We start from the raw sequence: 136,176 nt of genomic DNA, 5'->3' as shown, positions 1-136,176 counted from the left end.
CTGTGGCCGGAAAAAGATCCTGCAACAATGCGACCAATGACAACTGAAGAGAACAGTCCAATGTGACAGAAGTTCAGTCTTCTGCAAATTGCTGCAGATTTCAATGCTGGGCCCTCAACAAGTATCAGCATGCGAACCATGAAAGGAAACAGTATTGATATGGGCTTTCAGAGCTGAAAGCCCACTCGTGTACCCACGATGACTGCATGACACATACCTTTACACCTCACCTGGGCCTGTCAATACTGACATTGGACTGTTGATGGCTGGAAACACGGTGCCTGGTCAGGCGAGTCTCATTTGAAATTGTATTTAGCGGATGGACGTGTATGGGTATGGAGACAACCTCATAAATCCATGGACCCTCCATGTCAGCAGGGGACTGTTCAAGCAGGTGGAGGCTCTGTAATGGTGTCGGGTATGTGCATTAGGAGTGATATGGGACCCCTGATAAATCTAGATACAACTCTGACGGGTGACATTTACATAAACATCCTGTCTGATCACCTGCACCTATTCATGTCCGTTGTACATTCCGACTGACTTGGACAATTCCAGCAGGACAATGCTACAGAGTGACTCCAGGAACACTCTTCTGACTTTAAACACTTCTGCTGTCCACCAAACTCCCCAGAGACGAACGTTGTTGAGCATTTCTGGGATGCCTTGCAACGTGCTGGTCAGAAGAGATCTCCAGTCCCTCGTACTCTTATGGATTTTATGGACAGCCCTGCATGATTCATGGTGTCAATTCCCTCCAGCACTACTTCAGATATTAGTCGAGTCCATGCCATGTCGTGTTGCGGCACTTCTGTTTGCACGTGGGAGCTGTACATAATAGGCAGGTGTAGCAGTTTGGCTCTTCAGTGTAAGAATTTATAAATATTTTCACATGTATACTGTAAGAGTAATGAAAATTAAAGAGTTCTGTGAATTTATGGAAACAGTTTATGAAAAAGTATTATCCCATAGCAGCATAAGTTTCCTTAGTTTGTTAGCTGCAATAGAAAGAATTCTTTCCATTTTTATGGCCTAAAATCATACTTATCATCTTGCGACAAGTGCCCAAAGTTATTATTCAGTCTTTTTGAAAATCTACAAAGTGAAATGTTTTTCATATTTTTATATGGTACTCTAGATTTATTTAATAATGTAGTTCTGAACTTGGAAGTTAAATCTGTTAAGCAACAGAAGCATTTCAGAGATAACCTGAATTACTTTGTCAACTTCAGAAAAGAAAAAAAAAAAATCACAAATTTGTACCATCTTCTGCCAAAGAATTGCAATGCACTCTAGGAGAAAATGATGAAATTCAAGAACAAAAATGCTTCTCAAACGCAGCCAGTTCATATAATTCTAGTATCCAGTACTAGGAGTTGTGGAAAATGAGTTTTGATAAACTTGGTAAGTTTTAGTGCATAAATTTATGAAGTGAAACTGCCTGGTCTTATTTAGAAAGAAAAGTGCACTGATTATAAATAAAAATATAAAAGATGTCATAACTAATGGTGATTTATTTGATGAACAGCCACTAGTGAACCATATAATTCAATACCAAAGTGAAGGTTGGGCTCCAAGTTATGAAAAAGTACCAGATAGTACTGACAAGAAGTCGAAAGCAATTTTTGAGGGATTCCATGATGTTTCGGAATTGCAGCTGGATGACATCAGCTTCTTGCCATGATATTTCAGGTGACAACCATTCATCCATCTTCAGATGAATGTTTTACATTGGAGATTACTAGTTCATGTCACTAATAACTTTATACCAAAAACTGATGCAGGGACACATGCACAGAGGTAAACACTAAATGAGTACCCTCTGTCAAGTTTAGCACCATCTTTGAATACTGCTCCACCTATGGCATGTAGGCACACATGTAATGGTGATACTATGTACACACTCTTTGTCAGAATGTGAGCTTGCAGAGTTAAAATTTAGATATCACATAAATAAAAAAAAATTGTTGTCACTAGATGTGACATTAGACATAAAAATTTTTCTTTCTGAAGATGTTAAAGAAATCACCCAGTCCCATGCCTTATCCATATGTTTCCTGCTATCAGGATTAAGAAACTCATCAGCCATACATGTTTCCACAGATGCCTTAATAGCTGAATCCCAGAAGGATCTCATTGAGGCCAAGACTTACTGAGGTGCAAAAGGCAAGTGTGGCAATCGTGTTCAATGCACGTTTCATGTACTGTACGTGTAGTCTGACCAACACAATCTTTACCATAATGGCAAGGTATTCTATAGATTCCAGCCTCCCACTATCCCAGATCATCCTTTGACAAATCGAGAAGAGCAAAAGCTTTGTAGGTGGACGAAAGACAACTTTAACATAATGTTTCTTTAGACTTGTATCTGATTTTAACAAAATATTGCTGACATATGGAAGGAATGCCCTGGACTTGAACAGCTCCTTCTCCTCTTGATCCTGTGGGTGCTCATGTTACTTCCACCTTATAACTGTGCTGATCTGACATGAGAAATATTGATCATCTTTGAACAGAGATTGTAGGTGTTCCAGGCCCTTCACAATGCTGACTCTGTCAGACACAACATGTGCCCAGTGCACAAATGTTTGAAGGATGCCTATAGTTTATGAAGGTTGGTGACAGCTAGATTCCTGCAAATACAGCTCAGTATGTATGGGCTTACAGTCAGGTTAAAAAATGAATGAATCATTGGGGCATTCCATTTGCCATAAGTTTTAAATAATTTCAAAAATATGTCCTGGGTTGAATCCAAAAAAATATGCTAAGCATACAGATTTGTGTAATTCCTCACAATTTTTGCCATTAAGTAGAATTGTTGTATCATCAGCAAATGACAGCTTTGACCATCCACATCAAGACAGTATATCTGACAGGAGTAGGAAGAGAAGTAAAAGAATCATACCTTTTCTGAAGTAATCAGAGATAATTTTACAGTGCAGTTTGTAGACTTTTATTGGATGAAAGGCCATTAAATTGATAGGGGTAAGGAATATCACTGTCTACTAGGGTAATGAATCCATGAAAAGTAGTGCAACTGATATTATTTTCTATGCACCCTCCTGGACAGCCTAGCACCTTAAAGAGCCTGCTCCCAGGATGTGGGAAAGAGCACCTGATCCAGATTGAATCTGCCTTGTGGATAAACAAGATGGGCCAGTGTGAAAGCCAGCCTGAATGGAGTTTATAAGTGGTTTTCCACATCCACTGAGGTAAATACCCCGTGGCTCCTAAGTCCTGTCTCAATTACGTGGTTCAAAAACACTGAAACATTGTCACACATGACCACACAAAGTACACTAGATGCAGACAGTTGGGATACACTCTCATGAGGAGAGATTTTGCAGTAGCTTTAAAATGTAAAATGCCTTTTGGAGTGGCAACCCCATGGTAATAATAGCCTATATACAGGTATAGTTGGTTCTCCGCATAACTGGAGAAGTACTATATCAGTCTCAACATGGCATTAGCTGGATAAGGGCACCAGAATGCACGTATAGAATATCTTCTATTAAAATCTGCCAGAATGCAGACATTATGAAGAACATTATCAGTGTGTTATGATCCAGGAAACATGATGAACATGGAATACTCTGTCAATACAAGATGTATAGCTTTCATGCAGTTGATACAAATCATGGAAAACAATAAATTAGCATTTGTGTTTACCCCTTTAGACAGCTAATTCATTTTATGCATTTCACACCACTTAGAATCCAGTATTTAATTTGTTTTTATTTTTTTATTTTTTTAATGACTAATATAAGCAGCAAACCAATAGTGACCATTATATTCACCAACAGTGTTGGTTTTAGTGTACACTAAAGGATTATTAAAAATCTAGCCATTGTGCAGGACACTATGACAATGTACTAATTGCTTGTTCTCACATATTACTAATGACTGGCAATGTGTTGAAAACAGTTCAGTGGGATTGCAGTTGGCTCAATTATTTAAAATTAGGAATTTACTGAATAATGTACCGTAAATGTTACTGATATTTCCCATTCTGTTTGTACAGGGATGGATAAAAACAATGCTCAAACAGTTTCAATGAAACAGCTCTCAGGGACAGATCTGCACAGTTTTGAAGTATCACAATGGGATGTCCTCCTCCATGAACCATGGACCTTGCCGTCGGTGGGGAGGCTTGCATGCCTCAGCGATACAGACAGCCGTACCGTAGGTATCATCTTCAGCTATCAGCTTCTTGCCATGATATTTCAGGTGACAACCATTCATCCATCTTCAGATGAATGTTTTACATTGGAGATTACTAGTTCATGTCACTAATAACTTTATACCAAAAACTGATGCAGGGACACATGCACAGAGGTAAACACTACATGAGTACCCTCTGTCAAGTTTAGCACCATCTTTGAATACTGCTCCACCTATGGCATGTAGGCACACATGTAATGGTGATACTATGTACACACTCTTTGTCAGAATGTGAGCTTGCAGAGTTAAAATTTAGATATCACATAAATAAAAAAAAATTGTTGTCACTAGATGTGACATTAGACATAAAAATTTTTCTCTCTGAAGATGTTAAAGAAATCACCCAGTCCCATGCCTTATCCATATGTTTCCTGCTATCAGGATTAAGAAACTCATCAGCCAAACATGTTTCCACAGATGCCTTAATAGCTGAATCCCAGAAGGATCTCATTGAGGCCAAGACTTACTGAGGTGCAAAAGGCAAGTGTGGCAATCGTGTTCAATGCACGTTTCATGTACTGTACGTGTAGTCTGACCAACACAATCTTTACCATAATGGCAAGGTATTCTATAGATTCCAGCCTCCCACTATCCCAGATCATCCTTTGACAAATCGAGAAGAGCAAAAGCTTTGTAGGTGGACGAAAGATAACTTTAACATAATGTTTCTTTAGACTTGTATCTGATTTTAACAAAATATTGCTGACATATGGAAGGAATGCCCTGGACTTGAACAGCTCCTTCTCCTCTTGATCCTGTGGGTGCTCATGTTACTTCCACCTTATAACTGTGCTGATCTGACATGAGAAATATTGATCATCTTTGAACAGAGATTGTAGGTGTTCCAGGCCCTTCACAATGCTGACTCTGTCAGACACAACATGTGCCCAGTGCACAAATGTTTGAAGGATGCCTATAGTTTATGAAGGTTGGTGACAGCTAGATTCCTGCAAATACAGCTCAGTATGTATGGGCTTACAGTCAGGTTAAAAAATGAATGAATCATTGGGGCATTCCATTTGCCATAAGTTTTAAATAATTTCAAAAATATGTCCTGGGTTGAATCCAAAAAAATATGCTAAGCATACAGATTTGTGTAATTCCTCACAATTTTTGCCATTAAGTAGAATTGTTGTATCATCAGCAAATGACAGCTTTGACCATCCACATCAAGACAGTATATCTGACAGGAGTAGGAAGAGAAGTAAAAGAATCATACCTTTTCTGAAGTAATCAGAGATAATTTTACAGTGCAGTTTGTAGACTTTTATTGGATGAAAGCCCATTAAATTGATAGGGGTAAGGAATATCACTGTCTACTAGGGTAATGAATCCCTGAAAAGTTGTGCAACTGATATTACTTTCTATGCACCCTCCTGGACAGCCTAGCACCTTAAAGAGCCTGCTCCCAGGATGTGGGAAAGAGCACCTGATCCAGATTGAATCTGCCTTGTGGATAAACAAGATGGGCCAGTGTGAAAGCCAGCCTGAATGGAGTTTATAAGTGGTTTTCCACATCCACTGAGGTAAATACCCCGTGGCTCCTAAGTCCTGTCTCAATTACGTGGTTCAAAAACACTGAAACATTGTCACACATGACCACACAAAGTACACTAGATGCAGACAGTTGGGATACACTCTCATGAGGAGAGATTTTGCAGTAGCTTTAAAATGTAAAATGCCTTTTGGAGTGGCAACCCCATGGTAATAATAGCCTATATACAGGTATAGTTGGTTCTCCGCATAACTGGAGAAGTACTATATCAGTCTCAACATGGCATTAGCTGGATAAGGGCACCAGAATGCACGTATAGAATATCTTCTATTAAAATCTGCCAGAATGCAGACATTATGAAGAACATTATCAGTGTGTTATGATCCAGGAAACATGATGAACATGGAATACTCTGTCAATACAAGATGTATAGCTTTCATGCAGTTGATACAAATCATGGAAAACAATAAATTAGCATTTGTGTTTACCCCTTTAGACAGCTAATTCATTTTATGCATTTCACACCACTTAGAATCCAGTATTTAATTTGTTTTTATTTTTTTATTTTTTTAATGACTAATATAAGCAGCAAACCAATAGTGACCATTATATTCACCAACAGTGTTGGTTTCAGTGTACACTAAAGGATTATTAAAAATCTAGCCATTGTGCAGGACACTATGACAATGTACTAATTGCTTGTTCTCACATATTACTAATGACTGGCAATGTGTTGAAAACAGTTCAGTGGGATTGCAGTTGGCTCAATTATTTAAAATTAGGAATTTACTGAATAATGTACCGTAAATGTTACTGATATTTCCCATTCTGTTTGTACAGGGATGGATAAAAACAATTCTCAAACAGTTTCAATGAAACAGCTCTCAGGGACAGATCTGCACAGTTTTGAAGTATCACAATGGGATGTCCTCCTCCATGAACCATGGACCTTGCCGTTGGTGGGGAGGCTTGCATGCCTCAGCGATACAGATAGCCGTACCGTAGGTATCATCTTCAGCTATCAGCTTCTTGCCATGATATTTCAGGTGACAACCATTCATCCATCTTCAGATGAATGTTTTACATTGGAGATTACTAGTTCATGTCACTAATAACTTTATACCAAAAACTGATGCAAGATGTATGAGACAGGCGAAATACCCTCAGACTTCAAGAAGAATATCATAATTCCAATCCCAAAGAAAGCAGGTGTTGACAGATGTGAAAATTACCGAACTATCAGTTTAATAAGTCACAGCTGCAAAATACTAATACGAGTTCTTTACAGACTAATGGAAAAACTAGTAGAAGCCGACCTCGGGGAAGATCAGTTTGGATTCCGTAGAAATGTTGGAACACGTGAGGCAATACTGACCCTACAACTTATCTTAGAAGCTAGTTTAAGGAAGGGCAAACCTACGTTTCTAGCATTTGTAGACTTAGAGAAAGCTTTTGACAATGTTGACTGGAATACTCTCTTTCAAATTCTGAATGTGGCAGGGAGCGAAAGGCTATTTACAATTTGTACAGAAAGCAGATGGCAGTTATAAGAGTCGAGGAACATGAAAGGGAAGCAGTGGTTGGGAAGGGAGTGAGACAGGGCTGTAGTCTATCCCCGATGTTATTCAATCTGTATATTGAGCAAGCAGTAAAGGAAACAAAAGAAAAATTCAGAGTAGGTATTAAAGTCCATGGAGAAGAAATAAAAACTTTGAGGTTCGCCAATGACATCGTAATTCTGTCAGAGACAGCAAAGGACTTGGAAGAGCAGTTGAACGGAATGGATAGTGTCTTGAAAGGAGGATATAAGATGACCATCAACAAAAGCAAAATGAGGATAATGGAATGTAGTTGAATTAATTTGGGTGATGCTGACGGAATTAGATTAGGAAGTGAGACACTTAAAGTAGTAAAGGAGTTTTGCTATTTGGGGAGCAAAATAACTGATGATGGTCGAAGTAGAGAGGATATAAAATGTAGACTGGCAATGGCAAGGAAAGCGTTTCTGAAGAAGAGAAGTTTGTTAACATCGAGTATAGATTTAAGTGTCAGGAAGTCATTTCTGAAAGTATTTGTATGGAGTGTAGCCATGTATGGAAGTGAATCATTGACGATAAGTAGTTTAGACAAGATGAGAATAGAAGCTTTCGAAATGTGGTGCTACAGAAGAATGCTGAAGATTAGATGGGTAGATCACATAACTAATGAGGAAGTATTGAATAGGATTGGGGAGAAGAGAAGTTTGTGGCACAACTTGACCAGAAGAAGGGATCGGTTGGTAGGTCATGTTCTGAGGCATCAAGGGATCACCAATTTAGTATTGGAGGGCAGCATGGAGGGTAAAAATCGTAGAGGGAGACCAAGAGATGACTACACTAAGCAGATTCAGAAGGATGTAAGTTGCAGTAGGTACTGGGAGATGAAGAAGCTTGCACAGAATAGAGTAGCATGGAGAGCTGCATCAAACCAGTCTCAGGACTGAAGACCACAACAACAACAACAATGGGATGCCAATGTTTTTTGACCATCACTATGTCAGATCCAAATAATCCTATTTTTTCTAAGCTGTCTATGCTGCATTGTGCTAAAGTGTAATCATAAAAATGAATGTGAATTTGATATCCATGTTCTGCTTAAATGATTTGCTGTTCACATGCCTTTTTTTGTCAAGTGACTTCCGTTCACAGGCAGTGACTTGCGGCAACATACAACTTCAAGAATCCCCCAAAAAAACCCTAACAAAAAATTAATATGTTGGGAGAGTAGTGACCAACTAAGTTTTAGTAAAGATTATAAAATTAATAACTGTAAGTGCAAATAACAACCAAAAATATTTATTTCATTATGAGCCACCGACACTATGTTTCTGTTGACTACTTCCAAGACCTGCTTAACAGTGATCCATCAAAAGCAATATTACCCTTAAAAAACCCACACCAAATTTAAATTCAGTAATCCTGACAATACACAAAACAGCAAATAACATCAAATTGTTAAAAAACAGCAAAGCCCCTAGTGAACAGTATTACTACCGATATGCGGACATTGTAGTGGGTGGTCCCGGTCGCCTACGGTGGACTGCAGGGGCGAGCGGTGACCTCTCCAGTTGTCAGGATGCTAGGAAATGGCTGTAGATGCGTCAGAAATGCCAAAGAAACATTATTAATTCATAACACCTTTATTCCTGCCGAGTACAATGTGGCTCGGTGATATCAACGACCTTCCCCGAGTCCTCGCTGACTCATAGCTATGGCACCAGATCCGGGCCGCGCAGTCTTGCAAGCGCAGCGCCGCGTGCTTTGACGTAGCGGAGGAATGCCCTTACTTCGGCCGCCCGTGGCTGGTAGCACCCGGCTGGCCGGCCGGCTTGCGGCAGACAGCAGGCTCCTGCGCGAAGGGGCTCCGGGTTGGAGTCCCCGGCACTGTCAGCACCAGAAACCAGAAGCATTCTCGTAGTGTGGAGTGTACTCTATCCCACCCCATCTTCTTCCCTGCTCCTCCTGGTGGCTTGTCCGTGGTGGACGGGTGGGATGGGCTGCAGTCTGCCAGTGTCGTCGGCTCACTCGGTTGTGATGGCGGATGCACAGGGCCTAGAGCCCGCACGTCTCGATGATGGCTCACTGATGTGGTCAGCATTGGCAGTGAGCGAGTCTGCCGCGATGTCTGCTAATCCTGGGTTGATGATTGACAGCGGCAGCAGAATGGACCAGAGCCGGTACTGCTGGATGGGCCACCCTTACTGCAACATCTCCTTAATAAACATTAACATTATATCTAACTGCAAGTACAACTGTGAGTGCGAGTGCCTTGTTGCTATCAAAGCTGGCGTATTTAAAGGAAGCACAAGCAACGTCCTGACGTCATGTTCGTTTGTAATGACTGCATTTGTTCCACTTATACTGCTGATTCATCTGTCTTACTCACTCCTTAGGTGTTCTTGCGACAGAGTTACGTGTTGTGGTGGCAGACTTATGTGACGTTGTGAAATGCAGTACAGCTGACGCTATACCCCTCTCTTGCACTCTACGAAAGTCTCTGTCTAACACAAACCCGTGTGCTAAGCAATTCTCTCTCGCCTGTTGTGCGTAACCAGGTCATTGCCCCTGCGTGACGACACATTCCGATCTATGTGCAATCCTCCTGGCTAACCTACTGCCTCAGGCTGTCGGCATAGGCAACAAAACTTTGACAATACTCCACATTTCCAACTCTTTACTATTGCGTGACACTACAACATGAAGAGAAGGTAAACTCTTAAAGAGAATGCACATGTAGTAAACAGAGGTCTGATGAACTGGAATGAATGTATTCATAAATCCACTGCATAAGTTAGATGATAAAGCAGATCCAGATATTTACAGAGATTATCAGTTTTGTTGATCAGATACAAAATTCTAACTACTCTGTAATACTAAGTGACTATCTCAGAACCCAGTTCCATTTGCAGACTGTCTATGTAACAGCTTCCAGGGGCAAAAAGTAGTTTTAAATATTTCACATAATTACTCACCAAATTTAAAAACCTGCTATAATCTACTCATTAAGAGGTACAATATTATGTTGAAAGTTTAACACAATGAGAAAAGCATTACAGTGAGTTCTGTGTGTTTGCCTTGAGACAGCATAATAGACAGTGTGTAAATACATGGGCTTTATTCCAGTGTTTGAGAATGAGAGCACTTAGCAACTTCCAACAAACTTTGCACATAATTTTAAATCTGAAACTTTTTCTTGTTGACCCCCCCCCCCCCCCCCCCCGCCCACTTATGAAAGGAAAAAAAGTTTATTGCTTCCTACATTTTTGCTCCTCATGCAGCATCAGACATGACATTTTAATTAATTATATTTTTATTACTTACTTTATTCATAACATAGTTTCATGACACCATTAACATTGAGATGCATGAAAAACTTGCTTTTGCTTAAAATGAAGCACAAATTACCCACACTATATTCATCTAGTGGTTCATAATTAGAGCACTTAGTGCCTTCCTACAAACTTCCAGCATAATTTCAAACCTTTTCTAAGCTTTTTCTTGCTTACATGCTTAACATCAAATATTTAACAATTTAACACATTGTAAAGTAATCAGACGTTTTTATCCGTTTTATACATTTGAGTTGATTTCTTTAAGGAATTGGAGTTTACTGGTGCTCTCATAAACTGTTTAGGACAATGGACTGACTGCATAATGTGTGACTGTGAAACAGTATGCAGGAATGGTCAGTCATAGGCAGAACAAATATGGGACCTGAAGACAATATTGAGAGTCTGCCAACATGCCAGTACAGTTGTCACCTTTGCGGGCTTTAAAAACACCTGTGACTCTGTGGAAACAAAGACTTCAAAGTGGGCAGGAAGGCCAAATATCTAATCTGCCAGACTGTTACAAATAAGATATCAAACATGAAATACATAGGTGAAATTCCTGGTGCTTTTAAACAGGTGTAGGTGATTGAAAAGGAAATGGTCTTTCTCCCATGCTATTTAACTTCATTATAGACAAAATTATAAGAGATATATAACCCCCCCACCCCCCTTGCATGTACAATGAACCTTACTGAGGTTGGGTGGCTTGTGTGTTGTTGAAAGCTATGCTGTAGGTGCAACCACAATGGAGAATGGAGAGGTATCTGTGGAGAGGCCAGATCAACATGTGTTTCGTGAAGAGGGATGGCAATCTTTTCAATAGCTGCAAGGCAACAGTCTGGGTGATTAACTGCTTTGGCCTTAAAACACTAATCCAACAAGAATTTATCATGTTGCTGTTGTGAATGACTGAAAGCAAAGGTAAACTACAGCCTTCACTTTTCATAAGGACTTTCAGCTCTACTGTATGCCTTAATGATAACAACATCCTCTTGGGCAATATATTTTGAAGGCAAAATTGTTCCCCATTTGGATGTCCACATGGGGACTATTTAGGAGAATATTATCAGGAAAAAGAAAACTTGCATTCTGTCAGTCGGAGTGTGTAATTGTAAATCCCTTAATCATGTAGGTAGGTAGGTTAGAGAACTTAAAAAAGTAAATAGATACATCAAAGTTAGATATAGTGGGAATTAGCGAAGAGCAGAAGCAGGAAAAACAGGACTTCTGATCAGGTGAGAACAGACTTAATGCTGTATTAGGACTAATAATCAATAATCAAATATGGAATGCAGGTAGGCTACTATGACCAACATGGTGAATGAATTCTCATAGACAAGGTAGACACAAACCCAGCACCCTCCATAATTATTCAAATAGTTACAGACAAAAATTTAATTGTGATGGGAGGCTGGAATTGAATAGTAGGAAAAAGAAGAGAAGAAAAAGTAATCGAACTTGTAGTGGGGGAAAGAAATAAAAGAAGCAGCCACCTACCATAATTTTACACTAAGCATAACTTAATCATTGCAAGATATTGAATCATGACATAAAGTTGATAAGTGGAAAGTTTCAGATAGATTATACAGGGTGAACATTAATAAACCTGAAAAACTGCAGGGATGGATTCCTGACTGGGAAAGAAGAAAAAAAGGTCCAATGAACATGTGTCCAGAAATGCATTGTTGCCACGGTAGATGGCAATGATGAATGAAAGTTCCTCTGACCATGTGTCATGTGTCCATTGTGTGTTCAGCCTGGGTGATTTACACAGCATAAGCAGCAGAATGGTCTAGTATTCATGTTGGGAACAAACTGAGATTGTAGTTTGTGTATGGACATACAAATTGATACGGTTGAGAGGCTGTATGGCTATACCAAAACAAGTATCCTCACAGGCACCAGTCACATCCCACAATATTTCAAGCCCTTTTTGGGTGTTTATGTGATTATGAGTCCTTTCAGATAGATGAAAATGCTGGGAGGTGGCAGACTGTGTGTACACCAGCTTTGGAAGACCAAGTTCTATAGGATATTGAGACAAACCCTAGTGGCAGCTCCAAGCAAGTGTCATTACTATCCGTATCACCTGCAATGAGTGCAAGTATTGTCAGGAGCAGACTTCCCTCTACAGGAAGGAGAGAGAGTATTGAACATTAAATGGGTAAAACAAATAACACATGGAGAGGTACTGAATTGAATTGGGGGAAAAAAGAAATTTATGGCACAATTTGACTAAAAGAATGGATCAGTTGACAATTCACATTCTGAGACATTGAGAGATCATCAGTTTAGCATTGGAGGGAAGTGTGGGGGTTATAAATTGTAGAGGGGAGCCAAGGCTTCAACACAGCAAGCAGATTCAAATGTATGTAGGTTGCAGTAGTTATGCAAAGATGAAGCGAGTTCTACAGAACAGAAAAGAATGAGAGTTGCATCAAACCAATCTCCAGACTGTGAAACACAATGACAGGAGCTTTCAGTAGCAATTTTAAAACTTGTGGTATATTTTAATCAACATAGTCTCTATTGCATTATTTTCATGTCATTTGAGATTCATTTAACAAACTTGCAAACACTTTTTAAGCTTAGTTGCCAGGTTTCTTTTTACAAATTTTAAGCTCACGCTTAGTGATAGAGTTGTTCTTATCAGATCAACAGCAAACCAACACATACAGCGATATACAAGCCAATGTCACAAGCTGAAGATGGAGAGAGTGAGAAAGTATATGAGGATATTGAAAGGGTAATACAGAATGTGAGGAGATGGAAATCTAATAGCTATGAGGGACTGGAATGCGGTTGTAGGGGAAAGAGTAGAAGAAAAGGTTGCAGGAGAATATAGGCTTGGAACAACGAATGAGAGAGAAGAAAGACTAATTGAGTTCTGTAATAAATTTCAGCTAGTGATAGTGAATACTATGTTCAAGAATCACAAGAGGAAGAAGTATACTTGGAAAAGGCCGGGTGATACAGGAAGATTTCAGTTAGATTACATCATGGTCAGACAGGGATTCCAAAATCAGATGCTGGATTGTAAGGTGTACCCAGGAGCAGATACAGATTGAGATCACAACGTACAGTGATGAAGAGTAGGCTGAAGGTTGAGAGATTAGGCAGGAAGAATCAGTATGCAAAGAAGTGCGACACAGAATAACTAAGGAACGACAAGATATGCTTGAAGTACTCTAAGGCTATAGATACAGCAATAAGGAATAACTCAGTAGGCAGTACAATTGAAGAGGAATGGGCATATCTAAAAACGGCAATCGCAGAAGCTGAAAAGAAAACCATAGGTATCTAGAAGGTAACTGCGATGAAACCATGGGTAACGAGAAATACTTCAGTTGATCGATGAAAGGAGGAAGTACAAAAATGTGCAGGGAAATTCAGGAATATGGAAATACAAATTGCTGAGGAATTAAATAGATAAGAAGTGTAGGGAAGCTAAGGCAAAATGGCAGCATCAAAAATGCGAAGAAATTGAAAAAGAAATGATTGTTGGAAGGACTGACTCAACATAAAGGAATGTCAAAATAACATTAGGAGGGAGCAAATACACTCCTGGAAATGGAAAAAAGAACACATTGACACCGGTGTGTCAGACCCACCATACTTGCTCCGGACACTGCGAGAGGGCTGCACAAGCAATGATCACACACACGGCACAGCGGCACACCAGGAACCGCGGTGTAGGCTGTCGAATGGCGCTAGCTGCGCAGCATTTGTACACCGCTGCCGTCAGTGTCAGCCAGTTTGCCGTGGCATACGGACCTCCATCGCAGTCTTTAACACTGGTAGCATGCCACGACAGCGTGGACGTTGACCGTATGTGCAGTTGACGGACTTTGAGCGAGGGCGTATAGTGGGCATGCGGGAGGCTGGGTGGACATACCACCGAATTGCTCAACACGTGGGGCGTGAGGTCTCCACAGTACATCGATGTTGTCGCCAGTGGTCGGCGGAAGGTGCACGTGCCCGTCGACCTGGGACCGGAGCGCAGCGATGCACGGATGCACACCAAGACCGTAGGATCCTACGCAGTGCCGTAGGGGACCGCACCGACACTTCCCAGCAAATTAGGGACACTGTTGCTCCTGGGGTATCGGCGAGAACCATTCGCAACCGTCTCCATGAAGCTCGGCTACGGTCCCGCACACCGTTAGGCCGTCTTCCGCTCACGCCCCAACATCGTGCAGCCCGCCTCCAGTGGTGTTGTGACAGGCGTGAATGGAGGAACGAATGGAGACGTGTCGTCTTCAGTGATGAGAGTCGCTACTGCCTTGGTGCCAATGAGGGTCGTATGCGTGTTTGGCGCCGTGCAGGTGAGCGCCACAATCAGGCATCATGGTGTGGGGAGCGATCTCCTACACTGGCCGTACACCTCTGGTGATCGTCGAGGGGACACTGAATAGTGCACGGTACATCCAAACCATCATCGAACCCATCGTTCTACCATTCCTAGACCGGCAAGGAAACTTGCTGTTCCAACAGGACAATGCACGTTTGCATGTATCCCGTGCCACCCAACATGCTCTAGAAGGTGTAAGTCAACTACCCTGGCCAGCAAGATCTCCGGATCTGTCCCCCATTGAGCATGTTTGGGACTGGATGAAGCGTCGTCTCACGCGGTCTGCACGTCCAGCACGAACGCTGGTCCAACTGAGGTGCCAGGTGGAAATGGAATGGCAAGCCGTTCCACAGGACTACATCCAGCATCTCTACGATCGTCTCCATGGGAGAATAGCAGCCTGCATTGCTGCAAAAGGTGGATATACACTGTACTAGTACCGACATAGTGCATGCTCTGTTGCCTGTGTCAATGTGCCTGTGGTTCTGTCAGTGTGATCATGTGATGTATCTGACCCCAGGAATGTGTCAATAAAGTTTCCCCTTCCTGGGACAATGAATTCACGGTGTTCTTATTTCAATTTCCAGGAGTGTAGGTGGGAAGAGTACATTGAAGGCCTCGATAAGGGTGAAGATTTGTCTGATGGTACAGAATAAGAAACATGCGTCAATTTAGAAGACGGGATCAAGTATTAGAATCAGGATCTAAGAGAGCTTTGGAGGACTTAAGATCAAATAAGTCAGAAGGGATGGATAACATGCCAACACAATTTCTAAAATCATTCGGGGAAGTGGTAACAAAACGACTATTCATGTTGGTGTGTAGAGTGTATGAGGCTGGCAACATAGCACCTGACTTTCAGAAAAATATTATTCGTGCAATTCCGAGGACTGCAAGGGCTGAGAAGTGGGAGAATTATTACACAGTCCACTTAACAGCTCATGCTTCCAAGCTGCTGACAAGAATAATATACAGTAGAATGGAAAAGAGAATGGAAGATGTGTTTTGGCTTTAGAAAAGGTAAAGGCACCAGGGAGACAATTCTGACGTTGTGGTTCATAATGGAACAAGACTGAAAAAAAAAAAAAAGTCAAGGCACATTTATAGGATTTGTTTGACCTGGCCAACAATCTAAAATGGTGCAAGATGTTTGAAACTCTGAGAAAGTTAGAGGTAAGCTATAGGGAGAGATATGTAATACACAATATGTACAAGGGCCAAGAGGTAATAATAAGAGTGGATGACCAAGAACAAAGTGCTCAGATTAAAAATGGTGTAAGACAGGGATCTAGTCCTTCACCCTTATTGTTCAATATGTATGTCAAAGAAGCAATGATGGAAATAAAAGAATGGTTCAGGAGTGGAAAGGATATCAATGATATGATTTGCTGATGACATTGCTACCCTGAGTGGAAGAAAAGAAGAATTGCATAATCTGCTGAATGAAATGAACAGTCTAATGAGTACAAAATATGGATTGAGAGTAAATCAAAGAAAGATGAAAGTAATTCGAAATATCAGAAATGAGAACTGCAAGTAACTTAACATCAGGACTTTTGGTCACGAAGTAGATGAAATTAAGGAATTTTACTACCTAGGCAGCAAAATAACGAATAATGGACAGAACAAGGAGGACATCAAAAGCAGACTAGCACTGACAAAGAGGGCATTCCTGGCCTAGAGAAGTCTACTAGTATCAAACATAGGCTTTAATTTGAAGAACACATTTCTGAGAATGTACGTCTCGAGCATAGCATTGTATGGTAGTGAAACATGAACTACGGGAAATCTGGAACAGAAGAGAATCAAAGCAGTTGAGATGTGGTTCTACAGACGGATGCTGAAAATTAGGTTGACTTATGAGGTAAGAAATGAGCAGGTTGTGCACATAATCGGAGAGGGAAGGAATATATGGAAAACACTGACAAGGAGAAGGGACAGGATGATAGGACATCTGTTAAGACTTGAGGGAATGACTTCTATGGTACTAGAGGGAGCTGTAGAGGGCAAAAACTGTAGAAGAAGACAGAGATTGGAATACATCCAGCAAATAGTTGAGATGAAGGTTGCAAGTGGTGCTCTGAGATGAAGAGGGTGGCACAGAAGAGGAATTCGTGGGCAGCCCACATCAAACCAGTCACAAGACTGATGACACACACACACACACACACACACACACACACACACACACACACACACAAAAAAAAAAAAAAAAAAAACGAATTTGTTATAATTCAATTTATGCTTCATTCTGTTTCAAATTTATTGGTCATGTAGAAATAGTAGTAGATAATAAAACTTGAGAGGCTATTAAGTAAAACATATTTGCTCCAATGACACTGTATAGCTTCATATTAGAGCTGCATCCACGAATGCTGTTGTGAAGTAAATTAACAGTACTTAGCTGGTTATCTGTATTTGTTGTATGAAAAATGTATTGATTCTATGCTTTAAATAAGTACATTTAATACAAACAATTTATTTTTAAATGGTGGGTGATACTGTGATATCAATAATAGCGATGGATCACCTAAATGAGACTTGGAATTGCAGACACCACATTCAGACACCTCCAAGAATAAAATGAAGATAATCATAAATTGTTATTCTATCATTGAAGGAGAATGTTATAACTACTAACAATTTGTCATTACATTATTACAATCATTAAATCTATTGATGTCTACAAAAAATTTAAAAAAGTCATCAATCTATAGGTTTGTCAGATACACTACTTTTTACTAGAAATGGTCCTATTGGAGTGGTGTGACCTAGGCTTCCTCTAGCCCACGAACTGTCTTCCCCAGCCAGTTACAGGGAGTTGTAGAATTCAGTGTGAACTACTTGAACTTTTTGCATGCATACCAAAATACCATCAGAGGTGCAAAATGTGTTAACTGAGAGTTACAGAATAACCTTTGAGTAAAAAGACAATAGAGGCCCACAATTTGGATAGCACTTATGGACATTCCATTCAGAAAAACAATCCTCAGATTAGCAAAAATCCCACTATGCTTTTAAAATTTTGGACTTTTTTGTGAGCACTTCATGAACATGATGGACAAAAACTCATCATGCCCACAAATTTTCTAGTATCTTATAAATTTCAGTGTTGTATTTCTTGTTGTTCATAACAGCTATTTTTCCATGGCTCCTATTTTCGGAGGTACTTTGAAACACTTTCAATATGACTATTCAGACTTTCCCAGCAGATATGTTCAATATAGCTTGGGATCTGCCACCGGATCACAATGTCTGTATCCCACATTTCCTCAAGGCAGCTGCTCAACATTGTCAGGTGGTGGTTGCTTATTACTCATTGCTGCTGGCTAGTAGCATATACAGCAGCCCAACAAGTCAACAGTTGCAAAACATTGTCTTTTGGAAATATGTGACATGGAGTACGAACTCAACAGAGTCCTGGCTCCAATACCACATTATTGGGCCTGTTATCAAGGAATCTATTGAGATATGCACCAGGCACTAATCACTTTGATGCTGGGTACAACCATAGCAATGCTTGGGATTCCATACTTGGTTTCATTAGGAAAAGAATGAGACTTTCACCATGGGGTGTATGAAGCTGCTGGTGCCATCACATCACCACAGGGAGGGGATGGCATAAGAACCGGATGATGGCAACAGAATTGACCACTAAAAGAATGTGCCCTTTTGTCACTGACAGTTAGCAGCACACTTATGGACTGTTTTGTTACAAGACACGACATTTAAACAGTTTCACAGTTTGTTGTGGTTAATATGTATGTTTTGTGAGCATGTGAACCAATGAACTCATGAACAAGCTGCAAAAACTTCAGCATGTTCATTAAAGCATGTTCATTAAACTACAGTATATGTTGTAGATAATACACATGAAGTTATTTCTCTCACCACATCCTGTGAAAACACACAGAAAATGAATTTGGAAATGGTTACTGTGAAAGAAGTTTGAGTGAGAATTCTCTTTTAGGTTGTTCAATATTAACAGATTATAGACACCTCATCAATGCCAATATATTCATTCAGTTCTGAGAAGTTTGTTCATCAGGCAAGTCAAATCTTACAAATATTGCTGGAGACGAATTTCAAAATACAGCCCCTCCTCAAATGCACTGAAATGAAAACAAGGCCTCAAATATTTCACACAAAGATAGAACTCTCACTTGAAAAATTTGATGAGCCTTTTAGTGGAAATATTAAGCCTCTGGAAGTGGGTTATATGGTACCTATAAGAACTACTGCTAAAAGTAATATTCTTCACAGGCCCTTGAAAACAGGATGACGAGGATTTTCAAGTAAGCATTTAGCATGAGGTAAGTGTAGTTCTACACGGCATTCTGAGATTTATTCAATTATAGCAGTTTGAATTTTTCAGTGTACCAGTTCTCAAGGAATATCTCCACATAACAACACTATTTATTGTCAAGTTTGTGTCAATATTCACAGGCAGTTTTCTTATAAAAATAATTAAAGAAGAAATTAAGAACACAAAAATGTCCTAGATAGAGGATGGCTTAATATAAAAACTTGCACACTTGCAAGTGTTAATAATTATTTATCAAGTGTTGTGCCATAAACTGTCTAAAGAAATACAACAGAAAAATCAACAGTGAGTGTTAAAAAAAGAAATAACTATCAAATGAAAAGAATGAATGAAATAGGAACCTGGTCTATATGCCAATAATAAAATTAATAAATAAACATAGTTTTTCAAAAATAATACTCAGATTGGGTTCATATTGAGAAATTGTTATTTGTACGTACAGGTTGATTATAATTAAACTTTCACTACTTGAGATGGCCCCAGTGAAAAATAAGTGATCGTAGGATCACGAAACTTTGGGGAAACATTTGAAAGGACATGCAGAACAGAAATAACAAATAAACCATTGAAAGAAACATTTTAATTTCCACATCAGAGGTTACAAATCTGATGATTTTGTTGGTCATGTAGTTTGGAACAATCGGTCAATGATTTGATTTTCTCACCTGTTACAGCATAACTGTTTGATCTCCCAGACAATGTGATTTGGATCTCCATTGTGCATCACAATTGACGAGTCCAAAGCCCCTCTCCCTTGCAACACATGCTCACTTGTTGGTGAAGCAGATCACAGTAATGTGCGCTGTTCACCCTGCATGTTCTTGGTCCTTGTGGCTCAAGTTACTCAAAGAAAAATGGACCCAATATGAACTGCACCATGAAGCTATACCACACAGTGACACATTCACTATGCAGGTGAACTTCATGCATGTTTGTCAGCGATGACAATCCCAAAATGCAACAGTTGTAAGTGTTTACTGGCTCAGTGAGCAGAAAGTGTGCTTTGTCACTCCACAAAAGGTTTGAAGTGCACACTTCACCAACTTCAATTCTTACAAGAAATGCAAGAGAAAAGTCTGTTAAAATGTCTGCATCATGTGACAAAAGCTGATGATTAATGTGAAGTTTGCACAGATACCATTTCACAATTGTTCACAGCACTTTTTGAATGGTGGCTTGGATATCACACATTCCATCCAGCATTCTCACCCATGGCAACAGTAACTTCTTCAACAACCTGTGGTGCAATTTACCATCAGCCTCCCCTATGAGCAAACCGAATCATTGGCTGATCATTCTAAACTGTACAACCACTGAGATCACCAGATTTGAAGCCTGTCATGTGGAAATAAAAATGGTTTACCCATTATCCTTCTCCCACATGTCCTTACACATGTTTCCACAAAGTTTCATTGTCCTATGACCAATTGTTTTTCATGGGGTCCTATCAAGTAGTGAAAGTTTAATTACAACTATCCATTATTACTAAATTAAAGTCCCCTGTTGAGTTTTTCTCTCTGTGTGGGGAGGCTAATATCACGAATATTGTAGGGATTTTGATACGGTTTCCATTAATAGATACACCAATTGTTGAGGAAAGTTTGTGTATATAATTTATTACTGCCACTTGTGTGAAGCACGGGTTATGTCTCACAAACACACACACACACACACACACACACACACACACACACACACACAAATGAAATGAGAAAGTCATGGTATCACATACACTAGGTAAAAACAGGCAGTGCAGTGGCAGAGCTGTCATTTCCACACAGGTGATTCATGTGAAAGGTTTAAAATGTGGTTATGGTCACAGACTTTGAATGCGGAATGGTAGCTGGAACTAGATGCATTGGACATTCCCCTTTGGAAATCGTCAGGGAATTCAATATTCGAAGATCCACAGTGTCTAGAGTGTGACAAGATTATCACATTTCAGGCGTTACCCCTCATCATAAGTGATGCAGGAGCCAATGACCTTCATGTTAACGATTGAGAGCAGCAGCCTTTTTATAGAGTTGTCAGTGCTAATAGACAAAGAACACAGCGTGAAATAACTACAGAATTCAATGTAGGACGTATGACGAACATATCTGTTAGACAGTCCGGCGAAATTTGCAATTAACGGGCTACAGTAGCAGATGAATGACATAAGTGTTTATGCCAACAGCATAATATTGCCTGCATTGCCTCTCCTCAGTTTGTGACCATATCAGTTTGACCCCAGAAGACTGAAAAACCATGGTCTGGTCAGGTGAGTCAGTTGGTAACAGCTGACGGTAAGGATTGAGTGTGGCGCAGACCCCACGAAGCCATGGATCCAAGTTGCAAACAAGGCATGGTGCAAGCTGGTGGTGGCTCCATAATGGTGAGAGCTGTGTTTATGTGGAATGTACAGGGTTCTCTGGTTCAACTGAATCAATCATTGACTGGAAACAGTTATGTTTGGCTACTTGGAGACTATTTGCAGCCATTCATGGACTTCTTTGTTCCCAGATGACGATGGCATTTTTATGGGCAACAATGCACCATGTCACCAGGCCACAACTGTTCACGACTGGTTTGAAGAATTTTCTGGGCACTTTGTGTTAATGATTTGGACACCCAGATCACCATACGTGAATCCCATCGAACATTTACGGGACGTAATCGAGATTTCAGTTCACGCACAAAATCCTGCACAAGCAACACTTTCGCAATTATGGACGTTTATAAGCAACATGGCTCAGTATTTCTGCAGGGGACTTCCAACAACTTGTTGAGTCCATGCCACATCCAGTTGCTGCACTATGCTGAGCAAAAGGAAGTCCAACACAATATTTGGAGGCACTTCATGACTTCTGTAACTTCAGTGTATATGCAGATCTTTCATAAAAAGAAATAGGTAGATGGAACGTAGGGAGAATGGAAAATGTAGTTTCCACATGATCACACTAATCTATCTCTCTATCTCATTCTCTCTCTGTGCGTGCGTGCATGTGTGTGTGTTTTTTACGAAGTTCATTTTCATGCTATCATGTAAGAAATATTAAAGAACAGTTACTGGTTGCTACTGTTCAGTCCGCAGTCCACAGCAGCGAGCACAAAATGCAAATAGTTATTGAACATAAAACTGTGACTACAGATCTATACAATTAAATCTAGTTCAATAGAAGTTACAATAAATCAAACATGCAACAGTACTGATGCTGCCAAATATTCACCTGAAGGAATTCTAGAGAAACAGCTGTGGTCCTCCAACAGCACCACACACAGTTCTGTATAATAAGGTCCATAACCAATGTACGAGTACATTTTAGGTTACCATTGGAGCATACAGTCAGAAATGCATCGAATGTGATGTAGGTAAATGCTGTGGGTGAAATTAAGTGATTCAGCAGCCTTTATTCTATGACAATACACGTATGATTTTATTCAAGTTTGGGGGTAGTGACAGGCGAGCTGCAGTGGCACCATCAGCAGCAGTTGTTCTGCTTCTACTACCTCCAGTATATCATTAATATCAATAACCTCAGGTATTACAGTCATTGCTCAGTTTCAAGTAAAGAACTTGAGAACAACTGCATGATTTTACACTTAGAATATCTCAGCTTATCTTCCAGAAGAGTTTCATTAATGTTACACACACCTTCACCAAATAAGACTCTTTAATTTCAGTTTTCTGCCTGCATCAATATTTGAGAAATAATGAGATGCAAAGTTTGCATTTTGTGTAAGAGTCAATCCTGGGCCTATACAAACCTGTAAACTGACATGTTAGCCTATATTTGTAGCTTATTATTCTGGAGCAACTCATCCCTTCCGTAAAGTCTGTTTCACACCAATAATGCAATATACCATTTCATCATTATCTTTTAGAAATACTGTAGTCTTTGACCACAACCTTTCAACTGGGAAGCCACAATGATGGGTGGTAACTCCTAGTTGAATTCCAGTGAGACTGTGAATGTAACTAGAATGAATCTTCAATCTGCAGCAGTGTATACTTTTTGAATCTTACTGGCATTTTAAAACTGTACGACAGGCTGGAGCTCACGACTGGGTCAAGTCTGACCCTGGTACAAACTTTTAGTCTGCTAGGAAGTTTTTGTAAACATGACCACTCTCAGACTTCTGAACTATCTGCGAAGGCTGGCAGCATAGTAACTGTGGTTAACTGCACTCTGTTTAAATGAAAAGTTCAGAAATCCAGACTCTTCATTCCATCATCTTTCCATGCCACATTTCATCCATATGCTAGACATATGTGCCTAATGGAAGCACTTTGTGTTCCACTGTTCATCCTAGATGCAGTGGGTCTACAGTGCTCAAACATTGGAAATGCAAATGTGCCATTAGAGGTCGATTTCTGCATAGCCAATAGCATGCAAAAAAGAGAATGTTTAACACTACATTAGCTTAGTGGTAATGCACACCTGATGTGAAGGAAGTGGGGGACAGGTAAAAAATGTGTAATATCCTACTCACTGATAAAGCGAGAGAAATTTCCTCTTATGAAATAAATCTTTCTTCACTACTCAATGACATGAATTAACTTATACATGCCAAAACAACTTCGACAAAGGACAAGTAAAGTTTATCATTCTGTTGGCAACACGGTCATTAGAGTTAGAACAAAAGCTCGGATGGGAAAGGAAATTGGCTGTGCCCTTCTGAAGGAACCATCCAGAATTTGCCTTACACTTATTTCAGAAAATGAAGGAAAATCTAAATTTGGATGGGAACTAACTGCTGTCCCCCTGAATATTAGTCCAGTGTCTCACCCCTTCATGAACTTGCTTGGTAGCAATCTTTGGGTTGATGACTTCACTGCAAGATGTTATATTGATATCAAATTATTGCTGTAATATTGTAATTTTAAAATATATTCTGACTTTTTGCTTGATATTTAACCCCTGTGATAGTGAATCAGTTGTTATTCAATTGTGTAAGGTGGTCAAAAAAAATATTCACACTTCTCTCATAAAAGTATTAGAATTTAGCATATACTTATTAATAATATTGCCCGTTACATTCCTGAGTGGCAGTCGTACTGCAATAAAAGAGGAGTCTTTTTTTAATACACTCATAGCAACTGCAAAGACCTGCACCTTTAGCATAGGAGATATGTGTTATGTAGAATACACCCTAACAAAATGTTACACAGGAAACAGCACATTTCATGTACATTGTAATCAATTACAGTATAACTCCGCTTTTACATTCCCGGAATCAACATTTTCCTGCGTTTACAACATTTTTTGTCAGTCCCGTCAAATTTCCTATGCCCACAATGTTAATTTGCACCTCATTTTGCGTCAACATATTTATAATTTTCCTGTGATTTACGAATTATGAAAAAAATGTTTTGGGGAGAAAATACGATGTTGGCTGTCCACAGGTGTTTACAAATATTACGTGGTTATGTTTCTTGACACCAGTGCGCTCTATTCAGTGGATTTGAACGGGTAAACAAGTAAAAGTTGTAACAATTCGTGCTGTATCTCCTGCTGCTGCCAAGCTTTATTTGGCATGGTGGCTGATGGGAGTAACAAGGTTCGTTCAAATGAAGATATCATGGCCAATCACAACAATTTACAAACTGTCTCTACTACGCAAATGCAGTTTCGTGATTGTTGTTATCATTGTGACACCTTTGTCAAACTATATTTAGCGTATGGCCACGTGGAGCACTAGTTGACACCGTCATTCACTTTGTGTTGCTCAAATGTTTTTAGTGTAAACACAGCATTGGTTACGTATTGTATTCATGCTGAGCAAAAAGCTTTTCGATGTTCTCTTTGTAATGTGCAGTATTTACATATGTATTTTTTGTAATGGTACACAAAACAAACAATGTGAGTGATAGTTTGCGCGCGCGCGTGTGTTCGTTTCTACATAACTGATGAGGCACAGTACTTGATAACCTCAAAAAGATGAGTACAGTGCAAGAGACGCAGAATAACACACATTCAAACACCATACAAAATACTTATTTACATATTTGCACTTGACAACGAGAAAAAATTCTCAAAATGTATCGTGCTGAGCATGAAAAAATATGTAACTGGTGCAGTATTTCATTACTTAAATAATGAATGACAACTGCTCGCTTTCCAAAAACATCGATTATGAAGTTTGAAATTAAAAATTCTCGAAACGCATCATTAAGCATGAAAAAAATACGTAACTAGTGCAGTATTTCATTATACATGTTGATGGCTGCGGTCAGCCGTCTTCAGGCTGCTGCCTCGGAGTGTAGCGCAGTGGGGAGTCAGGTGTGTCACATGGTACACACCGGGTGTTACATGCTTCACCCACTGTCCCTGCTGTCAAGACATCTTCGCCGGTACCAGGTGCGGTTGTGCCACCCTCTCCCCACGGGGAATGGTGGGTTCAGCGGCGTTCAAGGCGCACGAGGCGGAGGGTCAATGTGGAGGCTGGTCGTGTGGCATCGACCGCTCTGCCTGAGTGGACATGTGGCCACTCCTTCAGCAAGGTCCGAGCAGGCACACGAGGGGAGGGGTTTATTAGTGATTGGGAGCTCCAACGTTAGGCAGGTGATGGAGCCCCTTAGGGAAATAGCGGAAAGTTCGGGGAAGAAGGCCAGTGTTCACTCTGTCTGCTTGCCGGGGTGTGGAGGAGGCCCTGCCAGTGGCGATAGAGAGCACTACCCGACTGCAAATTGTTGCTCATGTCGGCACCAATGACTCCTGCCGTCTGGATTCAGAGGTCACCCTCAGTTCATATAGGCGGTTGGCGGAGTTGGTGAAGGCGGAGTTGGTGAAGGCGGAGTTGGTGAAGGCGGAGTTGGTGAAGGCGGAGTTGGTGAAGGCGGAAAGCCTCGCTCGCGGGGTGGAATCTGAGCTAACTATTTGTAGTCCCAGTGGAAGGCTTAAACCAGAGGCTCAGACAATTCTGCGGAGATCTGGGGTGCAAATTCCTCGACCTCCGCTATTGGGTGGAGAAATGTAGGGTCCCCCTGAACAGGTCAGGCGTGCACTACACGCAGGAAGCAGCTACAAGGGTAGTGGAGTACGTGTGCAGTGCACATGTGGGCTTTTTAGGTTAGAGAATTCCCTCCCTAGGCCCGACAAGACGCCTCCTGAGACTTGGCAAGGTAGGAGTAGGCAAAATGCAAGAAGGAATAAAAATATTCATCTGCTAATAGTAAACTGCAAGAGCGTCTATAGAAAGGTCCCAGAACTGCTTTAATTAATAAACGGTCACAATGCCCACATGGTACTAGGGACAGAAAGTTGGCTTAAATCAGATGTAAACAGTAACGAAATTCTAAAACCAGATTGGAATGTATACCACAGAGACAGGCTGGACAGTGAAGGGGGAGGCGTGTTTATAACGATAAGAAGTGCATTAGTACCAAAGGAAATTGACGGAGATCCAAAATGTGAAATAATTTGGGTGAAGGTCTCAATTAAAGCAGTCTCACACATGGTAACTGGATGTCTCTATAGGCCCCCTGGCTCACCAGCTGTTGTGGCTGAGAACCTGAAGGATAATTTGGAAAATATTTTGAGTAGATTTCCCCACCATGTTATAGTTATGGGTGGAGATTTTAATTTGCCGGTTATAGACTGGGAGGCTCAAACGTTCATAACGGGTGGCAGGGACAAAGAATCCAGTGAAATTTTTTTAAGTGCTTTACCGGAAAACTACCTTAAGCAGTTAACAGAGAACCGACTCGTGGCAATAACATTTTAGACCTTCTGGTGACAAACAGACCCGAACTATTTGAAACAGTTAACGCAGAACAGAGAATCAGGGATCATAAAGCGGTTACTGCATCGATGATTCCAGGCGTAAATAGAAATATTAAAAAAGGTAGGAAGATTTTTCTGTTTAGCAAAAGTGACAAAATGCAGATTACCTGACGGCTCAATACAAAAGTTTTGTCTCAAGTACAGATAGTGTTGAGGATCAGTGGACAAAGTTCAAAACCATCGTACAATATGTGTTAGATGAGTATGTGTCAAGTAAGATCATAAGAGATGGAAAATAGCCACCGTGGTACAACAACCGAGTTAGAAAATTGCTGAGGAAGCAATTGCATAAGCATAGCCAAAGCCTTGCAGACAAACAAAAGTTCCGCGAAATGTAGTGTGAGGGGGGGGCTATGTGAGAGGCGTTCAATGAATTCAAAAGTAAAGTTCTATGTACTGACTTGACAGAAAATCCTAAGAAATTTTGAACTTAAGTCAAAGTGGTACGTGGATCAAAACAAAATGTTCAGACACTCTGTGACTAAAATGGTACTGAAACAGAGGATGACAGACTAAAGGCCAAAATACTAAATGTCTTTTTCCAAAGCTGTTTCACAGAGGAAGACCGCACTGTAGTTCCTTCTCTAGATTGTCACACAGATGACAAAATGGCAGATATCGAAATAGATGACAAAATGGCAGATATCGAAATAGATGACAAAATGGCAGATATCGAAATAGATGACAAAATGGTAGATATCGAAATAGATGACAAAATGGTAGATATCGAAATAGATGACAAAATGGTAGATATCGAAATAGATGACAAAATGGTAGATATCGAAATAGATGACAAAATGGTAGATATCGAAATAGATGACAAAATGGTAGATATCGAAATAGATGACAAAATGGTAGATATCGAAATAGACGACAGAGGGATAGAGAAACAATTAAAATTGCTCAAAAGAGGAAAGGCTGCTGGACCTGATGGGATACCAGTTCGATTTTACACGGAGTACGCGAAGGAACTAGCCCCCCCTTCTTGCAGCGGTGTACCGTAGGTCTCTTAGAAAAGTGTAGCGTTCCAAAGGATTGGAAAAGGGCACAGGTCATTCCCGTTTTCTAGAAGGGACGTCAAACAGATGTGCAGAACTATAGACCTATATCTGTAACATCAATCAGTTGTAGAATTTTGGAACATGTATTATGTTTGAGTATAATGACTTTTCTGGAGACTAGAAATCTACTCTGTAGGAAGCAGCATGGGTTTTGAAAAAGACGATTGTGTGAAACCCAGCTCTCGCTATTCGTCCATGAGACTCAGACACGGGTTCACAGGTAGATGCTGTGTTTCTTGACTTCCGCAGGGCGTTCAATATAGTTCCCCACAGTCGTTTAATGAACAAAGGGCGTATGGACTATCAGACCAATTGTGTGATTGGATTGAAGAGTTCCTAGATAACAGAACACAGCATGTCATTCTCAATGCAGAGAAGTCTTACGAAGTAAGAGTGATTTCAGGTGTGCCGCAGGGGAGTGTTGTGGGACTTGCTATTCACAATATACATAACTGGCCTTGTGGATGACATCAGAAGCTCACCAAGGCTTTTTGCGGATCATGCTGTGGTATATCGAGAGGTTGTAACAATGGAAAATTGTACTGAAATGCAGGAGGATCTGCAGCGAATGGCAATTGAATCTCAATGCAGATAAGTGTAATGTGCTGCGAATACATAGAAAGAAAGATCCCTTATCATTTAGCTATAATATAGCATGTCAGCAACTGGAAGCAGTTTTTTTTATTATTATTCTTTTGAGCTTTTCCTCATTACAGAGGCTTATCTCCAACATAATAATTCACTTGGAAATTACAATACAAACAATAAACATTCTTAAACTATATTTTCAAAATATTCCTCCAGGTGTTTCGATCTTGTGTGTCCTCTTCCTCTGCGCCCATTCTCCTCATTGTGTGCTGTACATTTTGGAGCCAGGTGGTCATAGGTCGTCGTCTTCCTATTCTCCCCTCCGGTTACCACTCCAGTATCAATTTCGGTATTCTGGTTTTCTCCATAAATTATCTGGGATTACGCATTAGGAGTGATTTAAAATGGAATGATCATATAAAGTTGATCGTCGGTAAAGCAGATGCCAGACTGAGATTCATTGGAAGAATCCTAAGGAAATGCAATCCGAAAACAAAGGAAGTAGGTTATAGTACGCTTGTTCGCCTACTGCTTGAATACTGCTCAGCAGTGTGGGATCCGTACCAGATAGGGTTGATAGAAGAGAGAGAGAGAAGATCCAACGGAGAGCGGCGCGCTTCGTTACAGGATCATTTAGTAATTGCGAAAGCGTTATGGAGATGATAGATAAACTCCAGTGGAGGACTCTGCAGGAGAGACGCTCAGAAGCTCGGTACGGGCTTTTGTTGAAGTTTCGAGAACATACCTTCACCAAGGAGTCAAGCGGTATATTGCTCCCTCCTACGTATATCTCGCGAAGAGACCATGAGGATAAAATCAGAGAGATTAGAGCCCACACAGAGGCATACCGACAATCCTTTCCACGAGCAGTACAAGACTGGAATAGAAGGGAGAACCGGTAGAGGTACTCAAGGTATCCTCTGCCACACACCGTCAGGTTGCTTGCAAAGTATGGATGTAGATGAAGATGTAGATTTAAATAAAGAATGACAACTGCAGGCTTTCCAAAAACATCAATTATGGCATTTGAAATTAAGTCAAACGTTTCCACTTCCCAGACAGTTATCAATTCCAGTTACATCAGCGGTTTTTATTAGATAATAAATCTTTATTAGGTGATAAAGTCCCTGACAAGTCTTTTGATGCCTCTTATGTACATATATCATACATAAAGTGCCATGGGGGTATCCTATACGTAACTTTTACAGCTTAAAACGTTATTTCCCACATTTTACATTTTCTAGTGTTTTACGTCTTTTTTGTAGGTCCCTTGAAAAGTGTGAAAGGGGGGTTTCACTGTAACAGAGATATGTAATACAAATGTTGGTATTAAAAATTTATACCACAAATAAAAGAGATAAATAGATTATAAGCTTTACTTTCATTCAAAAAATGTAATACTGATAAATTACAAATAAATTAACTTGCATTTTTGTCTTAGGAGACAGAGAGAGACAGAGAGAGAGAGAGAGAGAGAGAGAGAGAGAGAGAGAGAGAGACTAAAATATTAAAATATATACCTTCAGATTCTCTGTAGTTACAAATAGTAAGTGTAAAAATAACAATTATAACACAAAAGATCACATCATATGGATTCAAATACTAGCACAAAAGTAAGTACATATATCACACTTATCTTTCTAAGTATCTGCAACAATCACATGAAATGAACAGGTCACTGTATTAAGTTGTTAATTTATATCTATGTAATAGCCTACACAATCAACTTTTTACAACAATGTATCAACTTCCAATTGTCACAAAATAAAACATACTTTATCTAAGCAAAGACATTTGCTTTTAAACTGCAGTCTTATAGATTAGACAGTAAGTAACACATTTAGTAACTTGGAAGCTGAGCAATACAGATAATTTTATCACTTTCTCTTATCCATTACGGTATTACCACATAATGTGACCCATAAAAAATGATGGGACTTATATCAATTCAGCGAGCTTGCAGCACAGTTGATAATTTTAGCAAATTTACAATGGTAGATTAAATAAATACAATCACATACAAAAAGCACACCAGTGAAATATCACAGAACTTCGAACTCTTCACTTTCAAAATCATCTTCACTGTCATGTACAGAATCTGTGAGTCTAATGCTGTCATCTGGGATGCAAAATTTTGGAGCTGACATGACATCTCTACTTCTTCCACTGCAGAATATAAACATGGGGTATTCAGCCTTTTCATGAGGAGGAATTAAGCACTGTGGAAAAAAAAAAGTAATAGACTTTTGAAGCTGAACGTACATTGAAACATTTTATTTTCAGATATTCATCAGGCTTATATTGAACAACAGAAAAAAAAAGGCCAATCACTAACAGTAAGGTAAAAACAAATTTCAGAAATGAAAATTCCTCAAACATGAGCTAGTAAATGGGTATGACAGCTGAACCCAAAGGGAGATACACAATGGAAACTTTGTTTCACTTTATATTTACATATTTATCCACTCATCTTTCATGTCTGACAATAACTTGAATTTTGATTTCTATAGAAAACTTTTTTCTTTTCCCAACAAAGCAGCTAACTCTTTTCTCTGCAATATTATTTGTTCTGGAATTTAACTATCTATTACAAGACTATCACTGAATTTTCACCTTAGCTGCATTTCTTACAAACCACTTCTCCAACACACACTACATGTTTCTATACACTTGACTTCTATCAGACATGAATGCTGTCAATATTAGATATCAGTCATTGCATAGGGAAAATTGATTCCACATGCATTCACAAGAGTGAGAGATACAAAAACTTGCAGTCAGTTTGAGTATCTCATGTGAGGGGCTATGTCAGTTACCTTGAATATACCTATATAAATTGTTCTTGATTTCATAATGGAGTGGACACAAGGTGGAGTGCCCAAAACTCAAGAGAGCCCAAGCTGACCCACAGTCTGACCTGTATCCATTGTTGAGTGCTCAGTACGTCATCCAGACAAATTGGCAATTTTACACTGCCATGCTCTCAGAAGAATTTCCCACTATATGAGCAGTTATTTCAAGTATTTGGTGCAGGTGGTGTAAATTAAATTTACATAAATATGTAGCTTTAAATTAGCTGCACAATGTATTGATAAAGGTTAGATTCTGTTTCATGTGGTATTTGAAGAGATATTATAAAACTGTGAAACGATGGGCAATGTGTGTGCAGTGATGAATCATAGTTTCTCATGCGGTATTTTAATACAAATACATGAATTTGTAAGTGATCTTGATATCATCTATTGCTCATTTGGTACCTACAATTAAATTTACAAGTTGTAGAGTTAGATTGTGTTCTTGTTGGTTGTGGAGAGGGCTTTAAGGGTTTCTTTTGCCTCTGTAACAGTGCCATAGCAGAGAGTTAAAAGACTACTCACACCAGCGAACCAAGTGGTACACATATCACTATGAAAGATAACTCACTGAGACAGCATGATTAACTAACTAATTTCAGGGTAAACTGTCAATTGCAGAATGAACTGTGCTCGATGCTGATTTAAGCTTAAGAGTATTGAACAACCACCTTAGCACCCGAACAAAAGCCTCACTCATGGCATGTTCCTCACTGATGTTCATTAAAACTCTATCAAATATTACTAAGTGAAACAGTGTAGTGAGGAAGTTGGCTACAGAACCATGATTGTACTCAGGCATGCACCTCTTTGCCCGAAGCAAATTGACAGTCATAAATATTTTCAGGGCACCAAAAATATCGAAATTGCTTGGGAAGATATCAGGATAACATTTTGTCGTGAAAATTCAGGTCTTTGTGTTCAACTTATTCCTTTTCTTGTTAGACCTGCCACATTGTCACGAAGACAGTTACTGCTAATATTCAACTGTGCTGAAATTGAATTTCATCTTTAAATTGTGTAAACTGATAAAAGCAATAAAATAACTAACTAAGCTTTTGTATAATAAAGAACAAAACTGCAACAATTTCTTTGGCTAAAGAAATTATAAAAGATCGAATGAAAATGAGACAGTTGGAAAAAAGTAAGTAAACTGGTTTTTATTTCAAAAGTTATTACCACAACTGTTAATACAATTATCCCACTGAGAGAATCGACAGTACCTTAATGGAATTTTGTTGTTGTTGTGTTTCCTACAAAACCATGATTGTAGCCAAATGTGCACCTCTTTGTCTGAAGCAAATCAAAGGGCAAATGTTGCCAAAGTTGTTTTCATTATTGCTGCAGAAGTTTCATTGAGAAGCCCTTGCACATCTTTCATACAGTTCCGATCTCTTCCAACATGATTTCCATATTTTTGGAGTCCTGAAGTCATTCATGACTGTCAATTTGCTTTGGACAAAGAGGTGCACGCCTGGGTAAAATCATGGTTCCTTAGGTAATTGCAAACATTTTTCCATGAAGGCACTGACTATCTTGTCACACAGTTAAATAAGTGTATCAACAGTTACAGCAATTACTTCTGAAATAATGAAAAGTTTACTAAATTTTTCCATCTGTCTTGTTTCCATTTGACTGCCCATTACGCTACTTAGGAAATAATATGTAAACTATATTGGCCTCACCGTTTGCACATTCTGAACAAACTTTTCAAGGTCATCTTTAGTTTGGCAGTAAAATCCTATGCAACACGATGGATCCATTTTGGAGAGATTCAGTTTCCTTGGTGACCTACAGTGAAAACTGGAGAGAGGAAACTCAGCTTTCCATACATCAACCATTTCTTGACAATAGTGTGGATCTAAATGAATCAATTTGTCATCTAGAAAGATCAAAATAAAACATTACTATTACTGTTGTTATAATAAGAGAAAGTATCTCTAGTTTTAATAAAAGTTGCAGATTATCAAAACTCAGAAAAACTTGACTACTTTTTCCAATTCAGAGAATAACATAATGGAAAGTAAATTGTATAGGGCCAAGGAATATGATAATACAAGTAATTTGAAGAAGACAGTTCTGACTGATAAGGAAACTGCAGGGAGCAGTGTGGACAAGTTTTATCACAGGTATCAGCTTCTAACGAGTCTAATAAAATATGTTAAAAAGAGAGTGAAAACATTTCACACTGCAGCAGCACTAGACACAACAAAAAGGTTAGAGTTTAATGCATCTTCTACAGTTAGGTCACAAAACAGTACATTACGTCAGTTGAGCAGGAGTATCTCTCAATGTTGTTGAAGCAGTAGCATGAAGCAATTTAATGAAACTACAGAATTTGGTTAAGATCAATTAGAAATGAAAGGTATACTGTTAACTATGATCCACAAGTGTATGAAATGTCAGTAATTCATTGCATACATTTAAAAATTATATACAACATGAAACATTCTTAAATCTAGGTTTTCACTCCTACTTATACGGAAGGGAATGGATTTTCTATATAAAATTAGCTGACAGTTTTCCTATCATAGGATTAGTCATTTTTGGGAGAGATGTTACATTGGGAGGAAAGGTAGTAAATTAATTAAAATAATATTGTGTTACAAGAGGGAACAGAAGCAATAGAAATTGAATTTGTCATTTGCAAATCCACACAAATAATTACATATCTTACTTGCATGGAGAATCTTGCTACTTTATATTTGAGAGAAATAGACTGCTTCTGTACTGAGAGACAACTTTAAATACTTTTTTTGGGGCAACATACACTAAATGGAAAAAAAGAAAAGAAAAAACAGGTACTCTTTGGCTTCACAACTCACTGTCAAATCATAATGGGTAACAGCAGTGGAAACTTGAGGTAGTAACAATACTCACTACAATGAAATACGAGGAAAACCAAAAGTGCACACCCCTGAAAGAAGGTAACCGCCTTTGATTTGGAGCCATATGGAGGGTTCTTGCCACAGGCTCCACAGCCCTAGCTGCTGATTTCTGGGCTTGCATTACGGCTGGAGAATTGTAGGGCTCCCTTTCATAGTTCAGGCATGTAATACACAGAGGAAGCAGCTACTCAGGAAGCAGAGTACTTATGGAGTGCACTCAGCTTTTTTAGGATAGGTGATAATAGGTTGAAGTCCTCCAATGAATGCTCATCAGTCGACACACAAGTTACATCAGATCGCATACGACTTCGAATGCCAAGTTTTACTAGAAAACTGTCTAAACATTCGTAATGAAGTCTTCGAATTTACCACCATCCAGGAAAGTAGTTGCACCCAAATTATACTCACATCAGCGAGCTGGATGAAACACGGAGTAGAAAAGCTCTGAAATATTTAATGAGGCATGGCGTGTATATCGGAAAAACAGGTTAGACACTGTATGAGGGAGAGTATTCATATAACTGACAAAACTATTGTGTATCGAGGTTGAAACAACCTGACTGTGAAGTTATCTGCTTACGACTAACCAGCCCAGGAAAACTCAAGTTCATCATCTTGTGTTTATATAGTAACAGTTGCAGAACTATCCACAAAAGTCTGCACTCATTACTGTGTAAATACTTCTTCCATGCAATATTTGTTGCGGATGACTTCAACCATCTATCTTGTATTGACTAGGACATCCACAGATTCAATGAAGGTGGTAAGGAGAGATATTCTTGTGAAGTAGTTCTGAACACATTTTCCAAGAACTGTCTGGAGTAGTTACTTTGAAAACTCACACCGAACAGAAATATTTTACACCTTGCAGCTACAAAAAGGCCTAACCTTACTGACAGTTTCAGTATAGAGACAAGGATTGGTGATCATGCTATAGCAATGAAGGTTACTTAAGTAAATACAGAAATCAGTAAGGATATGGAGTTTTTATGCTGGAAAGAGTAGATAAGCAGTTGCTGGCATCCAACTTAGGTAATGAATGGAGATAATTTACTTTCAACATGATGGACAAAAAAGAACTGGAGACAGAGCTTAAACTAACTGTAAATCATAATTTAGATAAATATATGCTGAGTCTGTGTATTAAGGGTAGTTTAATAACAAAATTCAGAAAATGTTGAGGAAACAGTGAGCTGCACTCTCGGTTCAAAAAATAACACAGAAATGGCAACAGGCAAAAGTTACTAGGAATTCATGTTCCTGCAAAGAGAATGATCCATGAAATATACAACCTATGCCATCATTTGCTAGGAAAGAGCTTGCTGAGAACACAAGAAAATTATATTGCTAGATAAAATCATTATGTGGGTTGAAGGTTTCTGTTCTGTCAAATAGTCTGATGTGACAATAAGTGACAGAAAAAGGAGAGCTAAAGTTCTAAATTTTTAATTTTAAAACTCATTCATGTGGGAGGATAATACAAACATACCATCGATTAACCATTGCAAAGATACTCTTATGGAATTAACCACACACAAGCGTTACAAGATTTGCTTTCCACAGCCACACAAGGGTTACATTTCACTCCCTGGCACTGAGAAGCAACTGGGATAGCTGAATACATAATTCATCAGGTCCCGATGGAATCCCATTTTATTTTACACAGACCAATCTTCAACATTGGCCAAGAACTTAGCTTGCATTTATTGTGTATATTTTGTCCAGCAGGTGACTCCTATATGTAAGAAAGGTAAAAGAACAGACCTGCAAAATTACAGACCAATATCTTTAACATTGGTTTGCTGCAGAATTCTTGAGCACATTCGAAGTTTCAATTTATTAAATTTCCTCAAGACATAAGATGTCCAAAAATCTGCACATCTTTAGAATCCATCATTTATACGAAACTGACCTTGCCTTTTTCTCACACAATATCCTGCAAACCACATTCCTACATTTCCAGAAAGCATCTGACACTGTACACCACTGCAGACTGATAACGAAGGTCTGAATATAAGTAATGAGTACTCAGATATGAGAGTGGCTCGAAGACTTTTTAAAAGAAACCACTGCACTGTCCTTGATGACGGATGTTTATCAAAACAAATAGTTTTCTATTGAGGCCAAACACAGCTGAAGTAATCCATGTTTCTGAAATAAACCACTTTCAGCTGTATATGAACTTTTACAGGAACATGACCGGTTTTGCGATTTCAAATCACATCTTCAGGTGTCTGACCCCAGTAGCTGAATGGTCGGCATGACGGATTGTCAATCCTCTGGGCCCGGGTTTGATTCCCGGCTGGGTTGGGGAAGTTTCTCTACCCAGGGACTGGGTGTTGTGCTGTCATCATCATCATCATCATCCTATCATCCCTCATCGACTGCAGGTTGTCAAAGTGGCATCAAATTGAAAGGCTGGCACATGGTGAACGACCTGCCCGATGGGGGTCCCTAGCCATACGATTGATTTATTTATTTAATCATATCTCCATGTGAAAATACATCAGTAAAACATTGAAGGCCTGATATGGGAAAGAGGGGGACTCAACCTTCTCAAAATAAAACACTGTTACCCGCAACGAGCAGGGCGTCTTAGTTCAAACTGGGCTTAAACGTTATAATGATGTGCGTACATCTGAAGATGTTATTTGAAATCATGAAACTGGTCATGTTCCTATAAAATTTGATATACAGCTGAAAGCAGTTTATTTCAGAAACACGTTTATCAGAAATTGAATCGTCAGGAGTGCCCCAGGAAAGTGTGATAGGAACACTCTAATTCTTTATATACATAAGTGATCTGACGGATAGCAAGGGCAGCAGTCTGCAACTGTTTGCTGATGATGTTCTAGGGTACAGGAAGGCATCATCACTGCGTGACTGTGGAATGATACAGGATGACTTAGAATATCTATTTGGTGTGACGAATGGTAGCTTTCTCTAAACGTAGAAAATGCAGATGAATATGCGAAAAGAAATCTGTGAAGTCTGACAGAGTGTTAGTGGTGTGCTGTTTGACAATCGTGTTGATTAAATATCTAGGCATAATGATGCAAAGTGACAGGAAATGAAATGAGCATATATGATCGTTAGTAGGAAAGGTGAATGGTTGATTCTGGTTTTTTTGAAGTATTACAGGGAAGTGTAAGTTATCTACGAGTGCTGCCTCATTTGACTGGATTAAAGTAAAACATTAAAGACTTTTGAAGGAGTGCTGCTAGATTAGTTACTGATAGGTTTGATCACGATACAAGTATTACAGAAATGTTTTGTGAAATCATCCCTGGAGGGAAGACAATGTTCTTTTCATGAAACACTATTGAGAAAATTTTGAGAACCTGCAGTTGTGGCAACAGCAGAAAAATTCTACTGCTGCAAATGTACATTTCGGATAAGGGCTGCAAGGCGAGATAAGAGAAATTAGGATTAATTTGGAAGCATATAGACAGTCTTTTTCCAGTTGCTTTATTTGGGAGTGGAACATGAAAGTGAATGACTAGCAGTGGCCCAAGCTACCCTCCGCCATGGATTGTGTGGTGGCTTGCGGAGAATGTATATTGACATAAATACAGAACAGCCACCATGAATATGTGGCCAAGAGCAAAGTTGACCACCTGAAGGCATATCACAGAATATTCAATTTCAATGCCAAGTCCCATGCTATCTGGACTCAATTCAAAATGGATTTAATTACAATCAAAAGTATCTTCCTGGAATTCAGCTCAATTAATTTAGAGAAATCTTAATCTTGACCAAGATTTGAACCTCATTCCTCCAGTAATGTCTCCAATAACAAACAGTTAATGGGTGGACCGGTCAGCTCCAATCCCAACCTAAATCCCAGAGATCAGGTTTGGGATACTCTATCTAGATTCATGTCATTGCTAATGTTTCTGCTTAACAGCTCCTTCTGCTCCAGAAATTAATTTCTGAACAGATAGAAATTTTGACTTCTATGACTGGGGAAAACATCTTGCTTACAAATCTGTACAGCAGCTGGTTACTGAACCACTGATCAAAATCCATTTCCCTGCAACACAGAACGTTCCACTGACACACTGCTCACTGAAGCATGCAGAACCCTTATGTTTACAGAGGATTGGTGGCTCTGACTAGTCCCCAGCTTGAGAAACCCTAGTCTGCCAAACCTGTACCCAGTCAACTGCCACTAAACTGTGAACTTGGAACAGCTTTGAAGTCACTGTCTATGACAAAAACAGCTTGCTGCCGAACAACAGCTTCAGATGTGACAGACTCTTTGCTGCCCCTAATGACTCCGTAAGACAAAAGCTGGTTCACAGTAACAGAATATTCAGGTTATGGGGCACACTTACAAACTTTCAAGAGACGATAGAAACCAATGTGCCAAACCTCACAGAGAGGAGTAGAAACCACCTTCTCGGGTAAAACATAAAATCATATCAGCCTCTTTGGTGTTGTCCACTAGCACCAGAGGCAGTGCGTCACCAAGTTTAGGGTTTCACTGAAAGACACCAAATTGAGGCATTGCACAAAGATTATTTTCTTTATGCAGAAGGATGTGGGTCACCATCAGACAGGCACCAAACTGACAGTGGAGTGGATTCTTACTAAGTGTGGGCAATGTGAAGCCAACAAAACAGTAGATTCTCTATGAGAAACACAAAGGGAAGACTGTCACGTGGTCATGGTCCCCTTTATTGCTCACCGTTTGTTCAGAGAAACCAGGGCACACCACACTGTGTTCCAAGCCTTCAACAACTGGTGGTTAAGTGTCGACCAAAGGTCCAATTCTGGTACCCTCATCTAAAGTTGGCATCCCGGTAACCAAACTGTCCAATCAGTCAGCACGTTTGTTCCCTGAGATACCAATGTATGTTGGGGTCCAGACAAAAGTGACTGACTGTCCAGCTTGTTGGAGGTCAGAAAGGAGATACTGAATATTCATGACCAATAGGCACTGGTTGTTAGCCTGAAGACTACTCAAGAACTCACTGCTGATTAATAAATGGCTCACCGGAGCAAGAACAAACATGACAGAGCTCAAGGGATGGTCTCCAATTCTGCACTGAATACACTGCATTCATTTGGCAGGGAGCATAGTTCACTGAATTGTGCATCTATGTAGACAAAACCAGTTCATCCGTCAACAGTAGATCCATTAAGCTTATGCCACTTCTGAACCTGATAATGCCTCAAGGACAGGCAGCAAAAGACCATGAGGTCAACAGTCTTTCAGTGCAAAGGATAGGTTGAGACAGATCTGAGAATTCGGTACATACCATGGGGGTGTACACAATTGCTCCCTGACAAGAGGCAACAGTAGAGGACATTGGAGTTCAGAGCAGAGACGCAGTATGCAAACAGATCGTGACTCCAGTCCTGGGTCTGTTTGTTGGATGTCAATCTACCTACCAGGAAAGAGGAGACGGCAGTTTGGTGCTCAGGGGAGCAATGAATGTTGACCACATAGTTGAGCAGCATGGCCTGCACCTCAATTGTTATATAAAGGGGAGGCTGGTAAAGCTTATAGGTGACAGTGTAGTGGGTGGTGGTGGTGGTCGGATCACTCATGGAATAATTCCTATAGTAGTTGGTGTTAGAGCTACATCTTTTTTTTAGACTGAAGTCAGCTGATAGGTATACCTGCTTAAAGGAAGTCCCTCTAATTAAAGAATCATCTTTAGAGGACATTAGGTTTCCAAGTAGAGAAGGAGAGAAGGAATTAGCATATTTCATCAAAATATAAGAGGTATTAGAGATAAAGTTAGTGAACTGCTTATAGATGTTGACTTTATTGGTATATCGGAGCATCACTTACATAATTTGACAATTCAGAGGCTTTCTTTACCATGATACAGATTAGCTGGCTATTTTTCAAGGAGTTCCTTGCAGAGTGAGGGAGTGGACACATACATAATGCACAGGTATTTGAATATTGTGCAGGGGCAGTTGAATTTAGTGAAACTAAACTTCTAATTGTTGTTGTTTGTAGATCCCCTAACTCTGACCTCAGAGCATTTCTGCTCAAGCTATAGAGTGTTCTTGGTTCACTTTACAGGAAGTACCAAAAATTAGTTCTTTGTGGTGACTCCAACATTAATTTGTACACGAGTGTGCAAGGAAAAGGATCTCCTAAACTCATATGATCTGATGCAGACTGTGTTTTTTCAAGCTAAGATGCAGGGGAACAGTAGCACAGCCATAGAGAATATTTTTATTCATTCTTCATTATTAGATGGGCATGATGTAACTAAATGGGTGAATAGCCTTTCAGACCATGATGCATAAATTTTAACATTAAAAGGCTTTTGTACTCAAACAAATGTCACAAATAATTACAAACTATGTAGGAAAGATAACCAAACAACAACAGAGAGTTTTTTAAACCTTGTTAAGGAACAAGAGTGGCAGGTTGTTTATAGTGCTGATAACATATGATAAATATAATGCTTTCCTTAACACATTTCTCATGCTCTTTGATAGTTGCTTTCCATTAAAATGTTCTAAACGGGGTACTAGCAGTAGTAGGCAGCTTGGATGGCTGACTAGTGGGATAAGGATATCATGTAGAACTAAGTGGGAATTATATCAAAATGTTAGAAGTAGTCACAATCAAGCTACAGTAGCCCATTAAAAACAGTATTGTAAGGTGATTAAAGTGTTATTTGGAAGGCAAAGAATATGTGGTACGTAAAGAAAAAATCTAATTCATAGAATAAAATTAAAACCATGTGGCCAGTTGTGAATGAAGTGTCTGGTCAGCATCACAAGGTCAATGACAAAGTCAGTTTGTAGTAAAAATATTCTGTTACTGGTACGTCATATATATGTACAGTGTTTAACAATCATTTTCCGAGCATTGCTGGTGAATTAAATAAAAAATTAGTTTCTACAGGGATTCATATAACTCTGTTGGCAAATGCCTTTCAGAGATTGATGTCCGACATACTCCTCTGTGATACTGACAAGGGAGAGATTGAGTCAATAATTAAATCACTGAAGACTAAGGACTCTCATGGATATTATGGAGTGCCTAGCAGAATATTAAAGTACTGTGCTGCACATGTTAGCTCTGTACTTACCCAGATTTGTAATTTTTCCTTTAAGACTGGTCAGTTTCCTGAACGATTAAAGTACTCGGCAGTGAAGCTGCTTTATAAAAAGGGAGAAAGGGACATGCCATCAGTGTTTGCTGATGTTATTGAAAAGGCTGTGTATGTAAGGATAACTGATCATTTTATATCACATAATTTGCTGTCAAATGTACAGTTCGGCTTTAGAAGTTGTATAACAACTGAAAATGCTATATTCTCTTTTCTCTGTGAGGTACTGGATGGATTAAACAACAGGTTTCAAATGCTAGGCGTATTTTCTGATCTAACTAAGGTGTTTGGTTGTGTTGATAATGAAATATTGCTCCAGAAGTTGGACCATTATGGAATACGGGCAGTAGCTCACAATTGGTTCACCTCTTACTTTAATTACAGACAGCAAAAGGTCATAATTCACAGTGCTGAGAATGGTTGGGATGTGGGGTCTGAGTGGGGTACAGTCAAATGGGGGGCGCCCCAGGGATTTTATTTATATACATGATATGCCCTCTAGTATTATAGGTAATTCCAAAATATTTCTGTTTCAGATGATACTAGCTTGGTAGTAAAGGATGTTGTATGCAACATTAGCTCAGTTTCTAATAGTGCAGTTCATGACATAAGTCCATGGCTTGTAGAAAATAAACTAACACTAAATCACAGTAAGACTCTCTTTTTACAGTTTCTAACACACAATTCAACAAAAACCGACATTTTAATGTCACAGACTAGGCATATGTGTAGTGAAATGGAACAGTTCAAATTTCTAGGTGTTAGGATAGACAGTAAACTGTTGTGGGAAGCCCACATCCAGGATCTTGTTCAAAGACTTAATGCCGCCATTTTTACTATTAGAATGGTACCTGAAGTAAGTGATCATTTGCTTAGTTTCACTTGCATAAGTCACACGGTATTGTATTTTGGTGCAATTCTTCCCATTCTAAAAGGATATTTTTGTCTCAGGAACAGGCAGTTCGGGCAATAAGTGGTGCAAGTTCGCGAACCGCTTGTCGACATTTGTTCACTAGTCTGGATATTTTGACATTAGATTCTCAATATATATATTCTTTACTGTCATTTCTTGTTAACAATATTAGCTTATTCCCAAGAATCAGCAGCTTTCACTCAGTTAGTACTCAACAGAATTCCAATCTGCATTTGGATCACACTTCCTTAACTCTCATGCAGAAAGGTGTGCAGTATACTGTCGCATCCACTTTCAATAAGCTACCAAGAATTTAAAAATCTTAGCAGTAATACACGTGCTTTCAAATCAAAACTGAAGAGCTTTCTCATGGGTCATTGCTTCTATTCTCTTGAGGAGTTCCTTGAAAAATTAAGCTGATTATTGTTATATATTGTTGATTGCGTTTACTTAAACTTATGGCTCGAACTTTTTTTGGGCTCACAAACATTTCATTTTTGTGTTATTTCTTTTATGTTGTAATTTATAATTGCACGTACCAACATGTTCTATGACCTTGGAGATTTGCTCCTCAATTTGGTCCCACAGAACTAGATGTGTAAATAAATACATAAATAAATATAAAAATTGTTGGCATTTGATCTATAGTGGAGGAACCCCATTCTCCACATACAGGCTGGTCCAAAGGACACCTGTCGCAAGTCTGACCCCACAGTGGTGGATTAGGTCCAGCACCTGCAATGCTGAAGGTGATGCCGAACCATATGCCAGACTTCCGGAATAAAGACAGGGCAAGATCACAGTTTTCAAGATCACAGTTTGGGCCCCAGCTAGTGTTACTACGGGAGCAAAGAGTATAAAGATGTAATAAGCACATTTACTTAAGCTGGGAAAGCCACGTCAACTGGGCATCATAGACCAGTCGCAGAAAGAAATAGACTCCAGCCCAATGGACAATTGGTTCTCAAGGTAGAGTTCCGATTGTGAATGGACAGTACCATGCCGACAGAAGTGGATGACATGCAGCTTGGCAGCTAAAAACAAAGTCATGGGTGAGAGCTTATGACTGTGCCTTTTGTACGGCACCTTGCAGTCACTGTTCAGTGACATCCAAAGAGGAGGAGCAATAGCAAATGCAAAAATCATTGGCATACTGAGAGGGTGACACAGTAGACCCCACAACTGCAGCTTGACCATTGATAGCCACTAGAATAAGAGATATACTCAATACAGAAATCAGCTGGGTCCCATTCTCTTGTATATTGGGTGTATTGCAGAAAGTACCAACTCTGATCCAGAAAGTACAGTGTGACAAGAAGTTCGGACAAAAAATGTGGAGCAGGCCAAGGTCATATAGGGTAATGAGATGCCATGTGGTATCAATGCCTTTTGCAAGTCGAAGATGACAGCCATTAGGTGTTGATGTCAGGCAAAACCTGACTGGGTAGCTGACTCCAGGTACCAACACAGCCATTGACTTACCATATATTCAAGCAACTTGCAGAGAACATTAATGAGACTAACTGGGTGACAGCTGCCCATGTAAAGGGGGTGTTTACCAAATTTCAATGCCAGGAGTGTCACACTTCATTGACATTGAAATGGAACTCATCCTCGCTCCAGATACGGTTGAAAATGGCAAGGATGTGATACTGGCAATTCACTGATAGGTGTTTTAGCAACTGATTGTGGATGTGGCCTGGCCATGGACCTGTGTTTGGGCAAACGGCTAAGTCACTTGGAATCTCCGACTCACTGGATGGAGCATTGTTTGCCTTCAGGTGAAGGGAGGGGTAGGGAGACGGGGGAGGGGGAAAAAAAGAGTGCCCAATATCCTACGAAATCCTAAACCAAGTCGAAGCAAAGCTGGCAACAGAGAGACCATACAGTGGAAAAGCAAAGGAGAAAAAAGAATAGCAGAAAAATGGACTTTGAGTATGGAAAAGGAAGGTGTTCTGCAAGTGTTGAGAGCCCAGTGTTGACGAAACACACAAAAAAGGGATCCGAGTCCACTTGAGGCTAGGGAGGGGAGGGGAGGGGAGGGGAGGGGAGGGGAGGGGAGGGGAGGGGAGGGGAGGGGAGGGGAGGGGAGGGGAGGGGAGGGGAGGGGAGGGGAGGGGAGGGGAGGGGAGGGGAGGGGAGGGGAGGGGAGGGGAGGGGAGGGGAGGGGAGGGGAGGGGAGGGGAGGGGAGGGGAGGGGAGGGGAGGGGAGGGGAGGGGAGGGGAGGGGAGGGGAGGGGAGGGGAGGGGAGGGGAGGGGAGGGGAGGGGAGGGGAGGGGAGGGGAGGGGAGGGGAGGGGAGGGGAGGGGAGGGGAGGGGAGGGGAGGGGAGGGGAGGGGAGGGGAGGGGAGGGGAGGGGAGGGGAGGGGAGGGGAGGGGAGGGGAGGGGAGGGGAGGGGAGGGGAGGGGAGGGGAGGGGAGGGGAGGGGAGGGGAGGGGAGGGGAGGAGTTGTATGTAGCTGTGAGTACATCACTACTGTAAGTTGTTCATTTGCACAGACAGACTACTATCTTCTGTGAGCTCTGCTTTTAGCAGTTTTGTTTTGTTAGAATGCATTTCTCCTCCAGTAAAGATGGTAGTGATTTGGTGACTTGGGACATTTGACTTTCCTGGTCTGTCTCTAGAGAAGAATTTGTGGCATTTTAGGGTTGCATGGTTTATTTTTCTTTTCTTTTATCTTATCTTATTTTGTGGGATTTGTATTGTTTGGTGAAAAGTGATTTCTCATAGCTCAGAAGTATGATGGTCACACTTGCCAGTCAGCTTCCCTTGAAGTCATTCTAGGAGACAAAAGCAGTGCATGGTTGACTTGTGGGATTGAAGGGACCAGACTACTAGGGCCGTTGGTCCCTTTATCCACAAACTTGAAACACCCACAAAGGATAACAACAAGCAATGGAGATGACAAGAGACAACATAGGACAGGAAAGACACAGATAGAGACCAGAAAAAAAGGAATTAAAACCACACCGAGTGTGACAGTGGTTGGCTGACCATAGAAACAAGAAATGAAAAGCCAACCACCAAGAATCGCACTGAAAACCCCACTCTAAAGTCGTAGCCCAAAGGTCAGACTCAACACACACACACAAAAAAAAAAAAAAAGAACAAACACTTAGATCAAGTGATAAAAACCCCCTGCATGAATAGAACTCAAAACTAAATCTGACGCCATCTGATAAAAGTGCAGGAAGCATATCAGGCAGTGCAAACATCTACCTGAGCAGAGTTAAAAGTGGGCACTCCAACAAGATGTGGACCACCGTCAAAGCTGACCCGCAGTGACATAAAGGTGGGTCCTCGCGGCGCAATAAATAGCTGTGTGTTATCCAGGTGTGGCCTATGCGCAGTCAGCGGAGGACAACAGAGTCCTTGCGAGAGACCCGCAAGGAGGAGCGCCACGTACCGGTAGCCCCCTTGATGGAATGAAGTTTGTTGGGTGAAGGAAGGGTGAGCCATTCTTCACCCCAGGTGCGAAGTACCTTCTGCCGAAAAACTGACCCGAGGTCACTCTCCAAAAGATCAATCTCCAAGGCTGGTGCACCAACAGCTCGTTTGGCCAACGTGTCAACAGGTTCATTTCCGGGGATGCCAACATGACCCGGGGTCCACACAAAGACCACAGAGCGGCCGCAACGGGCAAGAGTATGGAGGGACTCCTGGACAGCCATCACCAGACGAGAGTGAGGGAAACACTGGTCGATAGCTCAGGGAGTCACTCCTGAGCAGGAGCTGATATACTCTAGGGCGGGAGAGATGGTGACCAGCTCGGCAGTGAAAACATTGCAACCAGCCGGGAATGAGTGTCGTTCATAATGATCCCCTAGAATAAAAGCAGTGCATCAGAGTATCTTAGAGGTCTAGACTCTTAGGAATAAATTGATGAAGAACTTTGAACTACTGCGATTACATTAAAGTGGCTTCAAATCAACAATGCATGTAATTTTTTTTAAGAAAATGTGATGGGCACTTGGTGTCTTGTGCAGAAGTTTTGTCAGAGTGTATCGGAGCTTATATCAAATTGTTTAATCATGGCATTTCCAATGTGAGAAGACTGAGTTTATTAAATACAGGTACTGAATGAGCAGTATGTGTGAGGCTTTTCAGAAGACAAAGGATAAAAATAAAAAAGTAAATGGAAATACCATTATCCTCATTTTGTCAGCTTCCCATCTCACTGTGCTACAAAACTGGCTCTTTCAATTAAGTACTGTGTGCAAGTTTTCATTAGGGTCTCAGAATTTCCCCTAATCTACAGAATCCCATTGTGGACTCCACACTTAATATTCCTGTCCTGTAATATATATGGTCAAATGCCCTGATCACTTTCAAATTGATACTGGAAAGCACATGAAGCAGTCTAATTTAATTTTGTTATTTGTTAATATAAATACATAAATAAACAAACTCGTGAATTAAGGTAGTTAAATACTTTTTTCCACATCTTCAACATTTCTTTGGGTTGATAAATCTTTTGCACAGATTAATTAATAACTATAAATGTGTAACTCCTGCAAAATCAAATTTTTAATATTTGTCAAATATACAGAATGTTCACATAAGAGTTGTACAATCAATGCAATCTTTAACAGCTACCTATGGCAGAATATTTAGTTATCAAAGACCTTTTAACACCACACATGTATTTATGTATGAAAATAACTTGATCTGTTATAATGATCTCTACAAATTTACCTTGGAATCCAACGAAGTACAGGGAATGTTTTGGTCGGCCTCCAATTATTCCAATACAATTATCCAAAGACAGCATGGCAGTAAGACATGGTGCATATATATAATTCAGTTTTTCTGCACCAAGACGAACTGGTATTAACAAAATTAAAGACTTCCAGGAGCCTTTACCATTTGCTTCACACTGATCTATCACATCTTGAAGATATACTGCAAACAAGCAAAATAGTACTCTGGTTGACTCACCTCCAGAAATAATAAAAAAATAACAAAAATGTGCAACCATCATAATTATAGTATAGTATGCAAAAAGTTAATCTTGTACTCATTGTTAGATGACTTAATAACAATGGAATAATAACAGGAAGATGCTTAGAAAAAGATCAGAAATGGATGTAAGAGAAGAAAGGCACGACTAAAGGTGGCAAAGACAGTTCAACATGATGGATGGTAATGTTCTAGGCAGCGGGCATGTAGTCATAAGCAGAGAGACTGCGACAAAGTAAGATGTATAGCTTAGGAGAAACTAAGTTAATTAGTGTTAGCCAAGAAGTGAGAGGCATATATATGATGTGAAGCTCATTTCCAGCTGCATATTTAAAAAATACAGCTATTCATGAAAGACTTTCAAATAACTCGTTTAGAGAAATGTATGTTCATGCTATCTCTGTATGTTACAATGTAAATTTTGTAACACTGTACCATGTTGGTTGTAGTAACCATTTACCTGGGCCCATCAATTATTGCAGAGTATAATGATGGTTCTGCCAATCCAGAATACTGAACAGGGCCAGCATGTGGGTCGTCACATTATGCGAGTTCACAAATTGCTCTGTTTTATATTAACCTTCCAAACTGTATATACCAAGTAGGTACAATGACCAAAGTTTGTCACAGGGTCTGAAAAGAATGTATACATTAGTTAATTGATGATAGGCCCTATTTGAGTAGCCCAAGGAGGATATTTTGCAGAGCAAATTACTGCACTAGCTGAATAATTCACAACTGGCGTAAGGAGGACAGTGACTAGGTGTCTGTCCTGGTGAGGTTGATCAAACCTGCTGATGGTCGGTAAACGAAACTAGTTTGAGACAGTTGCTTTCAAAGTCGTAGCTTGAAACGCACAAAATAAATGTTCAATCATCATGGTGTTTTGTATATGATGAGCAATTCTTATCACATAAATCACTCAGATGAGTACGTGAAACAATTCTCTGCTAAGTTAGTGATTATCTGAATTTGATTACTTTCAGTGTGACACTTTTTATCTGTATCTCATCCATTTCAATTATTTAAGAAGCTATGTACATTTCTGTTAAATATAATTCTATGACTTTAAAGAAAGGAGGTTCTCATGTGAAGTGATGTTAAAATTGAAGTAATTCTGTTCGTTTCTTGTTAAGACTTTTTTTCCTGCTTCATTTAAATATCCTAGTACAAGGAAAAATTTAATGTCTGGTATGATGGCCAGAACCAGTATGATTTCTATCCAGTTGGAAGAAGTGTTTTCACTGCAATACAAACTACACAAAACACAAGAAACAATATCAAAGAGCATACAGACAGATTGTCAACAGGATTAAGGCTATTGCTGATATTTGTTTTATGGGCAACAAGGCCATGGTCCAAGGCATAGTTCTCTGCCTAATGTTACGTCTTCCAAAGTTGAAAACATCTGCGGCGGCTTTAATAACTTAAAAAGCTGTTACGGTGCCACACAAGCTCAGCAAGCTTAACTGTTTATATGAATCCACACAATGGTCAGTTTGCGACATCATCTAATGAGTGCCTACGATTGCAGCGTTATGTCAACTTCAGTTATGGAGCTTGTAATGGCCAAGGGTTGCCACTGTTTGTTTTATTTATCACTAGGGCCCACATCTTGTCTATTTTCAATACGACTTCTTTTCTGTTAAAGTTGTGTTTGTGCTTTTGAATTTCTATGGTCCCTCTATACATTGCACTGTAGTGATGATTAGATCTTGCTAAAAACACAGTGTCAGAGAAACAAATTTGGTGGTTCCCTGGTTCCAGTGAACAACCTGCTACTGCCCATTTACTCGTCTTGCCCAGGTGACAATTACTCTTGTGTGCCATATAAAAATTTGCAACAACTTACTTTCAAAGGTACAACAAATTTTATGAGCAAACTTATGGTGTGGCAATGGGGAACCAATTCAGTGGAGTTGCACCAAAATTTTTATATGAAAAAATTTGAAGAGACAGCCGTTCAGATGGGGAAGAAGAAACCCTCATGTTGGTTTTGGTATGTGGATGATACTTTAGTTACATAGCCTCATGGGGAAAAAGAATACTTACAAATTCTAAATTTTTTGAATAATATTGATTCTAATATAAAGCTCACTAGGGAAAAAGAGAAAGAAGGTCAAATTTCATTTTTGGATGTACAGGTACTTAGAAAACCTGATGGAACTTTAGGGCATAAAGTCTACAGCCCAGTCACATGGATATATACTTCACAGAAATTCTGATCACCATTTTAAGCAGAAAAGAGGAGTTATTAAAACATTTGTAGACTGGGCTAAAAGAAGCTGTGAGCCACAGCACTTGGAGGCAAGCTTTATCACTTGAGAACTGCCTCCAGAAAAAATGGCTGTTCTTACAACGAGATAAACAGAGCACTACATCCTAAAAGACCTAAAGTTCCTAATGAAAAAGAAGCCTTTGTAAGAACTGTCACAGATTGCATCACAAACTACTCAGAAAACACTGTATGGACACTTTGTTAGGCAAATATCTGGAAAATTGCTGAGGATCTATGCTCGTTGCTTGCTACACCAGGAGAACATAAAATCCATTGCACTTGTGGTAAAGTGTACATAGGAACTACAAAAGGGTGATTAACACTTGCCTTAGGGAAAGAAAGAGCAATTGTTGCCCAGGCAAGATGGATTAATCAGCAAAAGCTGATCATGCACTAGAACCAGGGAACCACCAAATTTGTTTTTCAGACTCTGGTTTTAACAATAAATACTATGCTAAGATGACCTAGGGGCCACAAAAATTCAAAGGCACAAAAACAAATTTAACAGAAAGAAAGCAGGATTGTAAAAAAAAAAAAAAAAAGCCAAGTTGTGGGCTTAATGCTAAATAAAACAAACAATATAAACATTTCCTTTTTGCAAGCTTGATGACTTAAGTAGGCACAACTCTGTGACCTTACACAGCGGTCTTATGACAACACAAACTGAAAGTTGCATGGTTACATATAATCAGCTCACCTTGCTTGAGAGTAACTGCTTTCTGAGTTGTTTAGGTCTCTGATGATGTCCCCAGCACTGGAAGACGAAACATTAGGTATAGTGCCACACTTCTGACCATGACCTTATGCCCATAAACCAATGTCAGTAACAATGCAAATACCATCCGCAGAAGTCAGCATTATAGAATGATTAAGGTTGTCTGAATTTTACTGACATCTAAATAAAACTAAAGAGCTAACAGTAAATGGAACAATCATGGAGGAGCCACAAAAAGGGAAAAGCTACTTAGTCATTGCATTCATGGTGCACAGGGTGCCACAAAAGGAAACAGCAATTGAAGTAAGAAATCTGAGACAGACATTTGCTCTGTTCCAAATGATTTACATCTCAACATCCAGCATCTTACAGCATCAGCATGGTGGACTAGTAACTGATATTTGCTGACTAGTATTACAGACTTTCTGTGAAGAAAACCTTTAAGGTGTGTCCACAGGATGCCTTTTTTCTATTCAACTTTGTGCACGTGCTTACATTTCCAATGTCACAACTACGCACTTGCCTTTATGCATGTGTAATTTCCACTAAATGGAGGCCATATGTAGTTGCACATTGCTTCCTGTGCTTGGTGGGAATTAATGTATGTTGACTCCAAAGAAAACAATCTGATATTTATAGAAGATTAAAGACAAAGAAAAGTTATGTGGAATGCTGCTTGTACAGTTCATTTGAATAGAAGTCCGAGATGAGGTGCCCTGAGCAACAAGTACTAGATAAAAATTCTCCAATCATATTACTGTAAAGACATAGATACTGTAAGTCTCAAAGTAAGAAAACAAAGAAAAACCTGCCCACTATTTTATGAAAAGTGTATATGAAAACTGCAGATGATGATTCTTGATATGGTGACTTAACAGAACAGCTGGGGAGGCTGACATCTGAACAACAGAAATGACAGTGAGTGTAGCTCCTCAAAAAACTAGAAACTCAAATGAGGGACAATGATTTATGCAAGAAATACAAACTTTGAAAACACAACCTCAGTTCTAGTGGATTCTTGTGTCTGGCATTCCTGAATTTGTCTAGTCTGAGATTGTTAATCTAAATATAATCTTTCAAGATTATATTGAACCACCGTCCTTCCGAATGAGAGTCCAGTGTCTAACCACTGCGCCACCTCGCTTGGTCTACAGGTTCGTAATTTTGAATTTAGTTACCATTTCTTTGTCCAAATTTCTGAGCCATAAGCGATACTGCTTATTGTTATAAAATTCTTGTACTAATATGATCCAGTAAAACATGAACTTCCATGTATTAAACAGCTTCAAACATCTGATTACTTTAGAAATGAATTAACATGTTAAATATTTGATGTTAAACATGTAAGTGAGAAAAGTTTAGAAAATATTTGAAACTATACTTAAATTTTGTCAGACACCATTAAATGCTCTCATTATGAAACACTGGCTGAACATATTCTGTGTAATTTGCACTCCATTTTAAGAAAAAGTGAAGTTTTTCACACATCTTAGTGTTTATGATGTCGCATCTCCCGAACTGTCTCATACAATGATATAATTTTGCAGATATATTGAATAGTATATGTGGGTACTGCCTGCAAACTGTATTGTAAATACAGTCTGTGATGAAGTAATAAATTAAAATTTCATGGCTGATGGTGAAGTTTTACTGCATTTGCAATTAAAACGCCATAAGCAATAAACTTTTTTTCCTTTCATCATTTTGTGGAGGGCGTCACCAACATAAAGTTTCATACAGGTTTGAAATTATTTGTAAAGCTTGTCGGAAGAAGTTAACTGCTCTTATTCTCAAATACTAGATGAATAAAGGCCAAGTATGTGTGTGCGTCAGTTATGTTGCCTCAAAATAAACACAGTTTGTAGCTGTAATACTTGTTTTATTGTACCAAACTTTTAATATAAGATTATACCTCTTAATTTCATGATGAAAGCATTTTAAATTTTTAAATCCTGTCATTAATTAGAGGTATTATTAAAAATCAAATTTTTGTTTTCCCTGGAAGCTGTTTGATTGACAGCCTGCCACTGGTAGTGGGTTCCAGGATAGTCTCTTAGCAATACAGACCTTCCCTGTTTATCCCACACAATTCCTTTTAATAAATAGTTCTTGATCTAATTAATTTACCTTGTTTCCTATCATTTGTTATTTCCACTTCTAAGTATTTATTTTTATCAGTAGCTGCAACTGTTCTCATCACTTTTTCGAATACAAAACTGTTATATACTCCACCAGTTACCATGTATTTTGATGAAACTCCATATTTCTTAATTTTTTTCTTTCTTCCAGTGTTGTTGAATTTCTTCTGTGTATATTTTGGGTCATATGGATGAACTGTAATATCCCTGACAACCAGTTTGTAGCTTGAAATCCAGGGATAAATATTTGATGTGGCTAGGATATGCCTGTAAGATGTCCTTACCCTACCACAGGGCAGGACAACCTGTTAAAGGGATCAATGCCAGATACTAACTATGCTTTAATACTGAAAATATGTTTATGTGGGCTGGAGTACCAACCGGCTGTCCATCATAGGTTACTTATAGTTGAACTGGAAGTCTTTCAGGAAGATTGCAGAAGAAAGTTTCAGTGGTGGAAGGAATGATTTGCTCAGTGAGACCTTTGTGGAAATATACTATCAAAAAATGACCACTGTCAAACTGTTGGCAAGGACAAAGTTAACCATCCCATGGCAGGACAAACTGCTGAGCACAACATGTTTAATTTCAATGGTTGGCCCACACCTTTTGCCGTCTAGATTCTACACAGATGAAACTCATTTTTACAAATATCTTTGATCCCACAAGCTTCAAGGTCTCAACCTCTACTAGCCCATGTCCTGTGCCTCCCCCTTCACAGAATTAATCTATAATCACACTATTCTTTCCTTGGTTCCATGTTCCTTTGTTTCACCTTTCTCTCTTCCTTTTCCCAACCCATTTCTCCAGTCGTCATGTGTCATACACATCCATCCTCGTGGGCACGACAGCAGGTTCACCGGTGATACATTCCTATCACTTTCTTTCGCTGCCTTACCCTCTCCGCCATTCCACCACTTACAACCCCTCATCCTTCTGAACTTCAGCCTGTGACACAGTAGCCATGTGTGTGTTTTAATTCTAAAGAAGTATGCTGGATGTAAGCTCGCAAATTTTTAATTTTGTTTCTTGTACAATGAGCTACCTGCCTTTTTTGGATAGTATATTTCCACAAAGGTCTCACTGAGCAAATCATTCCTTCCACCACTGAAACTTTCTTCTGCAATCTTCCTGAAAGACTTCCAGTTCAACTATAAGTAATCTATGAAAATATCCACATTAGTCATAAGATCACTATAAATATTAGGCTTTCATTTTCCATAGGCAAGAATGTGATTCTAGGCGGAAAACTGCTACACATTGCCAAAGGTTAGGAGAGAGACTAAATATGCTCTTGTGAAGAAAATCATTCCGGCATTTGTACTGAATGATTCAGTGGAATCATGGGAAATTTCAACTGAGGTTTTCAAATTGGTTTTGATTGCACACTTCCTGCACAAAAATCCACAGTTTACTAGTGTTTAACACATTTAGCAGAAACCTTTAAGGACTACACTTGTACCCTAAAGACAAAACTCATAACTAATTTACATTCAGTGAAGTCAGAGAAGCAATGTTTCCAAACAGCAGCATTTGCACAAATATAAATAAAATACTACAAACTTGTACAAAATGTATCTCTAATGAAATAATGTTATTTACACTTGATACTATGTGAAGGACTAAAGAAACTATTCAGCATTCAATTAATAAATACTTATGATTTTCTTGCTTTTGCCCAAGGGTAAGATAGTTTTTAGGCCAGTATAAAAAATTATCCACTAAATTTACCTGCACAATCCTGGGCAACATACACCGTCAACTGTTCAAAGTCACTGGTTTCCCTGGTGGCCATATCCACAGCTTTCCTGAAAAAGAAGGAAATAAATTGTAACAAATAATACAATTTAATGCCATGCATTACCTCACATTAACAATTACTAAAACAGAACTTGTGGTCCCTTGCCCATGTATCAACATGCAGCCCACTTAAAAATACACTGATGTGCAAAGACCTGTTTTAACCATTAAATGGACTTAATTCCAACTCTGTCCTTAACAACTGGCCCTCCGCCACACACCGTTGGGTGGCTTGCGGAGTATGAATGTAGATATGAATGTAGAATTATACACTGAGGTGACAAAAGTCACGGGATAGTGATATGTACAGTCTTAGACACAAAAACTGAATGCTGACTGGCTGCCACAGAGACCAAGTCAGTCTGAGTTGTTCACTTAAGGTGGCCAATAAAACTGACAACACTAAGTCTGGCCAACTGCACAATCTGGCAACACTGTAAGATGCGGAAGTGTCAGGAGGAAGTGTTGTCTACATCCAAGATGTGTAGTGCGAGCCTGTGGTCTATCTAAACTAATGGTCGCGTGTTTGTGTCCAACTGTATCTTTTTACCACATTTCGGCCATCGTCTGAAGTTATTAGTCTGATTGAACATTGAAGATAATTCGCTTCACATCGTACACACCAGTAAATAACAAATACTTCCAGAAAAATTCCACAGGACAGCTTATGGCTGTGTCACGATCAGAACAGCTTACGCTTGAGCGTTTCCTCATGCTGCAGTGCCTACCGCACACCAGCCAGAACCACCCACCGCCTGAAATCAGGCGCCATCCAGGTGAAAGTGGCATGATGCTGCCAGAGTATGTATCAACTGTCATTTGCAAATTTGAAGTTCTAGTTATCATCTTGCAGTTAAGTAATGGACTTTGCATACTTGAAACTTATGAACTACAGTTAAGAATTGTAAAATTGGGTTGCAAGTGGAAAGAGGTGTAACATCTGCAACACAGTATTTACTTCTGTTATAATAGAGGGGTGAATGCAGAGAAGGCAGCTCTAAAGATTTGTACTGTGTGTGGAGTGAGTGCTTTTGGGAAACATACACCAAAAAAAGATTCTTGAGTCAACAAAGATTGTTCTGGCACAAATGTCTTTCCACATTAGGGAATCCTGACTACTGATGTATGTGATGGATTACCATTTAACCATCAAGCAACATTTACTTTCAACAGGCAAGGTTCAGGAGTCTGGTTTAGGAATACTGCCTGCTCTAATTCTAAACAACAAGTCGATGGAGTGACTGTTATTGCAGTTTTGCTTGAACGTCATCAGGTCACTCACTGAGCATTCCTATGCAATACTGTTACTGGCGATGAGTAATGATGCTTTTATCGTTAACTTCCTAAAAAGAAATGAAAGGCTGAACTCTACCAAAAGACGTAAACTTAAGCTAAGGGAAGTATGAACATAATATTTTCCATTCCAGAGGTCCAAAAGTGTGGTTTGCACCAAGAATTCTTCCCCAAGTGTGTGTCCACCACAGCTAGAATTTCTTGCCAACAATTGAGACACCTTTCAGTCGTAGTGCAAGAAAACTGACCGACAAAACTACATCACATGTAATACTGCATGATAACGCACTCTGTTGATTTGAGAAACAAAACTATCCAGGAGATTGATAGGGAAGTCATCTCTCAGGCACTTGTTCCTCTGATCGTATACTCTTAAAATTTTATCTTTCCCACTCTTCATCGATCAACCGTCAAGGCAATTCATTTCTACACAAAAATGTTCTTCAAACTACACTGCCTTAATGACATCGTTAAAACCAGTAGGTTCTACAGGCATAGAATTTGCAACCTGCTTTAACATTGTCAGATTGTTTTATATATTGTGAAAGAATACACTGTTGTTGATTAATTTCTCTTTGATGATTACTGCTGTGTTCAGTAAACTAATGGAAAATGCAATTAAAATATTCACTGTACTAACACAAATTACATTCAACTTACTACAGAAACATAACAATGACCGTCTATCTTAATAAAGCATTACGTGTCTGTAAGATGATTGTGGCTATTTTAGCATGAATTAGTAGGATATTACTGACTTTTGACTTGGAAAAGGTCTGTATTTACTTCATATTCTGTATCATACTCAAATATTAAGAAAATGTGGCAGTTTATAGACAAAATTATGTATTCACAATAACTTAACATATGTGGGCAGAAAACAAAAGTGGCATTATGAATTTTGTAGTACCATAAGGTTTCCGCTCTGACTCTAAGGTGTACTGAAAGTAGCAAGATGAATTTTGCTCGAGCATTGTCTTATGACTCCCTCATTGAGTTTCTATCTGCCTGGTTATTGCTCTGCTACAAAAGAATTAAAAATTTGGCTTTCAGGCAAATGAAGGCAGCTTGCACTTGGTAAGCAAGTACATTACTTTGGAGTTAGCAAAGAGGTGTGGGAGCTGTATCTTACTTATTGGTCCAGTAGCTGCTATGACAGACAAATCACAGCATAAGAGATGAGAGTAGCTGTATTTTCTGTGCAGAATGACTTTCATGGACTAAAAAGCATTAACTGACATCCTTATATCACATCTCAAAAGAAAATCACTTATGTTACTCAAATGAAATGACAAAATGATATCAAGCGAATTTAGGAGTATAGTTCTGTGCCACCAAGTAATTCATTGGTCACAGAGTTGCCAAACATATTCTGCATTATTGCCAGATTTCAGTTAGACTACCAGGTACGATACCACATGATGTATTCTTGGAAGTGATTATAGCTTTGTCTCAAAGTTGTGGGTGACAAGGGATGGAATATCCTCATTATATGTCAATGAGTCTTATTCACATTTCTGTAACTAGGTTTAGCGGCTAGAGCATAATTACTTGTAATACATCGATGCACTGACTCCAAACAAAATGTTATAAATTAATAACTGCAACAATTATTTGTGTCTTACTGTCTTAATCAGACCGAAACCTTGAAAGTGTATTGACCAGAGGCAATTCACAATTTTGGAGCTTCTCCACTGGTAGAGTTGGCAACATATCTTTGCTATACAATATTGTTATTGAGATCACCGTCATTGGCACACCGCCAGAACACAGGAATGGCCTGACTACTTCTTGTCAGCATTTCTGAAGGATATTCTGTCATTGCCCGAAATGTGAAGACTTAAGGCAAATTCGAATATCCCATATGGCGAAAATCTGATGTTTCTATTCTTCCAGCTCTAACAGTTACAACAAGCGGCAAAAAAGTGCCTGTGAACCACAGTATCGCAGTATGAACCCAGGGGTTTCGCAGGATTCCCATACTTAATTTCTTTGTGATCGTTTTCAGTGACAGTAGAGGAGGGGCAAAACCACCTGACTTGAAATATACTTTCCCAGGGAGATTTGAATATTTGACTATTGTTGCAGCAGCACATCCAGTGAGGTATCAAGAATGTGAGCATTCACTCATTGCTGTAGTTTAGGCTAGGACAGAAAGAAGCAGGTTTCCCACAAAGTAAACAATGAGACGCTGTAATTAACACATAAAGTAATTATCTCGCAAACATAAATTTTCCAAATTGCTGTCACTTATTAAACATAAATTGTTCAGAAAATTACAACTCTACCTAGTGAAATGAGTAGGTTAATGCAGCTCCAGTCTGTCACTACCACTGAGTTGCCAAACATATACCGAACAGCACTTAAGATAGAAAAATGTGTGTGTGTGTGTGTGTGTGTGTGTGTGTGTGTGTATGTGTGTGTGTGTGTGTGTGTGTGTGTGTGTGACACTACAAAGGGAAACAGTCAATCTTGTTAATCAATTAAATATTGAAGGGCATTAAAATACAGCAACGGTGGCAGATGAAAATTTGTGCCTGACCAGGTTCAAAACTGGATTCATGGTCCGAAAGAACAGACACCACACATATATGCATATACAGGGTGTTTTAGGAGAAACAGTACATAAATTAGCAGGTAGTAGTATAGAAGAATTGCATAAAAAATTCCATATAAATGTGTCCACTTTTTATTGAGATGAGAGATACAGCTGTTAGTACATAACCATAACAAACTCAAAGCAAAGGCAAATGAGGACGTTCAGAGTTTCCTACCAACTTCAATGCACTTTTGACTCCTCTTGGTAACACCACGTGTAGCTCTTCTGAGGTCATCTTTTATGAGGGCTGCACTATTCTTAATCCAAACGATCAAATCGGCTCTTGGGTTTACTTTTTCTTTGTAGACTTTGCCTTTCTATCATCCACACAGGCAAATATCCAAAGGGATAAGGTCTGGGGACTTTGGTGGAGAAGTAAAGTGTCCATATCTACTGATCCATCTTCCGGGAAATGATAAGTTTGGATTGTGTGTCACCTGACAACTAGAATGTGCAGGAGCCCTGTCATGCTGGAGGAACATACACATCCTTGTAGCCAAAGGAACCTCTTCCAGTAATGCTGGAAGCTCATTTTCAATTAAGTGTAGACAATGGGGTCCTGTAAGGATGAACCAATGAAACAAAAATGCAGTGAACCCAGTTGTGTGTACTCAATAAAAAATGGATACATGTTATATGGCATTTTTTTCTGCAATTCATCTAAACTACCATCTCCTGCAATATTTAATATTCCTTCTGAAACATTCTGTATAATTATTCAGGTCTCGACAGACGACAAAGTTTTCAGTGCTGGACGCATGTCATTGTAAGAACCTTTGCAGGAATACAGTGTGGCTGCGAGCGGGTGAAATAATGGACTGTATGTGGTATGTGGCAAAGGTGGGAATTTGCATCTAACGAGGAGCATGTGTAGATAGGTCCTGCAGGCAGGTTGGCCGTTGTGTCCCGACAGTGCAATGGTTAGCGCATCTGCCTCGTAAGCAACAGGTGCTGGTGCGAACCCCGGTGGGGCACAAGTGTTCATCTGCCGCCATTGCTGTATTTCAAAGCCCTGTGACAGTGTGGATATATGTCATTCGATACTTAAGATACAATTGTTTTCTGAGGCAATACAGGTGATATCCGAACATTTGTCTTGTTACCAATGTCACGGGACTTCAATGGCATCCATTCATTAGTCATTGCTTTGTGATGGTGCTAACCAATGCCATATACATGCAAATCAGATTGCAGAGCATATTTAGTCAAATAATGAATGGTCAGTATAGAAGTATTTATGAACACTAGAAGCAGGATTGCAGTGAACTGATCACTTATCCAAGTGCAACATAAAGTACTGTGTAATGAGTTATTTCAGCTGCATAGCTGATGGTAATATTTGTCAAGCAGTTCACTGCAGAATTAAAGTAATGTAATGTAATTAATTAATTAATGCAAACACAATTGTTACCTGCAGTGATTACAAGTTGTTGATGTTTGTCAAGAGTAGCGGAAAGTGCCTCATGAATGTGAAGTTTCATTTGTGCTACACCTAAGACAGCAAGAATCCTAAATAATGGTAAGTGGTTACCCAGTGAAGGGAAGAGTACACGTATTGTCTCGAGTCAATTCAGTTTGATATTAATGTAGTTCCTGATGGTTTCACACTAACACTTTTGGCTATCAGAATACTCATATGGGAATTATCAAAGTGTAACTGCTAGAACACTAAACTACCTTCATAACACCTCATTTTGGATTGAATATGACTCGGAAAGCAACACTAATTTGACATTTCCGTTGGACAAAAGAATGGAGAGCTCCCTCCTTTTTGCGTTTCTGATAGAGCCTATGATAAGAATATGGTGTCATATTATACTTCAGAACCCTCATCTGGCTCTGTAGTGCAGCAGCACAGTAGAGCAATCTGCACTCCAGTTGGTGTTGCTCAGGCAGTGGAGGTCATTGAGGTGCCGCCAGCATTTTCGCTTAAGCTAACGAAGGTGAGGTAGCCAAGCCAATCGGGCGTCTAAAACCAGTCCTAAGAATCGATATGCTTCCACTACCGTTAGTGGATTTTTTTTATTAGGTTAAGTTGTGGTTCTGGATGAACAGTACGATGCCAACAGAAATGCATGACACAAGACTTCACAGTTCAAAACTGGAAGTCGTGGGCTAGAGCACATGACTGCGCCTTGTGAATGGTGCCCTGTACACGCACTCAGCAACGCCAGTACTGAAGGAGCTGGAGGAGCAGTACAAAAAGCAGAAGTCATCAGCATACAGAGAAGGTGAAACCAACGGCCCTACAGGTGCTGCTAGACAGTTAATAGACTCTAAAAATAAGAGGGGAAACTCAATATGGAGCCCTGCGGAATGCCATTCTCCTGAACACAGGGGTTGACTAGGGGAGGCACCAACTTGGACATGAAAAGTACGGAGTGAAAGAAAGTTTTGGATAAAAACGCGGGAGGGGAGGGGAGGGGAGGGGAGAGGGGGGGGGGGGGGCGGCGTCCTGGAGACCCCACTCATACAATGTGGCAAGCACCATGATGTCACCAGGCCGTGTTGTATGCTTTATGCAAGTCAAAAAAGATGGCAACCAAATGTTGGCATCTGGAAAAGGCTGTTTGGATGGCAGACTCAAGGGCACAAGATTATCAGTGGTAAAGCGACCTCGCGGAAGCTGCCCTAACATGGAGCGAGTAAGCCACTTGACTCCAGGACCCAATCCAACACAACCGCTGACACATCATATGTTTTGTGAAAAAGTTCAAAAGTGCTGTGAGTGATAGTGATAATTTCGAACAAAAATTAAAAAAAGACAAACCAACTTTTTTAAGATGAAGGGACACAAAGAAGATTACTGTTTTTCAAGAAGCAGCTAAGTGCGCAAGCTCAAAATAATGCTGACAAAGCTGACTGCTATTTCTCTATGAATGAGCCTGCTCCATCATTTTGCGACTCACATTTTTTGGTGTACAGAGCGTGAGTGCCCATCACACAAGTGCAACAATGAAAAAGTATTCACACAGAAAGGACAAAACATATCACTGACAAGATACATGCCTGGGTTGATATCAAGTATCCTCATGTCATAAGATGCTATTTTGGTATCAAAGTAAATCGATCTGCTGACATAATTACATTACTTCAAAGCGGTTATATCACAGAAGTTTTACACAGATACAGAATGGATGACTGCAAGCCAGTAAGGACTCCATTGGCGACAGAGCAAGTTGGATGCAACAGCTGTGAACATGGAAGATGGCACTTATGGCCCATTCAGGAAGTTGGATGGAGCACTGATGTACTTCACTGTCGGCACTTGACGACAAATGCTGTGCAGTCAATAAGCTAAACCAGTAAAATAACAGCTATAATTTTGTTCACTGGTAAGTGGCTAAGCAAATCCTTAGATTCTACAAATGGACCATAGACAAGAAACTGACCAAAATCATGGATAAGGAAGGTATATTCAGTTTCATACATGCTGATTGGTGAAGTTCTGACACTGATCGGAACTCATTCACAGCATACAACTTCACCTTGTCCAGGTCAGCACTCACACTGTATTCACTGTAGCAGAAAGCCATTGCTCTTTCATCAACTGAAGCTGAGTTACATGTGCCTCACCAAGGCAGCAAAGGAAGCAATCCACTTTTCAATATTCACATGAAGAAAGAGGGTTAGGGAAACTGTCATACATCACCTTGTTCAATGATAGTCAGTCAGGTCGAATGTTTGCACATAACCTAGATTTCACTCACAGCTGAAGCACATTAATATAAAATATTACTTCATACATTAAGCTCTACAAGAGTATCTCCTGAAATTGGAATACCAGCCAACAGAAGGTATGGTGGCAGATGTACCGACTATGGCTCTTCCTGCACTGAAGCATGAGAAATTTGTTTAAGGACTTGGGCTTCAACCCTTGAGCCATAAACTTAGGACTAATTTCTTAATTTATTCCTGTCTCTAAAAACTGAGTGAGGATGTTGAGATGCAAATTTTACCACCATGTAATATCTTTGGTGCCTATAGAAGTTGTTGTGTGTTTGTTTTTAAGTCTGCTGTTCTGTGGCTCTCAAGTCTGTGTTGTTAAATGGACAGTGAGTTACGAATAAAGTTGTTTAGTATTTGTGTGTTGTGCCATAATTTTCAAACCACATCCTGACAAGAACAATGCACCAGCCCACAAAAAATGCTTCGGCAATGGCAAGCAAGACACTGGGAATCCCAAAATTCAAATGAAAATTTAAAACATACCTTATTAGTGACTCCTCCTACAAATGACCTGAATATCTAGATTCAGGAATTTCAAATTTTTGTTAGCTACATGGCAAGTAGCAGTGTTTGTTATAAAGCCGTATGACCAGTAGTAGCGTACTATAGCCAGAACTCAGTATTTATAAACATAAAAATTTTTCCTTGAAAAATATCATTGTAATGAAGCAAATATTAAACTGCTGATTGCAGTTAACAATAGAATACCAACAGATTTTCAATAACATGTACAAAAATATTGAGGGGGGGGGGGGGGGGGGAGTAACCTTGCAACCACAAGAAAATTCTTTAATTATTGCCAAATTTTATTAACAACAACTTTTAAAGCAATACTAAAGTGTAAGTAGAGTGAAGAACCTGAAAATATTGAATGTAGAATTCGTTGTGAGAACTCAGTCTACTAATAAGTGAATGACAGTTTATGAACACCTCAATTAGATTAAAATTTATGGATTAAGTTTAAATCAAAAAATTTAAAACAATTTTAGAATATGATAGGAGAATTCATTAAGAACAATAGATTTTGAAAATTTTAAAATATAAAATATACAACTAGATTACAATATTTATATAATAAAACTGAAGAGGCAGCACCGTTTTTTGAAAGTATCATCATTTTTACTAATTTTCTCAATGATATTTAGAGACATAAGCATGAACAGCATAAAGTAGTTTAGTGACAGTTCATTGTTTATATATCACACAGGTTAAGTTTCTATGATGTCTTTGTCTCAAGTTAATATATACCTTGACTTGTTCCATATCCCTGATGCTTGTCCGCAATGAGATCTGTTGCAACGCAAATAACTCAGACACCGCTGGGTAAAATTATGACACCTTCCTTGGTTGGCACAAGAAAGCAGAGTAACAGGGAAAGTCAGTCGACTGAGCAGAAGTTACACCATGGCTGATCGCTCGTGCAGCAAACATGGCTGCGGAAGCACAGGGTTGGTTACCTCATGTTGTTGCCAAGCAGAGGAGCTAGGAGCATAAATATCATTGATGCAGCACAAAAGCAAAGACATTATGGTCTAGATGGCCACTTACTTCATATCAGAGCCATGGAGTTCTTGTTGCTTTCGTGATCGGAACCTATGCAATAGTAAAACATGTACCCACAGAGCCAGTATAAAGCACCCTCATTTTTAGTCAAAGGGATAACAGTCTAGCAGCCACCATCTACAAGGAAAGGTCCTAACCCAGTCCACTTGGTGATACATTTCTACAGTACCCGCAGGGGTCCTGCTGGCTCTAAGTCCAGTGTTGTGTACTTAGTGCCTTTCAACTGGTTGGCCATCTGTGGGCCTTCTTCCAGTTGCTGTTAAGCCTTCCGCCAGCTGTTTGAGACTAGGATCGTACCACCTGCTACATCACAGCCTTCCCACCTGCTGCCTTCAGCACACGTTCAAGAGGGCACTGCCACAACAAAACGTTGTAATGAGTGCTGTTGTGTGACTGCTAATGATGTTTCTCTGAGCAACCGATGGTCATCATCCATCTCAAACTGTGACAGATTCTCCAGTTTTGAAAGTTGGTATTTTATTACTATGAAGCCAGATTCTATAGTTTTAACAATGTGGTTGCAGACAATGCTTAAGGAAACCTCAGTCTAGTTACATGATCCTCTACATTTGATGTGAGGCTCAAACAGCTACCAGATCTGAATTTTAATACACATAGTGGAAGCCAGTCAAAAAAGAAAAACGGTCCCAGAGAAAATATGATTTGTACACTCAACTTTAAAAAACTACTATGGGAATTGTGAAGCAGAAAGTAAGTGTGACAAGCAGTTATTTTCACATGGCAGGAATATAAAAACAAATGGAGGTATTAGACAGTTATTTTTTGGGTGATGAAGCACTGAGAAATTACCTCCAATACTTGTCTCAACTGGAAATCTTTCATGATCACAAACCATCACACAGGGTGCTCCATGCTTCAAAATGATATCTTCTACAAGGAACCTCACAATTTTCAAGCTTCAGCAGGCACAGCTTTGATGACTGTGTAGCAGGTGAGGGAGCCAGTGTAGACTATTATACAGTGTTTACCAATTTGGTGGAATGGCATTGCTGCTGGTGAAATTAGTACCAGATACCCAAGAGGTAATTGCAGCACATGCTTCTGTTGCTGGCACTCCTCACTGTGACTCATAGTGTCTACAAGATCGGTAGAGACCTTGCCAGTGATACCTGCATATGAGTCTGTCTAGAGTCTTTGCAAATGACAGGTGATAGATGTTTGAGCATCATGGAAAGTTTCAGGTTAGCTGTCTGTAGATGAGCTGGGATGATGAGCAACCATTTCCACCCTGTCAGACCACAGTTCCACTGATACAATGTTCCATCAATTTATTTTAATTTTACTTTGGTTACTCAATAATTCTCCAAGGCTCCACAGCTATCCGCAAAGTTAGACTCCACCTCTGTTCAGCAGCAATGTCATTTAATGGAATAATGGCTGAAATTGTGTCCACTGTGTACTGCTAAGGGATTCCTTGAAAGGCAGGCAGCATCCTTGTGTTTGTGTCCATTTTTGTATACCATTGTGATGTCATACTGCTTAAGTATCAGTGCCCATCTTGCCATTCACTCAATGCCTCCTTCAGGTTAGTCTACGAGCATACGGATTGGTGGTCTGTCACAATGGTGAATGGTTTGCCAAGTAAATACAGCCAGAACTTGTAGATAGCACAAAAGACTAGAAGGTACTCTGCCTTGATTGTAGAATAGTTTTTGTAGGACTCCAATACTCTGGGATATTAATATCTACTCTTGACCTTGAGTTTATGACTATTGTTGCCGGTGTTTATTCAGTGCTCTGCTCACAATGAACTTGGCATTGTTTGTGTTTAGGGCTTACACATTCATATCCGGTGTGGACATTTTAGGAAGGATACGCAACCATGTTCTCAGTACCTTCCTGAATTCATACTAGAACTGCACCTACCTATACCATGTGATCAGAAGTATCTGGACACCTAGCTGAAAATGACTTACAAATTCATGGCACCCTCCATCGGCAATGCTGGAATTCAATAGGGTGTTGGGCCACCCTTGGTCTTGATGGCAGCTTGCACTCTCGCAGGCATACGTTCAGTCAGGTGCTGGAAGGTTTCTTGGGGAATGGCAGCCCATTCTTCACGGAGTGCTGCACCGAAGAGAGGTATCAATGTCAGTCAGTGAGGCCTGGCATGAAGTCTGTGTTCCAAATCATCCCAAAGGTGTTCTATAGGATTCAAGTCAGAACTCTGTGCAGGCCAGTCAATTACAGGGATGTTATTGTCATGTAACCACTCTGCCATAGGCCGTGCATTATGAACAGGTGCTCGAACATGTTGAAAGATGCAATCGCCATCCCCGAATTGCTCTTCAACAGTGGGAAGCAAGACGGTGCTTAAAACATCAATGTAGTCCTGTACTGTGATACTGCTAGGCAAAACAAGGAGTGCAAGATACCTCCATGAAAAACACGACTACACCATAACACCACCACCTCATCGACTGTCAGCTGTCTGTCAGTCAACAGACAAAGTCAGCCTATATGCTTTTGTGCCGTACGTGTCCCTTCACGTTTCCACTTCACTATCACATTGGAAACAGTGGACTTGGGGATATTTAGGAGTGTGGAAATCTTGCATACAGATGTATGACAAGTGACAATCAATCAACTGACCACACTTGAAGTCCGTGAGCTCCATGGAGTGCCCCATTCTGCTCTCTCCCAATGTCTAATGGCTACAGAGGTCACTGATATGGAGTACCTGGCAGTAGGTGGCAGCACAATGCACCAAATATGAGAAACGTATGTTTTTGGGGATGTCCGGATACTTCTCATCACATAGTGTATCACATTTAGTGTCACTGTATAGTTCTGTCTAAGCATTCTTGTCATAGAATGCCAAGATCTGCCAAAGATATTAGAGCCTTATTAAGAGCAGGGAAAAATCTTTTTTTGCACCTTTTTCCACAAAAATTTGCCATCTCCCTGAAGTACTTTTTGCAAGGGACATGTCTTGGTATAGGAGTACTTTTATGAATTCTGGTAGTACTAGCACATTCCAAGAAAACATCCCACATCACGAATGTGCTGAGTAGGAAAATCTACGACTGCTCTCATTTTCTCTGGGTTGGAACTGACTTCATCACCACTCACCACGTGTCCCAAAACTTTTATTTCTTGAGTGGCACCATTCTGTTCAACTGCTCATGGTAGTTCTTTGTTGCCTTGGGAAGAATTATAATGTGATCAGCAAACCTCATAATTTGTATTTTTTCTTCATGAACTTTAATTCAGTTACCACATTGCTCCTTGGATTCCTTGACAGGTTGCTCATTACACACATTCAACAGCTTTATACTGATTCAGTAACATATAGGATAGGCTACAACCCAGTCTAAACCTGTTCTCAATCACTGCCTCCCTTCAACGACCCCCAACTACCATAACGGCAGTTTGAGTTCTGTACAAGTTGTAGATAACTTTTCATTACCTATATTTTTTTGCTGCTACGAGGGCTGCTATATATATTTCTGGCCTAGGCAACACTAAGTGTTGCCAGGTGCAATCTGACACTTCCATTGGAAAGTTTGACATTTTTTAGCATAAATGTACTCAGAACTTTTTGACTTACGACAATTTTTTTTCTTTTACAGGGACTTGAAGAAATCAATTTGGCAAAAAATGGAATTAACTCGTGAACATTTTCGTGCGATCATTTTTCACAACTTTCGACGTGGATTATCACGACAAGAGTGCATCGATGAACTTAAATCTTTGTATGGCGACGAAGCACCATCCTATAGCACTGTGAAAAACTGGTACAACGAATTCAATCATGGCTGACGCTCGCTCAAAGACGAATTCCGTGAAGGTCGTCCAAAAACAGCCGTTGTGCCAGAAAACATCGATGCCGTACGTGAACTGATAATGCAAGACCGTCATGTGACATACCGTGAGATAGAGGCATGCCTAGGCATTTCTCCCACCAGCATACATTCGATATTGCATGAACACCTGGCCGTAAAAAAGGTTTGTTCTCGTTGGATCCCGCACAATTTGACAATCGCTCAAAAGAAAGCTCGTGTGGATTGGTGTAAAGAAATGCTGAAAAAATATGATCGCGGTGCTTCAAAAGACGTTTATAAGATCGTCACAGGTGACGAATCATGGATCTATGCGTACGAGCCCGAAACAAAACAGCAATCGAAGTGTGGGTCTTCCAAGACGAGCCAAATCCAACGAAAGTTGTTCGTGGAAGAAGCACTCCGAAGCAAATGGTCGCCTGTTTCTTCGGCAAAACTGGTCATGTGGTGACTGTTCCGCTTGAGCAACGTAGGACGGTCAATTCTGAGTGGTACACCACCATTTGTTTGCCTGAAGTCTTCGGAGAAATTCGAAAAATGAACAAGAGAAGACGAATCATTGTGCACCATGACAATGCGAGCTGTCACACATCGGCTCAAACCAGCGCCTTTTTGACCGGCCAAAACGTCGAAGTGTTCGGTCATCCGCCGTACAGCCCTGACTTGGCACCCAATGACTTCTTTTTATTCCCACACATCAAGAAAAAAATGCGTGGTCAACGATTTTTGTCGCCAGAAGGTGCTGTTGCAGCATTCAAAAACCATGTTTTGGAGGTGTCTCAATCGGAGTGGAAAAAGTGCTTCGAAAATTGGTTTGAGCGCATGCAAAAGTGTATAAATCTTGATGGAGAATATTTTGAAAAACAATAAACCATTTTTGTTGATAAATATTCGTATTTTCATTATTAGGCCAGAAATATATATAGCAGCCCTCGTACCTTCAGAATTTCAAAGAGTGCATTCCAATCCACATTATGAAAAGCTTTACCTGGCTCTACAAATGCTATAAACATATGAAACTTCCTGGCAGATTACTCGGTCCAGTACACAGTTTTAATCTGCCAGGAAGTTTCATATCAGTGCACTCTCCACTGCAGAGTGAAAATTTCATTCTGGCTATAAACACAAGTTTGTCATTCTTCAGTCAAACTTCTAAAATAAGTAGTATGGAGCAACATTGCTTCTTGAGGTTCCTACAATTCTTCGCAACCCCGAGGCCAGCTTTTACTAGTTTTTCCAGTCTTCTATAATCAATTTGTGTCAGTACTTTGAAATCACAGCTTCCAACACTGGTGGTGGTTTGGTAATAGTCACAAAAGTATACCATTTTTGTGCTGAGTCAGGTACAAGATTTACGTAAAAATTAGCCTATGAATTAAAAAAAAGTGTCAGCTACAGGGAACTTATTCAGTTCCGCTGTATTTCAAATTTAGCCTTGCTGTCAGCCAGTTTATGGTACATGGTCAGAGAATTTGATAGTAGTATTACGTGCCTCTTTCTGAGATGAATCCAATTTTAATTAAAAATAGCCAAGGTATTTTTTCCCTTCATGTACTGTCATTACTGACATCAGTACTCTGAATTACTAACAACAAATTTCTGCCGAACATATGTAGACTCCCTCACAAAGAGCCTAGTCATCCATGGTACATTTATTTGTTCCACCAGTGAATCTATCAACACCTACATCAACACTCTTACCCAGCCCCCTCCCCTGTAAATACTTAACAGATTTTACACACAAATAAATTTCCCTGCCAGTACCCTCCTCTCACTCCAACTAGTGCCGCACCCTCTTCCAAAATCGAAAACTTAGAGAAGTACTCTTCTTCTTTGCAGCACCAGCCAGGTCAACAACATCTCAATACTTTACTCTGTGAAGGCCATGACTTTCTGAAGCTGAGCCCTGATATGAGATCATAGCTCCCAATCCTATCCACACCACCAGCTGTAACCTTCTGTCACCCTCCTAACCTCTGTAATATCCTTTTCAAACCATGTGACAGTCCCAGACCATTATCTCTAACTCCACAATTGTTCCTTCACTACACTGCATTTTATATATGAACGACGATCACCATGCTGTCTTCACTAGACTGCATTTTATACATGAATGACGATCACCATGCTGTCTAAGTGTATAAATGAAACCAGTGTGAGCATGCTCTGCAGTGTGACTTACGTGACCTGAGTGCCTAATACACCACACTAACTATTTGCATCTCTGAACTCCTTATGTGGAAACTTCTTTTCCAACATATCCCTCCATCCAACAACCACCCTTCTGGACTTAATCTCCATTAACATCTCTCTCTCTCTCTCTCTCTCTCTCTCTCTCTCTCTCTCACACTCACACACACACACACACACACACACACACACACACACACACACACAAATTATTTTATGAATTCCTTTTTTACCTAAAAAATATACCCTTCCCCCACCCATTCTTTCTCCGTCTCCATTTTAGCTTTTAATTTCATTATTCATTTGATTTCTCACTTCTCCTCTTATATCATCCTTTTTCTTCTCACTCTGTCCTTACATAACTGAAGATTCCATAATGCTAACCAGTATACTATCTTTGGTCTCCTACTCTCTTTGACACTTCCCCCTTTCACGGTATCTTTGTTTTCCATCATCCTCACAACACAATGGTCCATCTCATCACGGGGCATGAGTGGCCTGTTGCTCCTTTCTAACTTTCCCCCAACCTATCTATCTTTGCATATAGGTGTGTATCAAAAGCACTGTTATTTCACCTCCTGAAGACAATTGTTGGAGACCCATCTCTGTAATTTTAATGTGTAGGAATTACATATACCTGTAACTGTGACAGGAGAGTTCTTGAGTGATCCATGGTTGGGTAGAAGCAGAAGTTTTCCTGATATAGTATGAGATGCTGACATATCAGTAATCAATATTTATGATTCTTTTCAAATATGCTAGGTGATTTCACAATATAACTTACAATCTATCATAAAAAAGTTATTCCATTGTTACTTCCTATTTCTCCTCTATTTGCATGTAATCTCCTTCACTAACATCTTCAAACTTCTCTCCTTCTCTCCTATAAATACGAGGGGCGTTTGAAAAGTCCGAGAGATGGCACCACCGGCGCGTATCGAGGTCATGTTTAGTTAGAAGAATCTTTGGAAAGAATGCACACCAAATTTCAGCCATATTGGTCTATTTCGTGTGTTTGGCATTCGTGTGAATCAAGGAAATTGAGTGATTGTCAAAAAACGGACGAAAAAGAATTTTGTATGGTGACTGAAATGAAATGGATCATATGGCATTGTTGGCCGGGAGGTCCCATTCAGGGCAGTAAACATTACTTTATGAAAGGCAAAACACCTCAGGAAGCTAAAGAGAAGCTTGATAGATATTACAGTGATTCTGCACCTTTGATTAGAACAGTTTATAAGTAGTTTCAAAATTTTCGGAGTGGCCATATCGGCACAAGTCATGCTGAACGTTCTGGACGCCCTGTGGAGGTTACGACTCCAGAAATCATTGATAAAATCCATGATATGGTGATGGATGACAGAAGAGTTAAGGTGCGTGAGATTGCTAGTGCTGCGGGCATCTCGAATGAACAGGTACATAATATTTTGCATAAACATTTGGACATGAGAAAGCTATTCACAAGATGCTCACTCTTGACCAAAAACCGATTCATGTGAAGTGTTGCAAAGATGGTTTGCAGCTATTCAGGAAGAATCTGCAGGACTTGAAGCGTCGTTTCATCACTGTGGATGAAAAATGGATACATTACTATACTCCTGAGGCCAAACAACAATCTAAACAATGGGTTACCAAGGGACAACCTGCACCAAAAAAGGCAAAAATCATTCCATCGATTGGAAAGGTTATGGCGACTGTCTTTTGGGATTCACAAAGGATAATCCTCATTGACTACCTGGAAAAGGGTAAAACTATTACAGGTGAATATTATTCATCGTAATTGGACCGTCTGAAAACCAAGCTGCAAGAAAAATGCCAGTGATTGGACCGCAAGAGAGTCCTTTGCCATCACAGCAATGCACCAGCACATACCTCAGCAGTTGTGGTCACAAAATTAACGGAAACAGGATTCCAACTAGTTTCACAGCCCCCCTTTTTCTCCAGACTTGGCTCCCTCGGACTACTATTTGTTCCCCAATTTCAAAAAAATGGCTGGCGGGACAAAGATTTTATTCAACTGGGGAGGTGATTGCAGCAACTAATAGCTATTTTACAGATTTGGACAATTCCTGTTATTAGGAACAGATCAACAACATAGAGCAGCAATGGAAAAAGTGTGTAAGTCTAAAAGGAGACCATGTCAAAAAATAAAAAAAAGGGTTTACCCCAAACATGTAAGTAGTTTTTCTTTTTGCACAGACTTTTCAAATGCCCCTAGTTATCTACATTGTGACTTTTTCCTTCTATGCCTTGCCTTTTGGTTGTGACAGGCCAGAGCAGGCCAGAACGTACCAAATGTGGCGTTTTCTACCTCTCTTGTTTGCAACCTTATTAGTTTCATAAATTTACCATTTTTTTTAGCAATACAGGGGAACTGTGAAGTTTAGATGGGTATATTAGGTAAATGATGACAAAGTACTGAATCAAGCTGGGGAGAAAAAGAAATATATGCACAACAAAAGGAAGGCATCAGTTGATAGGATGCATCCTGAGGCATCAATGAATCATCAGCTACAACAAGCAAGTTCAAATGGACATAGTTTGCCACAGTTGGCCAGAGATGAAAGTGCGTGCTCAGGAGAGACTAGTGTGGAGAGCTCCATCAAACAAGCGCAAGTGCCCACCTGTGGGGAGCTGGGCATCTGCAGGCTGAGGTGGGCAAAAAGCTCACATCCAGTCACTCAAAGAGATGAATGGTAAATTGGATGATCATATGCCTTAGTCAAGCAGCTGTGGGCAGGAGTAGGTACATGCCTTCTGGCAGGTAACCTACCACCTACATCTTCTCTGTGGGCACCCAGGGCCCCATGGGGAAACATTTGCTAAGCCTGCTTTAGATTTCATACACAATGAAAAGGGGAGATGCTCAACAAATCAAGAAGTTTACAACAACACGTTCCTTCACATTACATCCCATCTGCTTCAACCAAAACTGTTACATATAACGTAAGCCCAACCTACAACAAAATAATCAGGTTTTAGGGTTCTATGCCTCAATTGGTAAAAACAGAAACCTTATAGGATAACTTTTTTGTTGTCTGCCTGCCTGCCTTAACACCAGACTAGTGGTATCAAGTCAAAATTTGTCACATACTAAGGTATACACTCCCTTGGTGGTGTCAAAAATTTTATATTCTAAGTCAGTATAATCAAACGATACATCATGTATGTCACATACTTTGATATTCAGAAAGTCAGTCATCAAAACTGATAGATGAACTATCTAATTTTTCAGTCTTTGTTTTAACCTAGCCTTCACCTGTCTATGACGTGAGGACTCATCTGAAACAACATGTAGTTTGGATTCTGCATTAAACTGTAGGACCCCTTTCCCCGGTTACATAAGTGAGGTAGAATAGGGGTGCACAAGTTGCTGAAGTGGCATCCAATATAAAAACTTGCACCAGACCATTATGCCATACAAAATAATTGTCGTTTTTTCCTTAGAGCACAAGGGCTAATCACACTTGCCCATTTTTAAAAAAATAAATAGTACATCTTAAATTGCCAACAAGCTGCTACATGAACAATATTCTCTATGAGTTTTGATCCTTGAGACTACCATCTCCTCAATGTAATAATACAAATGCTTAAAAAATAAAGTTCCTTGGCACCATATACAAAATAGAAGGTACATTTTCAGTGCATGGAGTATAGTGGATGGACCTGCTAGCATACAGATCTTCAGCAAAGAACAGAAAAAAATTGTTCATATAACAATATAAAGTGAAATGTGTCTAAGTCCTCAAACAGTTCTCAAATTTACAACTGGCATAAAAGTCAAAAGGCTGTGCTATTCACTTGAAATACACATGCACTACACGTGCCAAATTTTCCGTAACATGCAATAATATTAGAAATTTTCATCTGTCTGCTGTATCAATTTACACTCACTTTAGCAAGTGTGCCACTGAACCAGGACCATACCAGTCTCCTGGCTTCTTTCCAGATACTTCCCCCAATGATACCAGTGTATGAATTGATAGAGGACTCATTTGTGATGGGGTATCACCAAACCACTTGATAATCTTTCGATGGTTCACAGCATCCCTGTATTGTTTCTCATTACTAGGTCGCTGGTTTGGATCCCATCGCCAGCCTGAAAAGTATTATTTTGTCTATAATAATGAACATTTGTTAATGCTAAAATGTGGATAAATTTAGAGACCTAGGTTACATGTGTAAAGTTTGAAGAGAAGACTTCTATTATTTCTGAGGCTTAACAATTTTACACTGATATTCACTGCAAAATATTCATGCATTTCTGTTCAATTATTTTCCTGCATGTGGATTTATTTGTAAATCCCAAAGGTCAAGAAAACATCAAAGTTGCATATGTCATCTACTATATCAACTATAAGCTTTAGAAGACAACAAACATACATAGCATACATTTTCTGCTGCCTGAGCATTTACTACATGTAGCAAATTTCTAACTTATCAAGAGTGCCCCTACAAATTCCTGTTTCACAATGGAGGAGTTTAACACATATGTACTCCTGTTCATTTTAGAAGCCATGGGTATTTGTTAACAGTTTATGCTTGCAATAAAAACACACACACTGTTGGTACAACACTGTAAAATCAAGGTCGTTGAAGACAGTGGATGATTATGAGGCTGATTCTGCCATTGTACAGCAGACACAACAAAGAGAACTGTGCCACATGAAATCTTTGGAACAGTAACTCCATCCTTATAAGATGTGTTTAATACAGTATGAATGGTAAAGGCTACTCATCAGACTGCAAATAAAAGTTTTGTGGAAATCTCTCAGCTGTGAACAAAATAAATGTACATTATCAATCCAAAGCAAGATTTAATAATGTAGCAACTGTTTTGTATGCTACGGTGTCATCGTATGATAGGGCACTTATAAAAGACATCAGCACCAGTGTGAAAATATTTTCACCCGCTGCATTTGCAGACCCATTTCCCTGTCTCCCCAAATGCCCTGGAACCAACAGTATGCCACCCTTTTCTTCTGCCTCTGTAACTGGAGGAATGAGTCCCAGATGTTCTAGGCTTTATCTTGTGCAATAATGCAATAGGCAGCTTGAAGAGGGTACTTGGTGAGTGAGGAGCATATGAGGAATTTTGAAGCATAATGTCATCTCATTTAACAATGCTGCTGTTTCTGGCGTATTCTCTCTCTCTCTCTCTCTCTCTCTCTCTCTCTCTCTCTCTCTCTCTCTCTCTCTCTCTGTGTGTGTGTGTGTGTGTGTGTGTGTGTGTGTGTGTGTGTGTGTGTGTGTGTGTTGGGAATAAATGAATAACAAAAGTGTTTTGCATTAAGGTAGACCAACAATCACATATTGTTTTTGTATGCAAACACAGACCAACGGAAGTTTCAAGATAAAATTACTGTCATCTCATTCACTCTAGTGCCACCAACATTGAATTCGATGCAATTTACTTGCAGTGATTTCATTTGGCAAGGGAATATTGAGAATAAGTTCAGAGAATATTACAGAGTATTTGATCAAATCACCCTGTTTAGGTCCAATTAGTGTAAACAAACACTCAAAGTTCGTAAGACATGAACTTAACAATGTGGTCTGGTGCAAGATTCCTTTTGAATCATAACAAATTTAAAATAACATTGTGTCTCCTTTTCAACCACAATGGTGAATGACTCCATCCTCAGTTACGCGCAGCAATACAGTCCACACTTAGTGCCAAAAGGTTCCTGCTTAGAGCAGACCTCAAATAGCCTAGCTGCTCATGCCAATTCATGAATTTTTTTCCCCACTACAGGGTAAGAAATTGCACAGAACACTGCTGTGTGGTGCTGACAGCAGGCTGGATGTATAACACATCATGAAGATCTGCTGCTGGATGGCAAGTGCTACCTAACAAACTACAGCACAGAGATTGTGAACTGGGCTTGTGTTGTATGTGTTTGTCAGGTGGTAGGAGACAGGTGTTGTAAATCACAGTGTGGTTAATTGTCCAAAACCCAATCACATGTATTCCAAGGAGAGTGAAGCAATCTATGACCCCCTGCAACATATATTTCACATACTACCAAGATGATACAATACTCACACAGACACTGAGCAAGTCATTCTTCCCACCCATAATTCATGATCAAGACACAAAAGGGGGGAAGGGGGTGTTATGACAGTGGTACCTTCAGCCAAACACAGTAAAGTTACTTACGTGCGAAGTATGAAAGGCATACAAAACAAACAATGAAAACTATCAGTATGTTGTGCGTGGTCTCCCTTGAAAAATGAGCCATTTCTCATTCTACACAACATACTATGAGTTCTCTGTTGACTTTATATAGCCCTGTAAATGTAGATGTAGCTGGTTCAGTCTTCCAGATCTCTGACGAGAGCTAACCCTGCTCTCACATGGAAAAGAGTCTTCCCTCCATTAATGCCATGTGGCTACAGAAAGATGATTCCCAATTTTCAGTGTGTGAAGTACTCCGCCACACACCGTCAGGTGGCTTGCGGAGTATGGATGTAGATGTAGATTGTCTGGTGACATCTTGTGTTTGGAGTTTTTTGTGCTTCAATACAAAAATTACTGATGTGTGACAAACTTTCAAAAAATCCTTCTCATATTTTTTTTTAATAGTAAAAGGGACAATTTATTGCATGAGAAATCTACTTGTGTTCTATTTTGCTGTTCATTGACCCTCTGTCTTAGTAACCTGAAAATCTAAGGGTTTTTCCAACAAATGGTTGGCATTTAAATTGTCTCAAAATTGTGCACTAATTGTAACTGAAGAGTGGCACTTTTCTTTGTATAACAGAACATTCTGGCTGTGAAATTTGCTGATTATTTTGGGGCAGATAGACAGATGAATGATACAGTGGATCATGTTTACAATATGATCCATCCAGTCCTGAACTATGTCTAGAGGTATAAAAATAGCCATTTTGCTCTGCTGAGCATCCACAGCTGTGGCTTCCTTTCAGGGCCTTAACTACCTGAGAGCTACAGACAGGTGACAAAATGGTCACTGGGGTCCAAGTCATCAACCATTTCCCACTGAGCAGTGTCTGTATGTGCAGACGAGCACAATGTGAAGTTAATATCAGACAGTAAAGCACCTAAATGTACGTTACAAACTGTAACTACAGACATTGCTATTTGTAGTCATATAATACAGTAAATCACGTAGCAGAATAAGAGAAACTTGTCAATCACAAAAAACAAATGAGACAAGTTACCAGTTAACTTAAGAATAGGTAATTATTATAATACAATGACTAACATGAAATGAATCCATTTTTGGTTATCATGGCAGTTTTCATTTAGTTCATTGAGCTTTTGTAACGGATACATTTTGATAAAACAATTACATCATTTGGAGGATAAAGATTTTAAGACACACTTATGTGAGAATTGGCAACAAAATTTATCATAAAATATCAATTTGAAATAATTTTTTGTAGGACACTTCATTAAAGACTGTATTTTAATACCAAAAATTGTTGTTGGTCACAACAGGTTCCGCCACTGCACTCAAGTGTCCCATTGTGCAAATCATTTTAATCATCAGCAGTTCAAGGACTTCTTGGACTAGAACATTTACTTATTACAAATCAAATTACAGCTTCTGTATTTTATTTACATCATCACTATCATCAATGGAATGAGCTTCAGCCCTGTATGCCGCATTCAACAAGACACCTGTAGCTGCACGATATGTCTCACAGTGGTGAGCACTTCCACTCCCAGAGCCCTTGCTTCCTAGAAAAGGAGCAAAATCTTGCTTCCCCATAGTGTGAAATGGTTCTAGTTTGGTCCACAAGACTGTGCATGAAGTGTGATAGGACACCAACAATTTGTTACTAATTGTTTGGCAGTTCAATACTGGATATTATTTGGTGTTGCATCCTGAACAGTCTTCATTACATGGTTGGTTTGTTCTGCCATTGCCTGTAGCTCACTTGGTTAACTTGTAGGCAACATACTGTAACAAGGTACACATAGTGTGTCAGGATATATTTGCAATAATTAAAAAGGAAGAATATGAATTAATGTGTTACCATTACACAAACAAAAGAGCTTAAGAGATTAACCAGAGGGAGAAACTGGGTATGGCAGCTCATACAGAAGACAGCCTGCATCTTTCCTAACCAGGTCAAAGTCCTCCATTCGATCATGTAGGTCAGTCTGGTGTGGCAATAGAAGACAGCAACAGAAACTCTGCAGTTTTGGATTTCACATCTAAGAAATCATTCACACAGTAGGATCACGCAGACATACCACTGTTTGACCACCAACCTCTGTTATGTAGGACATAGAAACAGTCTTCCCTGGCACTGAAAAAAGCTGAAAGAGTTGAAGACAAATAAGTTTCCAGATCGAGATGGAATCACATTCTGATTTTACAGTCGGTACTCTTTGGCGTTGGCGCCAACTCTTCGGCGTTGGCTCCATATTTATATTTCTTTTCTCATGAATATTTTGCCCAGCGTAAAGTCCCAAGTGACTGGAAATATGTAAAAGTGACTCTCATACATAAGCAGGGTACAAGAATGGAAACAGAAAATTATAGATCTAAAACTTTAATGTTTACTCAAAAACCTTTGAGCATATTCTATCTTTGTGTAAAACAAATTTCTAAATTTCTTTGAGACAGAAAAGCATCTATCCACAAATCATCATGGATTTCAAAAGCGACACTCATGTGAAACTAGGACTGGCCTCCTTGCGCATGATATGAACCACAGGTGGAGAGCAACAGGCAGATTCCATATTACTGGACTTCGAGAAAACATTTGACACACTGCTACTCTGCAGGCTGTTAACAAGTCTTTGGGCATATTGAATAGGTTCCCAGATATGTTAGTAGGTCAAAGACTCTAAGTAATAGAACACAACACACTGCACTGGACGGCTAATCTTCGTCAGAGACAAGGCTATTGACAGGGGTGACCCAGGGAACTATGATACGACTGCTCTTGTTCTCTTGACACACATATGATTTGACACACAGGGTGAGCATCAGTCTCTGAATGTTTGCTGCTGATGCTGTAGTGTATGGGAAATTGTTCTCCTTGAGTGACTGTGGGTGGATGGAGGACGAGTTAAGCTGAATTTCTATTTTGTGTAATGAATGACAGCATGCTCTAAGTGTATAAAAATGAAATTTAGTGCATATGTGTAGGTAAAACAACCATGTAATGTTTGAACATAGCATTAGCAATGTACCGCTCAACATAATCACATCAATCAAATATCTAGGTGTAATGTTACATAAAATATCTAGGCATAATGTTGCAAAGCAATGTGAAGTGCAAGGAGCACAAGATATGGCAAGATTAGCAAAGCCCATTCTCACCTGAAGATGGCAGCCAGATGAACTGTGAAAATATTGTGTTCAGGTGATATCATTATTTGGCTGGAGACATGACAAGAATATCAACAGGCAATATGTCAGAAACGTTATGTAGTTACATCAAGTACTTCTATGGGCAAGAGATGCTTGAACTTTTAAGGAAGTTTGATAAACATTGAAAGAATAAGGGGAGCTGCTGACTGCCCTCACTTTTATGATGAGCCGCCGTAATACTGGTATCATACTGTTCCTAGATTTGCAAGATTTGTTCAATGTACTGATATCAAAATTGCCAATAATATTAAAAAGCATGTTAGTAAAGCAGTGCATTCATTTTACTTCCATATACTGGATGTTATATACAAAGATTTTATTTCTGCATTTGGAGGCTTTATCAATGCTGCCAGCTGTGTTTTGGGAATGAGTGGAATGGGCCCACAAGAGTGCCGTCATTAGGCAACCTTCAAAATTTCAATGTCTCTGGTTTCTATCCCATGATATGATTAACCTCACAAGTAAAAAATTGGATGACATCACATTATCAGTTTTGGAGAAAAACTGAAATTTTGCTCCTCCTCTGAGGAATCTGTCCATCATTAAATTTATTTGCTCAGTGAAGCAAGCAGTGTGTAGCTCTCCACAGGTCCGAGCAGAAGAAATCAGGCAAGAGATTTTGAGCACGCAGTCGGACTCTGAGGCCACAGGGCAATATTTCCTCTCTTGAAAACTCAATTAGTGAAAAATTAGACATGGAAATGATGAAGCTTTGTCATCATGTATTGATGTTTATATATTTTTTATTAAATGACAAATATTTTGAACACACTGATGATCTGGCTATTGGGAATCCATTATACTCATATTTGCCAATTTACTTATGGAAGATTTTGAAGACAGGACACTGAGGACAGCGTTTTTGAAATATACCATTTTTAGAGAAATAATGATGATACATACAGCTCTCCTTTTCTTACATGCTCTACAAACTGTGGATGAAGGGCAATAGGCAGATTCCATATTCCTAGATTTCTGACAAGTATTTGGCATGGTGCCATGCAGCAGACTTAATGAAGGTACGAGCATATGGAATAGGTCCCAGGTATGTGAGTGGCTTGTAGACTTCTTACATAATAGAACCCAGGATGTTGTTCTCGAAGGCAAGTGCTCATCAGAGGCAAAGACACAGTCAGGAATACTCCACAGAAGTGTGATAGGACCTCTATTATACCTCTCTATACATAAGGGGCAATCAATCAAAAAGTTTCCATTTGAAGGCTCTTTAGTCCATAATCAGTATGCCAATCAGGCTACATCACCACCAGCATTGAGGATAGCACCCAATGGATACACCAGGTAGAAGACACCTGTTTAGTGAAACATTGTATTGCTCCATGAAGAAGTCTTTAACTGCTTGCTGCACATCCTCATCTCACACAAGTTGTCAACCCTTCAAGACCTTCTTTAAAGGACTGAAGGCATGGTATTTGCATGAGGAGAATCAGGACTATAGGGCTGATGCTCAAGTTTCCTCCATTTGAGTCGGCGTGACTTCTGTGTTAAGACATTTCGATACAAGGATGTCTGTTATCATGAAGTAGCAGCACCCCTTGGTTTTTGACAGACATGCTGCCCCCATACAAATTCTCCATTCTCCAATGGATGTATGCTGATGTTTGTCCTTCAGCAGCCACAAAAAGAATAACAGCATGTTGATCCTGTTCGGACACATTTGGTTTCACCACAGTTCACATTTCTGCATTTACTGTACACACATCATAAACACATGAATGCTTATATACCAACATCAGAGTCTTACTATGTTGCATATACACTGCAGCAACACCGTCAAATGGAAATTCTTTGATCACTCCTTATATTACCTTACTTTCTATATACAAATTTATGTACCACAAAGACTTGAACATATCTTACTTGGATTATAAATAAAACAGAAGAAAAATATTACCTCTTCCAAGAAAATGTGAAACAAGTGCTTGGGCTAAAAGCATCTGGCCACTGCGAAGCATGCAACCCCAACCACAATCTGAGCTAATGTTCGAACCATCAAGACTGGGAAACTCCTTTCTGTATGTTAGCCAAATGCGGCTCATGAAGTCACTCTTAAAGCTCTCAATTCCTTCTTCTTTCTCATCGCTTACCAGTTGTTCATCACATGGGTCAGTCTTACGATGGTAACATCTTCCCAAGAGCCACACTGGAGAATCTCGTGAAAAGTTTGTTTTCATCTTCACATTAAGACCTTCAAAAAGACAAAGAAATGATTATTGAAGGAGGACTCCAGTTTCAGAACTGAACACCGAGCTATAACTATATAATACCCAAGTTTTCTCAATGATGTTCTCTCTCCCTTACTACTCACAACTGTTTTCACTGCAATATAACAATTAATACATCTAAATATAATCTATAATATTAAATATACACATAGCAAGCTTTAAAAACTTTCAAGAACTTGCAGTGACAATATGTGCTGTAAACTACACCTAAAAAATGATAAGGTTGCCTTAGTGTCAATTTACAGACCTACTACTTAAGTATATCCACGATATTCATTTAATCACCAAGTTTCTCTCAATATCAAAGGTAGAATGATCCATTTTGGAATATTCTCCACATTGTTTTCACAAATACTGAACCCTTTTACATTTTGAATTACAAAGTAATGTGCTGATGTTACAGACTAGCATAAAACGTGTTTTGTGTTTGAATGACTGCCTCCTAACAACATTTACTGAGGTGATAAAAGTCATGGGCTACCTCCTTTTGCCCAGAGTAGTGCACCAACTCTATGTGGCATGGATTCAGTCATTGGAAGTCTCCTGAAGAAATACTAAGCCATGATGCATTTATAGCTGTCGATAATTGCGAAACTCTTGCCGATGCAGGATTTTATGCATGAACTGGCCTCTCAATTATCGTCTTATAAATGTTTTATGTGATTCATGTCAGGCAATCTGAGTGGTCAAATCATTCCCCCAAATTGTCCAGAATGTTCTTCAAATCAATCGTGAACTGTGGCCTGGTGACGTGGTGCACTGTCATTCATAAAAATTCCGTTGCTGTTCGGGAACATGGAAGTCCAAGAATGGCTGTGAATGGTCTCCAAGTAGCTGAACACAACCATTTCCAGTCAATGATCAGTTCCCTTGGACCAGAGGACCCAGTCCATCCCATGTAAACACAGCCCACAACATTATGGAGCCGCCGCCACCAGCTGGCACAATGCTTTGTTGCAACTTCGGTCCATGTTTTTGTGGGCTCTGCGCTACACCCAAACCCTACCATCAGCCCTTACCAACTAAAATCAGGACTTATCAGACCAGCCCACAGTTTTCTAGTTGTCTAGGGTCCAACCATGGTCACGAGCCCAGGAGAGGCACTGTTAGTAAAAGCACTCGCATCGGTGGTCTGCTCCCACAGCCTATTAATTCCAAATTTCACCACACTGTCTAATTGATATGTTTGTTGTACATCCCACATTGGTTTCTGTGGTTATTTCACATGGTGTTGCTTGTATGTTACAACTGACAACTCTACGCAAAGGCTGCTGTTCTCAGAAGTTACATGAAGGCTGTCAGCCATTGTGTTACCTGTGGTGAGAGTTAATGCCTGAAATTTGGTATTCTTGGCACCCTCTTGACACTATGGATCTCGGAATATTGGATTCCCTCACAATTTCTAAAATATAATGTCCCATGTGCCAAGCTCCAACTACTATTCCACTGTTTCGCGGGCAAGTGCTCTACTAACTGAGCTACCCAAGCACGATTCACGCCCCGTCCTCACAGCTTTACTTCTGCCAGTACCTTGTCTCCTACTTTCCAAACTTGACAGAAGCTCTCCTGTATACATTGATGGGAGTTATCCTTGCAATACATCCTTCACTCCCATAATCCTCCTCATCTCCACTCTGGTAACCTACTGTCTCCAACCCTCCACCCAACAATTTTCCTTTTCTCTGTTCGGTCGCCCCCTCCTATGTCGTACCTCCACATTGTCACCATCACCATCATCATCATCACCATCACCATCACCATCACCAATCACATCTAATCAGCTCCGATACTCGTGTATGATATGCTTAGCCCATGCACCTGCCACTCCTCCTTCCCACTTTCCTAGCCAGCACACCTGCTGGCTCCCTCCAAGCTACTAGCTACAAACTACTCAGTAGATATCCCTGAGCAACCTCAAAGTTCACCCTGTTTATATATTGGCTGTTCACAAAGCTCTAGGACTAATTTTATTCCCGATATATACATGACATCAGCACAGTATCTATGGTGGCAGCTTGAACTAACAACTGTATACAATACATGTGCTTTCAATCACTTGTGAGCAGGCAGTGCTAAGTAGTGGATGTGTCGCTGTAGTGTCAATGTTATCGTGTCACAAAATGCAAGGGTGCAACAAACCGAATGCCTCTAGGTCAAAAGTTCAAAGAGATTCTCCAGCATCTTTTGAAGAAGAGAGACATCTGTCCAATACACAATGACCCCTGGAAGAAAGAAAGAAAGAAAGAAAGAAAGAAAGAGAGAGAGGGAGAGAGAGAGAGAGAGAGAGAGAGAGAGAGAGAGAGAGAAGTATGTGGATATCTGCCATGACTTGATTGTAATGAGAAACGTGGAAAAAATCTTTCCTGGAAAAAAGATTACCATGGGTGAGAAAAATGGGTGTTACCGATATGAACCTACCATAAAACTACAAAGTGCAGAATGAGTCTCTGGTGGCTCACCAAGAGTGAAGAACGTGCGAATGTTACACAGATTTGACAATCGTCCCAAAGAAAGCCTTTTCTAACAGTTTCACATGGCTGTATAAACAGTCTGTGTGATGTACTCAAGTGGGGGGAGATCAAGAAGAACACCTGCAGCACCATCAGGATAATCATAAATTCAGAACTGAAAGAGGAGTTAAGCAAAGAGGTTCAACATCACTAATGTTATCTTCAGCAGTTCTCGAGGAAGTTTTCTATAATCAAATTGGGAAAACCTAAAAACAAATGTATGTTAATGGAACATATCTGAACCACCTTTATTTTGCAGGTGTTTATGTACTGTTTACTTCTAGTGCTCATAAATTATGACAAATAGAAGAACTTAACAGAGCTAGTTTGAAAATAGAACTGACAATAATGTACATTCTGAATGAAAATTATAATGCCAATGAAAAGAAACTTTACAAATTAACAAACAAGTCATGGAACAAGTTGACGAGTTTTAGTATTTAGACAATTGAACACAACTGGCCAGAAAGTAAAAGAAATACAGAGAAGGTATGGCTTGGAGTGCTTCTGGTAATATAAATACAGTTTTCAAAACTCAATTATAAATGTCTCTGAAGTGAAAAGTTTACAATCATGTGTATTACGAGTTTTGACTTACGATAGTAAGGCATACATTTTCAGGATTGAAGAGACAGGAAAAGAAACTGATGGAGTGGACGATGCAATTACAACAAACAATGAAATGGAGATGGGCCCTAGTTGCCATTCCTGTGTGTAACCTGATGTCTTCTTGCACTTTTTTGAGCTCTCTTCACCTTCATATTTGTGTGCCCTCATGATGTGAACTGCAGATGGCACAGGAAGGAGGGAAGGGGGGGGGGGGGGGGGGGGAATGAGGAATAAGTTGGGGATGACATGCATATATGCTATGAACCTATGTCTGATACATGAACAACAGTCATTAACATCTGTTTTATGTGCTGATCCACAGCTCAGTGCAGCTACATGGTGTACTACTTTGTACCAGTGTCACTTGTTTTCCTATCCTTTCAATTCACAGTAGTTACAAGGAAACAATGACTACCTGTACTAAAGTATCATCTCATCATGATACATATATATTAGGGAAAAAAACAGGATTTTACACTGCATTAGTGCCCTCAGAATGTAGTTTATTATGGTGAAATTCTTGGATAGATGTTTCACTGATTTCTCACCACTTGATGCTAAATGTATATGCCATGTGACTAGGGCCTCCCGTCAGGTAGACCATTCGCCGGGTGCAAGTCTTTTGATTTGACGCCACGTCAATGGGGATGAAATGATGATGATTAGGACAACACAACACACAGTCCCTGACTGGAGAAAATCTCTGGCCCAGCCGGAAATCAAACCCGAGTCCTTAGGACTGACATTCTGTCGTGCTGACCACTCAGCTACGAGAAAGCACTCCAGCCAAAGCTTCTTCCACGCAAAAGTGAGAGTTCTCTTGGTAACCCCTGCCCACACCTTTTCGATCACCTTGACACGGGCGACAATGCTGAAGTGGTATTTCAAAAACTTTCTAGGAGTGAGATTGGTAGCCTGAGTCAACGCAAACCAATGCTCGAAAAGTGCATTAGAGTGGAGTTTCTTAAGGTTAGGAATAATTTGCTGGTCCATAGGCTGGATAATGGAGTGGTGATAGATGACAGAAATTAGAGCCCAATGAATTGAAATTTCTCAAGGTGGTGGTCTTACAGGCCTGGAGAATGGGCAGGAGCATTGTCCACAACAAGCTAGACATGGAGTGGTAGACTCATCTCACGCAAATATTTTTTCACCGATGGACCAAACACTTTAGTGATTCAATCAGAAAAAAGATCACAGTTCACCCAAGTCTTGTTGTTGGACCTCCACATCACATTTAGCCTGCCCTTATGCACTTTACACTGCTTGAAGGCTCATGCAGTTTCTGCATGGTAAACCAACATCACTTTAATTTTCAAATCATCGCTTGCACTGGCACAGAATAGCAGTGCGAGATGGCCTTTCATGGCTTGTGACTGGGCAATGCATTCTCCTCTGCCATTACAAAGGTATGCTTCAGCATCTTTTTCTGGACTAGACCAGTCTTTTCACAATTAAAAACCTGTTGTGGCACATAACCCTCAGAATCTACAAGCATCTGGACGTTGCTGATGAAGTTCTCTGCTGCCTTTGTGTCGCAGCTGGTTGCTTCACTGTGCCTCACAACACTGTGGATTCCAGTTGTTCTCTTAAACTTCTTCAACCACCCACGGCTTCCCTTGAAAACTTCTTTGACCGCTAATGAGGTAGTGAAGCTGCTTTGTCAGTTGCTCCTATAAAAGGTTATGTGCAGAAACATTTTATTTGTTGCCTTGCTTGCACAGGTACTACCCACACATGAGTAACAGGATTTGTACAAACCAACTGTTGAGGGGCAAACCATGTGAACACTGCAGCAAAGCAATAAAAAACTTCCATACCAATGGCATTAGAGAGCTCATTACTATGCAACTGTTAGTAGTCAAGGACATGTCAAATTTCTTGCAAGCTGCTACCACTATAAACAAGATGTATCTACCTACAATCCACTCAGTGGCTCAGGCATTTCCTGGTAAAAATTCACAGGGCTCCACAGTTTTAATTCTTTCTGATCAATCAATCCATTAGTAACTGACCTTAATGATTTTATCATGACAACACTTCAAAAGTATAGGGTATTTACATACACTAATAAACAGTACTTTGAATTAGTTTATGCCGTAATGATATTCTCTCTAACTGACAAAGAGAAGGTCTCCTACAATCAGTCCTGCATCAAAGCAGTGGATAAGTGAAAGAGCCGCAACTGATATAGTATAGCAAAGTAGCTGTATTGAAGATTTCAGAAAATTAAAAATTTGAAGTTACAGCTTTGCAAATACACTGCCCAGTCACATTAATGTGACCACCTATCAACCTATTTACAGCACAGACCACTGCAAGCCATGAAGAGTCAATGAGGTTCTGGAAGGTACTGACTCCAGTACCATGGCTAGCTGCACTAAGTTCCTTGGTTGAGGATCCCTGGTGTGAACAGCCTGATGGATGTGGTCCCACACATTCTCAAATGAGTTTAAATTCAGGTGGCCATGGGTGTATGGTAAACGCATCCTCCTGCTCTTCAAATCACACACATAAAATGTGAGTTGTGGGACATATTGCATTGTCTTGCTGGTAGATGCCATCATGTCGAAGAAAAGGAAACTGCGTGTGGGGAAGGACATAGTCCCCTGGGATAGATGCACACTTGTATACATTTCCTTTCAGGCGTTTCACATTGTACACGCCACCGGCCATCTGTTGATGGAGCATAAAACATGATTTATCCCAAAAGGCACCCTGTCATCTCTCAGTGGACATCCACTTGCAGTACTGATGTGCAAGTCCCAGTATTCGTCGCCAATGAACAGCAGTCAGCATCGGTGCACGAACCACGTGCCTGCTGCGAAGACCCATACACAGCGATGTTTGCTGAACAGTCATTGCTAGTGCCTTGGTCCACCTGGACAGTCAGCTGCTCAACAGTTGCCCATCTATTCACCCATACACATCTCCACACCTGTCACTCACCACTGTCACTGGTGCACCACAATTGCCTTGGTGCTGGATTTGAATAGCGCCATTTTGCCACACATGGTATACCTCGTCCACAACATAACATAAAGTTTACAAACACAGCTGTTTTAGAAATTCTTCCTCTCTTGCCTGAAAGCCCATGATCATGCCTGTTTGGATATCAGATAAATCACTCCGTTTTTTATTACAACAACTGCAATATTTTTCACATCCCCCAACATGCTTTATATACTGTCCACTACTAGTGTTGTCACCTACCGTCTGGGAGTGATTATTGCAAGTTGATGTTTAACATAGGTGATGCTCACTTTAATGTGAGCAGATTGTGTAAGAGGCATCTGAGAAAAGTAATGAGACTGGCAACACTGTGAGCAGTCCGACAATACTGTGTTGTTCTACTTATGTAGACTAATGTGTTCATCCTTTCCAGATGCTCAGTCCAAGTTTAAACTCCATACAGGCATCAATTAATGTCCGAGAGCATCATCACTGAAGTTGTGTGTTATAAAGACAGAACAGTGGAATTTAGAGTGACATCATGTGATATAGTTGTGTGTTAAACTTGGGGACTCTGTGAGCATTATATTTGAAAAGTTGGAACAGGTCAATGGGGAACATTCCTTATCAAGAGCACAAGTTTTCCACTGGCAAAAATCATTTTTGAAAGGCCGAGAACATGTTGAAGGTGAACCTTGCTCAGCAAGACCTTCAATTCCAAAAACCAATTAAAAAGTCAAAGCATGCATGCTCGTGTGAGATCAGACCAACCCTTTACTAATAAGGATGATGGGTGATCTGTTAAACACTTTCTCAATACATCAAATTGTGACTGACGGTTTGCACACGCAAAAGGTTTCTGCCAAACTGGTGACAATGCCCCATGTCACACTGTGATTTTCATCAGGGAATTTTTGACCTAAAAGACATTACTCTTGTTCCACAGCCCATTATTCACCTGATCGGAATCCTTGTGACTTTCTTTTCCTGAAATCGGAAAATGTCTTAAAAGAATGTCATTTTGGGACTCTGGAGAACATTCAACAGAATGTGACCAAGACTAAGGGCCCTACCAGTTAAAGGCTTTAGATGCTGCTACGAAGACTGGGAACAACTACTACACTGGTGTATAGCTGCCAAGGGGGACTACTTTGAAGGAGACAATACTGTTGCCTGGGGGGAGGGGGGAACAACAACAACAACTTTGGTAGATAAAAATCAGTCATTTCTTTTCTCTCACACCTTACACATTCTTTGTGGCACTTACAAGTATTGAAATACCTCATTTATGACATTAAAGTGCCAAAGAAACTGGTATAGGCATGCATATTCAAATAAAGAGATACATAAACAGGAAGAATATTGTGGTGTGGTCGACAATGCCTATAAGGCAAGTGTTTGATGCAGCTGTTGGATCGGTTACTGCTGCTACAATTGCATGTTATCAAGATATAAGGGAGTTTGAACAAACATGGTGTTACAGTCGGCGCATGAACAATGGGACACAGCATCTCCGAGGTAGTGACAAAATAGGGATTTTCCCATACAACAATTTCACAAGTATACCATGAATATCAGGAATCCAATACCGAGGAGGATCTTTAAATGTGACAAAAGTGCAACTCCTCTACAGATTTCAATGATGGGCCATCAACAGGTGTCAGTGTGCAAACCATTCAATGAAACAACATCAACATGTGCTTTCAGAGCTGAAGGCCCACTCGAGTACCCTCGATGACTGCATGACATGAAGTTTTACGTCTTGCCTGGGCCCGTTAACACTGACATTGGACTGTTTTATGACTGGAAACATGCTGCCTGATCGGACAAGTCTCATTTCAAATTGTGTCAATTGGGTGGATGTGTATGGGTATGGAGACAACGAATCCATGGATCCTACATGTCAGCATGGGACTGTTCAAGCAGGTGGAGGCTCTGTAATGGTGTGGGCACTTGGAGTGATCTGGAATCCCTGATATGCCTAGATATGACTCTGACAGGTGACATACACATAAGCATTCTTTCTGATCACCTGCAACCATTTATGTCCATTGTGCATTCCGACAGGCTTGAGCAATTCCCGCAGGACAATGCAACACCCCACACATCCAGAATTGCTACAGAATGGCTTCACGAACACTCTTCTGAGTTGTAACTCTTCTGCTGACCACTTAACTCCCCAGACATGAACATTATTGAGCATATCTGGGATGCCTTGCAATGTGCTGTTCAGAAGGGATCTCCACCACTTCATATTCTTATGGATTTGTGGACAGCCCTGAAGGATTCATTGTCAGTTCCCTCCAGCACTACTTCAGACATTAGTAAAGTCCATGCCACATTGTGTTGCAGGACTTCTGTGTGCTTGCAGGGCCTTACATGATATTCGGCAGGTGTACCAGTTTCTTTTGCTCTTCAGTGTATATGGGAAACTACATAATTGGAAACAACTTGCAAGAAGTGGAAACAAAGTGAATATTTTCTGCAGGTAGCTCCTGTTGCAAGAGTGCCCTCAGGAAACAGAAGATAAGTTGTACCTGAGGACTTACTGATGTTCTACCTGGCATTGTGTAGCAGCTTAATGGGTTCTGGGAGCTCAGACACTGTAACAGATAGCTTGGATAAAACACCACCCACTGGAAGTGAATTTTCTCACCATTCTGAAAAATGCACAGCTGAGGATCGCCAGGGGATAGTCTGTCTTCAAACATTTGCAGAGAAACTTCCTGGCAGATTAAAACTGTGTGCCCGACCGAGACTCGAACTCGGGACCTTTGCCTTTCGCGGGCAAGTGCTCTACCAGCTGAGCTACCCAAGCACGACTCACGCCGTACTCACAGCTTTACTTCTGCCAGTGCCTCATCTCCTACCTTCCAAACTTTACAGAAGCTCTCCTCCTCCTCTGCATTTGCAGAGAAGAACATCTACATAAATTATTTGGGATTGTTATTAATAATTTCAAGGCAGGCTATCAGTTTACTGTAGGGAATGATAATCACATGACTGTGGGGAAAGGGGGGAGGGGGGGAGAGATAAGAGATGAGGAGACAAAGAACACACAGTGGTAGTGATTTCGTGTGTAAATAGGTGCTCAGAAAAAAGCAGACCACACGGACACAGTTGTGAATGAGTGCAGGCATGGGCAGTCAGCAGCTGTCTCAGCTTGAAATGGTAAGACACTGAACTATTTCGTTTAAATTACAAGTGCGATGGACTAGCAAATACTGCAAGACACTATGGTGTCTGAGTAGAGCTAAGAAAAGGCCAACTGGATTGTCCTAGCATGCTACAGAGAAGCAGACTACTGCTTAGACAGGTTTCCATTACTGAGGATTCATTCATAAATGTGAAAAAATATTAATAGTAATTTTCCAACTGGACATGGAATCAATTTAATTCAAACAGAATAAATGTTATTCTGTATTCGCATTTCTATTTTTATTTTTGTGTCCCCTTGATTCTTCAAGTGTTTCTGCATGATTTGTTGCTGCCAATTTTGTCCTATTGATGACCTCACAGTTTCTCACTGATCTGATAAATAAATCACACATCTTCTGGAATAAAATAGTCAGAGTCTATGAACGTCCTGAAAGCTGATAGCTCTTGGCTCAGTGTTTTGAATGTAGTGAGGCTGCTGACTAATGTAGAATCTACAAGTCACAGAGAGCCAACTTGTTTTAATCAACATATATTTTGATTGACCCTCCACCTTTCTGTCACCAGACAACAACAATGGGACAATTGCTTATGTTATGATGATGATACACTTTAAACAGAAGACATGATTCGGAACAGTTATTTATCTTACACACAAACTATCTGACACTATGAATATAAAAGACTGTGTTAACTCAACAATTTACCCAATTTACAGCCTGAGTCTAACATTGTTTCTGTTTGTGGTACCATCAAATGTACTGAAATACAAATTCACATGCATATAACAAATCTAACAACTTTAGCTCCCTTGGGAGGCCAGGCTTTGTCTGTCCCAAGTCTGGATAAAGGGGTAGTGATGGAGTAACACCACGTTAAGAATCTCCTCGTAAAAGTCCTGACCTTGTAAAATTATCTTGATAAAGTAATGTAGATGCAACCGTCTTGGACATTGGGACCAGCTTCTCACAGAGTGGAAGCAGCAGGCACACTTTGTACAAATCGTGGAGATTGACACATCAAGTGTAATGCTACCGGCAGTCGTCAACTAATGGCTGTACTACTGCGATGTGAAGGCTAACGGAAACCACATTATTTTTCTCTAGTACATGCAGTTCTTTGTTAAAATGTTATGACAACTTCCTCTTGGGTACAATAGTTTCCCATTTGGATGTCCAGGTGGGGATTACTCACAAGCAGCTATCAAGTGAAACAGAATTTTTATTATGGGGCTAACACACAATGTTAGAATGTCAATGCAGAGTGGGGAAACTAGAAAATGTAAAGGCAGAAATGCCAAGAATGGAGACACACACAATGAATCAGCGAGACGTAATGGGGTCAAGGGAAATACTTTTGGAGTGGAAATCATGTGATTAGTCACACTGGGACAGATAATGGTACAACAGGAGTAGGAATAATCATTAAGAGCAAAATTAGCAATAGCATAAAGGGTTATCTGTAGCAAACAGAAAGAGAACTGATAGTGAAATTGAATGGATATCCAATAGATATGGCAGTCATATTCATGAACTAAAATATCTCAAAGAAGGTGATAATTTAATCATAATCAAGTGCCAGAATGCATGCATCATTCAAGTCAATGAACATAAAAAGTGAGAAAGTTGGGTCTTGGCAAGCAAACACAGTAGGAAGGTTGAGTAACAGAATTTGGTACTATGCCCAAGTTAGTAGTTGTGAATATACAAGGTGGTTATACTTAAACTGATTGTGTTCTGAGTGCTGCAGTGTATACATTGTAGGATATTGAGATATTGTACACATGTTCATTAAATGGTGCACTCGTTGAGTATGCTGAAGAAAATAATAGTTCCACTTTCTGCCACATAGTGAAAATATGGTGTTCCAAACAGTCAATATGAGAAATGTTTGTTGTTTTGACTTCAGTGAGCTGTTTGTCAATTGGTTGGTGCAAAGTGTTAAGAAGATTGAACTTTTCCATGGCTATTGAGAAATAAGACTGGGCACTGCTGGTAATGTTGTTTTATCAGAATGACAGCAATATCAGTGCTGCATAATGGGAATTTCACCAACAAACAGTTCCATAGAGGCCCCACATCAATAAATAGGCTAAAGAATATAATCAAGAAATTTGAAGAAACAGTTGAATTAGATGGTGCAGCAAGGAGGAGGTGGCCCATTCCCATGGCAGCTGGTCGAGAAGTTGCTGTAGCTATAGTGACCGTTCAGCATAAGCTTCAAATTCTGCAACCAGTGCTTGAGATGTGTCACAGGAATTCTCTCTCCTCTAGTCAACAGTTAAAAGGATTTTGGGCACATTTTACACTGGCATCCATACAAGATTCAAAAGGTGCAACAAAGAAAGCCCCAAGATAGGCTACAAAGTTGTGACTTTGGCCTTGGCCTTAGTTTTTGAGCACACACAGAAATGGATGACATGTGACCAGGAATATTCTTTGGACCAACGAGGCCCATTTTACTCTGCTCGCTGCCGTGAATGCACAGAACTGCCACATATGGGGTTCTACTTTGCCGCATTGTGCCGGAATACCTACTGCACTCAGCTTATGTGACTGTATGGTTAGGTGGTGTGGTTTCACAAGATCCTTAATTCTCGGTCCTTTTTTCTTCACGGATGTCACATGAGCCTGTTAAGTGTACTGTGCCATCTGCAAGTTCAAAGGACCTCCCTGTGCAAAACATGATTCCAGCTTTGCAAGACCACAGCTGTGTCCTCATGACTATTTTCAAGCAAGATGGGGTGACACCACATGTCACTTGCCAAGTGAAAGATTTGCTTCAACAAACCTTTGGTAACAAATTATTTCTAGGCACTTTCAAGATATTTGGTCTTCCTGATGACCCATCCTAAATACACGTGACTTCTGGTTGTGAGGATATCTGAAAGGTTGTGCCTATTACAGATGTTATGGATTCTTCCTGATCTGAAGAATAGCATATGGCAACATCTCACTCCAATTACACTGGATACACTGCAAGCAACTGTCCACCATGCCATTGTTATGGAAGCAGCATGTTGCTGACTCGTGAAACCATACTGAACATGTGTTGTAACTTGTTAATATATTCTAATAAACGTGCCACCACCATCACTGTCATGTGTGATTCTCCCTCCCCTTTTCCTGCACCCACACCATATTCTGATTGCTTGCGGCACATTTCCATGTGGTGACTGAAAGTGGAACAACTGCTTTTCTCAGTAAAATCTGTGAGTGCACCAATTAATGAACATACCTACGATGTTTTGTTGCCTATGATGTATATAGCCTGTACTGCAACATCTGGAACACCACCAGTTTAATTATAACTACCTGGTACTTTACAAGTATCACTTGAGGTGGTGGTACACATAAAAGATATCAGATGATCAGAAAAGGTATCGAGAGTTACTATTTTTTATCTTTTTTCTTTTTTGTGAGAAAACAAATAGTGAAGAATCAAGTTAAAGTCTGCAAGAGTTATCTGGGCGCTGACTTGATAGTGAACATAACTTCATACCAAAGAAATACCACTTGGAAGCAAAGAAGTTAAAAAGGCTTAACGTTTAACATCCTGTCAACACTGGAGTGATTAGAGATGAGGTACAAGCTTGGATCTGGATAGTATCCAAGGAAACCATGCTGCCTGCTTTTCGAAACAACCATCCTGGCATTTGCCTGCAGCAATTTAGGGAACCTAAATCTGGATGGCTGAAAAATGATCTGTGAATTATTGTCCTCCCAAATTAGAGTCCATTGCCTTAACTACATTGTCACCTTGCTCAGTGGAAGAAGTTAAAAACTCAGATGTCCTGGAACGAAATGCAACAAAAGAAATAATGACACTTTGAGGAGTTACACAATGTGGTAAACTAGAGGAATAGTGTTAGATGAAGAATAATAAATGCAGCAAATGGAGTATTAGGGTTGAAAAGGGCAGTAAAACAAAGCCACACATAACAGGCAGAATAAAAACATGGTAATACAGACGCTGCATACCACCCAGAAACAGTCACTTTGTAGAACCCATGGAAAAGGCAAGTGAGTAATGGAAGCAGCAAAGACAGTGAAGAGATGGAAACAATACTTATAAAAACTTAATAGTGATGCAGAACAAATTTGGCTAAGGTGCAAGAAGAGGACATGGAGATTCAGGCTTCTGTCTGAAATTCAAAAACCTTTGCGCAAACTCTACATATTTCCAAAGAAATTGAAAGAGGATGGATGTGAAAATTAACACACAATCAGTTTAGTACCACAGCCACCAAAAATATTTGTAAGTAGATTTTACTGAAGAATGAATGGTAAAATTGAAAGTATGTTAGGAAAGGACCAGCTTGGTTTAAGGACAAGCAGGTGCACCTGGAAAGCTATTTTAGCACTGTGCCTTTACGAAAAGCAGAATACAGCAGTCGGCACAGACAGAACGATAACATTTTTTCAATGCGATAGGGTCCGCAGCTGCAATGAATTTTTTGAATGACTTCTTGAAGCCTTCAGCTGCCATTCTCTTTATTTCCTGTACGATATCATAGGAGCAATGATGTATACGACATAATCTGTTACTAAAAAAATCATCGATAAAATACTTGCAAATGGCGTAAGGCCGAAATTGCACAATCATACAGGAAATAAAGAGAATGTCAGCTGAAAGCTTCAAGAAATCAGTCAAAGAATGATAACCGTTGATGTTTAAGGAAAGTGCAGAAATGAAAGTCTTATTTAAGAAGGGAAAAGTTCTATTTAAATTTCACAGTTTATGACAACTGCAGAAGAGCCACAAGGGAACGCAGGAAAACATTTTCACGAAGGAAAGATAGTGTCATTTCTAGACATTGCATTACTTGAGAGTTACAAAAACTACGATGATATCACCTTCTAAGGATGGGGGGAAGAGGGAGAGGGGCAAAAATCATTGGAAAAAAATAAAATTGGGAATCCTTTTCAGCAATTTTGAATACCAGTATTGTCATCTTCAACTTTTATAGTCCTGTCTTCCTCAGTTGTGTGTAATATTACGGTATATTGATAATTTTTACTTATGGACCGTCTGACAGCAACTGAATAAAACACAATTTTAGTGCCATATGGGTTTCGTCTTTATTTTCTGTACATATTCCAGGCCACTGATGATGCCTTGCAGAAAATAAAGGTGAAACGCGTATGGCACTAAAATTGTGTTTTATTCAGTTGCTGTCAGACGGTCCATAAGTAAAATTATTAATATACCAGTATTGTCATTTGTAAACATTTCGACACAGCATAAAAGTCAATAAAGAAGGGTCAAGTGAACCTGAAAGTTTTGTTTTGAAGTTGTGCTTTGTGGTGAATTTAAAGTACAGCAAAAAACTAATAACAACACAAGATCAAATAGCCGAGTGGAGAAAATACATTATGAGAAATGATCCATTTGCAATTTAGATATTTATGTCTACGCTCTGCAAAATAGTGTAACATGCCTGTAAAATAACATTTTCTGTGTAACATATATTATCTCCACTTTCTCATCCACAGACGTAGCAACATTACAATGACATCTTACACATCTACATGACAGCTGTTATTAGTCAAACATTCCCTTCAGGATCCCCATGTGAGGGGCCGATTCCTTTGAAAACTGCTACCTGAAATTCTCTAAGGAGATTTTTTTTCAAGATTCTCAAACGTTTTTTTCCAACAACACAAGAAGTATATTTTTAAATGTAAATTGCCGTATAAGACAGGAAGTTACTATCAGAATGAAAACAATCTGAAGCATTTGAAGATACTCAGAGGGACATTATAGTATAAATTCAGAAGGCTATGAACTATTGTGCACAACAGCAGTATTCCTTTACACATTCATCCTTTAATGCAACATATTTTTCCAAATTATGGATGACTTCACAGAACTCTTGGTTCTAGAAGTCTGCATTTTGGTTTTTTCAGAAATTTTTTACCTAAAAAGTCACGTCATCATCCTATAAATGGCTGACACATAATGGATTCTTCATATGAGAAACGACAAAACAATCATTGAGTGCTGTGTCAGATTAATAAGAGGATGAGGCACACTATGGAAGAACCGTGGAACACCGTAAGTATGCTTTAGCCCTTTACCGTGTAATTTAGTTTAATGTGAGAGCCAGATTTCAGTCAGCAATATCAGTGTTAAAAATAACATAGTGGACCTCCTTTACATTCAATATGGCATGAACATAGACATCAGGCTATATTAAAGATCAGTGTTTTACCACAATTTTATTTCACATTCATATTTGTTGGCATCACCAATTCACAACCAAATCATCATCTTCCAACATAACATAGACTTGAGCTAAGCTACAGATCAATCTGTTAAGATTTCAAGGATGGGGTGCTTGTCCACTATCACACACTCATGAAGTGGAACTTATCACAGCTCTCCATCAGCAAATGATGCTGATGACATTGGTTCTTTTCTAAAAGTAACTTAACCACTTACCACAGTATTTTCTTGTATCCCTCACGCTGCCACTGCCTTTCTAATCAACAGTCACCAATGTGTAAAAAGGCAGTGGATTTGTGAGGTATCAACAAATGGAGCTACAATTCAACACCATCATCTACAATCATGAGCAGTTCACACTCTTCAGCGATGACACTGTTGCCATAAGAGGTTTATGTTGACTGACACACACATCCTTATTTTCAGTGCTGGAACTGAGAACAGGAATGGGCACTAACTAATCCAAAGCTCTTAAGTAAGTTCCAAATTTCACCATACAATTTAATGAACAGTAAAAAAAGTGCACACAGTATAAACAATGAGGCAAATTAAGAGCCATGAATCTTTATCTCTGATATCTCCTTAGAAGAGAGTAATTAATATTAATTTGAAGTCTCTTATATGTAATACATAATATACAAGTACAATTTATATGAATATCTAAGATCTCATGAGCACCTGTCCGTTAATCATATGGTTAACCTCTGTACAATATGGTGAATCAAATAACATATAGCAGCAGGCTATGTTCTGTTTGTTACAATGCATCATCATGAATGGGAGACGCACACTTTAAATAACACACATTTATGCACCTAATCCTATAATAAATATGTAGCTCCAAGTTCGGAATTGATAGAAGTGAAGTCAGTAATGTTTTGCGTATGGCCACTGTCAACACAGTAATCAAAAAGTACGGTGTGCATCAGTACTAAGGCAGCCAGTGCTGAATCACATTTCATCTTTTGTGTTGGACTCTACCAGTTTGTGTTAGGATTAGTAATTAATCACTCTCTTGTTGATCACAGGCACTATCTATGGCTTCTCAATAGAGGAAACGGGGATTAATTGAACCCTTAGACACTGCTTTGGCAGCTAACAATCAAACTGTCCTGTCGCCTTCCAACCTAATGTTGACTTCAAGCTACAATACCGATTAGTCTCTCACCACAACCTACACCAAAGAATAATACAGACAAAATACCAGTGTTCTGTTCTCTTTCTATTTGTGAACATATGATGCAACATCATCACCACATGGGACACTTCTGACATTAAATATCTATAGGTTCTATGAACCCAAAGAAAGTTCAGTATTCAATCAGTGATCAAATACTATGTACGAACATAAAGCATAAGTACAACAGCCATAGGCCAGTAAGGGAGGTGGGGCCTGATATCTCTACACCCACAAATAAAAGTCTATGCATGCCTTTTTGGAGGTCGCCACAACCACGATGTCAAGGTGGGACATCATCATATTAACCTGGAAACGGTGTCAGACACATTTCTAGGAATATTATTTCACAATTCATAAAAAAGGTAATACTACCTTCTGATATGGTCACATAAACAAGTGATGAGCAGACAAGATAGCTGTACTGCAATCTGGACTATAGTCCTCCCAGTGTGACCATCACTGTGTACCATCACTCAATGAAACAGGAATCTTGAAAGTTCCTTAGATAATTCATAATGACTTAAGCTGCACGAAATTAACCAAGAGTTGCACAATAACGGATTCTAGATTAACATCAATTCAACCCCCCCCCCCCCACTCTCTCTCTCTCTCTCTCTCCAGACAAGGTAAGTGACCTTACAGGCAAATGATCCAGGTAAGATATTATGGTTCAAATGGCTCTAAGCACTATGGGACTTAACATCTGATGTCATTATTCCCCAGTAAGAGATAAAAACTTCCAATTTTCAGAGGTTTATGACAGCTGTGAAGAGAGTTGCAGGTTTGCACATTGTGTGAAATTTAAATGCATCTGTCGCAACATAATTGGCTATAACTCTGGATGTAATCCAGATACAGTAATGATGAGCTAATGAGTAGAGCTATACACTAACTTGCAACATGGTAGGTTTCTATGAATTTTCACATTCAAGGTCATTGGCCTTAATCTTTGACCATGAATATCTCAAAAGATCCCACTTTTAATTTTTATGAAAGAAAAAAAAGTATTGGTCCAATATGCTACTATAAAACAGGAAATATCTAGATGGCTCACCAAATGCATCATGCCCAAAAATTTATTTCATCTCACAGCTTTTCCGGAACAGCAGACAATAGGAGTCACCATTATTCTGAAAATTTCTTATTGTGAACAGTCAATCAGAGAGGCTTTTACTTTAACCAGTCATTATTAGTCTGTTTCATAGGTGTGGCCTGTTTACGCAAACTGCTGTGTACACATGCTGTGAAGCATGTATTTATTAGTGGTTCCTAAAAAAATGGGTTTCATTTCAAATTTATCCCACTGCAATCCATTTAGAGAAGAAGAGCACACAAGAGTACAGAAGATTCTGAGGAACATTCGGCAGTGGATGGTAAATGTATTGCTAAGTGGAAAAATTTGCAGGAAATGTAGAAATCAAGTATCACAAAACCTATCAATCTCTACATGTGCTGCCTCAGCTGTGCTAGGTACTTCCAGATAAGATGTTAAGTGAAGATGAAAGAGCAACACATCTGGATTCTTTAAATATTAACTTCCAGTTTTTAGTTGAATCTCCAGTGAAGAAGAAGAGGTTTCATTGTGAGAAAAAGCGCCCAAAGTAAAAGTTGAAAAAGATTGCCTCAGTGTTGGGGGCATACTTATGTGCTACAATTGTAAAAAATAAGAGTGTAAAAAAATGGATAAAGAGAAATCATAGCCCAACTGAAAGATTAAGTTTCACAATACAGAACGTACATGTAACAACATACAAATTTTGACAGTACTTCCAAAGACCTGGGGTATAAGGAAAACCACAAAAGGATTTTCCACTTTGGATTACATGGTACAAAGAGCAAAACAGTGAGCAGCAGGATGTCATATTCATCTTTAAGATCTGCAGCTCTTGCCTTTCTTTCTGTGTTTGCAGTTAAATTATTGGATACAGGTCTGCCTTTTATGCAAAAACACTTTTCCTTGTTACCCAAACATGTTTTGACATGTCTGTGTCATCCTCGGTGGGTTTTGTTTATCTAAAACGTTATTTTACACTATATGGCTTTGCAGAGCTATCTGTATGGTGTCCTGCACTGATAGCTTGTCATGTTTTGTTGTGAATGATACTCCTTTTGCATTCTGAGGGCACTGCAAACACATACATTAACGTATCTTGTGTGCAGTGCCCTCAGAACGCAAAAGAAGAGGGATCAGTCACAACAAAACATGACAAGCTATCAGTGCAGGACACTATATAGATTGTCCTGCAAAACCACATAATGTAAAACCACGTTTTCAATAAACAAAACCCACTGACGCTGGCACAGGATTACGGAAGTGTCAGACTCCACCCGTCTGCTTTGACCCATGAAGTCATCAATATGGCAGAAACGGGTATTCTGAGCGTCTCCAATATGGCCCCATATGATGTCGGTACATACACACGGCAACAAACCCAAAACTACATATAAGTAAGACAATAACATCTCCCTTCAAAAATACAATCTAACTAACGGAACAGTCACGGGAAATTGGAGGGTTTAGTGAGGGGGCAATGTAAATATAATAGTAAAAAAACACCATGATCCCAAAATACACAAAATGACAAAAAAACAATTAGAAAATCTACAGGAATCTGACACTTCCCTTGACCTATATGGGTCAACCATAACTAATGATACGAAAACTCCAACACCTACAAAAAATAAAAACAAAACCACAACTCCTCAAAAGGTCAAAAGCGAAACATCCCTACATAAATTAAAACATATTCAATACACAAAACATTACAACTCGAGGAGGGGGAAAAAAAAAAGAGAGAAACCAGACACACACAGAGGGCGCCATCAAACACAACAACATCTACAAACACAACCAACTTATAAACTTTGTGCCATGTCTTCACACACCAAAACACCCTTATGTCATGGCGTCAAAGCAGACGGGTGGAATCGGGCGCTTCCTTATCGAAACGTGTTTGAGTAACAAGATGAAACAGTGTTTCAAATAAAAGGCAGACCTATATCCAATACAGGACATATATTTGCAAAGCCAAAGCCAGATAGGGGGGAGTGGAGGGAGGAATCAGGGGGGGTGGAGGGAGGATGCGGGAGGGGGGGGGGGGGAGAAGAGATATATTTCAACATGTACATGATCTTTACTGTGATCACAATATGAGCCAAATGATGCCAAGAAGAAAATACTGGCTTCTCAAAATTTTGTTATTTGCTGCAAGGTACTGTTTCTTGCCTATGCCAACGGGACCCATGCTATTTCTTTGTGTATGTCACACCAAAATTTTCAGTTAATGGATGAAGAGTGTAAATAGCAAGAACTAATGATATGTGAGGAAAACACATTACTATCACAAAAGCACTGTGTAGCATTTAATTACAGGCAATTCTGCACTACCACCATGTTTATTAGGTTCATGTCCCTATTGCCCAAGTTTCTCAAGACTAACCAAATAAGCATTTGAATTGTTTAGTATGAATTGCATTGACAAAAATATGAAGTTGTAGAGACTATAACAAAATCAAAAGATTGTTTTGTTGAAGTATTTGCATTGAATTTACAACAGCTGCTACCACACTCATGTATCACCCAGCAGCAGTCACAGTTCTTTAAAATCACTGAAGAACAACTCAGAGCAAATAAATATCTAGTTGTTTGTGATTTTGCAGAGAATTACTCCATCAATCAGGATGAAGTGCAGGGATTTCTTAGGAATAAGCCACAGGTTACAATTCACCCACTTGTAGCTTACTACAGAGACATAAATAATAATGAAATATACCACATGTCATATGTGGAAATATTTGGTTCCCTTCAGCATAATAAAAAGTGTGTATGTGCTCTTTACACAACAATCTCATCAATTTCTTAAAATGTCATTTTCCAACATGAAAGCACGTTTATTACTTTTTGATGGATGTGCTGCCAATACAGAAACAAAAAATTTCAAGAATCTGTCCCACTATCAGGAACATTTTGATTATTTTTTTTTTTTAATGGTAAAGGACCTTGTGGTGGTGTTGCAGGGGCTGTAAAGATATTAGCCATACGTGTCAGCATCAAGCAACCTCATCAAAACCACATTTTGTCACCATGGTGGTAGTTTCAGAGGTGCAAAGAAAACAAACTTATGAAGAAACAGATGAAGTATGGGCCAGCTTCTTGGATCCACATGGACCACCTCCATGATTTCTGTTTCCTGCCATAACAATCAAAATTATGTTGTCAGATGTGACATTCTCACAATACTTGATCCAGTGACACCAACTGGAAGGGCATTCATTCACTGTTACTCTCCCACACTCTGCAACAGATTTGGTGAACATCACCCACTTATAGATACATGAACGTATGTTCGGTCTTTGCAACTAAATGAAAGGCAGTTTGTTTTTTGCCATTAACCATTTAATTGGAGACTTGTGAAATGAGATGCAACCACTTTTTATCGCCCTTTCATTGACACTACACTATAAACGGTTCATAATGCTACTAGAATTTAAACCATACTTTTGGTAAAATTAATTATGAACTGTATTTTTTAAATTTGTGCTATCATCTGCATTTTGATAGGGCATTGTTACTTAGAAAATAAATTTTTGGGCACGGTGCATTTGGTGTGCCACTTAGATTTTACCACGTTTGTAGTACCATATTTGAGCAACATAATATGCTTAAAAACAAAAAAAAAAAAAAAAAAAAAAAAAAAACGACAGTGGAGTGTTTTGCGACATTCAAGGTCAAACGTAAAGGTCAATGACTTTGAATGTGACAAATTCTTAGAATCCCGCCATGTTGCATATCAATTTAAAGCATTACTCATTAGCTTTTCAATTATACAAGTTCCACTGCTGTATCTCAATTGGAACCAGGGTTCTAGACATTTATGTTGAGGCATACGCATGCAAATTTCACACAAGTTCCAAACTTTGCACACCTGTAACTTTCTTCACAATTGCTATACATCTCAACATACTGATAGTTTTCCATCTCTTATCCTAGATGATTGGACGCACCAAATTTGAAAGAAATCCAAGATTGTTAGGTTGAAAACGTTACTTTTCTGCGTTGGAGTGACACTGTATTACCCATATGCAACCACACGACACATACAAAAAAGAACAGAAAACTGCAAGGCAATCAACACCATACATAATCTTAGCTCCCAAACATCTAATAATGTCTGAAGGCATTAAAATACATATCGAAGAATTAATTATGAGATTAGTACGGACTGGACAAGGCTGGAGGAAGAACTACATTACGCCATTGTTGCAGGAACCGTCCCGGTAATCATATCATCGGAATACACAAATCTAAACCAGTCTAGCCAGACAGAGATGTCGACATCGCTCTTCACGAATACCAGTATCGAGCTTTAACCAGTGGGCACAAGCAAGTCACAGTACGCAATAGCTGTTTTACTTCGTCAGTTCTGTAGTAGAAGCAACTTTACGAAAACATAAGGAAGAATCACCTAACTGTACCAATGTCTGTTAGTCTATCCTCATTCTGCAATTAACGTTTCCTCCTCAGCTTACCGGCATATATCAATGGTTAAAAAGTTAACAATTCGTTTCTACAATACATCTTCTGACAAAAACTCATTTATGGAAGTACAGACGTAAATAAATGTAACTGCATCTTACCATATTTCATGTTGTACCACATAGCAAGCAACTTTGTTTTAACTTTGCCTTCACCTTCTGCCAGCTCATTGTCTTCCTCGGCACCTCTCGCCTGCGGAAACGTAATCCGTCCATCCTCCCTAATACCAGACAACAAACGTTTACTTCTCGTGAAATAATCCGTATTCATAATTACAATAAATTACAACGGCATCAAAAATAGGAACAGCAACTCCATTATGTATCTGAATTGAGAATTTCTCTTTTTTGTGAAATTCAACAGCAGCATATTGACACAATATTGCCCACTGTCTTCAATGACATTTCCAGCCTACCACAACACGCCCTTCCTACATAAACAAAACTAATGAGATTTGCAAAGAACTTAATTTGGCAAAGATGTTGAATTCCAAGAGGCGCCTCTTTTACAAACATAAACGATTTTATTGATTCGAAGGCGCACGCATCTACGACCGACTGTGACGAGTCTCTCGCCTCAGTAAAATAAAAGAATCAGCCAAGGGTACAGTAGTCATAATTCCATCTTTGGGGCTGAATAATAAAATTTTATGAAGTTTGGAGCAAAATGAAATGCAATTCTTGACATATAGTGCAAATAAAAGGTATTTGCATACCAGACATTTTTAATCTCACAGCTTCCTTAAGAAACAAATCATTTGCTAATAAGAAAATACACTGCTAATAACAAATGTAGAAGAATTTATTTACTATGTGAAACAGAGTAATAATCAAAATCAAGCATTCTGTGTCAAATAAAATTTAACTTTAGAGCCTCACTCGTTTTTGTCCTACTAGTATTGTAGTGAGGTGTTGGGTTGGGTTGATTTGGGTCAAGAGACCAAATTGTGAGGTCATCGGATTAGGGAAAGATGGGGAAGGAAATCGGCCATGCCCTTTCAAAGGAACCATCCAGGCATTTGACTGAAGCGATTTAGGGAAATCACGGAAAACCTAAATCCGGATGGCCGGACGCGGAATTGAACCGTCGTCCTAACGAATGCGGGACCAGTGTGCTAACCACTGCGCCACCTCGCTCGATACATTGTGATGAGGAAGGACGGTTGGAGTTTAACGTCCCGTCGACGATAAAGTAATTAGGAATAGAGCAAAAGCTCGTATTGGGGTAGGAAGTGGCCCTTGTCCTGATTAATGGAAGCATCTCGATATTTGCTTTGACCACAGAAAATGTAAATCTGTACGACTGAATGGGAATAAGAAACACTGTCTTTTGAATGTGAGCTCAGTGTCTTAACCACTGCGGTCTCTCACTTGGTAACAAGTATTCGGAAACTGCTACAAGGAAGAAAGAACCATGTGGCATTGTTAGCTGGAGACTGAAAAGGTAGATTCAGCTGCATAAATGGAAAGGATTTCCTGATGCTGTGAATGAGTTGTATACTGAGTGTATCTATTGACTGTAGGTAGCTGTCGTGGATGTGTGTGTACAATCCAGTTTTAGATTTTTGTTGTATGGTGGTATAAGAAGAGTAAGGTAAAAATCAGGTGCTGACACTACATATGGGCTATTCATCTGTTAATCGTAATTATTTTTGGTAATTAGTTAGGGATACACCAATATTTCTTTTACATTAAATAGTTTTTACATAAGTGATTAATCTTACAATTAATTATTTCAGTTTTTGCAGTTCGGAAACTAAACAAGGGAGAAAGAATTACGTAGCATTGTCTCTTTAACACACGTTATTACACAAACAAGTCCTCTTGTCCCTAGTACTCATCGTGTAATGTCAGCATAAGTCAGAACATTTCATATCGACTGTGTTTCTCTTACAGTTGTGGCAAACATCGGTGACCTAACAGCAGGAGCTCCTAAGTAATGTGGCAAAGTCTTGTGCTGTGTGCGTCAGTTCAAAAATGAATAGCGTAACAAGTGTGTATGAATATGAATGTCTCTATGATGTACTTTCACCAAACCTTGTTACTTTTGCCGTAATTTATATCATAGCCTCCGATAAGTAGCAGCTGCATGGACCTACGAGTTGTCAAACTGGAGAGAAATAAGTAATCATTACACCTTTCAAGACCCCTCACCACACTGCGACCATGTCATCTTCCTCTGCTCTCCTCCCCCCATGAGCCAGTCAGACTATCACCTGTAACCAAGCCTTATTGTTGTGTCCACTTTCCAAACAATTGTGTGTAAATACGCGCTAAGTTAAAATCATGCCAACAAAGACATCACGTGAAGTATGGAAATATTTTGAGAAAAGTGACAAAGGTTTGTGTAAATGTAAGCCGTGTTTCTAGACCACAAAAAGTTTGGTAAATACACCAAATCTGATGAATTACTTGAAAATTTGCCATGTGTTAACAAAAACAATCATGTAAGTTCTCCGGTTGTCTATTTCCCAATACATTATAAATGTTAAAGAAACAACAAATAACACAAACAGTCCACTGCGATTTACTGTAACTAAAACTAAAATATTTGTTATAAATTTCAAAATGTACCACGAATAAAAAGTTAATGATTTTCATATTGCTGTACATGTGATAACTGAGTATTACTTTTAATTCAGCACTAACATCCATGATAGCAAAAAACTGCTTTCCTGCTATGATTACCTAATGGTGGTTCATTTGCACACTTGTAAATAAACCTTGTTTGAAAGGGGCGGCACTATAAAAATATGTTGTAATAAATAAGGAATAGTAAATAACATTTATTAGGAGTATGTTACAAAATGGTACTCATATTTGGTACAGTCTGATTCTAAATCTAAATCTAAATCTTGATGCATGGCACTGGCGCATGATGTCCTATACCCAATACGATTATATCTTAATAACTACCGTGTGGGGTAGTGCAGTGGTTAGCACACTGGACTCACATTCAGGAGGATGACAGTTCAAAGACATGTCTGGACATCCTGATCTGGGTTTTCTGTTATTTCCCTAAATCGCTTAAAACAAATATTAATTTATGTGTCTCAATACAGGACGTAATTGCTTGGCATCAATGGGAGCCAGATGGTTTTTAATAGTGTCAATATTTGCAGGAGACAGTTTGCTGTCATGTGCACACATGTCCCTTAAGTATTGCACTTTACATTTAAAGAAGATCCAATTGTCGATATTACATTTCACATTTACTGCTAGTTGATATATTGTGTCATTTCAAGTGCAACTTAGTGGAAATTGTAAATATTTTTTCAATAATGGAAAAACTATGAAAATATAAAGAAATCTCAACAAGAAACAAGATTTTGCCATAAATTTGATTTTAATAACAAATGAGTCAAATTTATGCAAAGGAAACTCAATTATCATATTTTCAAGCACTGCAACCGTTTTTTTTTGTTTTTTACCATTAATTTATAATGTTTTCTAAGTTTTTCCAAAGATTTTTCAAATATGTTCTAAATATTTCAAAGGAAAATAGCAAAACTTCAAGTATAAAATCTAAATACTCTTTTTTCTTGACTATATGGATAAGAAAATGGAAAAACTCAGTAAAATGAGAAACTTTTTTTTCACTTCATTAAAAAATTCATATGAAGAAATAAGGTTAAATTCTTTTCATAATTACTAAAGTAACTAATTTTTTCAGCAAAAATTTTAGTGTTCATCATATGATTCTTTTATTAAATTTAAGTGCATCAATAAATCTTATTTTCAAATTTTCTTTTTTTACCAAACTAACATATCTGTCTTCATTATATAGTATTAAATATATTTGTTTTTTACTATAACCAAATCCTTTAATGAATAAATTAGAATCATACCCTGTTAAATTATATGAACAAATAGGTACAAAATTTGATTGTTTTGGTTATACATTACAGCTATTACATGGTCGATTAAAATATTTTTCAATTAACTATTCATGATGATGAACTGTTTTGTTATTTTGTGAATAATGACATTGACATAATGGCATGATTTGGATTTATTATGTCTTGACTGTATATCATTTATTAGCGGTTCCTTCCGTTTTATGATGCATTTTTCAAATTTCTTCAAGTTCGTTTTTCATACATTGGATAACTTTTAATGTCACTTTCGTTCCCGATATCCAACTGGATTTTTATAACGTCCATTGATATATTTAATTTATTAATAATTACCACATAGATCATGTTTTTGTTATTTCATTATTTTTTTCTGGTCAGGTGAATGGTTATTTAAAAACTCAGCATAAATAACAAATGGAATTGTCATTGTACGTTGAATATTAAAAATATATATATAGGAATTTTTAACTAGCAATTAAACTTACAATGGTTTATTAATTGAACAATTTGGAATGTGAACACCTAATTTTTTTAGTAGTAAAAAGCAGTAAACACATATTACAAATAAATTTCGCATCCTTCCATCAATTTTCGTGTTTAAAACATAATAGGTTGATATTCTAATCTTGTTTCAACTTAGTTATCCTAAATGGGTATACTTGACGTTTATCATCAAATGAATAAGCATTGATTGACAGATTAATTTTAGCTCAGTTTTTGAATATGGTCGATCTCAATTGCAAATTTTCATTTTGTAAGTTTTTGGTCATTTTGGGTCCAACGTTTTTATATTTACTAATTCTTTGTGGATGATCCTTTACAGGATATAATGTAGTTTTTATTGATCACAAATATTTTATCATTATTTTTAACATTAACAAAGTGGTTTTAGGTTTTAAGTGGTTTTTGGTAAATCGATTTATGTTGAACCTCTTAATGCATTATATTTATTAATTGCTACGTGTAATTCAATAACTCGACATAGACTTCAACCAGGTCGTCGAGCTTGAAGGTTAGACACTTGTGATATATTTTTTATTTCGTATATTTGTAACATTGTATTAAATCTCTTTCATTCATGATTGTATAACTGTGTATGAAAATTTTAAATTCCATAGTTTTTTTCAGATTCTGATACTTTCATCTTTTAATCACGAAACACTATGACATATACTGTCAACAGAGTGTGTGATTGTAACATTTTCTATCACTTTTACCACAATTTTAGGTTCCAATGCATTAAGAAAACCGGATCAAGGAGGTCACGATACTTCTCTAAATTTATAGTTTGTAACATATTTTCCAATACTTTATTAACTAGATACTGATTAACTGTTTTCCTGTTTTTTGTTACCAGATACATTGGTTGAGAATGGGATATTACTTTCAATTGTTAAGTTTCATCATTTAAAAAAATTTCATCATTGTTTTTTATTTGAAACTGCGGTATTTTTTCCCAATAATGTTGAGCAACTTTGATGTGTTTCGATTTTATCTCCATACGTATGGAAAAAAATAATTAGGACTAAAAATTAATTTAAATAACAAAAATAAAGCTCAAAAGAATCAAAAATTATTATAAATTAGTTGTATATAATATAAATGTCAATTTAATTTACTTAAAGTTACAGATAAATTTGATGTTAAGATTTTAACTGGATTCAAGATGATTTTTTATTATGTGATTACTTCATTATTTATATGTGAAAAAAATTTTAGTAGAAAAATAAATAATGAGAATTAAGAATGTATTAAGAATTATGATGAAATAATTGAATATGAGATAATAATAATTTTAATTATGTGCCAGATGATTTTTAACATATAATAATTTTTAATTACCACTTGGAATAATACTTATAAATATATTTTCGACATATGCACATATTTTTTATTATTATAATGCTTTTTTGATATTTGTTAAAACATTGTCTCCATATTGTTCTATAGCCATCTTTTGCAAATTTCTGTAAATTAAAATTATCAAGTGATTTGAGGTCATCATAGATTTCATACTTTTTTAGAGTTAATGTAGCCATACCAGTGTTTTTTTACATTTAGGCTTTCTTTGTCAGTTTTACATTTACGTACAAATATTTCAGTAATTAAAACAATTGAGCTACTGATATCGTCATTGGTCTTAATAGCAATACATTCCTGCTGTAATTAAATGCTGCTTCTACTTATTGTACAAGGTTCTCATTTTATCGTTTATAAAACCATTTTATAAATATTTTATTCGATTTCTACATAATTTTTCTATAACTATTAGATGAGTCTTGTACACCACACTGAGGCAAATTCAGTAAATTTAATATGTCTTTACTTTTGTTGCCTCTTATTTCAAAATTAAAAGTCATTCAAAATAGCATTACTACTTCTCTTACTGCATCATCACTTAATTGTGTATTTAAATTATCTGATGTGTCCGTGTAACCGAAATTATTTAAATAATGTATTGCTTTACTCTTGTCATCATCAGCTATCATTCTTACAACAATAATAAACGTATCTTTATTTTTTGTATATTTTAATATAATATGGATTGTGCTGAAAATTTACAAATCTGATTTAGATAAAAATAATTTTAGAAAATTTAAAAGGTATTAAAAGGAATCAAAAAACCATACATCTTTGTTTACGTATCCAGTTATATTCCAGAGGAATCAGGTTACTTTGTTGCAGATTTTAAACAAAATATATAACAAACTGTCGAAAAATCAAGTGTAATGATTTGTTGCTCTTACATTGAGATACAGATTTTTTGATGAATCTAATTTAAATATTTTAATTTTGTGACTATAATGTTTGTAATTAAATTGTTTTCTTAAGGAATGAAGTGTATCCAGTTTACAAATAAATATAAATCAACACCAAAGTTAAATATATTCAACTTTTTCAACCAAAACATTTATCACTTTAATTTAGAGACATGGTTTAAAGATATATGGATTCCACTATTTGAACAAATAAAATGGATTGATTACAAATCATATTTTGTCACATATGTATGATGTTCCAGATAGTAAAAATTTATTACTAGAATTATGTCAATAAATAAAAGAGATTATGTTAACTTTCTTAACCAAAACGATATTCCATTTGCTGAAACAAAGCATGAGGTCCACTTGTTTTTGAATATGAAGTTATTCAAAATGAAATTAACATTTTGAAAGCAAATACTCTTGTTCAAAACAAATGGATTTTATTAACAGTTGATAATTTTAAATAATTGAAAATGATATTTAATACAGAACAATGTAAACAAGTAATGAAATATTATTTTCCTATAGAAAAAATTTTGATAGATTTCATAGAATATATGCAGAATACTAATCCCTACAACTCGTTATTGGAGAAAAAGAATTATAAGAAGTAAAGGATTAATATTATTGCACTAAGTAAGATTAATAGAACTTATCGAAAATTCATCAAAATGATATCATATATGTTGTTAGTACAAAATTACTGCAAGAAGATCATTTTTATGAAGTTAGTGTAACTAATCTACAATAAATCTGAATATCACTACATGAGAAGTAGTGATAATTATCATCTTACTCCAATATTATTTACAACAGCTTTTAAATTGCAATGATGAGAAGAAAGTAAAGAATTATATAACATGAATTTTGAAAATAAAGAATATTATTTAGAAATTGTTTTATTGGTTTAAAAGTGATTCATTGTTAAATGAACTAAAAAAATGATAGCAAAATATTTATATCTCCTCAGAAAACCGAACTATTAAAGTAGCTCAAGAAATTACAGCTACTTGGTAAATTAGTATTTAATAATATCAGGTATTACTAAGTTAAACTCATAATAAAAAATGTTACTCAAAATAAAAGATAAAATACTGGCAAAGATTTTGAACAAGACCTATATGATAATGATTTAAAATAAACAAAAAGAAAGCTGTATTACCAAGTGAGGTGGCGCAGTGGTCAGCACACTGGACTTGCATTCGGGAAGACGATGGTTCAATCCTGTGTTCGGCCATCCTGATTTATGTTTCCCATGTTTTCCCTAAATCGCTTCAGGCAAATGCCAGGTTGGTTCCTCTGAATGAGCACGGCTGAATTCCTTCTCTGTCCTTCCCTGATCCAACAAAACAACCCAATCCAAAGCTGTATTGAAAGTAACAAATTTGACAATAAAATTAAGTATGGATATTTGTCTGTCTATTAAAATAATCAGAAACAAAATATTTCATCACCGTTTAGATCAAATAAATAACTGACGAAATCATCAGTCTATTTGTTTATTAATCTAGATACTTCATCTTCACATCATCAGGATAAAATATGGATAGAAAAAGAAGAGTGCAGATTTTTTCATCTATAAATAGAACTTTACCTGGTCCAACTCAGTGCTACACTCTCTAAATTTCTTCCTAAAAGGTGTGATAGTGCAATTCTTCTTTCGTTCATTGAACAAGAATTTGTCCTGTGGTTTACCATCTCTGATTCAGCTACAACTGGAACCAATGGAATGTTTTCTAGGCCTATGAACTCTCTCAACACTCTTTATGCTACATTTCTCTCCCTTGCAAGAGCATCCATCAAATACAATATCAAATTGGGATTCAGAATGATGCTGCAGGTAAGAAATATGACGTTGGGCTTTTGATTTGAAGGTGATATTTCACTGCAAAGTTACTTTGTGTATGAGATATACTCCATGAACGAAAAAAATTATTCTGTGTGGTTGAGTTCACGTCCTTTACTGGAACAAAGTCTTTCTAGAATGACGATTTTGTTCTGTTCCACATGGTTTTTTCTGAGAACAGAGACATTGGATAAGGAGCGAGTTCATATTTCAGAAAGCCTTTTAATTCTTCTTTACTTTGTTGCATTAAACACATGTTGGTCCAGCAATATATGATCGCTATGCTGCAAAGTGAGATGTTCATTTACAATTTATAACACAATATGTAATATTCTTCTACTGTATAAACAGAAACTGAAATAAAGGTGCTCAAGAACTTGGTATTTTGTCATTTTGTACTAAGTTTGAAACATAGATATTTTTTGACAAACTGTAGCACCTTTGGTATAGGAAGCAGAAAAAAGTTGTAGTCATCAAATGTATAGAGAAGACTGTGATATTTTATGAAGGAAATAGATGTCAAAGTGCCAGGTGCACAAGAAACTAAAATTTAAAAAAAAAGAAATTTTTAAGGTTTTTGGTTACAGAAGATGTAGTCAACATAAATTTTGTTGCAGAAGTTGATTTTCCAATCTTTCCAATTATATGAACGAAATAAAAAATTAAATCTTCTACCCCACCTTGTATACAGTTTTTTTGGAGAATTTGATTGGACTAACGAAGTTGTTCCAGTACTTACCCTACGCAAGCCGGAATGTGTGCCGGTGGCAACTTGAACTGTACTAGTTATTCTTATTGGCCGTCATACTTGTGTTGTTCAAGTCAGGCCAAGTACGCCACCAAGGGTTCCAGGGTTGCTGACAGCTGTTACAATAAGTGTGGGACTGGCTGCAGGACGAATGCCATTTTGACTATGTCTGAAAAATATGCTCAGAACAGCTTAGAAAATTCATAAAAATCTTCCTGGAAAGAAAGCGGATTAATAATACAAGACTAGAAGAATCATAGAATAAATTCACTCAGTGTTTCCATGAAAATTAATGAAAATGAAAGAATAATAAAATTTTTCCTTGTTGGTAATTTTGACCTATTTCTCCAGTAGTATTTCCTGTTATTCATTGTCTAATGTTGACAAAAAGACTATATGTTTGCACTGATTAACAAGTTCCAGTTTTTCGCATCGCCAAGTGTTGAGTATTGGCGAAAAGGCTTGAACAATCGTTTGTTTTTCCACATTGTTAAAATGTTGACGGGCAAAAATTGTTATCAATTCTCAAAGTTTGTTTCTCATGTTTAGAATGTTGTGAATGTAGTAACTGAATGCTACTATTACTTCAGCCCAAACATCCATGGTAGCAGAAAATCGATTTCCAGCTAGTGTTCCTCAATTGTGTCTGATATGCATGTTTGTAAAGCAACCTTGCTTGATAGGACTGTACTATAACAAAGATGTGGCAACAATGTAAGAAATAACAAATATCGTCTATTAAGAATATGTTACAAAATGATACTTGACATTGGTATCATTCTGTGTGTGGCACTTTATGTCCTATACCTAATAGAATGAAATCTGAATAACTTTGCTATCTCTTCACAATATGTGGTTTTGTAAGTATCACTGATAGCAATGTTTGCAGACACTCTGTTACTGGTCATAGTTTTTCATAAATAGTGACTGCTAAGTGGGAGGGTAGTCTTCAGAGCACTGTTGCACCCACTGAAGTGAACTGTCTCACAGCTGGTTCGTGACTGTCTTTTGTTAGTGTCTGTGATATGTCGTGTTTTGGTGCCTGTCAGCGGAAAGATTTCCCTGTCTGCCAGTGCATGGTAGACATGAAGTAGTTCACAGTTGACCACATTCCCTATTGGCTGTCTGCACTATGGGCAATCGTACACGACACATCGAAGGAAGGCAGAAGAGGTTCATGTTTTGTGATTGTCATATGGAAGCTGCTTCACAGAGCTGGGAGAGACTAGGTGAGTAGCTATGCCTGTGTGGCGGCGGCCTGTGTTACGGTACTTCTTGCCAGATACACAACACGCATATATCATAAGCTGCAGGTGCTGAAATTAATTATTTTTCTATTTTTTTTCTAAATATAAGTTGGATACTTTTAAATTTCAAAATATAAGCTGGACCAGTTTGCTTGATGTGGACATTGCAGGCAATCCTTGTTCTGCACCTGGTCCAGCAGTATTGATGGATGCAGCAAGAAATGTAAGTGAAAGCAGCCAACAATTTTTGGAACTTCAAAGAGACAAAAAATTTAAGTAAGTATCTTACTAATCATAAAATCATTAGTTAATTAAATATACAGGGTGGTCTACTGATCATGACTGGGCCAAATGTCTCACGAAATAAGCGTCAAACGAAAAAACTACAAAGAACAAAACTTGTCTCGCTTGAAGGGGGAAACCAGACGGCGCTATGGTTGGGCAGCTAGATGGCGGTGCCATAGGTCAAACGGATGTCAACTGCCTTTTTTAAAATACAAACCCCCAATTTTTATTATATATTCGTGTAGTACGTAAAGAAAAATGTATGTTTTAGTTGGACCACATTTTTCGCTTTGTGATAGATGGCGCTGTAATAGTCACAAACATATGGCTCATTATTTCAGACGAACAGTTGGTAACAGGTAGGTTTTTTAAATTAAAATGTAGGTACGTGTGAACATTTTATTTCGGTTGTTCCAATGTATACATGTACCTTTGTGAACTTACCATTTCTGAGAACGCTTGCTCTTACAGCGTGATTACCTGTAAAGACCACATTAATACAATAAATGCTCAAAATGATGTCCGTAAACTCAATGCATTTGGCAATTCGTGTAACGACATTCCTCTCAACAGCGAGTAGGTCGCCTTCCGTAATGTTCGCACATGCAATGACAATGCGCTGACGCATGTTGTCAGGTGTTGTCAGTGGATCACGATAGCAAATATCCTTCAACTTTTCCCACAGAAAGAAAAAATCCGGGGACGTCAGATCCGGTGAACATGCGGGCCATGGTATGCTGCTTCGACGACCAATCAACCTGTCATGAAATACGCTATTCAATACCACTTCAACCGCACACGAACTATAGGCTGGACACCCATCATGTTCAGGAAGCACATCGCCATTCTGTCATGCAGTGAAACATTTTGTAGTAACATCGATAGAACATTACGTAGGAAATTAGCATTTATTGCACCATTTAGATTGCCACCGATAAAATGGGGGCCAATTATCCTTCCTCCCATAATGCCGCACCATAAATTAACCCTCCAAGGTCGCTGATGTTCCACTTAAAGCACCCATCGTGGATATTCCGTTGCCCAATAGTGCATATTATCCCGGATTAAGTTACCGCTGTTCGTGAATGACGCTTTGTCGCTAAATAGAACGCGTGCCTAAAATCTGTCATCGTCCCGTAATTTCTCTTGTGCCCAGTGGCAGAACTGTACATGACGTTCAAAGTCGTCGCCTTACAGTTCCTTGTGCATAGAAATATGGTACGGGTGCAATCGATGTTGATGTAGCATTCTCAACACTGACGTTTTGGAGATTCCAGATTCTGGCGTAATTTGTCCTGTACTGATGTGCGGATTAGCCGCGACAGCAACTACAACACCTACGTGGGCATCATCATTTGTTGCAGGTCGCGGTTGACCTTTCACATGTGGCTGAACACTTCCTGTTTCCTTAAATAACGTAACTATCCGGCGAACTGTCCGGACACTTGGATGATGTCGTCCAGGATACCGAGCAGCATACATAGCACACGCCGTTGGAAATTTTGATCACAATAGCCATACATCAACACTATATCGACATTTTCCGCAATTGGTAAACGGTCCATTTTAACACTGGTAATGTATCACGAAGCAAATACCGTCCGCACTGCCGGAATGTTATGTGATACCACGTACTTATACGTTTGTGACTATTACAGCGCCATCTATCACAAAGCGAAAAAAGTGGTTCAACTAAAACATACATTTTTCTTTACATACTACACGAATATGTAATAAAAATGGAGGTTCCTATTTTTAAAAAAAACGCAGTTGATATCCGTTTGACCTATGGCACCGCCATCTAGCTGCCCAACCATAGCGCCATCCGGTTTCCCCCTTCAATCTAGACTAGCTTTGTTCTTTGTAGTTTCTTCGTTTGATGCTTATTTCGTGAGATATTTGGCCCAGTCACTATTAATGGACCACCCTGTATAGTTTTTTCTCTCTTTTTTCAGGTGATGTGAGTAAGGAGCGCTCATTTGTTAGTGCAGTTGTATTCATGATCTGTAAAGGCAATTTGCCATTGTACACTGTTGAGAAAGAAGGGTTTAATAAACTTATGAAGGAGACACCGTCTCTACATAAAATAGCGAGTCATAAAACCATTATACCTTTGACTTATAAGAAATATTATGTCCTGCCTTGAGTGGCACATGAAAAATGTAAAGCTATAGACACAAGTACTTTGACTACAAATATATGGGTCCAAACATTTTCCACAACTAGTTCATTGGCCTTACAGTGCTCTACATAGGCGAGTGCACCAAGGTATGGTACTTTATATATCCATATTCAAAGAGGTATATGACAGTATTAGTAATACTGTTATATCTTTAATACATTGTAAATCGTATGCATAGTCAAGATTGAATTTATGGGTGGGAGGCTTCAACAAATGGACATCTACAACAAATGGACCTGTAACAGAAGACAAAGCGGCGCTGAATAAGTTGTGTGTTATCATTGTCATCATTATAGTCAGCCACTTCCATAAATAAATGATGTGGTATCTCAAAGTACTTCCTCCATGAGGAATGGTCTTCTGCGATATTCTGTCAGTTGACTCCAGCAATCTTCTACAGGTCTGTGTCCCATCGGTCTGAAGGTTTTCCTCGTGATCTGTCTGTATCTCTTGGACATTCCAGCACCACCTTCATCCATCATTTATGATTACTTCAGGCAATATGGCCAACCTATTGCCATTTCGTAGTGGTTGTTCTTTCTGGGATCTCCTTGAGCTCAGTAACTGATATTATGTCTTCTGCCCTTCGTTTTGTCTTTCGCTGTAAATCCCAACATAAACGTTTCCATATCTAACTGTATGATTCTACCAAGAGCACCACATGGCAATCGGATTCTTGTAATTTTTTATATTTATGGTACGTGACGTTCAGATCTTAAGTATGCCTCTCTCCAAAAAATTCTCAAGAAAGTCGACTTTGAAGTTTTTGAACAATGTTTAATATGCTGAAATAAGGTACATAGTTTTTGGTGAGCAGTGTGGCTCTCTGGTAGAATGCTTGCTCGCTGTGTGTGTGTGTGTGTGTGTGTGTGTGTGTGTGTGTGTGTGGGAGGGGGGAGGGGGGGAACATGGGATCGATGCCACGTCATATAAAAGTTTTAAAAAGGTCCATGTTCTATGGGCATTTCTGTGAAGTGTAGAATACATAAAGCGCACAAGGCTGGTAATCACTAGACCTAATTCCATTTTTCTCATTATTTTTTCGTTTTTTTCCCATTCAGATCGAATACCTATGCCATTTAATTATAAAACATCTAATTGTCATGAAAAGTGCATGTCATCTTGTTTCTAATTATACCGGGTGCTCAAGCACAATCTGAGAAGTTTGTTAGTGTGTTGCAGGGTAGGTTGCGCTGAGAAATAATTGCTAAGAAAAATATAGATACCTTGCGGCGTTTCAGAGTTAATTAGTATTGAAGTTACCCAATCAGGTAGTTGTGCATGCAACTCAAGTGGCCCACCAGAGACAGTGTCGCCAAATGTGTTAGTCATTTGGTTTCCTAAAACCGAACAAGAGAGCGATACAAGTGCTGGACATGGGATAGTGACAGTGAATGAACCCAAGCAAAAGGCTGAGCAGGCTATGAGAACACCTGGTGAGCCACTTGAATTTGCGAGTGCAACGGCCTCATTGTATAACTTTAATGTTTATTAACTCGGAAATGGCACAACATATCGAATTTTTTTCTTAGCAATTATTTCTCAACGCAGCCTAACCTGCAACACCCTTACAAGCTGTTCACATTGTTTCTGACGACCCTGTACACTGCAAACAAAAATCCAGTATTCATTACAAACAAAAATTCTTGATTACCGATCTTTTATAAAAGATTCCGCCACTATTCAAACACAGGCCCTCTACCTCTGAAGGAAGCACCATGTCACATAGCAACACTGCTTACCATCAGAACAACAGTTTAGTTTAGCATATTAAAAACGGTCTGAAAACTTCAAAGACTATTTTTTGAGTGTTTTTGAGGATGGCATCGAACTGCTTTGGGAAAGGTCTATAAGAGTTCTGAACATCAAGTACCATAAATATACATAATTACAAAAACCCAATAGCCATGTGGTCGTGTCGTGAGTTTCCATGTTGTATATTCATCAAGTGTCCAGGTCTGACAACAGTTAGTCAAAATGGGGAAGATGTACTGATCAAAAACTATTTTTTGCAATTTCGCACCATGTTTGAACCAAAGATAGTTGAATGTCTTCTAAATGATTGCCAACCTTTCTAGATGCATCAAAAGATTTACAATTTTAAGTCTACTGTCATACTTACAAGTTGGCCAAGATAGATGTATTCTCTGAGCGTGACCAGCAGTGTTTTATGAGATGTACATTTTCTGATATGCTCCACTTAGTTCATGTTCAGTCTCACTGCCTGACATTCCAGCATTAGATTTGATACCAACGTCTTTAGTTCTTCAAAACCATTTACCAATTGTACAATATGATCTGCAAATATCAGATTTTTAAGTCTCTCCCGGTTGGTTCGAATTGTTTTTTCTTTACAGTTCAATTCTGACATTCCATTTACAGGACGCCTGAGAAGGGTTTGGCCCTCCCACGAGACACAGCCTTATCGAATGCATCTTCATTTTGGATGGGAGGATTTGCATGCTAAAGCGAATCTGGGAACTATGCCAGGAGGTAGCACAGCTACTGACAGGATCACCTTAGCTGGTTACACTCTCACAGAGGATCCAGATGAATCGTGTCTTACACAGGACAGGGGGCGTGGGCGCTCTATAGGCGTAGGGCAACAAACCCTCCTAGGGTAGTAAACCTGAAGGGAAAATCTTAGTCTTCCTGGTTGGGGTTTGCAGTGGGGCTTAAAACCCCACCTCAGAAAATAGGATTATTGCAGATACTACACATCAGCCTCAGGACCTGGCAAGGAAAAAAGTTAATGATGAATGAATACTATGATAGTCACATGGAATGTGACAACACTTAAGAGATGTGGCAAACTGCAAGAAATTAGAGAAGAAATGGATAAGTTTAGAGGGAAAATAGCGGTACTACATGAAATGCAATGGAAAGAATAATGAATGATTGCATTAAGGAAACATACTGGTGTATAGAAGAGGAGGTACAGGCCATCATGACACTGGCTTCCTTTCATATATATTAATGAAGGTAAATGTAATTATTTTGAAAGCAGTTATTAATAAGTTCTATTCTCTGTAATATAGGTCAACATTGTTTTAATGTTAAGAAGATGTGTGCCTATGCCCTCACCAAAAATGCAGATGAAAATGAAGAGAATGTATTTTATTCAAAATTTGGGGAGAAAATCAGCAAAATTCAAAAGCATGATGTGAAAATTTTTCTTTGGGGGTCTGAATGCAAGAACATGGAAAGAAGAAGTATATAGAAACATGATAGGAAAAGAAAACCTGCATAAAGTCAATAATGATACTGAGCTAAGGCTGACAGACTTTGCCAGTGGGAAGGAGATGATAACAAAAAGCACATGGCATCCGAAAAGAGATATTAAGAAGTGCTCTTGGGCATCGTCAGACATAGTTACAAGAAACAAAATGGAGTATGTAATTATACACTCCTGGAAATGGAAAAAAGAACACATTGACACCGCAGTGTCAGACCCACCATACTTGCTCCGGACACTGCGAGAGGGCTGTACAAGCAATGATCACACGCACGGCACAGCGGACACACCAGGAACCGCGGTGTTGGCCGTCGAATGGCGCTAGCTGCGCAGCATTTGTGCACCGCCGCCGTCAGTGTCAGCCAGTTTGCCGTGGCATACGGAGCTCCATCGCAGTCTTTAACACTGGTAGCATGCCGCGACAGCGTGGACGTGAACCGTATGTGCAGTTGACGGACTTTGAGCGAGGGCGTATAGTGGGCATGCGGGAGGCCGGGTGGACGCACCGCCGAATTGCTCAACACGTGGGGCGTGAGGTCTCCACAGTACTTCGATGTTGTCGCCAGTGGTCGGCGGAAGGTGCACGTGCCCGTCGACCTGGGACCGGAGCACAGCGACGCACGGATGCACGCCAAGACCGTAGGATCCTACGCAGTGCCGTAGGGGACCGCACCGCCACTTCCCAGCAAATTAGGGACACTGTTGCTCCTGGGGTATCGGCGAGGACCATTCGCAACCGTCTCCATGAAGCTGGGCTACGGTCCCGCACACCGTTAGGCCGTCTTCCGCTCACGCCCCAACATCGTGCAGCCCGCCTCCAGTGGTGTCGCGACAGGCGTGAATGGAGGGACGAATGGAGACGTGTCGTCTTCAGCGATGAGAGTCGCTTCTGCCTTGGTGCCAATGATGGTCGTATGCGTGTTTGGCGCCGTGCAGGTGAGCGCCACAATCAGGACTGCATACGACCGAGGCACACAGGGCCAACACCCGGCATCATGGTGTGGGGAGCGATCTCCTACACTAGCCGTACACCTCTGGTGATCGTCGAGGGGACACTGAATAGTGCACGGTACATCCAAACCGTCATCGAACCCATCGTTCTACCATTCCTAGACCGGCAAGGGAACTTGCTGTTCCAACAGGACAATGCACGTCCGCATGTATCCCGTGCCACCCAACGTGCTCTAGAAGGTGTAAGTCAACTACCCTGGCCTGCAAGATCTCCGGATCTGTCCCCCATTGAGCATGTTTGGGACTGGATGAAGCGTCGTCTCACGCGGTCTGCGCGTCCAGCACGAACGCTGGTCCAACTGAGGCGCCAGGTGGAAATGGCATGGCAAGCCGTTCCACAGGACTACATCCAGCATCTCTACGATCGTCTCCATGGGAGAATAGCAGCCTGCATTGCTGCGAAAGGTGGATATACAGTGTACTAGTGCCGACATTGTGCATGCTCTGTTGCCTGTGTCTATGTGCCTGTGGTTCTGTCAGTGTGATCATGTGATGTATCTGACTCCAGGAATGTGTCAATAAAGTTTCCCCTTCCTGGGACAATGAATTCACGGTGTTCTTATTTCAATTTCCAGGAGTGTAGATAAACGGTGCTCACCAGACATTACAGAAGTGGTAGCTGTTGAAAGGAGCACAGAGACAGACAACCACTCATTGTGGATCAGATACAGATAGAAGGCAGATATGGCGAGAAACAAAAAGAACAGAGGAAAAGGGAAACACAATAAAGAAAGTCATGACACTGGCTTCCTTTCATATATATTAATGAAGGTAAATGTAATTATTTTGAAAGCAGTTATTAATAAGTTCTATTCTCTGTAATATAGGTCAACATTGTTTTAATGTTAAGAAGATGTGTGCCTATGCCCTCACCAAAAATGCAGATGAAAATGAAGAGAATGTATTTTATTCAAAATTTGGGGAGAAAATCAGCAAAATTCAAAAGCATGATGTGAAAATTTTTCTTTGGGGGTCTGAATGCAAGAACATGGAAAGAAGAAGTATATAGAAACATGATAGGAAAAGAAAACCTGCATAAAGTCAATAATGATACTGAGCTAAGGCTGACAGACTTTGCCAGTGGGAAGGAGATGATAACAAAAAGCACATGGCATCCGAAAAGAGATATTAAGAAGTGCTCTTGGGCATCGTCAGACATAGTTACAAGAAACAAAATGGAGTATGTAATTATACACTCCTGGAAATGGAAAAAAGAACACATTGACACCGCAGTGTCAGACCCACCATACTTGCTCCGGACACTGCGAGAGGGCTGCACAAGCAATGATCACACGCACGGCACAGCGGACACACCAGGAACCGCGGTGTTGGCCGTCGAATGGCGCTAGCTGCGCAGCATTTGTGCACCGCCGCCGTCAGTGTCAGCCAGTTTGCCGTGGCATACGGAGCTCCATCGCAGTCTTTAACACTGGTAGCATGCCGCGACAGCGTGGACGTGAACCGTATGTGCAGTTGACGGACTTTGAGCGAGGGCGTATAGTGGGCATGCGGGAGGCCGGGTGGACGCACCGCCGAATTGCTCAACACGTGGGGCGTGAGGTCTCCACAGTACTTCGATGTTGTCGCCAGTGGTCGGCGGAAGGTGCACGTGCCCGTCGACCTGGGACCGGAGCGCAGCGACGCACGGATGCACGCCAAGACCGTAGGATCCTACGCAGTGCCGTAGGGGACCGCACCGCCACTTCCCAGCAAATTAGGGACACTGTTGCTCCTGGGGTATCGGCGAGGACCATTCGCAACCGTCTCCATGAAGCTGGGCTACGGTCCCGCACACCGTTAGGCCGTCTTCCGCTCACGCCCCAACATCGTGCAGCCCGCCTCCAGTGGTGTCGCGACAGGCGTGAATGGAGGGACGAATGGAGACGTGTCGTCTTCAGCGATGAGAGTCGCTTCTGCCTTGGTGCCAATGATGGTCGTATGCGTGTTTGGCGCCGTGCAGGTGAGCGCCACAATCAGGACTGCATACGACCGAGGCACACAGGGCCAACACCCGGCATCATGGTGTGGGGAGCGATCTCCTACACTAGCCGTACACCTCTGGTGATCGTCGAGGGGACACTGAATAGTGCACGGTACATCCAAACCGTCATCGAACCCATCGTTCTACCATTCCTAGACCGGCAAGGGAACTTGCTGTTCCAACAGGACAATGCACGTCCGCATGTATCCCGTGCCACCCAACGTGCTCTAGAAGGTGTAAGTCAACTACCCTGGCCTGCAAGATCTCCGGATCTGTCCCCCATTGAGCATGTTTGGGACTGGATGAAGCGTCGTCTCACGCGGTCTGCGCGTCCAGCACGAACGCTGGTCCAACTGAGGCGCCAGGTGGAAATGGCATGGCAAGCCGTTCCACAGGACTACATCCAGCATCTCTACGATCGTCTCCATGGGAGAATAGCAGCCTGCATTGCTGCGAAAGGTGGATATACAGTGTACTAGTGCCGACATTGTGCATGCTCTGTTGCCTGTGTCTATGTGCCTGTGGTTCTGTCAGTGTGATCATGTGATGTATCTGACTCCAGGAATGTGTCAATAAAGTTTCCCCTTCCTGGGACAATGAATTCACGGTGTTCTTATTTCAATTTCCAGGAGTGTAGATAAACGGTGCTCACCAGACATTACAGAAGTGGTAGCTGTTGAAAGGAGCACAGAGACAGACAACCACTCATTGTGGATCAGATACAGATAGAAGGCAGATATGGCGAGAAACAAAAAGAACAGAGGAAAAGGGAAACACAATAAAGAAAGTCTCCAAATTAAAGAAAAGCAGGGAGAACGCAAAAAGAAATTAGAAGAACTTCTTCACACAAGGTTGAACGCAGGAAAGTAAGTGGATGTGGAAACTAAATGGGAGATACTGAAAACAGTCATCATTGTAACTGTGCAGGAAGTACTGGGGAGGGTAGAATACAAAAGAAGAGTGAAGTGGGTTGACAAGAAGCGTTTATTGGTAATCCAGGAGAGAAACGAAGCGAGACAAACAATGTTGCAAAGAATAACAAAACTAGCGACGAATGTCTACACAGAGAAGAGGAAAGGAGCGGATGAACTATGTAGGCCGAAGAAACGACAGTATAAAAGAAGTAATATAGAGCAGTTGAACGAAATGAAGGGACAATAATGAGATACGGAAGTACTGTGAAAGATCTAGAGAACTGAAGAGAGGATTCCAATTAAGAGTAGTCTTCTGTAATGGGAAGGATGTAAATCTAATTGAAATGAAAAGATAATCTTTGAGGTGATAGTGAGAATATTTTATTGAGTTACTCGATGGAAATATGGTAGGTAGCGGAGAAGAAACCTCGAATGAGGAAGAGGAGGAACCAGATTTGGAATTGGAAGTACAAGTGGAGGAGCAGGACGCTTAAACACCAGGCTGCGTATTCTTGCCGGAAAACACACACAGTAATAGTAAGTAGAGACGGATGGACAAAACGTCCAATCACTGCTGCTGCAGGCAGCGCTTCATACTGGACGAGTTACAGACGTTTCCAGAATGAAATTTCCACTCTGTAGCGGAGCGTGTGCTGACATGAAACTTCCTGTCACATTAAACCTGTGTGCTGAACTAATACTTTAACTCAGGACCTTTGTCTTTCACAGGCAAGTGCTCTACCAACTGAGCTACCCAAGCACGACTCACAACCAATCCTCACAGTTTTAGTTTAGCCAGTACATCGTCTCGTACGTTCCAAACTTCACAGAAGTTCTCCACCGAAATTTGCAGGCCTGCCATTACTGGAAGAAAGGATATTGTGGATGCTTCGAGAGCGAAATTTTCACACTGCAGAGGGGTGTGCGCTGATATAAAACTTCTTGGAGGATTAAAACTGTGTGCCAGACCGAGAATCAAACTCGGGATGTTTACATTTCGTAGGCAAGTGCGTTACTAACTGAGCTGGCCAAGCACGACTCACGACCCGTCCTCACAGCTTTACTTCCGTCTGCTTGGGTACTCCCCAGACTACAGCTGGATTGCTGGAGCAGTGGCCTCGTTGAACAGAAGTGCCGCGGTGACGACAAGAGTCAGTAAAATTTCTTCATGGCACTGGCACGACCGATCAGCCGAGGCTAACGAGGAGACACAGAACTAACTATATGAAAGAATAAATAATAACTTATTAATCATGTTTTATTAGCGACAAAAGATGCTCTACGGGTTCTATAATACCATCTTGACAACGCAGAGCTGTCTGTGCTCGTCATCCCTTCAGTTTGGCACCAATAGTTATTCTTTAGCGACATCAATACGGTACTGATTTCCTGGAATGATTGAGGAACCAGGAGAGAACATGGCAGCATCAGTAAGAGCCATTTGACGTCTCAGGCGGCATCCACACATCTCAACTACGACAGCAATAGATGAATCAGAAAAGCATTTCCTATTGGCCTTTCTTTGTTGTTTTGTTATGGCTAGGATTGGAGATAGAGATTGGCATTCGACGTGAAAAGTGACTTTTGTAAAACCTGTATGTCTGACATAATTTAGAGGGACTTGTAAGGAAACGTATTTGGTACCTGTGAGGTGTAAGAGCTGTAATTTAACTGGACAAAGTGTACCATGTAGCAGAATGGTACCTGTGACTACCACGACTTGTAGGTGTTATGGTCACGCAGCACACGATTGTACTGAGTGTCGATGGGCAACGTTCAGACTTAAAGAATAGTTAACATTAGCTCAATAAGTTTTGGGTGCGATTATGCCTGTCGAGTTTTGCTGTTGTCTTAAAAAAAAGGAAGCTTTTCGATCATATTAGTTTTGTAACTGTAAAAGCAGTAATAAAGAGCACAAAAATGCCGGAAACACAGTCCATTAATACGAGTGATGTTGTAGCCACTCTGGTGGAGCAGAAGCAAAGATTCGTTAGTCGACGCGCATTTTCGTAGCAATTTCGATTTCCTGCAAGTGCGTGGCAATCCGATACGCTGCACCTAAATCATTCAGATTTTACATAAGAACTCTACATGAAAATTCCGCAGGGATATCCCGTAGAAAGACTACTAGAGCCCATCTTCCGCTTCTCTAAGTATGACTCGATCCACTTCTGAATTTTCATCTACATCTACACGATTACTCTGCAATTCACATTTAAGTGCTTGGCAGAGGGTTCATCGAACCACAATCATACTATCTCTCTACCATTCCACTCCCGAACAGCGCGCGGGAAAAACGAACTCCTAAACCTTTCTGTTCGCGCTCTAATGTCTCTTATTTTATTTTGATGATCATTCCTACCTATGTAGGTTGGGCTCAACAAAATATTTTCGCATTCGGAAGAGAAAGTTGGTGACTGAAATTTCGTAAATAGATCTCGCCGCGACGAAAAACGTCTTTGCTTTAATGACTTCCATCCCAATTCGCGTATCATATCTGCCACACTCTTTCCCCTATTACGTGATAATACAAAACGAGCTGCCCTTTTTTGCACCCTTTCGATGTCCTCCGTCAATCCCACCTGGTAAGGATCCCACACCGCGCAGCAATATTCTAACAGAGGACGAACGAGTGTAGAGTAAGCTGTCTCTTTAGTGGACTTGTTGCATTTTGCGTCAGCACATATCTCTGTGCATTGACTTTTTGAATTCTATCAGAAAAGGCTGCAATAATCCACTCAACTCCTCTCTAAAAATCGAGCGCATTTATGTTTATGGTATCTTTGCTGTAACTGCTCTACTAAATGTTCGAATGTGTTCGCTTTGCTAAGCGTCTCTTGATACATCACATACGTTTGAACGTTACCTATTAGACGTAGACTGGCCATCTTCAGAGTCGTTTCAGATGATCAATTACTCAGTTCGGCTGTGATTAAAACATCGTTTATGAATACTGTTATGTCCTCTGTTGCATTACCATAGTAGTGTATTATTAGATTAGCTACTGTTGCATTACCATAGTAATGTATTATTAGATTAGCTACTGAAGGATTTATGGAGATGGAGGATACACTCAATACTGCCTTCTCCTCGTCTGAAGCCGACTGTGATAGTTGCACAGCTTGAAAGACTTTATTTGCTTATTTAACTCTTCATTATACACTTTCCGGCGAGTAGTATACTCTAAAATTTTAATACCAGCTCCAACAGAGTGGCTACAGCATCACTCGTATTAACTGACCGTGTTTCCGGTATCTCTGAGTAATTTACTACTGCTTTTACGGTTATAAGACTAATACGAACGAAGGACTTCCTCTTCTTAAAGCAATAGCAAAACTCAACAGACATAATTGCACCAAAAACTTATTGAAATAATGTTAACTAATCTCTAAGTCCGATCATTGGCGAGCGACCAACGGTACAATCGTGAGCTTCATGACCATAATGGCTGCAGGTGATGCTAGTTACTGGTACAGCTTGTTACATGGTACACTTTGTCCAATTACACTGCATCTCTCACACCTCACAGGTACCAAGTAAGTTTCCTCACAATTCCCTCTAAACTATGACAGATCTACACGTTCTTCAGGTTTTACGAAAGTCACTTTCCATGTTGAATACCAGTCTCTACATCCAGTCCCAACTATAACAAAACAACAACAAAAAACGTCCAACAGAAAATGCTTTTTTGACTCATCGTGTTGCAGTCGTAGCTGAGACGTGTGGATGACGTCTAAGACGCCAGATGGCTGTTGCTGATGCTGCAATGTCCTCTCCTGGTTCCTCAATCATTCCAGGACATCAGTAGCGTACTGATGTCACTAAAAAATCACTTCTGGCGCCAAACTGTAGTGATGCCAAGCAGAGACAGCTCTAATTGTCAGAACGGTACTGCAGAACCTATAGAGAATCTTTTGGCGCTAATGAAACATGATTAATAAGTTATTACTTAGTCTTTCAGATTTATAATTCTTACTTTTCCCGTCAGCCTCGGCTTATGGGTCGTGCCAGTGACATGGAGACATTCCGCTGACTTCTGTCGTCGGATCGGCACTTCCGGTCAGCAATGCCACTGCTCCAGCAATCCAGCTGTAGTCTGGCGGACTACCGTCTGGTGGGCGAAGCCGCGGTGTGAGAGTATAGTCGCCCAGGGTGGCCGAGCGGTTCTAGGCGCTACTGCCGTTTTATTATTAATGTAGAATATTTTGGTCTTGTCACTAAAGTGTTGCAACACATGTGCCAAGGTCACCACTGGGAGATGCACAGTGCAGCAGTCTTATTTCTATCCAACGTCTGGCCACATGCTATGCGTCTGTCACTCTGCCAGTCACCCATGAGGTATCACACATGTTGGACGCTGGCTGGCGTCAGTGCATGTACCTCTTGTCTTGACTAGTATGCAGATATGCACGTAATTATATCGGAGGTGTTTGAATGTATGCCATTCATAATGCATTTCAGGTGGCGTATTTACACATGTGAGATGCCATTCGTTGACATTTTTACACATGACAAGTGCCATTCATTGGCATATTTACACATGTCATATAGCATTTTCTTGGTGTGTTCACAGGAAATAATACACGTCATTTAAAAAAAAAATGGTTCAAATGGCTCTGAGCACTATGGGACTTAACATCTGTGGTCATCAGTTTCCTGGAACTTAGAACTACTTAAACCTAACTAACCTAACGACATCACATACATCCATGCCCGAAGCAGGACTCGAACCTGCGACCGTAGCGGTCATGCGGTTCCGGACTGAAGTGCCTTGAACCGCACGGCCACACCGGCCGGCACATGTAATTCATGTGGAAGCGTTTTAATATACAGCATTTGTTACACATTTAAGTTCAATACATCTCAATTTTTGGATTTGGAGGGAAGAAGAACAAGGCAAGGCTCAAGGCAAGACTCTCCGTTGACAGATCTCATATTGATATTGATCCTATAAAGTTTTTATGGAACAAGGTTATCGACACTCTGTCTCTGCAACCAACTTGAAGTGGAATACGCATGGTGCAGCGAGGCTGACTTCCTCTGCTCCAGCGAGTGCTCGTATAACCCAGTGGCGTAGCGTGAGGGCAAACTTTGGGACTTGGTCTCCCCTGTATTTGTGCTTAAAAAAGATGCAATAGTAATTCATAACAAAAATATAAACAACTTTCTACTAAGAGCTCTAAATGTGCGAAGACATCAGTTTTGTAGCCGGCGCCGCACCCTGAGTATTGGTGTATTTGCCTGCTTGAGACTCGGCTGCTCTCAGTCTCTGCCTCCCCTCCCTTATCTGGCTGTGTGCGCCCGCGCGTTAGTGGCATTCTCGGCTCCCCTCCACTTCCCCTCTTCCACGAAGGCCGGTGCGCTGCACTCGCAAGCAGGTATCGAGACCAGTCTCTGCCGCTTATATGCTGGCTTTTAATATGGAAGCGAACAGTCGAGCGGTTTGTGTTCATAGTCATTCTTGTGAGATTTTAGTGCATGTTCAAATGTTCAAATGTGTGTGAAATCTTATGGGACTTAACTGCTAAGGTCATCAGTCCCTAAGCTTACACACTACTTAACCTAAATTATCCTAAGGACAAAGACACACACACACACACCCATACCCAAGGGAGGACTCGAACCTCTGCCGGGACCAGCCACACAGTCCATCACTGCAGCACCTTAGAACGCTCGGCGAATTTAGTGCATAACTGCGTTGTGTCGCCAACATGAGTGAGCCAGCAACTGAACTCCTTATAGAATTTTTATTAAAGCGCCTGTTTCCACATTAATGTGTGAAAAAAGTGCGAATTCAAGGACAAAAGACCTGCTCCTATACTCAGTGTAGTTTTAAGCGAAGCCAAACAAAAACGCACTTTTCAGACAGCCTGGTACTAAAAGTATACATGACTAATTTTGAATGCAGTTAGTAACAGATTATAATATTATATATGTCTTCTGTTTTGTGGTGAAAAGGAATTGTGCAATGAGGGCATTTGTACAACATAGAACTTCAACAGGAAAGCATAAAAGCGTCAGATATCAAAACGTCACCTGCAAAAAAAAAAGAAAAAAGAAAAAAATTTTGTTATTGGAAAAAAAGTAGAATTGAGCACGCCCTTTCTGAAGCCGTTCGTCTGACAGCAGTGAAATACAATGAACAAGTTGCATCCAACAGGAGGGTATTGACTCATCTTATTCAGGCAGTTGTATTTCTTTGTAAACAAGAACTAGCCTTTCGTGGCCAATGAGAAGACGAATCCTCCAGCAACAAAGGTAACCATCTGGAATTGTTGGATTTACTACCTCAAGGAGAGCAGTTAATCTGAGACCATCTGTCATCATCTTCAACCTTTTAAGGAACTTCTCCAGATTTACAGAATGATGTAATAGAAATGATAACTCTGGCAGTTAATGAGAAAATTAAATCTGAAATTCAGAACTGCAATTCCATTTCGATTCAGGCTGATGAAACATTAGACGTGACATGCAAGAGTCAAATGAGTATAATATTCAGGTACTGTATTGCACACAAAATTGAGGAAAGATTCATTGGATTTTATTGTGTTTCTGTAGATAAAACTGCTGAAGGTTTGTCAAACATTATTCATGCAGTATTGAAAGAATGGAATGTGAAAGGAAAAGTGGTTACTCAAACAAATTATGGCATTTAAGTAATGATGGGCAGAGAAAGAGGACTACAACAATTCCTGAAGGAGTTCTGTCCCTATGCGTTGTTTATTCATTGTTACGCACACCACCTGAATTTGGTACTGTTACATGAGTCCAAAATCATACGACAAGTACGCATGTTTGTAAGTGATCTTACTGTATTCCATTCGTTTTTCAGCAAATCATTGAAACGAACTGTATTGTTAACTGAGAAAGGATTTAAACTGCCACATGCAAGCAACACTCGCTGGCACTTTCGTTCCAGGACAGTTTCAACAATATCTAGTCATTTCTCAGAGCTATATAGTGTTTTTAACTATATAATTGATGTTACAGACTCTCAGTGGGACCCAGAATCTTTGAGCTGTTCTGTGGGAATGAAATGACGAATGGATGATCCTATGTTTGTCTACTTGCTTTGCTTCTATTGAGGTCGCTTTGTTTATGTTGATCATCTCTTTAATGTTCTTCAGTCAAAATCAGTCAGTATAATTGCTTGCCACGATGAAATAAGAACTGTTTTGAGAAACTTACGACAGTTAAGAATGGAAACATTTGTTGATGAATGCATTAAATGCAGCTTGTGTTTGAATGGTAATTTATCATTCTGTGAGAGTAAAAAGACATCTCTCAGGACACTAACTTGCGAGATACTGGATCTGCAGACTGTTCAGATGGAAAGATTTCAAGACTTTCCCCAAATTCAGTTTGTTGAACTTTAGAACGAAAAGTGTTTCCTGAACTATCAAAAAGAATTCCCAAAGTTGAAACTGCTGCAGTTATTAGAACAGTACCCTTTTTTCAAACAAGGCCAACTTGAAAACGAACTGTGTAACATACACGCTGTGAGAAAAAAACACTTATCTCCAAGAATCCTCTTAAAGCACATTGTCAACAATGATTTACACTCTGTTTATGAAGAAACAACGAAATTCCTGCCTTTGTTTTTGAACCTACCCACAAGCACAGCAAATAGTGAACAAAGCATGAGTACTCTTAAACAAGCGAAGAATTATTTAAGGAATTCAATGTCCAACACCCAGTTGTTGTGTTTGAGTACGTTAGCACTAGAAAAGACACTACTTGGAGAGCTATCCAGTGATCATATCTTTGTAGACTAAGTTATAGACTTATTCGTGGAAAGAAAAGACGGGTGCATTGCACTTGTGTACAAGAAAATATAAGTGCTTCTTCTCTTGCTGCTGTAGTTCTACAAATTTGTCATCGTTTCTTGAATAAGTTAGTTATTATTATTATTATTATTATTATTATTATTATTATTATTATTATTATTATTATTATTATTATTATTATCATTAGTGGCGGTAGTGGTAGTAGTAGTAGTTGTTTTTTTACTTAATTTTATCCATTGTTTTTCAGTGTTTTGTCCGCAACTGTTTTACTTTCGTAAAATGAAGAACAAACTGCCTTCAGTCAAAAGTTGCGTTTATTTACTGCACTATGCATTTTGGGCCCTGGAGGCTCATCTTCAGGTGCTTTTTAGTGATTTACATCAGGTTTTTGTAGTTGTTTGCCTCTTGATATTACATTTTTGTGTTACAACATGGTATATTCTAAATATAAGTTTAACAGCGTTAATAATATGAAACTAACTTACAGGTTAACATTGCATGATGTCTACTTCTGTTGTGCTGTTGGTATAGACAATAAATATCTTTAATTTTGCAGTACATACTGGGATATATAGATTGTCGCATTCTTTTTCACACATTGTAGTAGCAGAACGTAAACGTCCAAAAGATTCTTGTTCATACAGATGTTCTGCTACTAAATATAATCGATTTTCTTGTTTTATAGAAGATAATATGATATAGTGTTACTAGTACACAGATATTATTAAAATAATTATTTGGCACCATGTTGTAGGTTGTCAGTTGTTCGTACTATTATAGATTTGATTCTTCAGGAAAAAATAAACTTTTAAAGACAAAATTGTGGCTATTAAACTCTGTTTGTTCATTCAACAAGTTTTCGGAATATTTATCTTTGTGTAGCATTATTTCTAACTGTTCTAGTAGATTAAGTTTTTTGTTGTTGGGTTCTGTGTGAAGTGCAGTTAGGCTGCTGTGGATGTCATCAAGTCTGTGTTTATTAATATACATGTGGTTAGCTATTGTAGATTTTTCAAAATGGTTTAGTCGAAAGCCATTGGTGTGTTCTTTATACCGTGCGTGGAAGGTTCTTCCAGTTTTTCCTATGTAAAATGCAGGGCAACTGTTTCATTGTAATTTATATATTCAACTGTGTTGTGTTATTGGCTTGTTTGTGTTCACTGTGTGAGGTAAGTGGTATCGAAGTTTGCTGTTTGTGGAGAAAGGTATTTTAATATTTTTTTAATAAGTTAGCTATTTTTTGTGATAGTGTGCCTAAGTATGGAATGCTTGTGAAGATTTGTTTTGTGTCAGTAGTTTTCTTTTCACTGTTTTTGTGAGTGATGTTGGTCTGAATTTTTCTAGATAGTTTATCAATTGACTTTAAAGAGTAACCATTATTTACTGCAATTGTTTTGCTGGTATCTATTTCTTGTGTTAGTGTTGGGTTTTAAAGGTAATGTATGTGCCCTGTTCAACATTAATCTAAATGCAGCATACTTATGTGTACATTTACCGAAAACCAACCTACACTGACATCACAATACATGAATTCTCATACCACCTGAACACACATAGTGCAGTAAATAAATGCAACTTGTGACTGAAGGCGGTTTGTTCTTCAGTTGTTGTTTTATTTGATGCATTTTGTTTCATTTGTTTAAATTAACGTTTATTGTAGTATTTTGTCCCCCTATAATAACTGTAGAGTCTCCCCAATCTTTACAACCACGCTACGGCCATGGTAATAACCCACCACAATGCTTGTGTGCACTGATGGTACAACACATCTCTCTCAATTTCAAAGAAGTGCCACGGAGTGTATTCTAAAAAGCAACAACTGCAAAAAAACATCTTCTGGGCTGAAGAAATGGTGCACCTGCAATCACACACACAGCAAGTAATATACATCAAACTGAGTCACTTGTCATTGTATTTACTCTTGGCATATTTGCAAAATAATAATAAATTGCTCATCTATCACTGTAGGGCAAAACCTTAATAGTTAGATAATAATGTCATTTTTTTTAAATTTCAGAGAAAAAAATGCCTGTAGTTTTCTCATGGCACAGAGTACAGATCTTGAATGATCCTTGTAGGAAGCGAGGGAAATAGGGGGTGGAAGAGAGCTTGATTTCCATTGGTTGAGCCATACAGAGCATGCCAGTGCCCAACACTCGCCTCACCTGGACAGGTACCGGCTGCCCCACCAGCAGCGCAACAACAATATAAGGCCACTGCGTCTTTTAACCTCCCCCTTTCTAATTGGCCTAGTGGATTGCAATGTAACTGACCGTGATCGCATATGCCTAATGAAATTTTACAATGAGTAAGGCTATCGTTACCGAAGGAAAATGACACCCGTTAGTTGGAGGAAAGTGTACAATAGATCCTTCTGAAGGAAGTATATATTACGAACCTAATCTAAATACTGATAATAATTTTGAAATGGGAGGAATATAGTGCAATCGCTAATGAACCACATGGGTAGAAAAGGGTACCACGTTATATTTACTACAAAAATGACTGATAATACAAAGAAAACACTGATTAGCTAAAAAGGGGATAATTGAACTATCGCCAGCACATTAGGGCAGTGAATCTCCAAAATCTTAAGAAACGTAATGGCAAAGAAATTTAAGCAAATAATTATTGGCGTGGCAACAGAAGGTTGCCATGCTTTTGCACAGCACAAAAGTTCATGAGGAAATAAATGAATCAGAAAGCACTCAGTTTGTAGTTACTTAATCTGAAACACTAAATTTTGAAAGTAAAGTTAAATGTAGTAACTGGTTAAATAAATGTAATTAAAACTTTGTTATGTAAATAAATTACTTTCAGTAACATCTGTGTAATGTAATGCAAAATTTAGAAAATCTGTGTAATGTGTTACAAAATTTAGATAGGGTAAGAAATTTACTTTTGATTATTGAAAAGTTGAACTGCATTCCCTTTAAGCAAATGAGCATCTCATCTTACTTTAAATATAACAACAATAAAATACGCTCCAACTAGCAAAATCACACACTACGCTAAATACAGAATAAATGAAACTGTGCACTCTTAATTTGTGCTGTATTTTTAGTTATTAGTTTTGTCAGTGAAATTTGACATTAATTTAAGGGAATGAAGTTAATACTCAAAATTGCAAATTAGTTAAGCCTCTGTTATGCAATACAAGAAATAACAGTTACTGAAGCAGGTCATTAGCTGCAATACAAGAAATAACAGTTACTGAAGCAGGTCATTAGCAAACAAGCAAAACTGTCAATAAATAGTTAACCAGTTTTCATAATTTTATGACACTTTGTGATTGTCTGGAAGGGAAAGGGACCCTGCTTGGTAATAATGTCTCAGGCCAATGACAACACTGGTGCCCTACAAGTTTCAACTATTGTGGATTATTATTCAAATTAGTCATACGTTGTGAAAGAAATATGTCTGGGTAATGCCTATATAAGTTTATAATCTTTCACTTAACAGTCTTACGATGTCGTAGCTGTGAGGATAACAAACAATGTAGCTGCCAACAAGGCTGAGCTGTCGCTATTGCTGCTAGTTGAGAACCCCAAAGCATCTCCAGAGCAACGGATAATTATGGGACAGTCAACAGTTAGAAGTGCACCTTCCTCCACCTCTCAACACCTACGATGCTCTCAGTACTCGCAGGTTAATTACTTTTGTGACCATACACTGGTGCAATCATAGCTGTACACTGCGCCTGTAGGAGGGCCCAACAAACATCTCCATACTCTTTCATGACTCAAGATGCTCTGTTTCCTCTCTGCTTACAATGTGACAGAGACTCTCCGTACCCAAAGATAAAAATGGCACAGCTCTACCATTTCACAGTTGCTATTGATACATTTAAATAAAGTTCCCTTGGCTATTACCCAGCAATTTACAATATTTTCATTGCAGTTAATACACTATTACGTCGATTACATATTTCATATAGTTTCTGCTATAAAGCCTACAGATTTAGAATCAGAAGTACAGTTATAAGGTATCAACAGATATTAAACAGTGAAAAATATTGGACAGTGCAGAGGATATTTTATGTGCATTTTCGTTGTTACAACCTGACACAGCACTATTGATTCATGTGACCATACAAGGCCTAAGCGATATGGAAGCAGCAGCTACTGCAGTGGTCTGACACCACTTCTCGCCATTGAGGGCTTTGAGATCGACACCTCATTGTTCCCATGGGATCTGGACGCTGTGGGATGAGTCTGGGCTACATTGTTAGATGAGAGTGCGCACCTGTAACAGCTAGAGCTTGCTGAAGTAATGAAGTCTTTACATGCACCCATATGTCTTGCTGTAGCCGCATTCACCTCTGCTGGACTCCTATAGCTCCCGCCAGTCCATCAAACTTGCAATGCCCAGGTGGGAGATCCATCACCATCCTGACTAATATAAGAATGACCCTTCACCTGCTACAGTACTTATCAACAAGTTACGCCTCATTTATGCCAATAGTATTAAGAAACCTTGATTTTCATAAATAATGCTCCCACCATCTGGCTATTCTAGCACAATAGCACATTGCCCTATAATATGTGAGAACCGTTTTAACCCGCTTTTATTTAACAAAATGTAAGTAGGAGGTCTATCATTGTTGGTACAGTTTTGATATTCTGTGTACTGGTAAAACTTATCAGATTGAGAGTCTGGTGGAAAAAATAGTATTAGAACTAGCAGATAGCCAGTCATACCCAAAAACTATATTTATGGTGCACCAGGCTTAGTCCAACACATTTATTTATTTATTTATTCTTAGTGAAAGTTTTGAAGTTGTGGGTGAATAGTATATGTATGGGGTTCCTGAACCAAAGACAACATTTTTTTAAAAAAGCCAAGACTTTATATCGTCGTTTACCCCGTTTAAAAACTTATCCATGTCCATAAACCAAGATTTCATTTATTTAAAAAAGTACAAAAAACCTAAAATTTACTCAAGTTGAATAACATGAAATGATTTATCTTTATTTTTTTATCTCAATAAATAAAATCTAATCTAATAATATTGCATAATTTATCATCATCTCCTGAAAATAATGTAGTATGATTAGTTGAAA

At 39.3% G+C, this 136,176-nt stretch overlaps 1 protein-coding gene across 5 annotated transcripts; it reads right to left on the bottom strand.

Annotated features, from left to right (window-relative positions):
• Nucleotides 1-30,027: 30,027 nt before the first annotated feature.
• LOC126298403 (cysteine protease ATG4C) lies at nt 30,028-103,846 on the bottom strand. 5 transcript variants are annotated; one of them, XM_049989717.1, is made up of 8 exons: nt 103,358-103,447; nt 96,757-96,974; nt 80,755-81,048; nt 73,381-73,585; nt 54,241-54,317; nt 47,115-47,321; nt 33,214-33,410; nt 30,028-30,895 (listed from the first exon to the last, which is right to left on the bottom strand). In XM_049989717.1, the coding sequence occupies exons 3-8, from the start codon at nt 81,032-81,034 to the stop codon at nt 30,719-30,721; spliced, it is 1,143 nt and encodes a 380-aa protein (XP_049845674.1). In that variant the 5' UTR covers nt 81,035-81,048; nt 96,757-96,974; nt 103,358-103,447; the 3' UTR covers nt 30,028-30,718. The 5 variants fall into 5 exon arrangements, with proteins under 5 accessions (XP_049845674.1, XP_049845673.1, XP_049845675.1 ...); XM_049989716.1 differs by lacking the exon at nt 103,358-103,447 and adding an exon at nt 102,944-103,032; XM_049989718.1 differs by lacking the exon at nt 103,358-103,447 and adding an exon at nt 98,093-98,291.
• Nucleotides 103,847-136,176: the final 32,330 nt, after the last annotated feature.

This window comes from Schistocerca gregaria, chromosome X (genome assembly GCF_023897955.1).
Source record: "Schistocerca gregaria isolate iqSchGreg1 chromosome X, iqSchGreg1.2, whole genome shotgun sequence".
Taxonomy (NCBI): Eukaryota; Metazoa; Arthropoda; class Insecta; order Orthoptera; family Acrididae; genus Schistocerca; species Schistocerca gregaria.
The sequence above is the reverse complement of the archived record's forward strand: the minus strand, read 5'-3'. Positions and strand labels throughout refer to the sequence as shown.

What these genes read in the sequence shown, in the direction of transcription:
- LOC126298403 (XM_049989715.1), bottom strand. Translation starts at nt 103,526, where the DNA reads ATGAATACGGATTATTTCACGAGAAGTAAACGTTTGTTGTCTGGTATT. An exon ending in TTCACATTTTCTTGGAAGAG is followed by an intron (nt 73,586 to 80,754) that starts GTAATATTTTTC and finishes AATACTTTTCAG; the next exon opens with GCTGGCGATGGGATCCAAAC. An exon ending in TCAGTGGCACACTTGCTAAA is followed by an intron (nt 54,318 to 73,380) that starts GTGAGTGTAAAT and finishes CTTCTTTTTCAG; the next exon opens with GAAAGCTGTGGATATGGCCA.